Here is a 142,122-nt window from a genome sequence, read left to right on the forward strand (position 1 = left end):
CAGTACGAACTCACGACAGTGACAGAGAAAGGCGTGGAAGTAGAAGGGCCCATCTCCTCCGAGACCAACTGGGAAATAGCACACCTGGTCAGGTAAGCACAGCTTCCTTTGGATGGGCTTTCAAATGAAGCAGTTTGCGGCTGGCACACAGTACAGGGAAATTACCAAGCTACCTACGTGACCTTTGGGAAGGTGGCATTTTTGGACCCTGCACTGTCGGGACACCCTCGCAGAAACCCCCTCGGCTGTCAAGAACATCAGAGAGGGCCCCCATGGAAATTCCAGCTCCCTTAGAAGTTTTGGGGTTAGTAGCAGCTTACAAAAGGGGCTTCCCCTAAGTTGTGGAACCCGCTTCCCACAGAGGCGAGGCCAGTTATGCAGTTTTCGGCTCAAGACTTGCCTCTTCATCACGCTTGCAAGGGTCTCTCTATTTTTGTGATCGTCACACGTTTTGGGCTGTTTTGAGTCATGTGTTTTTAAATTGTGGTCGCCTGCCCTGGGACCTTAGCATGAAAGAAATAAACCAAATAAATAACATCTTTCAGGTTATCCTAGAACTCTTTGTTCTGCTCACATTTTCTTGGCTCGCCTCACATGGTCCCTTTGGGAACAGGAGCTGAAAAGGCCACTAGATTTTCCTTTTCTTGCCCAGGGAGCCACCCAGCCCCTTTCATGCTCTTCCCAGGTCACACCTCTTCAGCATGCTACACTCATTACCAGCCGTGATCTGTCATTTTCGCACAGGCGTTTTGCTTGGCCCCTGTGAGACCAGACACTTGGCTAGATGGGCCATTGGGCAAAGTTTCTTCTTAACTTCTTCCCTGTGCCCTCAAGTGTGTTTTCCTGGTCAAAAGCCATCCCTGAACTGCAATGAAGCCTATAGAAGGGTGTGTAGAAACCTTCTTGACCTTTGCTTGGCCTCTAGCCTACTGGGCAGCGAGCATCTTATCCATGGCCCTCCTAAAGCTCCCCATAAGGGAATGTGGCCCTTGGTGTATAAAAGGTCCCCTTTGCCTCATACCCTCCAGATTAGCTAGGTTTTGGGTGTTTATATATGAACCTTGAAAGGAATATGCAGGTTTTAGAGGGAATGAGTGGCTCCTAGCAAGAGGCACGCACACCTCTGCGACCAAACTTGGCAAACCTTCTCGTAGCGACGTTCTGAACATGGTTAAATGTCTGTATCTTGTATCCCCGGGCCCAAAGGCTACAGTAATTCCATATTCATCCCCTAAATACTGTGCTTCATTTTCTCTTAAAAACAATTTCCTGTTCTGCAACCATTTCTAGACATCGCGCAACGCTTGCCTCCTGCTAATTTGGGTACTGCCAACCTAATTCCACCCCCCATTTCCTCCCTTCTCTGCAGCGGCTTTGAATGAAGCTGAAGAGCTCGTCGGCAGTCTCTGTTCCCGTCAAGAGATAATCCCAAATCCCTTGCGATGCTGTTTGATGCCTAATGTTTCGGCAGCTCCTCAGACCATGTTTTCTTTTTTTTGTAAACAGAATAAATGAGGTTTAGACTCTGCCTGTATGTACATGTCATGATTCTTATACTTTCACTGTAACTTTCCAGTTTTCTCAGCTATAAGCTTCCCGTCGACCTGAATCGGGCATTCCTGATCCTGTGTCATCTTAAAAGCGTTGCTGGCTTCTCCCCTTTCTGAGCTTGTCAGACTAATCTTGTGGTGAGGCTGTTTGTGTGTGTCGGGGGACGGGGCGACACTTATAATTAAACGGAGTGAGAGGTGCATTTTTTAAAAAATGCTTCTCCGTCTCCCGGAAGCTCCCAGAAAATTCACGGCATTGTAGAAAGCTGACACATCAAGGAAGAAGCCTGCAGTCCAGCCTTTCTTGACACTCTGATTTTCTACCACCAGGGGAATGTATTATTTGATGTAGGGGGAATTGGTCAGACTCCGGGGCTGAGGGCTAAACTGAATGTGGCATATCAGTCATGTGTTTAGTGACTGTGTGAATGGGTCCGTCCTTTAGGGGGAAATTAAAGTAATCACTAATGAACATAGCTGCCGACTTTTCCCTTTTCTTGCGAGGAATCCTATTCGGAATAAGGGAATTTCCCTTTTAAAAAAAGGAAAAGTTGACAGCTATGCTAATGAATGGTGCTGTTTGGGCCTGTGTGGTTCAGTTCCAACACAGATCCAGAGAATGTGCTTCGCTTGCCAAGTAGTTGACAAGAAAAAAGTGGCAGAGATTGGAAGCCCACTTTCTGCAATTTGACAGGCAGGTAGATACAGGCTGAGAGTTTGCCACCCTTGCTGTTACCAATCTCATTCTTAAACCCCTGATAAGCTCAGGAGCAGCCAGTACAACTGCCAACACATGGGGCCACTGAGAGGCATTCAAAACATCTGAATAAGCACCGTGTTGGCTATCTGATTTTCAAAGCACCCCGGTACCAAGTTTGAGAGCTGCTTACAGTCTGGAGGGGAGGGCGGGATAAAGGGGGAAAGACAGTGTCTGCAGCAGAGAAGAAGGAAAAGCAAGAGAGGAAGAGTCAGCTAAAATGGGGTGGAGGTGGGGAGGAAGATGAGCCCCTTGGACTAGAAAGGGGAAAAGTGGTGGGATGGCAAGATCCACTCTGTGGAGGGGCTGGGGTGGTAATCTGTGCATCCAATGAAGGAAGAAAGGGAATCTAGAGTATAACAGGGAGAAAAAAAACTATCCAGTTGCTCCAGATCATGCTAATTTTATGCTTGTCTACAAGGTCACCTCTTGGTGGACCTTTTCTGAACCTCTTCTGACTCTGCCAATACCCTTTTTGAGATGTGGCAACCAGAACTGTACACAGTATTCCAAATGTACAGAAGAGACAAGACTCTCTTTGGGGATCTGGCCCAAATAGCTTTCCTCTGGACCCCACAACTGAAAATGCAGCTGAGTGCCCCCTTTTGCTGCACCACAGCTGCTTTAGGCTCCATCAGCATCCATACCCTCCCGGTAACCTCAGCATCATACAGCTGTGCTGCCTTGGGCTGATGGAAGATGAAAACACCTGGATGGAGGACACCAGGTGTATTGGGCATCCTGCCTGAAGCTCCTGTTAATTTACAATGCGCACAAAACGTCAACCTGCCCCATCCAGCTGTCATTCTCCATAATAAAAACACAGCGTTTATAAATCCATTTCCCTGGCTTTATTAAATGTTCCACGTATGTACATTTTAGAGATTAATCATTTACAGGTCAGCCCACCCTGTTTCCTTCTTCCCTTGAGTCACTGGGGTGGGGAGCGGGGTGGGCATATTGGGGGCTTCGGGGAAAGGGAGGGAAGGCGTCGGCCACAGAGGAGAGTCTTAAAACTTCAACGGAAAAAAGTAAAACCAGAAGTGGCATGAAGGGCGGGGGAGGCTCCCACGTTCTTTCGTCATGTCAAAATGCTTTTCATTGTTCAGACCATAATACGTTACGATTTTTAAAAAACTCTCAAACATGCAAACAGTAGAAAAAACATCTCTCTTTTTGTCTTTCTTTTGTCTCTGTTTTTTACGCTGGCAGTGAAAAATAAAAACAAGTTCTCCCTTGTTTTTTGAGTGTGCAGCTGGGTTCAACCGAAGTAGCAAATTAGGGGTACGTAGTGTGTCTTGGCGCCGTCAGAGAAAGCAGGATTCAGTAGCTATCGATACGTTTCCAGAAGGTTTAAAGTCAATGGTCCAGGAGAGGATTAGCTTGCAACCAACGAGCCAACCGGAAAGAATGTTGCCAACCTGAACGGAGTTGTCGAAAGGCTTGAAGCTTCCACAGTTTATACTCTTGTTAGGAATCAGAAGGAGCAGGTGCCCAGTAGTTTAGCCAACGGACGAGGAAGTGAGGAAGTTGCGGCAGCTGCCTGGAAGTCCAGGTAACTCTCGACCAAAGTGGATCATCGGTCAACCCAAAGCATGGCACTTCTATGTCTATAAAGATCCATTTGCTGGTGACCAAGAGGCCGGATCAACCCCTTTCCTGTCCCTAAACAACGGTGTTGGCCTTTAATTGCTGTCCTCTTTGTTAATAAGGAAACCTCAAATTTTCAAAGGGCGGCTATAGAACGTTCAATGTGTTAAAGGAAACATTCATACCTTAAAAGAAAGAAAAGATGTTATCACCTAGAAATCAACATTTCTGGATCCAAGTGTTAAAATGGGGGAGGGTAGGGGAGGTCTGTGTTATGACAATTTTTTTAAAAAAAGTGGGGGTGGGGTGTAGAGATTTTCATTCTTTAGCTACATATTGGTGTTCCTTGGTTTTTTCAAAAGAAAAAAGGTCACATTGATGATGTGGCTTAATTAAAAACCATTTTTTTGCACAGTATAAAACAAACACAACCCAGAAACTATAATACAGTGAGGTAAAGAAAATGAAAAGCAAAAAATAATTCACCCACAATGTATCTTCAGAAAATAGCAACACAGTGATTTAAGAAAAAACAAAAACAAATTAAGCACATTTTTTTCTTTTTAAAGAAATGAACAGACAGCATAAAATGGCTATTAGTCTGCGTGTTCACCTACTAATCTCCTGTACCCACAGATCCACAGGGAAGTGAAAATGGTCTCATCCAACATTGATTTTCTTTTATATATATATCTATATATCTCTATATATATCTATATATATAAAAGAGAGAGGAAAAGAACTCTTTCTCGGGATCAAGCGGGAAAGCACTCAGACTTCCATCAGATCCAAGTCAGCATCCTCAAAGCCGTAGAACGATTCTGTCTCGCTCTCCCCTTCAAAGAGCTGGTGGAGGATCTCGGGGTTGGCGGATTCCTCGGCTGGCGCGACCGATGCCCCGTCCTGCAGCTCGGCCTCTTCCTCCTCCTCCTCTTCCTCCTGCGGCTCGTTGTTGAGCTTCAGCTGCTCCTCCAGCGAGGCAATGAGCTCCTCCTGCATGTCGGCGTTGCGGGTGGGCGTGTTGGCCGTGCCGTCGGGGCCCGGCAGCACACTGGCCACCAGGAAGGACTGCTGGACCAGTTCGGGGCAGTCGCTGATGACCTCGAGCGCCTCGGCCAGCCAGCACAGGACCAGCTGGAGGAGGATGTCCGAGTCGCACGTGGAGTCGGCCATTTCCTTGGCCTGCTCCTTCCACTTTTTGTGCAAGAAGTTTTTCACGGTCCTTTTGATGCAAACGTCCAGCGGCTGGTTTTTGGAGCTGCAGCCGGCGGGGACCACGGCCGGCAGCGTGTTGGAGGAGCTCAGCACGGAGAGGACCTCTTCCGAAAGGTGCGTCCGGTGGCAATCCAGGACCAGCATGGCTTTGCTGTTCTGGCTCTTTATGTGCTTGTGCCACACCGTGGAGGACCAAGACTCCATGATCTCGTCGTCGCTGTAGCCCCCCTCCTTCACCTCCAGCACAATCGTCTCCGGGACGTTGGCGGCCTGCTCCACCCGGCCCCGGTAGAAGACCAGGGTGGGCAGCACGCTCCCGTCAGCCAAGATGGCCAGGACCACGTCGCACCAGGGCTCCCCCGTCCCCACCGTCTGCAAGGCGTTCTCCTTCCGGTCGTCGCTGCAGAGCACTTCCACGTCCAGGAAGAGGGAGATCTCGTCGATGGCGGCGATCATGGATAGAGGCAGGTCCTGGGTGTGGATCTGCCGCTGCACGAACTCAATGAAGCAGCTGGCACTGCCCTCGACGTCCTTGGGCAGAGGGTGGGCCACCGCCCGGCGGTTGTGCGTGCTGAGGTTGTGCCGGAGCATGAAGCGGACGGCCCACTCGTAGGAGATCTTGAAGCCGCCTTCCAAGGACCGCCCGATCTTCGTGGCCTTCTGGAAGAGGGTCTCCTCGTTGACTGGCAGCTGCTGCTCCCGCTGGGTGAGCACCCACTCTGCCAGTTTCTCCTCCGCCTCGAAGCTCAGGTACTTCCCCTCTGACAGGGAGGCCACGTTCTCCTCCTGGAAAGCCTGGAACCGCCGAAGCCAGCGCCGGATCCGCCGCGGGGGGTTCTTGAAGTGCTCCGCCGCCTGCTCCGTGTTGCAGCACAGAGCGAAGAGGACCACCCGTAGCTTCTTCACCGAGAGCTGCTCCTTTCGGCTCGCCGGCTCAGGCACTTCCTTCGCCGGCGGCTCCTCGTCCTCATCGTCCACATTCAAGCACTCGTCTTCGTCCTCCTGGATGGTGGCGGGAGCCGGAGTGGGAGCGACGACAGGGGGTCTGTTGACGGCTTCAGGCGCCTCCTTCTCTTTCTCGTCCTCAGGCAGAGGCGAGGCCGTGTTCACGGTAGCAGCTTTGATTGGCGGGTAGGTGGAGCTGGGGGCCTTCACACCTCTGTCAAATGGCTGGGCAGGCCTGAAGGGTGGGAGGAAAAAAGAAAGACAGGGAAGATCCTTGAGTATTTTCCTTTCTTTCTTTATCTCATCAAGTTTACACACCGCTTAAGGGGGGGGGGAATCTCAAAAGCAGTTTACAAAGAGAATAAAGCAATAAAATTGTTAGTAAAAACCATACAAAACAACTCTCAAGATGATTCAAAAGAGAAAAACCACAGCAATTAACATGTATCTACATTCTGCACGTCTGGGGGGGCTGAACAAAAATGTTTTCAGCAGGAAGCAAGAAGAGTACAGTGAAGTCAATACACAGGGAGTCTCAGAGTGTGGGTGCTGCCACAATGAAATATTTCTCATAAATGTGGAATGGGTATGATGTGGCACTTGTAACAGGGCCAGTTTTGCGGTAAAAGAAAGAGAAAAATCCCTCAACACACGGGATGAGGGGCAGAAGAAGAGAATCTGACCAGATGGGAGGAAAATTGGGGGAAATTTACCTTGCGTGCGAACTCCAGGTGGAACCTGTTAGAAAAAAGAGGAAATAAAAGTATTGAGAGGCTGAGCTTGCACCAGGCGGCTTGTTAACAAGGGACACACAAAGGGGCTGGGTCACTGGCAACAGGTGGACTCACAGCACAGGGGCAGAGGAAAATGCAGGGGCGTTCTGGGAACTATTAGCCGTACCCTGAGTCTGCACAGCAATCCATCACTACCCTTTTCCATCAGCATACAAACTGCCTCTTAGGATGGCGACAGAGAACCAGCTGCAAGCAGCTCACAGACACCATGCCATACTTAGCCCCGCCCTGGCTCCCTTACGCACCAGACTAGCTACCCCATTCTCTCCCTGCCTATTCTGCCTTCCTGAAACTGGCCTTGCTCTCCTGACGGCACCCTCTTGTTCAAGCCTGCAAGTCTGTCTTGCCCCTCAGTTAAGCGCCGCTGTGGCCTGGCGATCTTCCTGGAAGAGTCCTGGACCTTTTTGTACTTATCTAGTGGGTGACACCATTGCCTTCCCTTTATTTCCTGATCCCTTGTTGATACCCCAATGTGTGTGTCTCAAGGACGACGACGAAGAAGAAGAAGAGTTTGGATTTGATATCCCGCCTTTCACTCCCTTTAAGGAGTCTCAAAGCGGCTAACATTCTCCTTTCCCTTCCTCCCCCACAACAAACACTCTGTGAGGTGAGTGGGGCTGAGAGACTTCAGAGAAGTGTGACTGGCCCAAGGTCACCCAGCAGCTGCATGTGGAGGAGCGGAGACGCGAACCCGGTTCCCCAGATTAGGAGACTACCGCTCTTAACCACTACACCACACTGGCTCCACAGGACAAGTTCTGTGGACACGTTCTAAGAATTAAACCCAGATCCATTGCTCTTTGAACCCAGAGTTTCCTAGGCAGCTGCCCCCAAGTACTTCTATCGCAGTCTCTGAGCTTGTTGGGAAAGGAAGAGCAAAAAGGCTGGAAGTATCAAGGCAATGGGAATGGTGGGGATGGCAGAGGGAGTAGAACTGCAGCAAGGGCAAGAGTGAAGTGTTCAAACAGGCTTGCAATAAAACAGAGAGGAAATGCCTCTCTCTCTCTCTCTCAAAAGAGAGTCTCAGTTCAAAACCATGGGAAGCTGCTACTAGTCAGTGGGGGCAATACTGAGATGGACCAGTATAAAGCCGTTTCCTAGGTTATAAGACACATGTGGTGGTGATAATTCTTTTTGGTGAGGAACTCTGTTTAAATGAGCAAACACTGGGAATGGAGGAGTTGGGAGGAGCCATGCTGCATCATCCGATTTCCACCTGCCCCCTCCAGCCCTCACCTCGTAGGAGTACGTTGCTGAATTCGTGCGAGGGGTTGAAGACAAGGTGCTTGGCCATCGCGTCGCCTTCCGATGTGGCAAAGAGACAAGCCGAGCAAGCCAATCGCACTCCGCTGTGAGGCAGAAATGAAAAGAAGGAAGGTCATCCCTTGCGGTAGGATCTTGCCACCAGCAAGCATATTTGATTCCCAAACATCTTCCCTTGTAGACAAACAACAACACCCCCTCTTCCCTGGCAATGCACATCTTGATTTAGCTGCTCAGAAGATAAATCACATCAGGGTGGGGAACTTGAAGCCCCTTGATGTGATTCTTTGGCGATCTTGTTATAAGTTGCAAGAATTCCAACACATTCATTACTTACACACACACACACACACACACACACACACACACAGGAAAACTGTCTAAGCCTCACTGATGAAGCATGTCAGAAAACAAGGTTTTTAAAACAACCACAGACCTTGCAGGGCTGGTTTAAAAAGTTATTAATTCAATGTTCGAAAAGCCAACCCCTCAAAGTGCTCTCTCCACTAAGGCTGGAGTCAAGCATTTTGAGCTGAGGTTCTGCAGCATTTGTACTCCAGACCCAGGAACTGCCATTTGCGATCAGCACAAAAGCGATTAGATAAATCACACACAGGAAAGCTCACGAGGCAAATCTACACTACAAAAATACAAGTCGTAACACCAGTTCAGCTCACAGACTTAAAATGGTCTAAACCAGCGTTTCCCAACCTGAGGCCCGCCAGCAGAGGCTTCCTGATTCATGGTTTGCTTTCTCCAAACAAACCACAAGCAAAGTCCTCATTGTCATTGCCATCGCTTTCTTTAACCTGGCGGGGTTAACCTTGCACATGAACCAAATCCCTCTCGTTTTAATTGTCATAGCTCCAGCCACCCTGCAAGGAATTCTGGGAACTGGAGGTTGCTGAAGAGGCAGAGAAGGCATTCTTGGCTTGACCACCCCCAACTGGGCCAGCGAGTTACAAATATTAGGTGTGAGAGAAGCACTATTAAGGCAGGTTTAGGTCCACGGTGTAGACGAACAGCACACCAGAACATAAAAAAGGTGCTAGCTAGCAGGTAAAGAAAGGAAATTATTGTTCCAGGGAAATTTCTGCCTTACCAAGCAGTGTAGTTTTTGAACAAGGCCAAGTACTTCGGACTCTTGCGAGGAACGTGGTTGCTGGTAAAAAGAGAGCAAGCAAACACACCCAAATGAGGAAAGAGAGCAATTCTTAGGGACTCCCACAAGCCACCCACTTCCTTAACCGGGCCCAGCAAACACTTTGGCCCAGCAAAAGCGGGTGCACAGGTCCCAGAAAGAGAAGAGCAGGCACACTCTTGCCCCCTCCCACTTCAGCCGGAAGGGAAGAGTTAGTTGCTGCACCAAAAGATCAGAGCAGGAGGAAGAGAAAACCGCTTGGCCTGACTTACTTGATCATGTGGTTGGCATAGGCGCGGGAGCAGCAGGTGCTGTAACGGCATAGCGAGCAGTGGACGTAGGTGGGGAAGTGGTTTGGGAAATCCGGGATTTCGAAGCTGCACTCGAGACACGTTTGCCGGCCAAGGACGCTCCTGCAGAGAGAAAAAGGGCAGCCGGTCAGGGGCTGGGTTCCAACAAAGGATGTGGGTTTTGCTAAGAGGGTTGCAGGAGGCTTTGGACCACGGTTGATGAAGCGGCAGGCTAGTGCCGCAGCTGTGGACTCCTTCCCGGCTTGTTGTCCTGTATCGCCTTAAGCCATAAGGACCAGACACTTGCGTTAAGAGAAAAACCTTGAAAATGGAGTCCTATTGCATTTTTTAATAATAGAAAAAGCCAAAACACCACCAAATTAAACGAGCAATTCTGTAAAGGATGTTTGGGTCATTGTGTACCCAAGTCAAAGTGCAGGATTTGGATTTTGTAGCTGGAGTGCCACAACTAGCCAGGTGTTCAGCTCACAGCAGAGAAGGCTTACTCCTTGCTCCCCTGGCTGGGACAGTGCAGGGAAGCATCTATACCAGGGCTTGGGAGAAACCTCAGGCCGAAGGGCCAAATACAGCTCCCAAAACTCCCTCCAGCAAGCCTGGACAGCATCAGCCGTCGAATGCAAGGAGGAAGCTGCAGAATCTGAACCACTGAACTGTACAGTCCCCCCCCCCCCCCGCCACAGACTGTTATTATTTCTAAGGGATATTTTAGTGGGAAATTTAGTAATGAGCTCTGACATCTTCCTGACGGCTTTCTTCTGGATGTTCCTCTGGTAAGGTGGGCACAGGAAGTTGGGCTGGGGGTCCGCCGAGGCTGAGAGCAAGGTGGTGTCTTGGAGGAGGCCTGGGGGCATGTCGTTGGCAGACAAGGGCACCGTCCGCGGCTGCCCTCGGGAGGCCCTGATGGTGACCTGTGGCACAGAGGACGAGAGAGACTGCAATGAAAACACTCGAGCGCTATACAGATACAGATGGGGTTTCAAAAAGGAAAAAATCTCCAAATGATTCCTGTCCCTCATTGGCATAGCCCCACCCCTGGGGAAAGTGGGAGGGGTTACCCACTCCCAAGAAACCTTCCTCACCAGCTGAGGGGAAGCCAGAAATCGATCAGCATTAAAGACGGGGACAGAGGAACTAGCTGGAAATGTATTTTATTCATTTCTTGTATTTATATCCCACCTTTCAAGGTGGCCTACAGTCATCTCCTCCCCATGTTATCCTCACAACCGCCCTGTGAGGTAGGCCAGGCTGAAAGCCAGGCCAGGATCACATCTAGTCAGCTTCATGGATGCTGAATCCTGAAATCCAGAGCTCTACCCACAACAGGAAGATGGAGAGCCCAGGGAAACTATGCAAACAAGTCCACACACGTTTATGGTCCACAAACATTTCAACCAGCCTGCGTATCACTTTGTGCCTTAAAAAAGAAAGTGGCGTGGGGAACCTTAGTAATGTCTGCCTGCTAGATTGTGCCGTGAGGACTGCCTGTCTGTTCCCGAGGCCTGGCTTGATTTAAAAGAGAGGTGGGGGTGCTTCTGCCCACCCCTCGCGCCCCCCCCCCCCGGTGTCCCTCTCCATACCTTGGTGCCTGGTTTTAGCCCCTCCAGCTGCTTGGGCTTGCGGAAGGTTTTGTGGTGCTGCAGCTTGTGCTCAATCTTGTCCTTGGCAAAGAGGAACTGCAGCCGGCACTTGTTGCAGTGATAGATGCTCTTCTTCTGCGGGGGGAATTGGAGTGGCATGGAAGAGGAGGAGGAAGAAGAAGAAGAAGAAGAAGAAGAAGAAGAAGAAGGAGAAGAAGAAGAAGAAGAAGAAGGAGAAGAAGAAGAAGAAGGAGAAGAAGGAGAAGAAGGAGAAGAAGAAGAGGAGGAGGAGTTTGGATTTGATATCCTGCTTTATCACTCCCCTTCAGGAGTCTCAAAGCGGCTCACATTCTCCTTTCCCTTCCTCCCCTACAACAAACACTCTGCGAGGTGAGTGGGGCTGAGAGACTTCAGAGAAGTGAGACTGGCCCAAGGTCACCCAGCAGCTGCATGCAGAGGAAGCGGCAACAGCAGACAGTGGCTTTTGTCGTAAAGGGAGGGTGGGGGACCCGCGGCCCCTCCAGATGTTGCTGTCATCGCCAGTGTGGTCACCACTTGGCTGGTGTTCTTACCCACCATTACATATCCACAACAATCCTGTGCGGTAGGTTAGGCTAAGAGGCAGTGATTGGCCCAAGGTCACCCACAGGGAGCGCCATGTGGCCAAGCAGGGATTTGAACCCTGGTCTCTTCCAAGTCCTAGGTTGACATTCTAACCCAGGGGTGGGCAACCTAAGGCCCGGGGCCGGATCTGGCCCAATCGCCTTCTAAATCCGGCCCGCAGAAGGTCCAGGAATCAGCGTGTTTTTACATGAGTATAATGTGTCCTTTTATTTAAAATGAATCTCTGGGTTATTTGTGGGGCATAGGAATTCGTTCATCCCCCCCCCCCAAAAAAAAATATAGTCCGGCCCCCACAAGGTCTGAGGGACAGTGGACTGGCACCCTGCTGAAAAAGTTTGCTGACTCCTGTTGTAACCACTACCCTCAGGACTCTCCTGCCGCATTCTAATGCACAGGTAGGCTTCAAGATAAAAATAACAATAAGGGTGGGAAATCAATAATTATTTCTATATCTCTGCATCTTCCCCACCCCCACCCCCTTTAGAATTTTTAGTCCTGGTTTTTACTTTCTCTTACATTCACCAACTACCCCTTAAAAGGGAAGCTGAAACCAGATACAGTGGTGCCCCGCAAGACGAATGCCTCGCAAGACGGAAAACCCGCTAGACGAAAGGGTTTTCCGTTTTCAGAGGTGCTTCGCAGGACGAATTTCTCTATGGGCTTGCTTCGCAAGATGAAAATGTCTTGCGATTCCTGGGGGTTTTTTTCCGCTCCCCACCCCCTTTTTCTAAGGCACTAAGCTGCTAATAGCCTTTTAGCAGCTAATCCGCTAATCCCTTAAGCCTTTAATAGCCGCTAATAGCTGCTAAATCACTCATAGCGCTAATCCGCTAATGGGCTTGCTTCGCAAGACGAAAAAACCGCTAGACGAAGAGACTCGCGGAACGGATTCTTTTCGTCTTGCGAGGCACCACTGTACAGAGTTGCAAGACACCTCTGGGAAATGCTTTGGAGACCTCTATGGCCTCAGGGGTTGATCTGAGGAGGAGGAGGATGGTGGCCTGCATGGCATTCCCAGTCACCAAGGGGACCAGGCGAGTGCTTCACCTGCAAGGCCAATTTACCTGGTGCCTCATGAAATGCTGCTGGAAGGCGTTGCCATTCTTAAAGACCTTGAGGCAGTAAGGGCAGAGGAGGTGCCGCGTGTCCTCGTGGACCATTCGGAAGTGGCTGTCTACTTCGGAGTAGAGTGACGAGCGGTACTGGCAGACCTGGAAGGAGCCATGAGCACAGAAGCAGGGATAGACTTTTTTTTTCTTTTGCAAATTACAGTACAGTTAAAAAAAAAAAAAAAAAACCGCAACGCTGAAACGAACAGTCACAGATTTCTCGTATGTTACAGTATGTTTCTGGAAAGAAGTGATAAGCATTAAAATCAGGTACAGCAACTATCTGATACAAGCCCTCCAAATTCCAGCATGGGTAGCTGGAGGCTGTGAACTCTCAAGAGAAGGATTGGACCCTTCTTGTCTGGCATTTTGCCTTCAGCAATGGCTTATTGTGGGAAGCTCATGATTATTTTCGTAAACAACTTTGAGGCGGTTTTAAAAATTAAAACAAAATCAAAATCAAGAGATATGTAAATAAATAAGGAGTGTGCAAAGGCCATGGCTCTTCCATATCACTTTCTCCCCCTGCACAGAAACTCGCATACACCAGAGACTGGTATTCAGCGGTAGACTGCCTCTGTGCATGGAAGTTCCATTCCTACTACATTGTAGCTAACAAAGGGGAGAGCAGGCTGGCGAGACGCAGTGTGGATTCTCAGTTTGCTGAAGCAAACTATTTTTTTTTGGGGGGGGGGTGTTCTCCATACCTGGCAAACGTAGGGCATCTCCCCTGGCTTGTGAGTGTCCTTCATGTGCTGCAGGAACATGGGCTCGCTCTCGAAAGCCCATTCACAGATCTTGCATTTTGCTGTAAGGCAAGAGGGAGTCTGTCAAAAAGGAGGACGCCAGGAGGATTCAGATGCCACCCCAAACGGCAGAAAGCTTGCAGGGCCTGGCCTGGGAACAAAGTCTGGGTTGAACCTCAGATAACCATCCCCTTGCCCCATTAAGGGTCCCTGTTGGTCATGAAACAAAATCAGGCAATGCAGAAATGTGCCTGCAAAATAATTCATATTTAGGTTTAGTTTCCCATTCTGCTGGACCCAACTGCAACTATGCTTAATTACATGAAGCTCAAAAACGCAAATCTTTCCCCTATCGCCTCCTGCAACCCCCTTGGGGCAGGGAGCAGCTCCTGGTACTCTGCAAAGTCAAATGGACGCCCTGTAAATAATGCCACTGTTTCCTGCCCTGTCTGTGGTGAGCAGAGCGGACAGTCCTCCTCTGCACCAAAGGAAAAGGGAAACCTCTGAAGGAAGCATTTTTTCCAGTGCAGGCTGTGACCATTGTGGAGACCCTTCCCATATCCCCCTGCTAGGATGTTTTGTGGGGGGGGGGGGGACGACGGACAGGGGGAGACACTTTGGGGCAGAGCTTACTGGTCGATTCGTAGGGGCTGTGTACATTCTCCAAGTGGCACTGGAGCTGGAAGGGCGTAGAAAACTGCCGGTAACAATGCTGGCAGATGGTGTGGACGTCCACCTCGCCGTTCTGCTGATCCAGCTCGACGTGGTGCTTCATGTGGTTCATAAACCTGGAGGGGTGGGGGAAAGGAGCAGACCTTTCTGTGGTTACTTTAGGGCAGCGGAGGGAGAAATCTCTTCCAGCTTGTTTCTCCTTGCTGCTCACTGCAGACAGCAGTTCCGAGTGCAAAGTGTGCCTCTCTGAATATTGGTTGTTGGGGAGTGCTGGCATTGGGCTTGTGTCCCGATTGTGGGCTTCCTGGAAGAGGCACTCTGGCTGGCCATTGTGGGAAAGGGGATGCTGGAAGGAGATGGGTCCCCTTTGGCCTTTGCAGATCCTCAAACGGGACCCGAGCAGAAGAGCCTTATTCCCTCCTGCAGTTCCCAGCAACTGGAATCCAGAAACATTCCTGGCTCTGTCTGTGGAGACAGAGCATGGCCATCAAGGCTAGCGGCCAAACACAACAGATAAACCTCCTTAAAGTGGTCTGGCTCTCTTGAAGACCAGAGTGGGGAGTCTGTGCCTCTCCAGCTGATAAAGGTAAAGGTACCCCTGCCCGTACGGGCCAGTCTTGACAGACTCTAGGGTTGTGCACCCATCTCACTCAAGAGGCCGAGGGCCAGCGCTGTCCGGAGACACTTCCGGGTCACATGGCCAGCGTGACAAAGCTGTATCTGGCGAGCCAGTGCAGCACACGGAAACACCATTTACCTTCCCGCCAGTAAGCGGTCCCTATTTATCTACTTGCACCCGGGGGTGCTTTCGAACTGCTAGGTTGGCAGGCGCTGGGACCGAGCAACGGGAGCTCACCCCGCCGCGGGGATTCGAACCACCAACCTTTTGATTGGCAAGCCCTAGGCGCTGAGGCTTTAACCCACAGCGCCACCTGGATGGCAAAAGTCCCACCACCTCCAGAATCTTCCCGAGGGCCACACCTCCTCCTCCTCCTCCGGCTGGCTTTGCCGCAGCCCTTTCCCCCTCCCCTCCCCGACAACGCTTCCCCCATCGCCGTTTTACCGGATGTTGTTCTTGAGCCTCTTGGTGCAGTGCGGGCAGCGGAAGGACGTTGGCACCTTGGGGAAGTTGAGCAGCTGGTTCACCTTCCCGCCGTCCCGGCCGTAGTAGAAGTCATCCACCAGCATGATCAGCTTGCTCTGCGCCCCGTCGCCCGTGCCGTCGCTGTGCTCGGAGACTTTGGCTGGCGGCGAGAGGGCGGGGATGGGGGTGGAGGAGGGGGGCGAAGCGACGGCGGCTGCTTTCTCTGGGGAAGGGGGCTTGGGGGCTTGGATATTTGGTTCAGACTCCAGGGGCTTCCCTTTCTTCAGGAACTCCACCATTTCAGGGCAGCAGTACTGAGGAAAGAAGGAGGAAGTCCTTGAGTTAAAGTTAATATATGAATGAAAGAAGAGAGCTGCTGCATCAGGCCAGCCCAGCATCCTGTTCTCACAGTGGCCAAGCAGATGACTCTGGGAAACCTGTGAGAGGGATCCCGTCCGTTCCAGCAACTAGTATTTGGAAGCATTCCTGCCTCCAACTGTGAATTTGCTGAAACAAAGGTCCTTTCTCCTTTCACTCCTGAATCTCACTGCCTGAATCAACTTTGCAGGGTGACATCACCACCGCCCCACTCCCTGAACTCCCAGTTTTTCAGCGACAGCCCTCGACCTGAGCTTCTGCTCTGGGCAGACGCCATAGTCCTTTGACTCTTTAATCTCGGCTGCCAGCAGGGTGTAACGCTGCAATGGCCTTGATCTCATCATTCGGGAAGGGGGTTACTTACACACATATGGCCTCTTAAAGCTTCAGTGACTCTAAACTGGGCATTGCACCGGGGACAGACTTTCCGCCCGCTGTCCTGAAGGTCGAAGGCGGGGATGGGGGAGGAGCTGACTGTAATGGGAAGAAAAAAGGAGAAAAGGTCATGGCTAGCATCCAGAAGCCCTGCAACTACCTTTTTGGACTTCTCGCTTGGGCTGGTCACATTTTCCCTTTCCTTTCACCTGGATCTCCCTTCCCACCCTATGTAACAATGGAGGACAGAGCTATCCAGGCTGTGCTGTCAACTCTCCCATAGCGCACCCCATCTGTTTCATGCACATAGGAGTGGAATTGGGAGGGCATATTTGCCTGGCACCACCCCCAGAGTGAGTGGGAGGAGTCACCCACATAGTACCACCCTCCATCACTAGGGAATTCCTGTTTTCTGTGCAATGGGCCAAAGTGAAACTTGATGCTGTGGTTTGGGACCAAGTTACAGTCGGAACCTGCCCAAGCCCAGGCTGCTGGCAGAGCTTACCTTTCTGCGACGAAGACTCTGAGATGCCTGCTCTCTGAGGGACATGGGCCGGGCTGTTGTTGGGGACCACAATGGGGCCCGAGCTCTGGCCGAGGGAAGGGACCGTGTTCAAGGTGTTCACCAGCTTTGCCACCTCGTTGCTGTTCTCCCCCGTCACCCCGGGCCTTTTCACCGTCACAAAACTTGCAATGCTCACTGTCAGGGAAACAAGCGTTTTTAAGTTGAAGAACAGGGAGATGGAGCAGAATATTTTAATTATTATTGTTAGATGGAGAAAGCGGGAGAGGGCTGGTAAGCTTTCAAGGTATGTTACAGGGCAGGCAAAGCAGTTAATAGAAAAACATCGACTATATTCCCTTTGGAAATATAGACCCAAGCGATTTCTGCGTTTTGGTAACAAAATACAGGAAGTGCATTCCTTCCACACACACACACCCTTTCAAAAGAGATGAATCGGTAGACAGAGCATCTGCTTTGCATGTTCAACCCCAGGCTGAGCTGGGAAAAGGACTCCCATCTGCTGCCAGTCAGTGTAGACAATTCTGAGATAGACGGAGCAAAGGTCTGACTTGATATAAAGCAGCATCCTAAGTTTCTTGGAATGAAAGACAGATAAAGGCTTGCAAGAGTGAGAGACGTATCCTGTAAGCCTGCTGAAATGGCAGGGACAGGAAAGCCATGGTCTATCCCTTCCCTCTTGCAGACTGGATTTTAATATCACTTTATTTCCCTCCTTTGACTTGACATCTAAGGACTGGTAATAAGAAACTGGAGAACACGGAGCCCATTGGTCATCGGCCTTTGGATGGATTGGCCTAAGTACCTTTTGTATATATGGAAGTGAGGTGTTATTAACAGGGATGTTGCAAGGACAATGTCAGAGAATGTATCATTTAATAAGCAGGAGCTACTGGGCTGGGGGCCCCGGGTTCAAATCCCTGCTTACTGGGCGACCTTGGGCCCATCTTTTCTCAGCCTGAACGATCTCACAGGTTTCTTGCGTGAGGGATGAAATGGTGGCAGTGGAATCATGTATGTGCTATCCTGAGTTCTTCAGCGGAAGGTTTTCTTCTTCCCTCCCCATCCCTTTTTCCTTTTGTGCCATGCCTTTCCAGGCTGTAAACCTGAGAGGCAGGGATTGCGGCATTTTTTAAAAAAATTGTCACCTTTTGCAACTGAAGAGTAAATGCATAGATGCTTTGAATAATTTTTTAAAAATGTCATTATCAAATAGTCTTGTAAATGCACTGGTTAAAGTTAATCATTAATCGACACGAGCTGTTTTTCTTATATTTGCATACTTTCACATTTTCCCCTTCCCTGGAGTCGAGCGGGAGTGTTTTTCCTTAGCCCACCTCCCAATCAGATGGACAAACACAGAGCATTTGCTGTGCCATGAGCCCCACATAATGCAGGGGCCGCAATGTTTCCCAGCTCCTCCAGACAAATGAGGACCAAAGTAATACCCTTTTTCTTTTTCTTTCATTTTTAGTTTCCCTCTCCGCGGGAAGTCTTACCTAATTTGGGGTTAGTAGCTTGAGTGGACTGCCCTGGCTGCTGTACAGTTAAGTGTCCCAGTGCGGTTGGCTGTGCTGGAGTAGGAGTGGTGGTGGTGGAGGAGGTGCTGGGAGAGGACTTACTTTGCGGTTGGGCCTGGGACTGCGGTACTGTGCTCCGGATGGTAAGGGTGGCTGGAATGACCGTCGTGAACGTGTTGGAGGACGGCCGGACCGGCATGGCCGGACCAGGTCTCACCTGGGCCATTTGGGAGAAAACCTGAGGGACGCCGACTGCAGGCTTCACAAACTGGGTGCCTGGGGCTGCAAAGGAAAGGAGGGCACAGTTACCGTCCCGTCGGTCCTCGAGACTCTCCTAAAACAAAACTTATTAAGGAGGTACTATTCCTCCGATGGATCAAATCAGTCAGCTTGTTCGTTTCCATTAATTCTAGAAATTCTAAGCAGTTCCAGGAGACTCTCCTGGAAAAATTATTACTGCTGTTATAAGGAAGTGCCCTTCCACTTATGGGGCAAATCAGTCAACTTGCCCATTTATGCTAACTCAAGGCACTGTAGAGCCATCTCCATATAGATGGAACGGGAAAGTCTCTCAATTTCTCGCTGCGATTAACCAGGGTTTTTGTTTTGTGTGGTTTTTTTATTTTTACTAAATACATGTATCCTGCAAACACATCATCCTCAATCCACTGGTCAAGAGGTGGCCATACTTTGTAGATCACTGCAATAGGAATCTAGGAAATATTAAGCTTGGAAGACATTTTTTACCTGCCCTTCACCCTAAGGTCCAAGGGCGGGTTACAACACTAAAACACAATATTAAAAACAGTTTAAAACAACTTGCTCGCATTGGCAGAAATATTATTTGTACAATTCTCTAAAACAATTACATATTGGGCTGTTGATGTTTGATAAGATTTAAAAACGGATCTTAATGTTCTTATTTTTAATGTCTGTGTGACACAAACTGCACAGGCTGAAACCAAGGGTGGCGGGAGATCGCCTGTGGTCCTCTAATTGCTGCTGGACCACAACTCCCAGCAGCCCCAGCAATCAGAACGGCCATTGGGCAGGGATGAGGGGCTGGGAGTCCAGCAACATCTGGAGGGCCACAGATGTTCCCCACCCATAATCCGTAAGAAGGCAGTCTTCCCTACCCCCAGCATGGAAAATGCGCTCTCTCTTTTCTCTTGCTTTTAACAGAAGTACGCAGGAAAAAACCCCTGCGGACTTTAAGCCATGACTTCAGTCAGCCATGAATCCTGGCTTACCATGCAGTGCAAACTGGTTTTGTGGCTGAGACCTGGTGCGGCCTCCACCTCCTGCTACCCTCTTTCTACTCCTGTACTTTTTGTCCCGCCTTTGATAAGCCTGCCCTCGCGCTGCATTTTTTGTAAACCCATATGAGGCAGAAAGATGCTAGATAAGTGAACCTCTAGGATTATATATATATATGAGGGTAATATATTCATCACACTTTCTTTGGCTAAAGAGACACAGGTGCAAAGGTGCTCTGTACCTTCAAAGGAGGCGGGGCTGGGACTAGGGAAGCCCCTCCCACTGAAAGTGGCAGCAAAAACGTGAAGCTTTTCGCATAGCCCTGCCTCTGCAGCCCATACTCTGGTGCTGGAGGGAAATTTCCTGGGCCTCTTTTCTTCCCTTTTGACACCTACTGGCCCAGCAGCCTGACCCCTCCTCACTGTCACAGTTCCAGCCTCTGCTTTACCTGGGACAAGGGTAATGGGCCGCACTGTCTGGCCTTGCTGTACATTCAGGACAATCCCAACCTGGTTCATCGCGTTCTGCACAGGCCGGACGTTTCGCACGGGGAAACCCTGCAACGTGCAAGCAAAAAGAAGTGGATTTAGCAGGCTTATCTCAACAGCAGGCTTGGGGGCAGACAATGAGGACTGCTGCATGCTGCAATTCCACAGGAACTAAGGGACCTGGGTAGACTTGTCTAAACACAAACATTTTTAGCATTTAAATTAAATACAAATTGTACAAATAAATTAATAGTGCAGAATTTTTTTACATAGAATTGTTCAGTCTGGCACCGTATTTTAGAGGTTTCTGAATTATTATAACATTGAGTAAAAAGTGTACACAGCTCTGGGGATGAGTGGATTCTCTTAACATTTCAGTCAGCTCATTGATCAAGCCTACTGGCCCAGTCAAAGTCTACCACGGAACACAGTGACAGGCCAATGGTACCATCCACCAGCTCCAAATGTGAAAAAGAAATAAATGAACTACACATCTGCATAAAAACAAACCAGGAATGTGCCAGGTACTCATAAAGAGTTATCAACAGAAGAACTCTGTCGGATCCTCAATGTGGCAACATACAGAGTGGTCCAAAAGTATACTGCTTTAGAATCCACTTTCTTTGTGCGTGACTCAAGTTCGCAATCATCATTCACAATAACAGTATAATAATCCTTTTATCTGACTCCACTATTCTTTCCAACTGCCAGCCTGAAATTTAACTGCCGCTTTGTTGTGTGTCAGTGATGTGTACCCATATAATCTGTTGTGGCGAATTTCACTGATTCAACTGTATACCTACTTTGCGGCCCCCCTGTACTTCCTGCAGGAGCCAATGAGATGCCTTTGGAAAACCCATAAGCTGGGCAAGAAGGGGGGGGAGCATACCCTGTTGACTGCCCCCCCAGCAACTGGTATCGAGAGGTAGAAGAGGTGCTGCCCCTCCCTCACCTGAGTCGTGATGAAGATGGGCTGACTGGTCACCGGGGAATTGGTCACATGGTTGGCGTTCTGCATGACCTGCACAGGCCGGAGGACTGGTTGTGTCACCACTGTGCTGAGGCCAGAGCCTGGGTTCTGCGTGAGGATCAGAGGCTGCCCGCCTTGCTGAACGAGAGGAGTCCCAGCTGGACAAAAGAGAAGGACAAGTGGGCAAAATCGTCACTGTCACCTGCCCTACAACTTCCAACTTCAGGTTAGCTTTGTCACTTCAGGGCCAAACAGTGGCTGGGAGGACTGTTGGTGGAGTCAGAGGCAAAATGGCGCTCCAGCAGGATGGAGCAAATTATCTACTGCATATACACTGGGATTCCCAATATTATTTGAGGGAAAATACAACTTCTTAAAGTGGCACCAAAGCATGAATGTGGCAAATGTGAAAGTGGGTCATTTACTTAATTGGCAGGATTGGTACTGGCCACAGAATCCCGTTTTCCTTGGCGAAGTATTAGGGTGAGTGGGATATCTGAAGTGTGTGGCCTGCAGATCCTAACACTTGCCCCCAAACCAAGATCCTCCCACCCAAAGCCTCTCCCCTTACCGCTGTTGTTAGCAAAAAGCGTCACTAGTGTCTTCTTTGTGCTGTCGCTGTTGGGTCCTCCACTGCCGCTGACAGATGTGGAGGTTGTGAGGCCGCCACCAATGGATGCGTGAGCGACGATCGGCATTGGGGTGGCAACTGGCTGCACGCTCACCGAAACTGCCGGGAAGGAAATTCAAAATGGTTTACTGCCTGCAGGTACAGACAGAGAGGACACCCACATGGCTTAGCTCCTTGTGCAGAAACACTTAGTGACTGACTGACACCAGGAAGGCACCTTCACTCTATTCCTTTCGGCACCTGCTAAAAAAACCATTTTTGTTTAGGCAAAGTCTATCTAGACATCTGGTATTTAGCTCATCATTGATTTTAATTATTGTTTTAATGTTTTAAACAGTTCCCTTTAACTATTCTTACTGATAATTTAATTGTGATGAGGCTGCATTTAAATATTTTAATGTTTCAATATTTTAATTGTTGTATTTTAATCTTGTTTTTCAGTTGTATTCCTTCAACTTGTTTTTATTATTGCTTGTTAGCTGCCCTGAGCCCGGGCTTGGCTGGGGAGGGCGGGGTATAAATAAATATTATTATTATTATTATTATTATTATTATTATTATTATTATTATCTTATTATTTCTGTAAACCACTTTGAGATTTTTTGCACTTTCTTACAATGAAGCAGTACATAAATTTTGTGGGGGGAAATAAGTATCTGCCAACAATGAAAGGCTCTGGATCTGAAAATCAGTGCAGCAGCACTGGAAGGGAACTAACAGGATGGAATGGTCCTCCACACCAAAAATAAATAAATAAATTTACTTACTGAAAATAAAATAAAAACCCCTGCAGACAGAAAATCAGCATATGATGGAGCCTTATCTCACTCTACTACACTAGTTGTCTATATGCAAGGATTCCTTCTTTATTAGAGGAGAATCCAAACCGATGAATGAACCCCCACCTTCAGCATCAAGAGTGATCCTCCACTGAAAGTAAACAAACCAATAATCCCAGCGCAGAGAAAATTAGCATGTCATGGCTGAGGGTGAAAGTTGATAGCTTTCCACATGCAGGGACATATTTGGTGTCCTGTGTAGAAGCAGGCTGGGAATGTCCCTACCTGGAAGTCTGGAGAGCTGCCGCCAGTTTGTCCATAATACTAGATGAACAAATGGTCTGGTATGGTATAGGGCAGCTTCCTATTGACCTCTCCAGAACCATGGGGATTGGAATATTGCTATTATTTTTAAGGGAAGGTCCACAGCCTGGTGGTGGTCATCTGCTTTGCATGCAGAAAGTCCTAGGTTCAAGCTTCGGCATGTTCAGGTAAGGCTTTGGAAAGACATCTTGTCTGAAACTCTGGAGAACTGAAACAGTGTAGATGATGCTGAGCTAGATGGGCCCAAAGCTTTAGAGAATAGCTTCTCTCTCTGTCTCTCATAACCTTAGAACTTGGGGATATCCAATGAAGTTGAACATTGGAAGGCTCAGGACAGATAGAAGGTAAAGGTAAAGGGACCCCTGACCATGAGGTCCAGTCATGACCGACTCTGGGGTTGCGGCGCACATCTCGCTTTACTGGCCAAGGGAGACGGCGTACAGCTTCTGGGTCATGTGGCCAGCATGACTAAGCCGCTTCTGGCGAACCAGAGCAGCGCACGGAAACACCATTTACCTTCCTGCTGGAATGGTACCTATTTATCTACTTGCACTTTGACGTGCTTTCGAACTGCTAGGTTGGCAGGAGCAGGGATCGAGCAACGGGAGCTCACCCCGTTGCAGGGATTCGAACCGCTGACCTTCTGATCGGCAAGTCCTAGGCTCTGTGGTTTAACCTACAGCGCCACCCGCGTCCCTCTCAGGATAGATAAAAGAAAGTATTTCTTCATGCAGTGCATAGACTATGGAACTCGCTCCCACAGGAGGCAATGATAGCCACCAAGATGGATGGCTTTAAGAGAGGTCTGGGCAAATTCTTGAAGGACAAGGACATCAATGGTTACCAGCCACAATGGCTAGGCTCTGCCTCCACAGACAGAAGCAGCAACGCTTCTTGAATACCAGTTCCTGGAAGCCACAGGAGAGAAGAAGACTCTTGTGTTTGAGTCTTGCTTACAGGTTTCCCACCGGAATCCAGTTAGGCACCGTGAGAACAGGCCACTGGCCTGATCCAGCAGGGTTGTTCTTATGTACCTGCAATCATACAGCTCAGAAAAAAGATCGAACATCTCACCAGCTGCTTCTCAGAATCTAAGACCCAAGTCTCACATACCAATCTCAAATTGAAGCTATTCTTTATATCAGCCAGAAGGCAGGGAAGGAGCAAATCAGAACAGCCAGACAAGAAGACAAGCTATTAAATGTGCCAATCTGTTACGCCCACAAGGATATTAATAGCTAGGGAAGGAATAATGGGGTTCCCCCCCATGTGTCTTTGCATGTAAGACTAAAGAACAGAGACTGAATTCCATTGGTAAAGGGGTTGAAGATAAAACTATCAATATCATAGCATTCTTATACAACTCTATAGTGGAACCACACTGGGAAACAGTTCTGGTTAGTTACCACACCTCAAAAAGGATATTGTAGAGCCAGAAAAGGGCAAGCAAAATAACCAGGACTATGTGCGCAAAACTGGACCAACTCTCTTTCCAGGAAAGGCTACAACATTTAAAGCGCTTTAAGTTGGGAAAAGGGGTGAATAAGGGACGTGATAGAACTGCATAAAACAATACATGCTGTGGGGAAAGTGGATAAGGGTATGTTTTCCTTGCTATCTCATAATACTGAAACTCAGGGCTATCCAAGCAAGCTGAATTGGGGGAGATTAAGGGCAGACAAAAGGAACGACTTCTTCAAACAGTGCACAGTTTAACGGTGGAGTTCACAACCACAAGAAGGGCTGATGGCCACCAACTTAAGACAGCTTTAAACGGGGACTGGCCAGATTCATGGAGGAATAATGCTATCAAAGGCCCGCTAACCACAACAGCTTTGTACAACTACCTTCCACTGCTGGGAGACAGGATGTCTTTGAATACCAAGTTATAAATGGGGAGAGGTGCTGTCACACACAGGTGTTGCTTGTGGGCTTCTCAAGGGCACCTGGCTATGATGATTATTTATTAACTGTGTGCATTACTTCCAACAAAGTCTTTAAGGTGACTTACAAGATACAAAATAGGAAATACAATTTAAAAATCCATAAATACAACCGCATAGGAATATCAACGGCCATTTTACAAAGCTGTGCGAAAAGGGTTCCCATAAACAACATTAAAATCTGTCAGCAGAAGATGATAACTCCCCAAACCCTAAAAACCACATCACTGTTAAAATTAATAGAACTGCTAACGTTTAGCGAAAAGCCAGGGAGCTCGCTTGCCAGGAAGTATGGCTGGAGAAGAGTACTGGAACTCTCTGCTCCGCTAAGACTTGACAAGCCTTTTGCTAGTACAGTCATACCTCGGGTTGAATATGCTTCATGTTGAGCGTGTTCGAGTTGTGCTCCACAGCAACCCGGAAGTAACGGAGCGCATTACTTCTGGGTTTTGCCACTTGCGCAGACGCTCAAAATGACGTCACGTGCATGCGCAAAGCGGCGAAAAGTGACACGCGCATGCACAGACGTGCCTTCACTAGTTACATTTGCTTCTGTATGCGAACGGGGCTCTGGAACGGATCCCATTCATATCCAGAGGTACCACTGTAATAAGGATAATTCTGGAAGGACCACAGCTTAGTGGCAGAACATCTGCTTTGCATGCAGAAGGCCCCAGGTTCAACCCCACCCCCTGGCATTGCCAGGTAGGGCTGGGAATGTCCTGTCTGAAACCCTGCAGAGCAACTAGAGTCAGCGTGGAGTCTGAGTTATACAGATCAATTCTGTCTGGGTATAAGGCAGCTGCCCATGTTTCTCTTATGAATTAATTGTCAAATTCCAGGAAAATCTTGTTCCAGGCCCACCTGGAAGGGACATACATAAAGGCTCAATTCATGCATTATGAAAATGGTGAGACACAGAAACAAAAATAAATGCAAGATTTCTTTTTTTTTAAGCATTTGGAAAATGAATGCTGCAGTACATCAGATTGGAAGGCAGATGAATTATTTAAACTGGGTATGGATGGCATACTACCCGAAATGAAAACTGCCAAGCAACGTAATGTAGAATTTGTGTATCATCTTACACGAGTTTTGCTTTGTTTTTTTTTTAAGAAGGAAAGGAAGAGGATCATTACCTGTAGCGGTTTTGTCAACCAAATTGTAATCTTCAACCACAGAGTCCTCAATCACATCGCTGATTTTCTGCCACGGCTCCAGCTCCTCCTCCTCACATTCCATAAATAGGTCTGTGTCCGCCATCCTGGGGGTGGGGGAGAAGAAAATAAAATTTCTCAATCTGTCTTTTGTGGGGGAAATGAAGAGCTGAGGCCTAAGACAGGAAAACATATGCTATCGGTCCAATGGAACGGTTCTCAAACTTCCTCCCCTCTGGGAACTCTCTCCGCGTTCAATGAATGTAAGAGTCCTGCTGGATCATCTCAGTGGCCAACCAGATGCAAATGAGAAGTCCACATAAGGTGGACATGAGCACAAGGACACTCTTCCGTCCACATCCCGTTTCCAGCAACTGACAGGCACAATGCCTCTGACAGTAGTGGTTTCAGAATTCCTTATGCATTCTAGTGGCCCCCAATTCTTGTTCAACACCTGCCTAAGGCTGGTCAAATACCAGCACCCTGACTGTGTACTGAGATTGTTGGAAGGATCTCTTCTCTGTATTCCACTGCTGGGGGAATGTGGCTATGTGGTAGTGCATGGCAGGGCCTTCAATGTGGTGGCCCCCCAAATGGGGACAGCCCTTCCCTTACAGGTAGAGCCAGTTCCAAGAGCATTATTATTTCACCTGGGCATGTAAAGTTTTGTAAAGTTGATGGTTGTTTTAATCTGCTCTATTTTTCAATGGTATATTTCAGCATGTTGTTTATTATTTGTTTGTTTTTATCTGTGCCCCACCAGAGAACAGATGAGAGGACAGATTATAAATATTATTTAATAACTAAAGTAAAGAGGAAATCTTGTCAGATCTTCCACAAAGCCATGATGCTGAATGTGTTTGAGCAATTGGCCCAATGCCTTTTTAGAACAACGGCTAAACTGAAAGTTTAAAAACTGGCTTTGTGTTTTGTTTTGTTTTAATACTTGCTGTTACTTTGTTTTGCTTCAGTCATTTAAATTGTAACTGTATGTTGGCTGTGATACATACTATCACATTTATATAGCTTTGAAAGAATTATTATTGAAAGAATTATTATTAGTACTTCATTTCATGAATATTACAACAAAATACCCATCAAACCAAATTATGACACTGCGGGAACTCTTTAACTCGGGGTCAGCAACCCTTTTCAGCCATGGGCCGGTCCACTGTCCCTCAGACCATGTGGTGGGCCGGACTATATGTTGGGGAGGAAATATGAACAAATTCCTATGCCCCACAAATAACTCAGAGATGCATTTTAAATAAAAGGACACATTCTACTCATGTAAAAACACGCTGATTCCTGGACCGTCCGTGGGCCGGATTTAGAAGGCGATTGGTCCACATCCGGCCCCCAGGCCTTAGGTTGCCTACCCTACTTCAACTAGTGCCAAGATAACATTCCTTCTATATATAGTTCTTATTTTCAACAAATGAGGAGTAAAAAAAAGAAGAAATGTTCCTAAAACGACGCTTTGAAAGAGTGAAGGTGATCAAGGAAACACAAGGATTTTATGGCTTTTTCCCATCTACATCCAGTCCAACAGAAATTGTGACCGAGGTGTACTCCTTTAGCAGTGAGAGTGAGAAGTTTGACACTGAAGGAGGTACAAAATCTCTGGTTATGGCTGAGATAACTGGGTATGTGACCTGTGAATACAATAAAACATGGTGGTTGACCTATGTGCTGTCGGTGGACTATTGAGACTACTGAAAGTGAAGAAGGAACCGTGACCTTCTTTAACTCGCCAGGACCAGTATCATCATCTGCTTACCCATCTAGTCAGGATGGGCGATCACAAGTTCTAACAAGAGTCAACCAAGAACTGCAACTGGCCGCACTTACAATTTGACAAAAAAATGAAACGTTGTGTGCAACAAATGCTCTTGAAAAGTGTTTGGTGTGAAGTATAAATAATGGAAGAATAAATGTTTTCAGACCCGTTTCATGTGTAAGGTTTCCACCCCACCCCCCAATTTAGTTTGATATGCATTTTGTTGTAATGTTCATGAAATGAAGTACTAACAATAATTCTTTCAAAGCATTAATTCTATAATGCAACAGCAAGCTATCACTCTACTTCGGAACATGTTTTTAAAAGAAAAGCCTGACTAGCTTTTCAGATACCTTATAATTGCATAACTTTCTAAAGAAATGCCTGAAGTAACTGATATTGTGTTGTTTCTTCTGTTACTCCAAGACCATTTATCCTAAATAGAACCCAGTAAGGCAGACATGTATGTACAAAGTATTTTTTCCAATGTGATCCCACTGAGAGCCCAAGATGAAATTTTGCAGGTAGATCTTAGAAATATTAAATAATCAATACAATATTTTTCGAAAAAGCTTAATCATTAATTTTAATGACTTTCTAAATTTTTAAATTTTGTAACTTAAATCTAAAATTTAAAGTAAGTCCATCTTTTGACATATCATATTAAAGCCCATGAAGTTTTGAAGAGATTGGTGTTTTAGTTTTGATGTATCTCAATGCTGGGTTGAGCTTTTAAGATTTTTGTGTACTCCAACAAAGCCAAAATTGTCAATTTTTTTGAAAATTCCAACCCCCTCATAACTCACAAATGGGATGAGATAAAAAGCTAAAATTTTAGATTTAAACTTTGTTTTGATCATTCAACAAGTGTACAAAATATTAAGAAAATTGGATGACAAGGTAAAAAAGTTGGATCACTTGATATGGAATGAACCAGCCGAGGTGCCACATCCCAAAAGGTGCTCTCATTGGTAGAGAGAGAAAGAAGAACTATCCTGTGAACTCTCTCTGCATTCAAAGCTCGCTGACATGGTTCAAAGTTATAAACGATTCGCTGCAATTGTATTTTGCTTGTTTGAAGCAAAATTTCACAATACTGTAAACAGTTAACAGATTTGCTGGGTTGTGTTTTTTTTTGTAATTAACACTAAAGCCTAAACCTATTGATAATTCAATGTTATGTTGTTGCTCTGATTTAATGCTTGACTGGTTAAATGTCCAGCTTCTCCAAATGCTACAATTCTAACCACTCTAGAGGAGGCAACTTTATTATTATTACTTAATTCATACACCCTAAACAAAAAATTTTATTCACAGGGCAGCTAAAAAATGTCCTCTTAATGGATCAGTTTTGCCATACTTCTTGCTATTCTTCCATTTACGTAGCATTACATTTGCAAAACAAAGTTGATGTTTACTCCTGGTTTTTTTTATCAGGAAGCTCAACTAGCTCTGCCCCAGCCAGCCAGCCTGATCTGGCCCATATGCTGCTTGGCCAGATCTACGACAATGCCATGATAGCAGCAGGCCTGAATGATGACCCCCTGGCCAACAGTGAACTGGCTGAACAAGCTCATTGACAAAGTCCTGGAGAAGCACTTTAAAGCTAAACAACTTTCAGGGTGTCCTAGTTTTTTGTTTCTGAAACATGGCAACCCTAGTAGTTTCAATTTTAATGGGTTGTCTGCAACCAAATTTTACTCAAGTTAGACCTACTGAAATCAATGGACCTAAGTTAGTCATGTCCATTAATTTCAACGTGTCTACTACTCTATTGTTATATTATTTCAACAATTTGCATACCGCTCAATCACGGTCATCTCTAAGCAACGTGCAAGAGAATTTGAATGGACTGTTTCCATTTTAGCTGGTTGTGTTAGTGTGCATGATTCATTTTATTATTCCTATGGGCTTTTAACCAGCTCAAAACTGGCATGGAAGTCACCATTGCAGATAATGCGTGGTTGGAAAGATGTTGTAGCAAGCAACTAAAAGTGAATACAGAGACTTTTGCCATTCGGCCTCCTGCCTTTCAACTCTTCAGATAACACCTCTTGGCTTAAATTCCACCTTCTTCTGTATGATTCCATTTCCAATCTCATTAAACTTTTAAGGTAAAGGTAAAGGGCCAGTCTTGACAGACTCTAGGGTTGTGCGCCCATCTCACTCAAGAGGCCGGGGGCCAGCGCTGTCCGAAGACACTTCCGGGTCATGTGGCCAGCGTGACATCGCTGCTCTGGTGAGCCAGAGCCACACACGGAAACACCGTTTACCTTCCCACTAGTAAGCGGTCCCTATTTATCTACTTGCACCCGAGAGTGCTTTTGAACTGCTAGGTTGGCAGGCGTTGGGACCGAACAACGGGAGCGCACCCCGCCGCGGGGATTCGAACCGCCGACCTTTCGATCGGCAAGCTCTAGGCGCTGAGGCTTTAGCCCACAGCGCCACCCGCGTCCCATTAAACTTTTACTCTCTGTCCATTGTGCTATTTGCCATCAACTTCTTGGTCACCTACTGAAGCCAACTCCCTTTGACATCCCATCACGACTCATCCTCTTTTCCTCACAACCTCTGTGGGTCCTCTGTTACCGGGGTTTGCATCCAACTGAGGTCCATTCATTTCAGTGGGTCTGCTCTGAGCAGAAAGCTGGATGCTGCTCAAGCGATACAGCTGTTTTCAAACCCCTTGGGTCCACATTGATCAAAGGCAGGGAGCCACAGGCCTGGAAACCAAATACAGCTCTCCAAGCCTCTCTGTCTGACCCTCAAGATTCTCTCCAGGCCACACACCTCCACCAAGCTTGCATCATAGCCTACTTGAGTCTTTTTGCTTGGTTGGGATGTCCCATTGAACTAATTCTCTTGGTTGCCTGCATCAACATCTTTGAAGATTTGAAAACAAACATAGCCTGGGATCAAGATTCACTGGTCTACCTACAACCCCAGCATATTAATTTAAACCTCCAGAACTCTTCAAGAACTGTGAAGAGACAAATTCTAAGCAGGCCACTGTGTCCAGCCTCAAGCACAAATTTGTACCACTTCCACACACCAGTTCAACTAAGCAGAAATCTTCCACATTTCTTCTTCCCTTCAGTCTTCCTCCCAAAGCCTTTGCTGTACATAATTTTGAGACCCTAAGGCTTCCCTGATTCAATCCAATTATTTAATCCAAGTGATAAATAATGCTAACATTTTGCTTTCTGCCACCGCACAGGCAGATGCTCATTCGCAAACATGGACCCAGAATGTGCTAAATATATCACAAGATATCTTTTTCCCCCTTCTAAACCAGATTCGAACATATTAGAGGTTTGTTCTATTAAAACAGATCTTTGTGGGCACTAAGTAATTAAGTTACTGTACTTAGTGTACTTAATTGATTAACAGCCTGGCACTAATAATAATAATAATAATAATAATAATAATAATAATAATAATAATAAATACAGACCACTTCCTTAACTTAAGCAGCCAAACCAGTTTTAAATTTTCTTACAACAAGGAAAGGAATCATTCCATTATTTTCAAACTGAGTGCCATGAAAAATGAAAACAGTGTTTATTATTTACATATATAGACTGGTTGTTGTCTGAGATCTCAAAGCAATTTACAATGGATAGATATGAGCACAGTAAGTAAGTACAAGAAAATCTTCCATCAAGTGATTTGTGAAACAAATATATAAACAATATCCATACATAAACACAATACTCACGTAAATGAAATAGGGGAGCACTACAAGGCAGCACAACGTAATATTTCAACCAGCTAAAACACATTGTCATTACACCCACTCACTTGGTCCACTCACCTTCCATGCAACCACCACACTCCTTCACTACCTCAACCAACCACTCTTACATAAAGCACTCATACTCAATATTATAATTACAATATTATAACCCACATACAAATGATATGATGGATGTACCCACCAACCAAGCCTTCACCAATCTGAAAACCTCCAGATCTGGATGGCTGTGGGTGATGGAAGTTATAGTTCAAAACAGAGCATAGAACATTGGTGAGGTTTCTGCTAATCTAGACCCCTTGAAGGAGGGAGGCCATGGAGTGTTGATCAAAGTGGACTGGACAAATCCACTGAGTAGGCCATCAATGGATACTAGCCATGGTGGCTATGCTTTGCCTCAACAGCTGGAGACAGCAACGCTTCCAAATGCCAGTTGCTAGAAAACAACAGAGGGGAGAGGGTTCTTGAACTCAGATCCCTGTTGCAGGTTTCCCACAGGCATCTGGTTGGCTACTGTGAGAACGGGATCCTGGACTAAATGGGCTACTGGCCTGATCCAGCAGACTCTTAATGTGTTCTTAATCCCACTCTGCTAATATAGGCAGGCGCTATGGCCCTGAAGGAGGAAGGACACACAGGCTGACTCAGTTCACCTTACAACTGTCAGGGGGTGTGTGTTGGGGGCGGTGTATCCCTGAAGCATCTAATGCTGACTGATGCTCCCTTGTTCCTTTCACATCAACACTATTAGGTGAAGCTCATTAACTGCGTTCCCATTTTATTTTCCAACCAGCAGCATCAAACTCTGTGCGCCACTGTTAGCAAGTCATACAAGATGAACAGAGTTAATATGCCCCACGTAATCTAAGAAAAGTCCCCAAGTGTTACAACGCTCCGCGCCCCCCCCCCCAAGAAAAAGAATGGCTGAAAAATTGCTGAGGAAAACGAGAGGTTAAAACCATCATACTCATATTTAGGTTATTGATTTGGTCCTGAACTTTTTTTAAAAAAGCAAGGTTCACATGGAGGTGAATCTCCTTCACCATGGGCGATCAGATGTGTGGCTATTTGAAAAGCCTGTGTAAAATTACATTGTAATGATTGCAACTGGAATAAACACATATTATTCCGCTCCTTGCTACCACACTCACACACACTTCCCTTTGACTAATTTTAAAATGTAAGTCCCCTTGGGACAGACACCTCGCCTTTTATCTAGAAAGGAATGCATATTCTTCCTGTAGTTACTCTTCTCCTCCTTCTGTTGCCTCTTCCACCACGGTTGGCTCCAGTGGTTGGAAATTTGCTGGGGGCCCACACTGGTGGAGTGTGTGTGTGTGTGTGTGTGTGTGTGTGTGTGTGTGTGTGAATAGCAACAGCACCTCCCTGCAAGACCTGCTACTCCTCCTCTCCACCATTGCAACCTCCTTGCTTGTTTATCAGCCTCTTCACTCTGGTCCAGAAAGTGTTAGTGGTGAGAAAGTGGATCAGAAATGACACTCTCAGGTATCTTGTTCGTTCTCTGCTTGTCAAGCAAGCAGCTCTGTTGCCATGAAGAGGAAGAGAGGGAGATGGTGATGATGGTGGAGAGGAGGTAGATTCGCTGAAGGGAGGAGGTTCTCTGAAACCTGGAGCCAACACTACCTCCCACATTAAATTTCACACTGGACCTCTTGTACATCGTAAAGCATCGTGCACATTGACAATGCTACCGGCAAGTAAATACCCAGAGATTGCTACGGGGTCACCTCTCTCAGAAACCCAGTGCACTCAACAGCCAGTATTTAACCGAGACCTCACAACACCCACGCAGGTTGGCAAGGATACACACTTGATCAACAGTAACAGAGGAATGCGGGGAGGATGCACGGGGACCGTGCTCCAATAAGAAGCAACTCGGGAGCAGCCAGCCAGTCTCTCTAGGAAACTGGTCTTCCTCTTCCAACCAGGAGCACATAGTGCCAATCTGCTTTTAGCATATTAAAAGTCAGGATGATGAAAACATATTATGCCTGGGTGAAACACAGTGAGTGGCTTGTTTACTGACGGCTGTTATCAAGGGGTACCACGGCCATAACCACAGAGTTAACGGCTGTGGATATTTTGACAGAAAAGCAGTATGTAAAAGATACAAAGTGTGTAAAAACCCTAGATGCTTCAAGGCAGACTGAGAACAGTGGATAGAAGGAATTTGTTTACAGCAAAGGTGGATAAAGCTGAGTTGTTGGACTCCATCAGTCCCCACCTAGCATGGCCAGCCAATGGTCAGGGAGGATGGGAACTTGAGTCTAGAGATATCTGGAGGGCCGAGAGACACCTGCATTACAGGAGTCACCAAACCTTTCAGATCTTTAACCCTAACACACAACATAGGACCAATCCACTTCATAAAATAAACCCTGCACACACTTATTATTATTATTATTATTATTGCTTCCCCCTGCTTTCCTCTCTACTTCCTGCACTTTTCTCAATATTTCCCCTTCTCTTAAAAAAAATTCCAAGAAGAAAAGAAAGATAGTGATGTCACACTTGTGCATTCTAGCCCACTAGTTGAAATCCAACAATTAATTCGACCAGGGCTGGGAAAACCTTGGCCCCTCCAGATGTTGTCTGGCTCAAACTTGCATCAGCCCTAACCATCGTGGCCAATAATCAGAGACAGTGGGAACTGTACTTCAGTAACATCTGGCGACCCACAGGTTATCCACCCCTCAAACAGAATTAGGCTTACAATTCCAGAGGGCTGACCACATTTTGTAAGAATAAAAAACCAAGGATTCAGTGGCACCTGAAAGATTATCACGTTTCTCATGCTATAAGGTTTCTTGGGCTAGAGACCACTTTTCCAAATCTGACCACGTGGCCTGTGGTCCTCTGAAGTGACAGTCTTTTAAGCCGCCACAGGACTCAGCTGTTTGAAGCTATGGGGTGGTTAAATGGGGAGCTTATTTTTAGCAGAAAAAGAAGAAAGGATGGTATTATCCTGGGATTGGCCAGTATGTGTGTGTGTGTAATTTCCAGGCTGCCCATCACTGACAAATTTGGTTATAGTGCTCCCAAAATCAATTAACTGATGGTTAAATTTATTGCCTACTCTTCACCAGCAGGTCCCAGGGTGTGGTTCCAACAATTACAAATGGCGCCTAGGAACATGTAAGATTTCCCCCCCATACTCCAGCAGCAACTTGGAATATTGAAGGTGTACATGGTTTTCCCAGTAGTGATGTATGGAAGTGAGAGCTGGACCATAAAGAAGGCTGATCGCCAAAGAATTGATGCTTTTGAATTATAGTGCTGGAGGAGACTCTTGAGAGTCCCATGGACTGCAAGAAGATCAGACCTATCCATTCTTAAATAAATCAGCCCTGAGTGCTCACCGGAAGGACAGATCCTGAAGCTGAGGCTCCAATACTCTGGCCACCTCATGAGAAGAGAAGACTCCCTGGAAAAGACCCTGATGTTGGGAAAGACGGAGGGCACAAGGAGAAGGGGACAACAGAGGACGAGATGGTGGGACAGTGTTCTCGAAGCTACTAACATGAGTTTAACCAAACTGCGGGAGGCAGTGGAAGACAGGAGTGGCTGGCGTGCTCTGGTCCAGGGGGTCACAAAGAGGCGGACACGACTAAACGACTAAACAACAACAACATGGCACAGAAAACTGCCTTATATTGAATCAGATCCTTGATTCAACTAGCTCAGTACTGTCCACACTGACTGGCAGTGGCTCTCATGGAAGTGCAGGGAGTTGAACCCGGGACCTTTTACATGCAAACTATGTGCTCTAAAACAGAGCTGTGGTCCTTGCCTCAAAACTAAAGCAAGATTCCAGTCCTCATGATTCTGAATGATCGGCTGATTTCAACAGGGGCATAGGAAGCTGCCATACTGAGTCAGACAGTATTATCTGCACTGACTGGAAGCAGTTCTCCCAAGATTTTAGGCAGGAGTTCTTCACAGCCCTAGGTGGAGATGCTATTGGACCCAGTATCTCCTGCATGCAAAGCAGTTGCTCTACCACTGAGCTGCAGTTCCTCCCCTCACATTTTCATCAACACATTCTTATTATTTTTTAAAAGGGTATGTTAATAATGTCATACTGGCCAGAGGGATTGAGGCTGGATGATTCTGGAATGCAACAAACCAGCCCTAGATCCAATTTCTTGTGACGCATTTTTCAGGCCAAAGAGTCTACGACTTCCTCAAAGTACTGTTAAGAGAAGAGAAGCTTTCCAACTCAAAAGGTCCATTTTCCTAGCAGGAGATTCTGATTCAACAAGAAGCATGGCACCTGGGAGAACTCCTGGGAAGAGGTGGGTAGAAGACACAGTCACCTGACAGACAGCAGAACTGGTTTAAAACACACACTCAAAGGTTAGTCTTGAAGGAACTGACAAGATGCTACACATTGTTCAATTACATGCATGTTGACAGAGAAATTCAGTCAGAGGATTCTGCAGAGGTCAGACCTAGGGTCACGCACTATTCAAAATCCACATTAATTACATAACTAGGGATAGATAACCCCTTCATGGATCACTGCCTTGCCGTGGTGAAGGGGCTTGAATAACTCAGAGAAGCTATGAACTATGCCGAGCAGGGCAAGATGAACAGGTCATAGTGGAAAGTTTTGACCAAACGTGATCCACCTGGAGGAGGAACCGGCAAGCCACTCCAGTATCCCTGCCAAGAAAACTCCATGGACAAAGACAACTCCCTGGAAGAGACCCTGATGCTGGGAAAGATGGAGGGCACAAGGAGAAGGGGACGACAGAGGACGAGATGGTTGGATAGTGTTCTCGAAGCTACCATCATGAGTTTGACCAAATTGCGGGAGGCAGTGGAAGACAGAGGTGCCTGGCGTGCTCTGGTTTAGTCGGACACGACTAAACGACTAAACAACAATAACAGGGATAGAGACTTTTTCAGCTTGAGCCGCGCATTCACTTTCAGGCAAGCTTTTGAAGGTGACATGTCTGCAGTGGGCAGGGCCAGAGGGTAAAATGAGAGGAGCAACTAATACCAATTTCACCTATATACGGTAAGTTAGTTTCTGCACACACTCACACACCATTCTGTATCCAGACCAGCAAGAGGCATTATCAGACTTCAACAACACATTCCAGCCAGGCAGAAGCACTGGGGGTGTAAAGCAGGGCTACTGAGGGGGGTTGCCTGGGAAGCAGGGTGTATACAACTCTCAAGAAGGGTTATGAGGGCCAGAGAGAGAGGACTGGGGGGCCACTTTCACCTCCTGTGCTTGAGGTTCCGCGCCCCTGACATATATGCTTATGAAAATGAGACAAAAGTAGGAGGACGTGCAACCATTTCTGAGGAAAAATTCAAAATGACCTGAAACGAAGGAGAGATCAAGATGCAATTGAATGGAAGTAGAAGTTAAGTGTAAGTGTTACACAGAAGGTTATTGAATATGTTAACTTCATGATGGGGCAAAACTCACTAGCTACTCGCACTTCGAAAGGAAGATTCAGGAATTACAGTACGACAAAATGGACATAAGATAAGCCAACAATAGGTTGCTATGATACAGAAGAATGTTGCATCAATGAAATATCACAGCCAAGATTCTGGAAGCAATGGAACTGGTCTATTTTGGACCAGTGAAGCATCTCTTGGGCAACCCAAAGAAGTTGGAAAATAGGGAGATAGTCTGAGGAAAGTCTGAAGATACGGGGTGTATTTAGCATAGATTAAGGAAGATAAACAGGACTTACTGCTCGTGTTTTCAGACAGAATGGATAGATAAGATAGATAGATAGATAGATAAAACTGAAGAAAGTGAATGGTTGGTCACCCTTCAAAGGATGTTCAAATCCCAGCTTAGTGAAGAAATTCACTGGGTGATGTTGGGTTACTCTCAGTCTTTCTCTCTTTACAGGGTTGTTATGAACACTAAGTTGGTAAACTCTGTGCACACTTTCCTAAGCACATTGGGAAATGGTATATTAAAAATGTGTCAAAATTAAATGCTGACTAATTTAAGTGACAGTTCAGAGCATGGTATATTAGAACCAGCCAACCAATTCAACAGTTTATTTATTTATTCATTTGTTGTTATTGTTAAACAATGTGGCAGAGTCCTACCTAGAAAATACCATCCTACTTTGAAGAAGAGGGTGCCTTCTTCCTCATGGAAGTAGGATTGCCAACTTTTGAAAGAGCCCATGAATCTACAACCTCAGTAGCAGTTTGAGCAGCAGACAGCAGCAAGTACATTAACACTCATCTCAATGAGTTTCCTATGCACAGAGTGCTTTGTTTGTTTGTCTTTTTAAAAAAATACAGCCTTGACATTGAAAACTCCGCTGAACATGAAGATAATTTAATCCATTATGGTGCTCATGCTGGTGTCTGATATTACAACAGGAACAAGTGCTAGAGAAACAGTGATATATGGCAATAAAATAAAAACACCTTTCTTAAAGGACTACAGTATTTTGTTCTAGGCACATAAAGGTAGGGGCACTGAGAGAGTGTGCCCTAAATTTATGCAAACTATTATCCTAAATTTGTCACCAAACTATTTATTTTTCTTATAGACCTGGGTAGACTGCTTGGAATTTTTTTCCAGACCTTGTAACTAACAAAGGATGCCCAAATCTTGTGTTTCTAAGACTCCTGAACTCACTTATTAGGGAACAAATCCCACTGAATACAGTAGGATTTACTTCAACAGGAAAACTCTTAGGAGCCTTCTAGTATATCAAATCTGGGGAAGTTCGTCACCTTTCCACAGCAGGGCTTACACATCACAATCAAGTTAAAAGGTACCACCTTTTCAACTGTTTGACACTTTACAAAATCCCTACACAGCAGAGGATCCATTCACAGAATTTGCCACCATGTATACAGGTGCCAATCTGCACTGTGATCTGTGAGCTATAAGTTTATACCACCTGCCATGAATTCACAGGATGCCCTAACAGCAACAAATATGTCTGTCTCAATGCCCACCTGTAATTTGGAGTTAAGGAAAATGGGCCAGCTTACTGTCTTGCTATATAAGCACATGAAGATAATGGCCTGGTTCACACTTAACCTGGTTTAAGCCACAGTTTAACAAGTTATGAGTTGTCCCACAGACAATCAAAGAAGCCATGGCTTTTCTCCAGCGTTTGGTTTGTTTCCCAGCTGCTTTTGCCTAGTGCCTTTACGGGTTACTGAGCATCTGAGGATGGGGTGGCCAAACAAACCATTATTATTATTTATTAAATTCATATGCCGTATTTCATCAAAAGATCTTAGGGGCGATTCCTAGAGAATTAACACATAATACCCAAGACGTGGTTAAAGCAAACCAAGTTTTGCAAGCCAACAACAAACCAGGGTTTCAGACCACTGCCTGTTGGGCAGTAAACAAACCACAATTAAGCAACTGGCCTTTGCATGCAACGCTAAGCCATGGTTTAATAAACCATAGTTTAAGCGCATAAGGGCCCTGGCAAAGGTCTGTCTAGCCCAGCATACTATTCATGCAGAGGTCAACCAAGGGCCTCTGGAAAGCCCACACGCTGACCTGGGCACAGTAATAATACAGTCATACCTCGGGTTACATCCACTTCAGGTTGCATTGTTTTGGGTTATGCACCCACCAAAACCTGGAAGTACCGGAACGGGTTACTTCTGGGTTTCGGCGGTTGTGCATGTGCAGAAGCGCTAAATCGCAACCCGTGCGTGCGCAGACACGTCGCTGCGGGTTGCGAACGTGCATCCCGCACAGATCACGTTTACAACCCGAGTGTCCACTGTACTTTTATTGTCATTGTACAACCTGTGTACAATGAAGTTAAACAACAGCACTCTTCCCCCTTGCGATTCCCAGCATATGGTATACAGAGGCATACTGCTTCTGACAGTGGACAACACAGCCATCATGCCTTCTAGCCACTGATATCCTAATCTCCCGTGCTCATTTATTAAACCAGGCCACTGTATACAAATGTGACATATCCCTGAAGCCATAAAGGTGTCAACCCACCAGCCTCCTTGCTGCACAGATGCAGAGTTGGGGAACGGTGGCTTTCCTACCTACGGTGCGCGGACGATCATTATGTTATAATGCACAGAAGAAAAATTAATGGGAACCTCACCTGTAGCTCCTAGCCCAACAGCTGATCGTAAGCACAGGGAAAGGGGGGAGCCCCGGCCGCGACTGTCACATGGCCGCAAACACCCTGCACAAGAAGACTTTGGCAGTGAACAAAAACAGCCCTCGGTGTGAATTAGTATGGAAAGGGTGGGTTCCCCCCCCTGCAACTCTCACAGAACTCACATCGGCAACGCAAATGCGGAATTCTATTTAATGCAGAATAAAAGGAGCTGTGTTGCCTCGAGGTGGTTGACATGACAACAAAGTCAGGTCAAGGGATGAAGCTTCCTTTCTTAATTCTGATGGGGGGGGAATGGAGGGGGTTGTCAGAATATTAAAAGCCCCCCCAAACAAACGTATTCTTATATTGTTATAATTATGTGTGTGTGTTTTGGGGTGGGAAGCGATTTCTGAAGTGAAGCATCTCCCTTACTCTTTTTTCCCCCCCACCCTCAAAGTGAGGGAAATTCAAAACCAGCTAGTTCCCACTCCAGAGGACCCCAACGAAATATCATTATTCCTCCCAATATGAACTTAAAAATCACCTTAGAAAGCACAACACCTCATGCTTTAGTGGGGGGGAGGAAAGAAAAATAATCCCTTTGCCCAACATGGCCGCCCACCCAGCAACTGAGTTGCAGCTTGGGAAGGATGGGTGCATTAGATTAATATATTAATAAATTTGCACTATATGTGTGTGTGTGTGTGTGGATGGGGTGTAGATACATGCAGTCCATAGGTTTATTCTGATTATTACATCGGGTGGTGTGCATTTATGCTTTTACTTAGTAGCTCAAAGGAGATTTGGGGGGGGGGTGTTTGAGGGACGAAAAAGAAGTGGGCGGAGGGAGCCACGGCCACCTCACTCCGTTTTTTTCTCCTCTCTTTCTCGTCCCGCCCCTCAGGACGAAATAGTCCGGGATCACTCCGCGCCTTCTCCTCACAGCGGGCGGAGGGAAAAAGTAACAAGGCCGCGCCGCCTAGCGGGCGGGAAAAGAGCGAAACCACGCCCCCTTTCTCCCCCTCTAAGAGCGAGGCCCCGCCTCCTCCCCAAATCCCTCCAATCGCCGGCTTTCGCGACCCCTCCCCCCCCACGGAACGTCTCGCTTTGTGTACGGCGCGCGCGCACTTTCTCCCTCGCTGCCCCCTCCCCCCCATACGCGGCTGAGGTAAAAAATATATATATATATATAAAGGAAGGGGGGAAAAGCGGGCCGGTGAGGAGACGAAAAAGAGAGCCGGGCGGTTCGAACCGGTTTCCAACGGTCTCCCAACCGCCACCTGCGTTCCGTTGGCTGGCGCCCGCGCGCCGCCGACGCCATGGCGCACGCGCGCTCCCCTCACACAGACACACCACACACACACCTTCTCTTCTTCCCTCTCGCGCTGCTCCTTCCCCTCCCCCCTTGCCGCCAGCGGGTCGTGCCTTCTGTCGCGTCCGCCTCTCCCCTACATAACGGAATGGCGCCAACTCACCTTCCGGGCTCTGGCCGCCGCGGCTGCCGCCGCCGCCGCCGCTTCTGCGCCTCCCGTCTCCCTCCTCAGAGCCCTCGGAGGCTTGGCGCGTCCACACTCTTAAAGGGACACGCGCACCCCTCCTCGGAGGAGAGAGGCCTAGCATGAGCTTCGACGCACACACCCCTCCCTCCCTCAAACCTCCGGTTTATTTTTTTCCCCCTGTTGAAAAAATAATAATTTAAAAATATGGTTGCGGGTTGGTACTGAAGGAACAACACACACACACAAAAAGGGGTCCTGGCCGGCGGAGGGATACGGTGACGTCATTTCCTGCGTCCCGCAAACCCGGCGGCCGATTGGCTGGGGGAGTGACGTCACTGGCAGGCTGGCACACCCTAACCCAACCTGGTGAAGTTTGTCTGAGGCATAAATTATTTTGGGTGATTTCCCCCCTCCCCTCTGGTTCCTCCCAGTGTTTTGGGGGGTGTGTGTCTTTTTTTAAAGGTATTTTCAAGCTAGAAAGGGGACAACAAGTGTGGGGGGGGGGGACATGGGATCAAGGTTGGCCATTCCCCATGGAAGCAGACATTGGGGTGTTAGCGCATCAGGTCAAATATTCAGCTACTGATGCATTTACGCTAAAATATGTTACTAATTTTTATTTTCAATTTTTTCCCTCTTTTCCAACAGATGCAAAAGTTCTGGAGGTTTGGTTTGGCTCCGCTGTTGGGAACTCATTGGCGCTCAAGTAGAAGCATGGAAGGCCGCACCATTCCATCAAACAAACAAGTGTTGAAAAGAAGCATCAGAAATAATCCTGCCACTTGGATTTTGAAGACTGATTATTTAAATTATGCATACATACAGACATACATATAGTTTTTTTAGAAGCATTTGAGATTACTCAACTACACCGAAGTCTCCATGGATTTCAACCCATTATGTGGGCAGTCTTACTTTCCCCCGCTAGATGATCAGTTGTCTATTGGACGTTTAATTAATTAATAACTTATTTAATAATTATTTAGTAACGTTCCAATTTGCACTCAAAGAACTTATAAGACAGCTCACATCTTTTCATAACAGGATTGCCTAAAAAAACTGCAGATCACAATAAAATCATCATTCTGGTTGAAACCAGGTCCAAACAAAGCATGTGTTGGAACAGCCCACACGCACCCCACCCCGAAAAAATAAATAAGTTAAATATCCCAATGGCCTGGTGGAGGCAAGTTCTTAAAGTCAAAAAGAAAACACTAATAGCATAGTTATCAAAGAGAACAGCATTTGATACAATGTGATCGGGGGGGGGGGGGGACATGCTCCGTCACATCAAGCCAAAAAAATTGATGTCTACATAAACCTTGACTATAATGAAGGATTATGTGGGGTTTTGGAGGATTAAAACAGTTATCAGTCATTAGTTTACTTCATCGTTGGGATTGACTCAAACTTTTAAAGCCATCAAAATGGACTGAGGTCTAAGACTTCCCAGTGACTTTGGCAGAAAATCAAAATGGCAGCCTTGGCTACTACAGAGGTGGACTTAGGGGAGCACCATGTGTTCGGTTGCGCTGGGCATGGAGCGTTGGGGGCACCTCAACTATGAGGTAGAATGGAAGGTGAAAGGCGGGGGGCACTGAATTTTGGCATTGTGCAGGGTGCGGCAGAAATTTGAGACTCCCAGGTTCTGCCACTGGCTGCAGTAAGAATATATATAATAAGTGAAATACTGTAGTTGACAATTGGCTGACTTTTTCCAGAATCTGTCTTCTTAGAACTGGGGTCACTGTGCTTAAGGATAGGACTTGATGGTAGAAATCAAGATGAGGAACATCCCTTTGTAAATAGTTTGTGGCTCCTGGGATTCTTCCTCTGAATTAATACCTATAATTTCCACTGTCTTGTTGACAAGACACTGAACACAGTTGTTCCTGTTGTATGCGTCGAGCAAGTGCCCAGAGGCTCCGTCCTATTTCACTAAGCGTTTTAACGCTGAAGGTCTTTAGCTAGTAGTTAATTACAGCTGGATATGAAGGTGGCAAAGTGTGCTGGCTTAACACCCGCGTCTCATAACGACTTAATGGTCCCCTAGTGCAATATTACTTGGGCTGCTTTGCCACAACAGATTCTGCTAGTTGGAAATTATGAACGAAGGGCCAACAAATTTCTGTAGCTCTGGGTACTTGAAAGGTGTTTTATTATGTTTCCACAGCGAGCGGGCAATGCCACAAAGTCAACAAGTCAGCAAATTCCGGTGGATACCCAAAGTTTTATTTAAAAGCAACAACTTCCCAGCATGTTTCAAGCAGAGGTTACACTGTGTCTGGAAGTGCTTGTTTGGTTTCCCCTCAAACTAGATGGATCAGAATCACAACTCGTTTTGATAAAGATGTTGCATTGCCAAGACCTGAATTGCAGCCAAAGGTAACGCCAGCTGGCAGCCGGATTATAACATTATCATATTGATTGCAGTATGTGTAGCCCTTATGAAAATGGCAAGAAGTTACTGGGAGCTTTAGGAGAGGCAATAAGTATTCATCAGAACAGGTAAATATTGGTTCCTTCAAAACATACTAGTTCAAAAGCCAGTTTCCAACCTCCTGTCACCAACAGAATTCAAAATGAATTCAAATGAAGGGGCAATCTTGATTCTTAATAGATGGTGTCGCACAAGACGTCTCACATACCACATCCATCAAAATGATAGCATTGTGCTAGTTATGCAAAATATGTCCCCTGATACACACATAATAAATTTATTTTAAAAACATTTTGCCTGACAGGCCACTAAAAAATAATTCAGAGAAAACAGTATCCTGTAATGTACTTCAATTAAAATCATTGTTAACAACGCACCAAAGCAAATAATATCAAACAGAATTTTACAATTTATATTTATTTATTGGCTTAAGTTGCAAATTGTCCTTCAGTAACAGGACATCTGGGGGGCAGAGAATTTAAAAACCTTTTTAGCTAATTACCGTATTTTTTGCTCTATAAGACTCACTTTTTCCCCTCCTAAAAAGTAAGGGGAAATGTGTGTGTGTCTTATGGAGTGAATGCAGGCTGCACAGCTATCCCAGAAGCCAGAACAGCAAGAGGGATTGCTGCTTTCACTGGGCAGCGATCCCTCTTGCTGTTCTGGCTTCTGAGATTCAGATTTTTTTTTTTTCTTGTTTTCCTCCTCCAAAAACTAGGTGCGTCTTGTGGTCTGGTGCGTCTTATAGAGCGAAAAATACGGTAATTTTAAATTTCTTTAATTAATTAAAATAAGCTACCCGTAGCTGAAGGCTTTGACTATTGAAATGATTCCCCAAATTTATATATCCTATAGTGGGTAACAGATTTATCTAGTTTAACAACAACAACCTTTGTTCCTGAATGCTTCTGGTGAGATAACAATATTTATGAAAGTAATATTGTTTCTGATAACCGTCTGTCTCGGGAGACAATGCAAAAGTGCACCTTTGGAAGCAAGTCAAACTGTTGGAGAGTCGCAGCGCCTGCTGTGGCCATAGAGACCAATGCGGGAGAGAGATGTTTTATTGCCGAGAGGGCAGATGAAGGGGCCCATTTGTGCGGCTGCAGATGCCCCATAGCGTTTCTTCTCTCTGCCCTCCTCTCAGTGCTCATTCCTCCTCTGGTCACTGCTGCAGCTACACAACCTGTCTGTCTGTCTGTCTGTCTCCAGGCACTGCGATCACCTGCAAGGGATTCCCATACGTCGGGGTTAATGTGCTTTGCCCATGACTCACTTCCATAAAGCAGTGAGCTCAAGACGCAGGCCTGGCAGACCTTCTTCGTGCTATTGGTTGTGATAATAATGAGGGTGATGATGTAGTAATACTTATTTATATTTATTTAGAAGACATCTGACATATATACTCTGGTTTCTCTTCAGATCGTATAAATCTTTCACCTTTTATTTAGAAGACATCTGAAGGCTGCCCTGTTTAGGGAAACTTTTAATGTTTGATGCATTACTGTATTTTAGTGTTTTGTTGGAAGCCGCCCAGAGTGGCTGGGGAAGCCCAGCCAGATGGGCGGAGTATAAATATATTATTATTATTATTATTATTATTATTATTATTATTTGCCCTGACTTTTAGGAGAAGCCCTCTTGATGCATCTTACAATAAAATTCTTAAAATGATTGGCTAAGCACATAACAACAACAGCATAAGATAAAATTGAATAGGGTGCCAGCAATAAAATCAATTAACAGCTTGGTGGATTAAAAAACAAACAAACAGACATTTAGAAGTCATAGGAAAGGGGCCCAAGTGAAGCTCCTGGGGGAGGAAATGCCTCACAGTACGTTAAAGTAACATATAACTAAAATCTAAAATGAAACAGTAGACCATAGTATAGACCTGGGTTGGCTAACATTGTCCTCCATATATTATTGGACTCCCAACTCCCATCAGCCCCAAAAAGCATGGCCAATGTCAAGGGTGATGTGAGTTGTAGTTCAGCAAAATCTGGAAGGACACAGGTTCGCCACCTCCTGGTCTAGACTGGTCTAGAGCAGTGTTTTTCAACCACTAGTGTGCCGCGAGATGTTGCCTGGTGTGCCGTGGGAAAAATTGAAAAATTCGAAAGATTTTAAAAAATAAAAATAAAAATTTTCGCCCACTAGGCAGGCGCTGGACTGTGTCCTGGGTATGGGGGTGGAGTGGGGTTTTTGACCCCACCCTCGGCCAGCAGGGGCGCCGATTGGCGCTCCTCAGGGGGACACCCTCCACTTTTCTGATGTCCGGGCTGTGATTGGTCCAGACTCCAGCCTGGACCTATCACAGTAGGACATCATCTTCCGAGCGCAGTGTGCGCAGCAGCAGAGAGAAGAAGACGTCATGACTCGAGTCACCAGGAGGACCGGAGAAGTTGTCATTTTATTTCTCTTCAGTCTCCACTGAAAGCCTTGACTGGGTTAAGGACCCTTATAGCTCAGCATCAGTTGGTGGAAAGGACATGACTTTACAGGAGCAGGAGGAACTAACTGAACTGAGACAAAATCGTGGTTTCAAGCTAAGATTTGCTGATCTACCTTTGGACAGTTTTTGGTTGGATACTGCCAAGGAGTTCCCCCTTCTGGCAAACAAAGCTATTTTGAAATTTATCCCATTTTCCACTACATATCTGTGTGAGATGAGCTTTTCAAGCATGATTGCTATAAAAACTAAATACAGAGAGAGACTCAGAGCTGTTGACGAAGAGCTACGTGTGTGTCTTTCTTCGATTCCAGCCAGAATATCAGCTTTGTGTTCAGCCAAACAGGCCCAGGTTGCGCACTGAATAAAGTATTTTATAATTTTTCATATTTCTGTTTACTTACTATTTCATAATAAAGTAATTATAAAATACTTTCTTTGTGTTTATTTGATTCCTATTCAAGAGAGTTACTTTATATATAGTTAATATAGGCACAGAGTTAATTTTTTTAACATTTTCTAATGGTGGTGTGCCTCGTGATTTTTTTCATGAAACAAGTGTGCCTTTGCCCAAAAAAGGTTGAAAAACACTGGTCTAGAGAGAGCACAGTTAGTTGTGTTTGTCTCTGTCTGAAATCAGTGGGGAGTGTGGTCTCAGCTATAAAATACACTTTACTGAAAGTAATACTACTAATAATAATTTATTATTTACACCCAGCCCATCTGGCTGGGCTTCCCCAGCCACTCTGGGCAGCTTCCAACAAAATATTAAAATACAGTAATGCATCAAACATTAAAAGCTTCCCTAAACAGGGCTGCCTTCAGATGTCTTCTAAAAGTGTGGTAGTTGTTTTTCTCTTTGACATGTGGTGGGAGGGGGTTCCACAGGGCGGGTGCCACTACCGAGAAGGCCCTCTGCCTGGTTCCCTGTAACTTGGCTTCTCACAGGGAGGGAACTGCCAGAAGGCCTTCAGTGCTGGACCTCAGTGTCTGGGTAGAACGATGGGGGTGGAGATGCTCCTTCAGATATACTAGACCGAGCCCAGTAAAGTCAATTTACCTATTCAACATATGGATCTACTAGCTTCTAGTTGGGAAGGTAACAGCCTTGTTGTTTAGTCGTTCAGTCGTGTCCGACTCTTCGTGACGCCATGGACCAGAGCACGCCAGGCACTCCTGTCTTCCACTGCCACCCGCAGTTTGGTCAGATTCATGTTTGTAGCTTCGAGAACACTGTCTAACCATCTCGTCCTCTGTCGTCCCCTTCTCCTTGTGCCCTCCATCTTTCCCAACATCAGGGTCTTTTCCAGGGAGACTTCTCTTCTCATGAGGTGGCCAAAGTATTGGAGCCTCAGCTTCACAATCTGTCCTTCCAGTGAGCACTCAGGGCTGATTTCCTTAAGAATGGATGCGTTTGATCTTCTTGCAGTCCATGGGACTCTCAAGAGTCTCCTCCAGCACCATAATTCAAAAGCATCAATTCTTCGGCGATCAGCCTTCTTTATGGTCCAGCTCTCACTTCCATACATCACTACTGGGAAAACCATAGCTTTTACTATACGGACCTTTGTTGGCAAGGTGATGTCTCTACTTTTAAAAATGCTGTCTAGGTTTGCCATTGCTTTCCTCCCAAGAAGCAGGCGTCTCTTAATTTCGTGGCTGCTGTCACGAAATGTTATGGTGAACCCACACTCACAGTAACAGGAGTGCAAACTTCTGGAGCAGGGGTAGCTACCATATTGGCCCAAATATAAGCCGCACCTGAATATAAGCCGCACCTTTAAAATTGGAGGGGGGGGGGAGAAAAAAAGAAAAAATACCCAAATATAAGCCACTCTATTCCTCGCTGCTCCTGGCTGCATACTGGGTGGGAGGAGGAGTTACGCTTTGTTGGTGGCGGCCTTTCCCCTTCCTTGCTCTCTCCCTTCCCGGCCTTGGGGGAGAGGATGGGGGACTACGCATGGGACGGGCACCGCTTTGCGCACTCCTGGCGCTGTTTGCCCCACGCTCCTGGCTGCATACTGTAATGTCGTGAATATAAGCCACACTTTAACTTTTCACGGTCGGAATTTGGGGGGGGAAGTGAGGCTTATATTCAGGCCAATACAGTAATTTGTGACCCTCCAGGTGTTTTTGGATTCCCATCACCCAGGATCACTGGCCACACTGGTTGGGGCTTAAAGGAGCTGGAGTCGACTCCAACTAGAGGGAAAAGTGGCAGAACGAAAGAGCAATGTCTGGGAACACATACAAAGTGACAGAACTTTCTTTTTTTTAGAGAGAAGAGTATGTGTGAGTCATATGATTTCGGTTTGATCACTGCGGGCATAACAAGTAGTGTGTTCACTTACCACTTTAAGGCATAATACAGTCATAATGAATGTTTTTAAACTTAATTACATGAAACACAAATCATGTTTTTATTCTCACATATGACTAAAGCATTATGACACATCTTTCAGGTTCATGAAGTCTAGGCAAATAAATCCCATTCACAGAATTTTGATAATGTTGATGTTATTTGTCGGAAACATTTAAGCCAGGAATTTTCTTCTACGGTATCAACTAGTGTCGTAAACAAAATCTGCCCTTATTCCTTTATGGGGAACACAAGAGCCCTTATAGAGTCCTTTGAAAGTTCTCCATCGGTCGGAGAAAATAACAGAGGCCAACCAGAGAATATTGAGAAGCAAAGCAGCTCGTAAGCCTGATCTTTATTGAACTGTTGCAACAGGCTGCTCCCCTCACACGCAGGAAAGGAGGAGGACCCAGAACCAAGGTGTGCCCACCCTTATATAGACTTTTGGAATTGCCCACCCTGGAGTCCAAGACCACCCCCAGAAACATCATACCTACGTCACAGGGGGCTGTCTAAAACAGAATCCTGAGTGTGTTGTTTATCTCCTGTCTGGCAGGTTACCTGCTTGCATTATCTGGATTTTGGCCACTCTTTTGTTGATAAAGGTAAAGGGACCCCTGACCATTAGGTCCAGTCGTGACCGACTCTGGGGTTGCGGCGCTCATCTCGCTTTATTGGCCGAGGGAGCCAGCGTACAGCTTCCGGGTCATGTGGCATTTCTGTGCGCTGCTCTGGTTCACCAGAAGCGGCTTAGTCCTGCTGGCCTCATGACCCGGAAGCTGTACGCCGGCTCCCTCAGCCAGTAAAGCGAGATGAGCGCCGCAACCCCAGAGTCTGCCACGACTGGACCTAATGGTCAGGGGTCCCTTTACCTTTACCTAATAATAATAATAGTAGTAGTAGTAGTAATGATGACGATGATGTAGTATACAGACTATAGTAATGATGTTGATGTTGATGATGTAAGTATAAAGACTAGTATAGGGAGGCTGGGCAACTCAGCTAGTTTGGGTGAGAGATTTGCAGCAATACATTTCCTGGAATCTTTTTCATTCCACCTGTTGTTATAAGAATTTTGTGACTAAGGGCTAGTGTCTGAGTTTACTTTCTTCTTCTCTACCAGTGCCTTTTCTTCCTGTATTGTATCTTTCAAACGGTAAGCTTAAAGCAACGACTATCTCATTTCCGATCTTTGTAAGTCACCCTGGGAGCCCCTTTCAGTCGAAAAGTGGAATGTGAATGCTTTAATTAATTATAAAAGCAACAGATAGCAAACATGATCTCTTCTGCCATGCAGGAGGGCATATCTCTTCTAAGAGCTTGCCTTCAACACATACTCTGATAGTGATACAAAATAAGCTTTCTGCAGTAGATCAGCAACGGATTAAAGAAGCCAGTAAAATTAGAAGCATTTATAATGTATATCCCCTTCTACAAGCTTTCCTCAGTCTTTAATCGAAGACCCTGTTCCCAGATCACCTAAAATCCACCACGTGTTCCCACAGTTTCACCTTTCCTGCTTTTTGAGGACTCTGGTATTTTCTAGCTTTTTTAAAAAATTGTTTTCCAAATTTAAGCCTAAACCCCCACAACAAATTCTATTATGTGCTATAGTCCAATTTATTCCCAATCTTTAAACTGCAAAAAACCCAAAACCACAACCATAAAACATGGAGCGATAATTTCCAAATTTTTACATACATTTTAAAATTGATTTCAAATACTTTTGATTGTCTAAAGTAAAAAATGGACACACTATTAAAAATATCTCAGAAGGGCATTCAGAGCTGCTAATGTCATTAAATAAGTGCACTTTTATGAGCATTTACCACCACAAAGCATTTAGGTTTCTGCAAATGGAATAGAAAACAAGACCCCAGAAGATGACAGTTAATGGGATAGAGATTAATAAAATGTATATCACATATTCTTGCCTTTTGAAATTAACATGAGAAATGGAGAGATGCATGAAAAAAGACATGACAAATAAAAGGATAAGATTATTCCTTCTTTCAGCTGTGAAATCCTAGAGGGCATTTGTTCCTCGGCCACTCGAATCCAGAGATAACCAAATTACAGAACTGTAGTTGTATTATGTGCACAATATTTGTCACGGGCATATTTAACAGGATTTCCTTTGGTCAAGAGCCAGTGTGGTGTAGTGGTTAAGAGCGGTAGTCTCGTAATCTGGGGAACCGGGTTCGCATCTCCGCTCCTCCACATGCAGCTGCTGGGTGACCTTGGGCCAGTCACACTTCTCTGAAGTCTCTCAGCCCCACTCACCTCACAGAGTGTTTGTTGTGGGGGAGGAAGGGAAAGGAGAATGTTAGCCGCTTTGAGACTCCTTAAAGGGAGTGAAAGGCGGGATATCAAATCCAAACTCCTCTTCTTCTTCTTCTTCTTCTTCTTCTTCTTCTTCTTCTTCTTCTTCAACGTAAGAAGAGCAGGCTAGGTCAGGCTAGTGGTGGCCTATGTAGTCCAGGACGCAAGGGAGAAACATCACAGAGGGTCCAATTGTGCTATTCATTTAAAGCAGTACAGTGGTACCTCTGGTTGCGAACAGGATCCGTTCCGGAGGCCTGTTCGCAACCTGAAAGGAACGCAACCAGTGTCTGCGTGTGCGCGGGTCATGATTCACCGATTCTGCACATGTGTGTGTGATGTCATTTTGCGCGTCTGCGCGAGCAGTGAAACATGGAAGTAACCCTTTCTGGTACTTCCGGGTCGCCGTGTGACGCATCCTGAAAATGCTCAACCTGAAGCAAACGTAACATGAGGTATGAGGTATCTCATTCCGAACTTAAAAATGGAAAGCGTAATGCTGGAGGTTTAAAGACTCTCTCAAGGCAAATATGAAAAAATGTGGTATAAACACAGACAATTGGGAAACACTGGCCTGTGAGCGCTCCAGTTGGAGAACAGCCTTGACCAAAGGTGTCATGGGCTTTGAAGACACTCAAACTCAGGACGCAAGGGAGAAACGTGCTAAGAGGAAGGCACGCTTGGCAAATCCACACCGTGATCAACTCCTGCCCGGAAACCAATGTCCCCACTGTGGAAGGACGTGTGGATCCAGAATTGGCCTCCACAGTCACTTACGGACTCACTGTTAAAACCATGTTTATGGACCAAAGACTTTGGGTATAATATACAGTTAAAAGATTGGGAGAAATTGTGGAAAGAAGGATTAAGGACTGCATGCAATGCCTTAAAAGAAAATGTGATGAAAATGATGTACAGGTGGTATATTACTCCTGTGAAATTAGCTAAAATGTATAAAGTTAGTTAATAAATGTTGGAAATGTAAAGAAAAGAAAAGGAACATTTTATCACATGTGGTGGGAATGTAAAAAAGTGAAAAGTTATGGGAAATGATATATAATGAGATGAAAAAGATGTTGAAATATACATTTATTAAGAAACCAGAAGTATTTTTTGTAAGGTGAATTATTTGAAATATTGCAAGAAAGATAATGAGGAGAATTATTAGATAAGGACAATTAAAGGTAATATGAAGTTAAGAAATGCATAATAAGTGATAAAGAACAAAAAATCATCAGAGGTGTTGACCGAAGTCTAAAAATATTGTATAAGAGGAGAAGTTATGTTGTAAGACTATTGGAACTGATATGTTAAAAAATTAATAAAAATGTGTGTATGTATATATGTGTGTGTGTGTGTGTGTGTGTGTATGCAGTGGTACCTCAGGTTAAGAACTGAATTTGTTCTAGAGGTCTGTTCTTAACCTGAAACTGATCTTAACCTGAAGCACCACTTTAGCTAATAGAGCCTCCTGCTGCTGCCGGAGCACGATTTCTGTTCTCATCCTGAAGCAAAGTTCTTAACCCGAGGTAATATTTCTGGGTTAGCGGAGTCTGTAATCTGAAGCGTATGCAACCTGAAGTGTCTGTAACCCGAGGTACCACTGTATATGTACGTATGTATATGTGTGTGTGTGTATATAACTGTGTTTATGGAAGACAATCTTACTTGGCTACGAGTGATCACCAAAGATGTAGTCCAGCATCCTGTTCTCACAGGGGCCAGCTAGATGCCAAGGGGAATCCCAAAAGCAGGACCTGTGCACAACAGCACAACTCTCTCTCCTCCTGTGGGTTCCAGCAACTGGCCTTCAGAGATGTACTGCCTCTGACAGGGGAGGAGAGCCTAGCCATTGGGCTTAATAGCCACTGATAGCTTTACCCTCCATGAATTGGTCTAGCCCTCTTTTAAAGCCATAGCTCACTTGGTAGAGCATGAGACACTTAATCTCAGGGTTATGGGTTGGAGCCCCACATTGGGCAAAAGACTCCTGCGTTGCAGGGGGTTGAGCTAGATGACCCTTGTGGTTCCTTCCATCTCTACCATTCTATTATTCTAAGTTGGTGCCCATCAGTATCTCTGGTGGGAGTGTCAGATGCTGGGGGTGGTTGCTCGTGAGTAACCAGGCAGGACTCCGACCTGGCTTTTACAGGTTTCATTGTGCAAACTGTTTACAGTTCAGATCTACCAAGTTCATGTCCGTCTTAGTCACTTGCAGAATCTGGGAGTGGCCCCTTCCGGCTTCTCCCCCAACATAAGAACTTCGTCTGCGCAAGCTGGGCGACGGAAGTGGCGTGCGTCCCTTCCGGCCAGCCTGGCCAGGTGAGGCGCTGGGGCTCTCAGCAGCGTCCTCGAGCCCTTTCCTTCCAGCCTGGCCAGGTGAGGCGCTGGGGCTCTCAGCATCATCCTTGAGCCCTTTCCTTCCAGCCTGGCCAGGTGAGGCCCTGGGGCTCTCAGCATCATCCTCAAGCGCTTTCCTCTCTTGGCTGGCCCCTTCCCTCTCTTCTCCACTGGAGGTGTGGCTTTCCTCACCGCTGGAAGAGGAACTGCTCCTCAGGCCTTCCAAGGCTCTCTGTATCTCAACAGCCCCCCTGCCTCCCTCCCCTGTTCTGATGGCAGTCCCCTGACAGGGAGCATATTCCATAGTTTAACCATGAGGTGTGTGAAAAAGTCCTTCCTTCTGTCTGTTCTGAATTGTCTTGACATTCAGAATCATTTGATGTCTAGAGCTTTGAGAGAGAAGAAAAAACACCCGTTCACTTTTCCCACGCCATGCAGAATTTTATATACACCTATCATGCTGCCCCCTTCTTGCCTTTTCTCTAAACTAAGACGTCCCCCCCCCCTCCAAGTTGTCACTTTCTCTCACTGGGGAGTTGCTCGGCTCCCTTGGTGGTTTTGGGTTCCCTTTTTCAGAACCTTTTTCCAACTCTGCAATGTTCTTCCTCAGGTGAGGCAGCCAGAACTGTACACAGTATTCCAAGTACACACCATAGATTTATACAGTGGTATCTCGGGTTAGGGACGCGAGTGGCGCTGTGGGTTAAACCACAGAGCCTAGGACTTGCCGATCAGAAGGTCGGCGGTTCGAATCCCTGCAACGGGGCTCCCGTTGCTCAGTCCCTGCTCCTGCCAACCTAGCAGTTCCAAAGCACGTCAAAGTGCAAGTAGATAAATAGGTACCGCTCCGGCGGGAAGGTAAACGGCGTTTCCGTGCGCTGCTCTGGTTCGCCAGAAGCGGCTTAGTCCTGCTGGCCACATGACCCGGAAGCTGTACGCCGGCCTCTTCAGCCAATAAAGCGAGATGAGCGCTGCAATCCCAGAGTTGGTCACAACTCGACCTAATGGTCAGGGGTCCTTTACCTTGGGTTAAGAACTTAATTTGTTCTGGAGGTCCGTTCTTAACCTGAAACTGTTCTTAACCTGAAGCACCACTTTAGCTAATGGGGCCTCCCGCTGCCGCCATGCAATTTCTCTTCTCATCCTGAAGCAAAGTTCTTAACCTGAGGTAATATTTCTGGGTTAGCAGAGTCTGTAACCTGAAGCGTCTGTAACCCGAGGTACCACTGCATTGTTATGAGTTCAGGGAACCCCTGGAATCTTGCACCGCTCGGAGCCTGGGGTGGCACACCACCATATGTTGTATTGAGGCAGACCTGGGCATCCGTGGCGCTTCTTGGCACAACTCACAACTTGGCTGCTTTCGCAACCCCTCCGGAGCCTGCCAGCGGTTGCTTTGCACCTGACATGCAAGCAAAATTGTTTTTTTTTAATTAAAAAAAACTGCCCTGTTTGTCTGTTAGTTTCAAAACTGCCCTGTCAGCCCAGGCATGCGCTGGCTGGCGGGCTGAATTTTGCAACACCACCTCGAGCCAAGAGTTTTTGCCACTTGCTTGCTTCCTTTCCTCTCCAGCCCAGGAACCCAAGATGTTTTTTTCTGCCTTCTGAAACTAGAGTTGGATCTCATCCTGAACTGCGTCTCTGTGTGTGGGAAATAAACACCATCCAAGCCAGGGAACAAATCTGTCCTTTGTGGCTTACTGAAAGTGAGGGAAACTACTGGATTTTGACCCTGAATCCCTCCTCCCACTTCAGCCTCTCCTCTTTCCAGTTGCCTCCTCTTAACAGCTTCTTTCACTCAACACTCCCCTTCTCCGCCCATTCAGCTGGTATATATAGCCCTTCAGAGCAGACCTCAGAGTCTGTGCGCCTCCTTTTTTTGCTGCTGAATTCCTCAGAATCTGGAAAAAGGGAGAAGCGGAGGACTCCAGTATGGGTAAGAGAATAACCACCTCTTTTTCTGCTTTTCACCCAGCTTTGTGGTCTGTAGGAAAGCGGAGCTTGCCCTGCTCCTGATTCTTATGTAGCTTCTAGCTACATAAAAATCAGAGAACATGCTCCGGTTTTACGCTTTTTTGCTCTGCAAAGCTGTACACACAACCCGCAAGCCTCCAAGTTTACATCTTGGGGGGTTGAAAGTGTGTGTGTGTTTGTTGCTTTTCTTTTGCAGCTTCACCAGCCCAACTTGTGGGCACTGGTATGGTTTCTATCGCAGGACCTTTCCATGTGGTCTCTGGTTTGGGTTGCAAGTTCATGCATGTTTCCTCGGGAGTAAAGCCTCGTGGAACTCCAGGAGAGGTTTGCTTTTAGGTAAATGTACCCGTCTAAGCAGGCTGCGCAACTTTTATCCCCGTAGGGGCAGTCTGGAGAGTACATTCCATAGAAATCCACGGGGCTTCCAGGAAAATACGCTCTCCAAAGGACAGTATTTTAGTATAAATACACAACCTCATTATTTAATATGCTGATGACAGGAGGTTAGCTGAAAGGCTAGCGATTACCTTAAAAGAACTGATTTGACTGGTTCATCAGGTTTTGCTGGCATCCGTCTGTCTCTGGAGAAAGTGGAAAAGTGACCATCGGGTTAAAGTCAAACCGTTGGAGACTTACAGCGCTTGCTGTGGCTGTAGAGAACAATACAGGAGAGACATGTTTTATTGCGGGTGGCGCTGTGGGTAAAACCTCAGTGCCTAGGACTTGCCGATCGTATGGTCGGCGGTTCGAATCCCCGCGGCGGTGTGAGCTCCCGTCTTTCGGTCCCAGCTCCTGCCCACCTAGCAGTTCGAAAGCACCCCTAAGTGCAAGTAGATAAATAGGTACCGCTTTATAGCGGGAAGGTAACGGCGTTTCCGTGTGCTGCGCTGGTGCTGGCTCGCCAGAGCAGCTTCGTCACGCTGGCCACGTGACCCGGAAGTGTCTTCAGACAGCGCTGGCTCCCGGCCTCTTAAGCGAGATAAGCACGCAACCCCAGAGTTGGACACGACTGGCCCGTACAGGCAGGGGGACCCTTTACCTTTTTATGTTTTATTGCAGCCGGGGCAGATAAAGGCACCCAGTTTTGCTGCTACAGGTACACCGTGGCTTTTTATTCTTTCTGCGCTCCTCCCAGTGGTCATTCTCCTCTGGTCATTGCTGTGGATTCAGCAGGTTTACTCTTATGGATTCTAACCTCACAGATACAGAATCAGAGGCTTGAAAGAGACCCAAGCATATCATTTAGCAGTTTCCCCCAAATCTGGGTCTCCAGATGTTTTCGGACTACAGTTCCCATCATCCCTGACCACTGGTCCTTCTAGCTAGGGATGGTGGGAGTTGTAGTACAAAAACAGTGGGAAACCCAAATGTGGGGAACTGTGGTCTAGATCGATGCACCAGAACCTATGACATTTTAAATTTGACATAAATATGTATGTGTGTGTGTGTGTGTACACACACAAACACACATCTACGGACACGTAGGTTAAATAAAACATGTTTCCTCAAAAATACTTTTTTTTGTTTTTGTTTTACTGAGGCTTACTTCCAAGTAAGTATGTTTAGGATTGAGCTTTAATATTCTTCATAGCCTGTGAGTAATGATATCACTTTGAAACTCCTGCCCAGTCCTTTGCATGTTTACACGGAGATAAAGTTTCGATGTTTTTCAACAGAGTGTTCTCCTTTTTTGCTTCTATCTTGCATAGAGAGAACTATGGGCAGATCTGCATAAGTCGTGAGATTTTAGGGCCAGCAGATGAATTGCGCAAGGTGCCACTGGAATGGAGAGACAGGCCTTTTGAAAGTCCAAATACAAAATCTGGACGATCTGGAAAGTGCAGACTGGTCATTCACCATGATCTGTTTGTGCCCTGCTTTTCCGAAAGCCAGCCTAAAACACCTAACAACACGATATAAAATTGTATACAACAATATCAAAAGAGAATCAAACAATCTGGAAAGTGAATAAAAGTGAGACAGTAAGCCTATAAACAATTCGCAGAATCACAACGGTGGAGGGGACCTTAAAGTTAACCTTGTCCAACCCCAGTCTTATGTAGATTTTTCAGTTTCATTGTTCTGTATGGGACAATGACAATAAAGATATTGTATCGTAAATGCAGATTCTCACAATGCTGGCCTCACTAAAGTAAAGGTAAAGGGACCCCTGACCATTAGGTCCAGTCGCGGGATTCGAACCGCCGATCTTCTGATCGGCAAGTCTTAGGCTCTGTGGTTTAACCCACAGCGCCACCTCTGCTTAAATACCTCCAGATTCTAGTGCTAAGGTGAGAAAGATAAAAGCTTTTCTCTGGATCCACTTCACACACACACACAATATTTGAGTGCCTTCTAGGGTTCACTGTCAAGTCACACAGCAACAGGTTTGGCCGCTGAGCTAAAACATGAGTGCACCTTGCAACTTTTCCCAGGACAGATTGCAGCTTGCAGGAGTCCTGCAGCAGGGGCAGGACATTTTTGGAAAATGTTATCTTTGAATAGCTTCGCACCCTAATCTCCAGATACTGTTTTGCTTCAACTACAGCCCCCGCCCTGACCATTGGCCATGCTGGCTGGGGCTGATGGAGTTCAGAGGGCACCACGTTGGGGAAGGCTGGCCTCGGATGTTTTACAATGACCCCAGGTCAGGCTCTTTGGGTTGGCGCCCGATCTCTTGCGTGACAGCAGCTGCCTAAGAGGCTTAACAGGACACTCCTAAAAAATACAATTTAGAGTGTGGGGTGTGTGTAGCACAAATAGCTGTTGGGTGCCAAAAATTCCATACTCCAGTGCCAAGTTTGTCCATTCCAGAGCATCATGCTGTTTACACCCATTTCTTGGATCTCAACCAACCTTAAAAGTGGAACTGCTGTGCGGATCTACCCCAGCTGTGAGCCCACAGCCCTACATTGGCAGCTTTCTCCAGAGTAGCCATGCAGAGAGCTAGCAAGAAGAAGCTCGCTAGGTCAGGCCTGTTAACGGAGAAATCTGAGGTCAGGCCTGTTAACGGAGAAATTGGACAAAAAACAAGGACACCAGCCAGGAATACCAGAGCAAAACAGCAGCCTGTAGGCTTGGTCTTTATTGAAGACTGTCGCGACAGGACTCCCACCTGCCACAAGGTGGAACAAGATGGAAGCCCCGAACAAAAGAGCCCCCAAGCTTTTATTTGCTGCTAATCCCCATGTTACACCCCCCCAACTACATCACTCATACATCACAGTTACATCATGAAAGGGGAGGCCTGGCGGCAGGAATCTGGGCATCCTGGACCCTGCCCCATGGTTCCCCTTGCCCTCCACCAAACACCCATCAAGTGTAACAAAAGAGATATTTACATTTCCCTGTTTCCCAGCCAAGTTAATCACACCCTTTTGTCTTCATCTGGGTTTGTTGTTTCTGGAATGGCTACCTGTCTGGCACTCAGGTATCAGGATGCCAGGGATTATCACTCAGGCAGAGGGGCTGCTGAGCAGCTGAGCTCACCTGTCTATATGGATTTCTGAAGTTTTCCCAGTGAGCCAGTACAGAGAGACATTTATCAGTGAATTCTTACATTTGGTATCGTGCAGCAAAGGCCCTTTGATTTATAGGAAGAAACTGCGATGAAGTGTTTTGTGGGGACAAATCACAAAAGTCACAAAAGTGATTGTGCTGGTTTTGGTAGTGGGCTGCGTGTGCCTGATATCTGCTGGAGGGGCAACACCCCCAACCTATACATAAATTCCTGCAACAGGCCCAAGGTTCACATAGTAGCCCAGTGTCCTCTTTCCCGCAATGGGATATTCCCAATGGCCAGCCCTTCCATTATAGAATCATAGAATCATAGAGTTGGAAGAGACCACAAGGGCCATCGAGTCCAACCCCCTGCCAAGCAGGAAACACCACCAGAGCACTCCTGACATATGGTTGTCAAGCCTCTGCTTAAAGACCTCCAAAGAAGGAGATTCCACTACACTCCTTGGCAGCAAATTCCACTGTCAAACAGCTCTTACTGTCAGGAAGTTCTTCCTAATGTTTAGGTGGAATCTTCTTTCTTGTAGTTTGGATCCATTGCTCTGTGTCCGCTTCTCTGGAGCAGCAGAAAACAACCTTTCTCCCTCCTCTATGTGACATCCTTTTATATATTTTTACATGGCTATCATATCCCCCCTTAACCTCCTCTTCTCCAGGCTAAACATGCCCAGCTCCCTTAGCCGTTCCTCATAAGGCATCGTTTCCAGGCCTTTGACCATTTTGGTTGCCCTCCTCTGGACACGTTCCAGTTTGTCAGTGTCCTTCTTGAACTGTGGTGCCCAGAACTGGACACAGTACTCAGTGTGAGGCAGCTGCCTCGGGTGGAAGATCCTCAGGGATGGGGTGGGGTGAGGCAAGAGCTCCCTCTTGCTTACTGAGCAACCTCATCTAGTGCTTTGGCTTAGAATCACAGAGTTGCAACCTTCGCATTATCAGCACCATTCTCTAACCAACTATCCAGCCTTAGCATTGAAGGAAGTTTCCGCTGCCAGGCTTGTGCATGCGCAAAGGGGGGAATGGACCTATTTGATACAAACTTTGGAGGATCCTAATTGCTATCGTCCTGAGGGCTAGAAACATGTGTTGGAAACAAAAATTGCCCTTTTCCCTTATGGGGTATCCAAGAGCCCATATAGAGTCCTTACGTAGGTTCCCTATTGGTAGGAGAAAATAACAGAGGCCAACCAGAGAATATCGAGAAGCAAAGCAAAGCAGCTAGTAAGCCTGATCTTTATTGATCTGTTGCAACAGGGTCCTCACTCCCCACATGAAGGAGGGAGGAGGAACCCCGAACAATGACGCGCAAAGCCTTATATGGACTTTTGAAATTGCCACCCTGTAGATGAAGACCGAGGGACACGGGTGGAGCTGTGGGTTACACCACAGAGGCCCGGCCAGATGGGCGGGGCATAAGTAATAAATTATTATTACGTATTATTAATTCTAATTTTAGAAGAAAGAAAGTTAAGGTGTGCAGGAAGTTGAATTCTGCACTGGGAGTCATTCTTTACTCCCTGCATTCCCCTGTCCCAAGAAAGGAAACTAAAGACATTCACTCACATTAACACTCGATTAGGAGCCGTCTAGAGTGGCTGGGGAGACTCAGCCAGATAGGCAGGGTATAAATAATAAATTATTATTATTATTATTTTTTATTATTTTTAAATCAAAAAGTCTGGGAATATATCTAGAAAAGGCATCTTTTGGGACCAGCAAAACTGTCACCTGCTGATCTTTCAACCATTTCAATTTGCAGCGAAATGCGGAGAGTGCGGCCCTGGATACAAAACGCCATTGGACGCTATGAAAGGTAAGGGGCCAGGGTCTTTGTGGCCACTTTTTATTTTTATTACAAGCATGTCTGCATCTTGCCAACTTTCCAAGGAGTTCAGAGCAAGCTTGCGTACCTGAACAGCACAAGGGGACCCACAATTTATTTTTTTGCCAGTCCCAATTGCTGGCTACTGTTTGTGTTTGCCAACAACCCTGTACTGTGTTATTGTACTGGGATTTGAAGGTAGTGCTTTTTCCTTTTGTGTAGTTCCTGTTCTAGGTTGTAAGTCTGTGGGCTGGGATTCCCTTGTTTATAACTTGTGTGCAGCTTAGTAACGGTTTCTGAATGAAGAGCATGGTGAAATCCAATCTACCTATTGGTCCACTGAGTTCAGTAATGTTTATACGCGGATTGGCAGTGGCTCTCCAGCCATTCAGCCGGCGATCTTTCTCTTTCTTTTATATATATATATATATATATATATATATATATGCAGGTTTTGGTGTCCTCGGGTGTCTTCCCGTGTAAAAGTTGGGGTGTCTAGGCGACGTTTCGACGAGGTCTCACTCGTCATCTTCAGGCTGGTGCTTTCGGCTTCTTGTTACTGGAACAGAGCAGGATCTCAGTGTTTGAGTTCCTATAAATACTGTTGAGGAGGTGTGGTGTATAGCCTCCAATGTTCTGGGCAGAGAGGAGGTTCCCAGGCTAGTGTGCCTTTTCTTCTTTTGTTCCTTAATTACTTGAGGGATATCTTGAGTGATTTCTTGAGTGATTTCCTGAATCCCACTTAGGTGGGTCATTAGGTGTGGATTAGTTGCTAAAGCCTTCGTGTCTTGAACTCTTGAACTTTGTGAAGAGTTTTTCTGAGAAGATGGCTGTACTGCACTTGGTTGTGCTCTGGCTTGGCTTCGTGTATAGGGGCGAGCTGTGGTTTTGTGGCCTGTGCCAGCCAGATCTGTGTAGGGATTGCAGGGGGGTGCAGCATCCGGAGGTGCCACCCTGGTTTGGCTACTGGATGGTGTCTGTAATTTATCTGTGGAGAGGGTCTGGGTTTGGGTCTGGTGTGGTTGATTGGTGATGGCGTTCTGTGTGCCTCTGGATCTGGTGTCAGATTTTGTGGGGAGGGCTAATTTCCAGATGTCTGGCAAGCGGGATGTGTCGTCACGCTTGTTCATGTTGTGAGGGTGTTTCTCTATCTCGATGGCTTCCATGATTATTCTCTTGTGGTGATGTTCCATGTTAAAGAGCAATTTGGAATCTGCAAAATTAATTTCGTGTCCTGTTTCTTTCATGTGTTGGAAAAGAGAGGAAGTTTTTTCTTCTTTTTTGACGGCATTCTTGTGTTCTGCGATCCGTGCATTTATTCGTCTGTTTGTTTGTCCAATGTACGTGGCTGGGCAGACTTTGCAGGGTATTTCATAGACCCCTTGGTTTTCCAACTGAATTTTATCCTTGGGGTTTCTGAGGATATTGGCTATTTTTTGGTTGGTGCAAAAGGCTGTTTTGATATTGTGTTTATGGAGGATTTTGCTAATTTTATCTGTAGTGCCCTTGATATAAGGAAGGAGGGCTATGCCATTGTTTTCTTCTGTGTCTTGGTTTTTGGGGGGTGTTTCTTTTTGGATTAGCTTCGTAACCCTGTTTTGCTGGTATCCATTGGCAATTAACACATTTGAGAGATTCTGTAACTCAGTTGTCAAGTGGTCTTCGTCAGCCAGGCGTTTGGTTCTGGAGATGAGAGTCTTGGCTACGGAGTTTATTTGTGCAGGGTGGTGGTGTGATTGTGCATGTAAGTAGCGGTTGGTGTGTGTTTTTTTCCGGTAGATAGTGTGTCCTAGGGAGCCATCAGGTTTTTTGTAGATTAGGACGTCAAGGAAGGGAAGTTGGTTGTTGGCTTCTATTTCCATAGTGAATTGTATTTTGGGGTGTAGGCTGTTGAGATGTGTGAGGAAGCTATCCAGTTTTTCCTTCCCGTGTGGCCAAATTACAAAGGTGTCGTCAACATATCTGAGCCAAAGTTTGGGTTTGTGTTCTGACTTGTCTAAAGCATTGGTTTCAAAGTGTTCCATGTACAGGTTAGCGATGACCGGTGAGAGGGGTGATCCCATAGGTGCTCCTTCTATCTGTTTGTATCTTTGTCCATTGTGGATGAAGTACGTGTTGGTTAGGCAGTGGTTGGTCAGGTCCAAGATGTATTCGGGGGGATTGTATTTGTTTTGAATGGCTGTCAAGGCTTCATTAATGGGCACTTGTGTGAAGAGAGATACAACATCGAAGCTCACAAGTAGGTCATTGGGTTGTAGGTTTTGCTTCTTTATTGTTTCTATGAACTGGAAGGAGTTTGGAACGTGTGAAGAGATGGATTCTGCATAGGGCTGAAGTTGCTTGGCGAGAAATTTAGCGAGATTTTGTAGAGGTGAGCCTATGGAGCTGACTATTGGTCTGAGTGGTGTTCCTTCTTTGTGTATCTTGGGGAGGCCGTAGAGTTTGGGGCATCTGGATGATTTTTCTCTGGGGATGATTCTTAGCTGGATTTCTTCACTGATAGGAGAGGCTTTTATTTTGGATTTGGTGGTTTTTTCCAGATAGGTGGTGGGATCTGTTTTTATAGGTTGGTAGGTAGGGTCTTGGAGTAGATTTGATAGTTTTGCTTGGTAGTCCGATGTGTTCATCACAACAGTGGCATTACCTTTGTCTGCTGGGAGAATGATTATGTTGTTGTCTTTCCTCAGGTTGGTGAGTGCTTTCTGTTCTTCTTTGTGTAAATTGCTTCTGGGTGGTTTGCTGGAGCAGAGGATGTTGGTGACTTCAAGTCTGATTTTATTGGCTTCATCTGGATTGATTTTGGTTAGGCTAGCTTCGACTCCACATATGATGTTTTCCGTGGGGATGCGTCTCGGGGCGACTGCAAAGTTGAAACCTTTGGAGAGTACTTTGGTTTCAGTTGAGGTGAGGATCCTGTCTGATATGTTATGTACTGTTTGTTTCATGGGTTGTTGTGGAGGGTGGCTGGGCTTCTGGCGTTTCTCTAGTTTGTGGAGTTTGTTGGTGTGTGTGTCTGTCTTGTGTGAGGTCTCCGTTTCAGCTCTCCAGACGGCTAGTTGTTTGCATTTGTCCCAGAGTGCAGGGTGGATTTTGTTACAGAGTTTGAGGTGAAGAGTGAGTAGATCTTTGTTGGTTTGGTTTAGTAGGTATCTTTTCTTGTGTAGTTCGTTTCTGATTAGAGATAGTTCAGTTCGTTTCAGGATCCTTTCGGTAGCTGGGGTTTTAGAGTGGAATTTAAGTTGGAAGCATGTGGGAATTAAGTTGTTGTCTCGGCAGTTGCGTAGGAACAAGAGATCACATAAGCTACCGAAAGGATCCTGAAACGAACTGAACTATCTCTAATCAGAAACGAACTACACAAGAAAAGATACCTACTAAACCAAACCAACAAAGATCTACTCACTCTTCACCTCAAACTCTGTAACAAAATCTATATAAACAAAATTTTTTTTGTTACAAAAAAGTTTTTGTTACAAAAACTCTGTAACAAAATCTATAAAACAAAATATATATATGCTTTCGTAGATTTTCACGGGTACAGGAATGCAGGTTTTGGTGTCCTCGGGTGTCTTCCCGTGTAAAAGTTGGGGTGTCTAGGCGACGTTTCGACGAGGTCTCACTCGTCATCTTCAGGCTGGTGCTTTCGGCTTCTTGTTACTGGAACAGAGCAGGATCTCAGTGTTTGAGTTCCTATAAATACTGTTGAGGAGGTGTGGTGTATAGCCTCCAATGTTCTGGGCAGAGAGGAGGTTCCCAGGCTAGTGTGCCTTTTCTTCTTTTGTTCCTTAATTACTTGAGGGATATCTTGAGTGATTTCTTGAGTGATTTCCTGAATCCCACTTAGGTGGGTCATTAGGTGTGGATTAGTTGCTAAAGCCTTCGTGTCTTGAACTCTTGAACTTTGTGAAGAGTTTTTCTGAGAAGATGGCTGTACAACCAAGTGCAGTACAGCCATCTTCTCAGAAAAACTCTTCACAAAGTTCAAGAGTTCAAGACACGAAGGCTTTAGCAACTAATCCACACCTAATGACCCACCTAAGTGGGATTCAGGAAATCACTCAAGAAATCACTCAAGATATCCCTCAAGTAATTAAGGAACAAAAGAAGAAAAGGCACACTAGCCTGGGAACCTCCTCTCTGCCCAGAACATTGGAGGCTATACACCACACCTCCTCAACAGTATTTATAGGAACTCAAACACTGAGATCCTGCTCTGTTCCAGTAACAAGAAGCCGAAAGCACCAGCCTGAAGATGACGAGTGAGACCTCGTCGAAACGTCGCCTAGACACCCCAACTTTTACACGGGAAGACACCCGAGGACACCAAAACCTGCATATATATATATATATATACTATTTTTATTGATACTTGTACAAAAATGCATACCTATCACAAAAATATAATACACTGAAATATCTAAAAAAGAACAGAGGCAGGAAGAATATGAAGAAGAAGAAGAAGAGGAAGAAGAAGAAGAAGAAAGAAAGAAAGAAAGAAAGAAAGGAAAAGCATGGGAAAAGAAAAATATATATAAAAAGATTTCTAGTTCTCTGTCCTTCACCTAAACATATTATTCACTCATTCTGTCATCTATAAACCAGTACTTTTTCCATCTTCGAATCCAGATATTACAAGTTCATTTTCTCTTTCATGCAAAAAGTCCACAAGAAGTTTCCAGTCATGAGTAAATGTCAATAATGATTTTTTCTCTAATTAAACACATTACCTTTGCCATCTCAGCCAAGTCCAATAGTTTTATCAGCCATTCATCTTTGGTGGGTAGGGCTGTATCTTTCCATCTTTGTACATATAACAATCTCGCCTCTGTAATCTGACATTGGAGTGAACTTCCATCGTCCTTTTGCAGTTGTGTCTCCATTAAGCCTCAAATAAAGAGTTCTGGCTTCAATTGAATATTAAGCTTTAAAATCTATTGCATCCATGTATCCTTTTCCTCCTCCATTTTACATGTCCACCAAGCATGATAAAATGTCCGTTCGCAGTCTGGGCATTTCCATTAAACATTTGAAACACCTTTATACATTCTAAATAGTTTAAAAAGGTAAAGGTACCCCTGATTGTTAGGTCCAGTCGCGGACGACTCTGGGGTTGCGTGCTCATCTCGCTTTATTGGCCGAGGGAGCCGGCATACAGCTTCTGGGTCATGTGGCCAGCATGACTAAGCCGCTTCTAGCGAACCAGAGCAGCGCATGGAAACACCATTTACCTTCCCGCCGAAGCGGTACCTGTTTATCTACTTGCACTTTGACGTGCTTTCAAACTGCTAGGTGGGCAGGAGCAGGGACCGAGCAACGGGAGCTCACCCCGTCACGGGGATTCGAACCGCCGACCTTCTGATCGGCAAGCTCTGTGGTTTAGACCACAGCGCCACCCGCATCCCTCTAAATCATGGGTAGACAGCCTAAGGCTCGGGGGCCGGATCTGGCCCAGTCGCCTTCTAAATCTGGCCCACAGACGGTCCGGGAATCAGCGTGTTTTTACATGAGTAGAATATGTCCTTTTATTTAACATACATCTCTGGGTTATTTGTGGGGCATAGGAATTTGTTCATTTTCCCCCTTCAAAATATAGTCCGGCCTCCCACAAGGTCTGAGGGACAGGGAACCGGCTCTCTGCTGAAAAAGTTTGCTGACCCCTGCTCTAAATAGTTTATTGGGAGTTAAATACCAATGGTCAGCCAGGAGACCTACCTGCAGACCTTCTGAGACTCCGGATTCCTGGGACCCATGCATTGTAAAACAAGCACTGTACCACTGAAGTGGTCATGATGATCAGATCTAACTCAGTGCCAGTGTGGTCTAGTGGTTAAGAGCGGTAGTCTCATAATCTGGGGAACCGGGTTCGCGTCTCCGCTCCTCCACATGCAGCTGCTGGGTGACCTTGGGCCAGTCACACTTCTCTGAAGCCTCTCAGCCCCACTCACCTCACAGAGTGTTTGTTGTGGGGGAGGAAGGGAAAGGAGAATGTTAGCCGCTTTGAGACTCCTTAGGGTAGTGATAAAGCGGGATATCAAATCCAAACTCAGTGTTGTCCACATTGTCTGGCAGTGGCTCTTCAGAGTGCCAGGCATGGGACATTCCCAGCGCTACCTGCATGTGCCAGGTTTTGAATCCGGGTTTTGAACTACGGCCCTGCCCTCTCTTGGGACTGGTTGCTTACTAATGGTTCAGTTTTCATTTTTGCGCATTAAAGAAATTTAGTGAAATTTGCACACCCCCTCCCAAGCTTTCCTGAACTGCAGTCGCAGCCTCCATCAGGGAGTGGCAACTGTGTCCTAACACAGCAATAATAAGGAAATGCTTTCAAGCTAAAGAAACTCCCTCTTTCCTTTTTCATCCACATCTGGGCACTGGGCTGTGGTTTATGAGGGTATCATTGCCACGGCTACCAATGTATCTGAAATGCTCCTGGACTGCTCTCCTCTTCAGTCTTCAGGCCTTCATACCCACCAGTAGGTGATATGTTAAAAAAAAATACAGACGTTTTCATGTAGGTTTTTACATTATGTAGGACTGCCACTCCCCCACCAATATATTTTTATTGGGTTTTACAGTACCAATTTGAATTCAAACATTATACATCAACATCACCATTTAGGATTCTCTGAATCTTATGACCCTCCTCCGCCTTTCCATTTTCAATCTTTTTTTCCAACTGCCTTCCTTATTTTCTCTATTTTTTAAAAAACAAATAAACCATTTTTACCATAATTCTTCATATATTACAAGCATTACTCAAATCCTGCCAAAGTGTTTAGTTGTTTAGAGTGTTCTCTTAAATACATTGTGAATTTTCCCCATTCCTTCTTAAAATTCTTCTCTTCCTGGTCTTTTATGTTCCCAGTCAATTTTGCCATTTCGGGGTAGTCCATCTCCATCAGCCATTTGTCTCTGGTCAGAACTTTTTCTTCTTTCCATCTCTGGGCCAGTAGAATTCGCGCTGCTGTCGTCGGATACATGAATAGTCATTTCTGCTCCTTCGGGATCGCTGCACCTAAAATACCTAGTAGAAAAGCCTCTGGTTTTTCCCTAAATGTTATTTGGGAAATAAAAGGACTGCCAAATTTAATCATGTTTGATTGGTTAGATAGATTGAAAAACATTTTGATTGGCTAAAAAGTCCTCCCTGCCTTAATTCAACAGCAAGTGTTTGAAATATGACTATTTTTTTTTTTTTAAACCAGGTGCTTACAAGACCTTCAGATAGCATTGTCTTATGTTACAGGTTGCGGGAGGAACACCTCTTCATAAGATGGTCAAGTCAAGTAGCCTTTATTGGCATCACATAAGAACATTCAGAATACATTTAAAATAGATAGGCCAGTTCGATCTCGTCACCACTTCAACAGCACAGTCATTTGCCAAAGGGCAGTAGAGGCAAGCAATCCGCCTCATCTCTGAGGGTTTCCAGTAAGGGTAGGATCCTGTAGCGTACTTCAGCGACAAAAAATCAAATAGAGGAACTTGGCTACTGTCTGGGTGAGCTCCTGGTCTCTCCCCTGTAATAAGAAGCACATAACCTCTGTCTCTGGTTTCCATGTTGGAATACACAGATGGTCTAGAAATTGTTGGCGGAGATCATCATGCATTTTACATTTAAGGGCCATGTGAGCTAGAGTTTCCACCAGGTGGGCATCGCATGGGCACATCCTATCTCCTTCTACCAAACCCGCAAACCTACCTCAAAGGAGGTTATAGAATAGAATCATAGACTCATAGAGTTGGAAGAGACCACCAGGGCCATCGAGTCCAACCCCCTGCCAAGCAGGAAACACCATCAGAGCACTCCTGACATATGGTTGTCAAGCCTCTGCTTAAAGACCTCCAAAGAAGGAGACTCCACCACACTCCTTGGCAGCAAATTCCACTGTCAAACAGCTCTTACTGTCAGGAAGTTCTTCCTAATGTTGAGGTGGAATCTTCTTTCTTGTGGTTTGGATCCATTGCTCCGTGTCCGCTTCTCTGGAGCAGCAGAAAACAACCTTTCTCCCTTCTCTATGTGACATCCTTTTATATATTTGAACATGGCTATCATATCACCCCTTAACCTCCTCTTCTTAGAAAAGGATTAGAATTGAAACATAAGATGGTGTTCCCACCTGTGAGAAGGAGGGATGCCTCATTCCAACTAGTGTGTGTGAGTGGAAGACCTCTTAGAGGAGGCGTGAGGAGAGATACCCCCTCTTGAATAGCATTAGAAAGGGCATTCCTTCCCCATGAGGGAAAATGCCTCTTCTCAGATGATACTAGACGAAGCACTCCATCCTGTGTGTGAAAAAAGAGTACCTCTTTTTCAATGAGGTACAAGAAGGGGAGGAATGGCACATTACCTTCTTGCCTGCCTCTTCCCAAACTACCCCTGTTGTGATGAATACAGTGGTACCTCAGGTTATAAACGCTTCAGGTTACAGACGCTTCAGGTTACAGACTCCACTAACCCAGAAATAGTACCTCGGGTTAAGAACTTTGCTTCAGGATGAGAACAGAAATCGTGCTCTGGCGGCAGCGGGAGGCCCCATTGTCTAAAGTGGTGCCTCAGGTTAAGAACAGTTTCAGGTTAAGAACGGACCTCCGGAACGAATTAAGTTCTTAACCCGAGGTACCACTATACCTGCATCACCAAAAAGCAAAGTTTCTTCCCTTCTAACCTTTAGAACCATTTCTCCCCCATGTGCATAAATTCATGCATAAATTCATAAATGAAGCTTTTTAAAAATTGGCCTCATTTCATGGCAAATCAGGGATGGCCGGCTTGTGGCTTGCACGTGGGATTTGGCCCCTCAGGCAATATTATCTCGTGTCGTTTCCCCACTCCTTTGACCTTGTCTAAGTCTAATGGAAATCTTGTCCACCGTTTCATTCATGAGCAAAGCAGACATGTTCCACGAAAGACACTGTTTGCATTGTTCGTCACATCCAAACGCAGCGGTGAAAGGGTGACCTTTTCTCCTTTCCTCATCTGGCTGCCCTTACTACCAGTGTAATAAACAAAAAATCTGCCCTTATTCCCTTATGGGGGACACCAGAGCCCTTATAGAGTCCTTTGCAGGTTCTCCACCGGCTGGAGAAAAGAACAGAGGCCAACCAGAGAATACAGTGGTGCCCCGCAAGACGAATGCCTCGCAAGACGGAAAACCCGCAAGACGAAAGGGTTTTCCGTTTGCAGAGGCTCTTCGCAAGACGAATTTCCCCATGGACTTGCTTCGCAAGACGAAAATTGACGAAAATTTTTGAGGTTTTTTTCCGCTCCCCAACTCCTTTTTCTGAAGCACTAAGCTGCTAAAAGCCTTTTAGCAGCTAAACCGCTAATCCCTTAAGCCTTTAATAGCCGTTAATAGCCCTTAAACTGCCAATAGTGCTAATAGCGCTAATCCGCTAATGGGCTTGCTTCGCAAGACGAAAACACCGCAAGACGAAAAGACTCGCGGAACGGATTCTTTTCGTCTTGCAAGGCACCACTGTATTGAGAAGCAAAGCAGCTAGTAAGCCTGATCTTATTGATCTGTTGCAACAGGGTGCTCCCCTCACACGCAGGAAAGGGGGAGGACCCAGAACAAAGGTGTGCCCGCCCTTATATATAGACATTTTTAATTCCCTGCCCTAGATCTCAAGACCACCCATCAGATACATCATACCTACATCATAGAAAAGGCGGTCTACAGCAGAAGTCTGAGTGCGTTGTTTATCTCCTGTCTGGCAGGTTACCTGTTAATGGTCCCTTGATTGGATACCCTGGGGAGCCTGGCCAATCTTTTGTAATGATAAATACTTAGTTCCTGAGCCAGGTCACAGGCTCACCGTGTTCATACACAGATATACCCTTAAGACAGGATTTGTGAAGGAAAAGGCAGTGGGGAGGCTCCTCCATTTGACCTTGCATAGAAAACACCTGGTCAGTCTGGGAGTCAAAATGGCTCCATGGCTGCTCTCCTGTGCAGCTTCAGACATGTGGCCTATATATCTATATACGTGTTAGCTTGGTACATTTATGAACGTTTATTATATACATAAGACCTTAATTTATTTATTTCACCATAGAATCATAGAGTTGGAAGAGACCACAAGGGCCATCGAGTCCAACCCCCTGCCAAGCAGGAAACACCATCAGAGCACTCCTGACATCTGGTTGTCAAGCTGCTTAAAGACCTCCAAAGAAGGAGACTCCACCACACTCCTTGGCAGCAAATTCCACTGTCGAACAGCTCTTACTGTCAGGAAATTCTTCCTAATGTTTAGGTGGAATCTTCTTTCTTGTAGTTTGGATCCATTGCTGCGTGTCCGCTTCTCTGGAGCAGCAGAAAACAACCTTTCTCCCTCCTCTATGTGACATCCTTTTATATATTTGAACATAGCTATCATATCACCCCTTAACCTCCTCTTCTCCAGGCTAAACATGCCCAGCTCCCTTAGCCGTTCCTCATAAGGCATCGTTTCCAGTGTGCTTGCTTCCCTGTTCCCCCACTCCCGGCGGCTCATACAAGGTTTTTTGCTTTTGGACAGGCCCCCGGGAAGAGATTGTATACCTGCCCTGCATCTACAGGAACACTGGAATAAAGAAACCAGACTACCTGGCCACGGTGGATGTGGACCCCAAATCTCCAACCTATTGCCAAGTAAGTATCTTTCAGTGTGCGAAGGCTGGTCACGCAACAAGGCTTCGCATGCGCCAATATCTTCAGGGTTACATTATTGCTCCACAATTGTGTGAGAAGTCCTGTTTGCTTTCCAAGGATAATTTGAAGTTGCATCCCCATAGCAAAACCCCACCCTAAAAACGCTTTTAAAAGTGCAAACATCGCAATCCGCCTCATTCAGGCTGTTGCAGAGGTCATCTGTGACAGCTGATCGCTTTAAAACTGGAGAGTTCATTCTTACAGAACAAAAGTTGGGGTGTGGCGTTTTTTCCAAAGACTTCCCTGTTCATTCTCAAGCGGTTCAGATTGCTAAATCTTTTGTTGGCTTTTGTATACTTAGCCACACACTTTGTGGGGCAGTTGATCTGGTCCAGCAAGATATCTTGTCAAAGCTTGTTAATTTTATTTTATTGTATATTTTCAAAAACCTTAAATTGCAAATAAATGTTGCAAGTTGCCACGCCGGTGTATGAGAGGGGTGCGGGTGGGGGAACCTCAGAGTGATAGTTGTGTTTAAAGATCTTTTTTTTAAAAAAATAAATAATTTTTTTACCAATCACCAAAACACAAACAGTGAACCCCCCCCCCCGGCGGCTGATACATTGGGTATACAATATTCAATAATATACATATTCAATAATAATATATTCAAATTAACCATATGTACACTTCTATATACCTTAACACTCCTCCATCCACAAGGTTTATTTAACTTCTAACATTTTAATTGCCCCAAATTGTTCAAACCTGCCCAAATAATTCAGTATCTTCTCAAACCAATCCTCCTCTTTCTCACTGACCTTAAACCCTTTCATTCTGTGTATCTTCACAGTTAGGTATTCTAAAATTATAATATTCAGTATTTTCCTCCATTGGTTCACCTCTAACTCTTCTGCATTTTTCCAGTTACTCGCTATAACCTGTCTGGCTGCAATTACCATAAGTTTTACCCATTTGCAAATGCAGTTGTGTTTAAAGTTCTAGACAACTAAGCTTCCAGATATCTGAGAGACCGCCTCTCCCTCCTTCCCTACAGACACTCTCAGGTGTTAAGATCGACAGAGGAGACCCTTTTGGGAGTTCTGCCACCCTCAGAAGTATAGGGAATAGCAGCCCAAGAGAGGGCATTTTTGCAGCAGCTCCTAAATGGTGGTGGCTCCCTTTCTGCCTCAAAATCTTCATTGTGCAGCTTTCACTGTACGCCAAAGGCACACCTCTTTACACTTGAGATCTATTTTTATTTAACAAAATTGTATACACCTCTAAGCAGTCTGCAAGAAATGTTGTGAATATCAGCAAAATCAGTTAAGAGCAAATAATTAAAAACATGTAAAAGATAATTAAAACTAATCAGTGACAGATTAAAGATCAACATGTTGGGATTGTTGCTGTTGTTGTTGTTGTTGTTTAGTCGTTTAGTCTTGTCTGACTCTTTGTGACCCCCTGGACCAGAGCATTCTATGCCCTCCTGTCTTCCACTGCATCCCGCAGTCTGGTCAAACTCATGCTGGTAGCTTCGAGAACACTGTCCCGCCATCTCGTCCTCTGTCGTCCCCTTCTCCTTGTGCCCTCCATCTTTCCCAGCATCAGGGTCTTTTCCAGGGAGTCTCCTCTTCTCATGAGGTGGCCAAAGTCTTGGAGCCTCAGCTTCAGGATCTGTCCTTCCAGTGAGCACTCAGGGCTGATTTCCTTCAGAATGGGGAGGTTTGATCTTCTTGCAGTCCATGGGACTCTCAAGAGTCTCCTCCAGCACCAGAATTCAAAAGCACACATTCTTCGGCGATCAGCCTTCTTTATGGTCCAGCTCTCACTTCCATACATCACTACTGGGAAAACCAGAGCTTGAACTATACTTATTATACTATTATTATTATTATTATTATTATTATTATTATTAATTTCATAGGTCATCCATCGCCTACCCATGCCAAATGTCAACGATGAGCTCCACCACACAGGGTGGAACTCCTGCAGCAGCTGTTTTGGGGACACGACCAAGAAGCGAAACAGGCTCATCCTTCCCAGCTTGATCTCTTCCAGGATTTATGTGGTTGATACAGGCACCGACCCTCGAGCTCCACGCCTCCACAAGGTACAGGCTTTTCTGGGGCTCACCAGAAACCACACCCTCCGTTTTGCAAGTTCCTTTGTTGCTCAATGAATCAGAAGCCCTACCAGAGTGGCTCGCAGTGCGTCTTCGCTGTTGTATTTACAAGGCCATCAGCATTGAGGTTTCTTTGCAGCAGAACTAGTCCCTCACAAAATAGGTAATAATGTTAGCACTATGGATGGGGGAGGGATGTGGGTGGCACTGTGGGTTAAACCACAGAGCCTAGGGCTTGCCGATCGGAAGGTTGGCGGTTTCAATCCCCGTGAGGGGGTGAGCTCCCATTGTTCGGTCCCTGCTCCTGCCAACCTAGCAGTTCGAAAGCACGTCAAAGTGCAAGTAGATAAATAGGTACCGCTCTGGCAGGAAGGTAAAGGGTGTTTCCGTGCGCTGCTCTGGTTCGCCAGAAGCGGCTTAGTCATGCTGGCCACATGACCCGGAAGCTGTACGCCGGCTCCCTCGGCCAATAAAGCGAGATGAGCGCCGCAACCCCAGAGTTGGCCACGACTGGACCTAATGGTCAGGGGTCCCTTTACCTTTACCTATGGATTTAATTAAGGGACACAGGTGGTGCTATGGTCTAAACCACTGAGCCTCTTGGGCTTGCTGATCGGAAGGTCAGCGGTTCGAATCCCCACGACGGGGTGAGCTCCCGTTGCTCGGTCCCTGCTCCTGCCAACCTAGCAGTTCGAAAGAACGTCAAAGTGCAAGTAGATAAATAGGTACCACTCTGGCGGGAAGGTAAAGGGTGTTTCCGTGCGCTGCTCTGGTTTGCCAGAAGCGGCTTAGTCCTGCTGGCCACGTGACCCGGAAGCTGTACGCCAGCTACCCTGGCCAATAAAGCGAGATGAGCGCCGCAACACCAGAGTCGGCCACGACTGGACCTAATGGTCAGGGGTCCCTTTACCTTTACCTTTATGGATGGGGGATCAAATCCGTTTAGTTTTGCATTTGAATGCGAGCCAAACGGATTCTAACTTTCCAAGTCCAATGCATGAACCGAAATGCCACCACCCTCCAAAATCCACACACTTCTCTGAACTTTGGGACGCAGTTCTCTAACAATGCGTACAAGAATTCAAATGTTAGGCGAAGGTGTGCCTAAAAATGCATATATGAGATAAAACAGCACACAGGAGTGCATTATATTAGGGGAAATTGCTTGCAAAGGTTGATACGTTAAGGGGAAATGGCATTTCAAGAGTAACATAGGAGAAATGTATGCTAAAAATATTCCCTTTACGGCAGTTTCTCTTCTCCTTCATTGATGGAGAAGGGTTAGGGAGTGAGGAACACACGCATAGAACGTTTTCTGTCGGTACTGTACCCTTGGAAACATAAGAGCCAGAAACTTAAAAAGCACACAGAGGAGAAAATTTTAACACCGCACTAACCTTAGCTTTCTCTGTTCTACCTTTCCCCTTAGGCTGTTGAGCCCGTTGACATGTACTGGAAGTGCAACCTGGCTCATCCTCACACCACCCACTGCTTGGGCAGTGGCGAAATCATGATCAGCACCATGGGAGACCCCTCCGGCAATGGAAAAGGTGTTTTTGGGGGGCTGGGCAGGCAAAGGAGGTGGTCTGGGCTGGGTTAACAAGAGCGCAAAAGCGAGTCCCAGTCCAAATTTTGAACGGAGAAAATTTCTGTTCTTCCACATGCAGTTTTTTAAATGCAGATTTGCACCCTGCCTTTTAATTTGCATAATTTATTCCAATATTGATGACTCTGGAGCAGTGTCCCCCTGCCACCAAGCTCCCGGGTGTATTCATCTGCTTGTTGGGTTTCAACAGGCACGACTCACAATTCTAGACTGTGTCTTTGCAATCATAAGGACTACAAACTTAACTTTTTTTTAAAAAAAGAAAAAGGCTAGGGCAGGGGGGGGCGGTGGGAGGAAGCAGAGATAATTGGGAAACTGAAATGTTAGGATTCTTGTGAGCCAGCTACTTACTTATTTATTTGTTAAATTTGTTAGTCTCTTTATCTTGCTTAGGGCAAAGTGGCACAACCAAGTTACAGCAATATGCACACATACAGTGGTACCTCAGGTTACATACGCTTCAGGTTACAGACTCCGCTAACCCAGAAATAGTGCTTCAGGTTAAGAACTTTGCTTCAGGATGAGAACAGAAACCATGCTCCGGTGGCGCTGCGGCAACAGGAGGCCCCATTAGCTAAAGTGGTCTCCAGGTTAAGAACAGTTTCAGGTTAAGAATGGACCTCCGGAACGAATTAAGTACTTAACCCGAGGTACCACTGTACTCTCTAGGAGAGGTTTTAATTTATTTATTTAATACAAATATAACAGAAAGAAAGGAACAGCATCAGCTCACATTAATATTAAAAATAATCCATCAATCCTGACTTAAACTATACACACACACACACACACACACACACATTATATTAAGTGGTACCTTGGTTTAAGAAGAGTCTGGTTTAAGAACAATTTGGTTTACAAACTCCGCAAAACCGGAAATAGTGTCTTGGTTTGAGAAATTTACCTCCGTCTAAGAACAGAATCTGAACGGTGGAAGGTCGCCAGCGGCAGGAGGCCCAATTAGGGAAAGTGTGCCTCAGTTTAAGAACAGTTTCGGTTTAAGAATGGACTTCCAGAATTGATTAAGTTCGTAAACCAAGATACCACTGTGTGTGTGTGTGTGTGTGTGTATACAAACACACACACAAACACACCGGGCGCCTTCATCTGCAACAAAACATGCCTATCCTATATTGGTTTCTACAACCTTCCAACAGTTTGACTTCACTCCAAAAGACACACTCCTCCATTGACAGACGGATGGCCAACCAAACCATCGTAATCTACATTCAAATGTTGAAAGAGCAGCGAGTACTTCCGACCACTGAGTAGTGCATGGAGCATGTTTACCCTTCAAACCTACAAGTCTTTTTGCAGCACGCACACACACCAGCTGGGATATATCAAATACCTTTTGGGATTTAGAACAATGCATCTTGTTGATGGCAACGATTGTAGCTTCCTGGCAGAGCATCTCCCTTGCATGGAGAAAGTCCCTGTCATCTCCAGGTGGGGCTGGGAGACAGCCCTGCTTGAATCGCCAAAGAGCTGTTGCCAGTAGGCAGTACTGCCTTAGGTGGACCGACGTGGCCTGACTCAGTATAAGGCAACTTCCTGTGTTCCTACGACATCTTCATTGGCTCCCAGTGCGTTTCCGAGCACAATTCAAAGTGTTGGTGCTGACCTTGAAAGCCCTAAACGGCCTCGGTCTTGTATACCTGAAGGAGCGTCTCCACCCCCATCGTTCTGCCCGGACGCTGAGGTCCAGCGCTGAGGGCCTTCTGGGGGTTCCCTCCCTGCGAGAAGCAAAGGTACAGGGAACCAGGCAGAGGGCCTTCTCGGTGGTGGCGCCCGCCCTGTGGAACGCCCTCCCACCAGATGTCAAAGAGAAGAACAACTACCAGACTTTTAGAAGACATCTGAAGACATCCCTGTTTAGGGAGGTTTATAATGTCTGATGCTGTATTGTTTTTAATATTCAGTTGGAAGCCGCCCAGAGTGGCTGGGGAAGCCCAGCCAGATGGGCGGGGTATAAATAATAAATTATTATTATTATTATTGACATCTTTCCGCAGGGCTTGCAAGACAGAGCTGTTCTGCCTGGCCTTTGGTTTGGACGAATGCCTCGCAAGACGGAAAACCCGCTAGACGAAAGGGTTTTCCGTTTTGGAGGTGCTTCGCAAAACAAATTTGCTATGGGCTTGCTTCGCAAGACGAAAATGTCTTGCGATTCCTGGGGTTTTTTCCCCCCTCCCCCCCTTTTCCCCAAGCCCCTAAGCCGCTTAACAGCTGTTCGCTAAGCCGCTTAACAGCTGATCGCTAAGCTGCTTAACAGCTGATCTAAGCCGCTTAACAGCTGATCTAAGCCGCTAATAGCCTTTTAGCAGCTAATCCGCTAATCCCTTAAGCCTTTAATAGCCGCTAATAGTGCTAATCCGCTAATGGGCTTGCTTCGTAAGACGAAAAAAACCGCAAGACGAAGAGACTCGCGGAACGGATTCTTTTCGTCTTGCGAGGCACCACTGTATTATTATTATTATTATTATTATTATTCCTTTTTTTTTGGCAATGTCAGGTGGTTTTGTGCTGTTGGATGGGGAGACGTTTGAGGTGAAGGGCAACTGGGAAAAAGGCCCCAAGGTCCCTAAGCTGGGCTACGATTTCTGGTACCAGCCGAGGCACAACGTCCTGATGAGCACGGAATGGGGAGTGCCCAAATGCCTGGCAAATGGGTTTAATCCAGCTGATCTGGAGAAAGGTGAGTGCGCCCTTCTGCACATGAGCACTACTGAAGCAAAGGGGGGGGGGAATAATAATTGTAATAGTGATTTTTTAAAATTTTATACTCCACCCTTCTGTGGCCCTCCAAATGCGGTTGGAGTACAAACCCCAATCAGCCCCAGCCAGCGTGGCAATCCGTCAGGGATGGTGACTGGTGCTTTACACAGCTGTCAATGTTTCCCTTTTTTAAGGGAAATTTCGTTATTCCGAATAGGATTCCTTGCAAGAAAAGGGAAAAGTTGGCAGCTATAGTGCTTCAGTCCCAACATCTGGAAGTCCACAAGTCTGACAGCCGTTGCGGAAAAGATAACCAAATTCATTTCCACGAGGGGCAATCATATTCAGACTAATTTTTCAGTGTGTGGCATTGATATTATTATTATAATTAGAATTTATATACCGCCCTATACCTGGAGGTCTAAGGGCAGTTCAAAATATAAAACCACAAAATACATCATCAAAATAAAAACAACAACTCAATAACCCCCTCGCCCCCCCCCAAAAAAATAAAACCACATTTTAAAAGGGCATAGGATGTCAATCAAATCAACCAAAGGCCTGGTTAAAAAGGAACGTTTTTGCCTGGCGCCGAAAGGCGTTTAATGAAGGCGCCAGGCAAACCCCCCCTGGGGAGAGCATTCCACAAATGGGGAGCCACTGCAGAGAAGGCAGCCCTAGGTATAACATGTTGCAGTAATCTAACCTTGAGGTTATACAAATACAGTGGTGCCTCGCAAGACGAAAAGAATCCGTTCCGCGAGTCTTTTCGTCTTGCGGTTTTTTCGTCTTGCGAAGCAAGCCCATTGACGGAGTAGCGCTATTAGCGCTATTGACATTTTAAGGGCTAAAAACGGCTTTTTAGGGGGGGGATTAGCGGTTTTGCTGCTAAAATGCTTTTAGCAGCTTAGCGATTCAGAATAAGGGGTTTTGGAGCAAAAAAAAAAATTCGATTTTTTTCGTCATTTTTCGTCTTGCGAAGCAAGCCCATAGGGAAATTCGTCCTGCGAAGCGCCTCTGCAGACGGAAAACCCTTTCGTCTTGGGGGTTTTCCGTCTTGCGAGGCATTCGTCTTGCGGGGCACCACTGTAATAAATTATTTAAGGCAATCTCCCCCGCTCCCTGCAACTGTAGCATATGGACAACATTTGTGACAATGAGTAATAGAGACCAAACATGACAAGTATTTATACCTTGAAATGAACTGGTTGTATGTGTCTCCCCTGACAACGTCTCACAAGGTTGTTGCGAAGATTCTGTCTCTGTTTTCCGTTAAGAAAACGAACGATGGCTCTGTTAGCAATAGCATCATGATTTTGCAAGGGGCCCTGAGACATTTGTTCTATGTCACAATGCAGAACAACAACCCCCTGTGTTGCAAACTTAACACAAGAAACAACACAAGCAACACAAAGACCAGTATACTAGATAGCACTGTAATTTTTATTGAATAATATACATGATTTAGTACAACAAAAACAAAATGTGTGCACTTGTAAATTCTCTAATATATTTGAAATCAAATGAACACACGTACCGGATTTTTCGCCCTATAGGATGCAAATTTTCCCCTCCAAAAATGAAGGGGAAATGTGTGTGCGTCCTATGGGGCGAATGCAGGCTTTCGCTGAAGCCTGGAGAGCGAGAGGGGTCGGTGCGCACCAACGCCTCTCGCTCTCCAGGCTTCAGGAAGCTCTGCGCAACCCTTGGGAGACCAGCGCGACTTTGCGCCGGTCCCCTGAGGGTTGCGCAGAGCTGCCTGCAGTCCCGGGCTTCGCGCAGCTTGGTCACCAACTTGGATGGCTTCGCAAGAGGTTTAGACAAATCCACGGAGGACAATAAGGCTATATTCTGAATGTACTTGCAAGGAATTGCAAGTGGGGACAATGGCCATTGCACTCTTATGGGCTTCTATCAAGAGCATCCGATTGACCACTGTGAAAACAGGATTCTGGACTAAATGGGCCATCGCCCAGGTCCAGCAAAACTCTTCTTACGTTGTTAGATGGGAGGGATTTTGTGCATAAAATAATGTCTTTCACAGGCAGCCCTCCTCACACATCAGTGCTGGGGGAAATCGAAATAGTGACCTCTCTGTAAGCTTTACTTTTCTGCTCTTTGTTTACTTCCTCCACAACCACTGCGTCCTTGAAGGCTGCTACGGTGGCAACATTAATGTGTGGGACTGGACCACCCATGAACTCATCCAGTCCATCGACGTGGGGAAGAATTCCATCCCTCTTGAAATCCGCTTTCTTCACAACCCCGACGCGGCAGAAGGGTTCATCGGCTGCGCCCTCACCAGTGCGATTCATCGTTTCCACAAGACCGCGGTAACAAAAAGCAGTAACGTTTTTAGTAATACTTGAGGAAAGACTGTGGCTCTCTGGCAGAAGATCGTCCCAGGCACCTCCAATTAGAAAAGGCCATTTCTTTGTTGACTTGGGGGAGAAATTTAAATTCAGTTCACGTCAGAAGCCCAACTCACTCAGTTTGCACTTTCTGAAACAGTGTGTGGACTGAAAGGCAGCCTTCCTTTGGAATTTGGCCTTTTCCGAATTTTGCAATGCAGTATCACGTACAAAAATGCATATACTAGGGGAAAGTGTACATAAAAATACATATGTTCAGAAAGGTAATACACAAAAATGCTTAATACTGGGGGAAATCGATTTGCAAAATTGTGGATATTAGGTGAAATTTCATCCAAAAATGTGTTTGGGAGAAAGTTGCACTAAAGTGCTGGTGAGTTTTCATGAGGACTTTTTTTAAAGATTCCAAACTGATGTGGGAATGTGGAGAACTGAACTTAAGATGGGGGAAGGGGAGAAAAACAGAATCCAAAATTGACAGGTGCCTAGCTGTATATGGCCTTGGGGAGCGTACTCTGTTGGACTGCTCTCTTTTGTAAAAAAATTATTGGTGTACAGTCATACCTCGGGTTACAGCCGTTTCAGTGAGAGCCAGTGTGGTGTAGTGGTTAAGAGCGGTGGACTCGTAATCTGGGGAACCGGGTTCGCTTCCCCGCTCCTCCACATGCAGCTGCTGGGTGACCTTGGGCCAGTCACACTTCTCTGAAGTCTCAGCCCCACTCACCTCACAGAGTGTTTGTTGTGGGGGAGGAAGGGAAAGGAGAATGTTAGCCGCTTTGAGACTCCTTCGGGTAGTGATAAAGCGGGGTATCAAATCCAAACTCTTCTTCTTCTCTTCTTCTTCAGGTTGTGTTTTTTCAGGTTGCGGACTGCCAAAACCCGGAAGTACCGGAACGGGTTACTTCCAGGTTTTGGCGGTCATGCATGCGCAGATGCGCCGAATCGCAACCCGCGTGTGTGCAGACACACAGACATGAGTTGGGAACGCTGTGGGTTGCGAACGTGCATCCCGCATGGATCATGTTTGCAACCCAAGCATCCACTGTATTTGAGTGTATGTGGTTAGAGATGATAAAATAGACGACATTGCGAAGGGATGTGGCAAGGGTCCCTATGGTAGGGCATCTGTTGAGGCTCTGCACCCTAACAGGGGCCGCATTAACAACAGCCCGGCCCCCACTGCAGACCTTCTCTTCCTCTCCACTGTTGCAACATGCCTGCTTGTTCACCCACCTCTTGCTCTGGGGCAGACATTGGTGGTGGTGAACAGGAGGAACAGTGATTCCCCTCTCTGCTTCCTCATTCCTTCTCTGCCTGTCAAGTAAGCAGGTCAGCAGTGATGAGGAGGAAGAGGAGGGGAAATCACGGAGGGTGTTTAGTTTCCCCAGCCACCCTGGGCAGCTTCCAACAGAACACTAAAATACAATAACCTATTAAACATTAAAAGGGATGCGGGTGGCGCTGGGTTAAACCACAGAGCCTAGGACTTGCCAGTCAGAAGGTTGGTGGTTCAAATCCCCGTGACGGGGTGAGCTCCCGTTGCTCGGTCCCTGCTCCTGACAACCTAGCAGTTCGAAAGCACGTCAAAGTGCAAGTAGATAAATAGGTACCTCTCCGGTGGGAAGGTAAATGGCGTTTCCGTGCGCTGCTCTGGTTCGCCAGAAGCGGCTTAGTCCTGCTGGCCACACGACCTGGAAGCTGTATGCCGGCTCCCTCGGCCGATAAAGCGAGATGAGCGCTGGAACCGCAGAGTCGGCCACGACTGGATCTAATGGTCAGGGGTCCCCTTTATCTTTATTAAACATTAAAAGCTTCCCTAAACAGGGCTGCCTTCAGATGTCTTCTAAAAGTCTGGTAGTTGTTGTTCTCTTTGACATCTAGTGGGAGGGCGTTCCACAGGGCGGGCGCCACCACCGAGAAGGCCCTCTGCCTGGTTCCCCGTAATTTGGCTTCTTGCAGGGAGGGAACCACCAGAAGGCCCTCAGAGCTGGACCTCAGTGTCCAGGCAGAACGATGGGGGTGGAGACGCTCCTTCAGGTACACACACACACACACACACACACACCTCCTCTGCAGTTTGTGACAGTCCTCTTGAGACTCTGGGCAAAGGGAACTATTTGCAGGCAATGCAATTTACCCATTTTACCAATGGGGGCATCCAAAAGGGATCTCCCCATCCCCAACTTGGTGCAAAAGATCCCTGCTTGCAGCAAAGCTCGGTGGGACAAATTGCTGACGGTCCGATTCCCTCTGAACATGTAAAAAGCCAACAGAGCACCGGACCTGTGTTGGCAGGAGTAGGTGCCAGTCCCACTGGCGCTGGAGTCAAACAGGTGTTGTCAGGCGGTGAGCAGGAGGCTCTGCGATCCCAACGGCTGTCTGCCGGAGGCCCAGATCTGCAAGCCGTTCCCTCCCCACCCCACTATGCGCAGTTATCGCCTTTGCATCTCAGTGAGTGAATTATTGATCTTTGGCATAATGGGACAGCGCAATCATTAACCCTCCTGGCTTACCCGAGGTGGTTCATTGAGCCGCCGCTCCCATTGTAACGGCTGTTTGCTCAGGTCCTGTGTCACCTCCGCATATGTCGAGCTGTGTACATACGATTGTGCGGCGGTTCAAGCCATTAAGCTTTCTCTTGTCTACATAAGATAGGCCCCTGTGATACCGCACAAGAGCTGTTTACTCTGCAGTGCTTTGTGGAGTGGCTAAGAGACAGTGGTGACGGAGGAAGTCTCAGCATTCAGAGATTTTGCTTCTGCCCTGCACTCGCTCTCTCCTGCTGCCTCAGCCCTTCCATCTGTAAAATGGGACTAATAATGTTTGGTGTAGAATAGTGGATAGAGATAAAGGTAAAGGTACCCCTGCCCGTACGGGCCAGTCTTGACAAACTCCAGGGTTGTGTGCCCATCTCACTCAAGAGGCCGGGGGCCAGCGCTGTCCGAAGACACTTCCGGGTCACGTGGCCAGCGTGACATCGCTGCTCTGGCGAGCCAGAGCCGCACACGGAAACGCCGTTTACCTTCCCACTAGTAAGCGGTCCCTATTTATCTACTTGCACCCGGGGGTGCTTTCGAACTGCTAGGTGACAGGCGCTGGGACCGAGCGACAGGAGCGCACCCCGCCGCGGGGATTCGAACCGCCGACCTTTCGATCGGCAAGCCCTAGGCGCTGAGGCTTTAACCCACAGCGCCACCCGCATCCCAGTGGATAGAGATAGCAGACGACAAAGCGATTCTTCCAAAGCAGCTATTTATTTGTAAGCTGGAACAGAACTGAACACCAAACAGCTCAGCCGGCCTGCTTTTATAGGCAGCTAGCTGTCAACAATGTAACAACAACAACCCAGGGTTTCCCCCCTAAAATAACTGATGTGGACCTGAGTGGAAACTACATACACAATACTCCTGGTGGCCAGGATGAGAACTTCATTACATAACATTTGGCATGCCTTGTAACAGAGCCAGGCACACTTCAGGTTTGCAAGAACTGCTTTGAGCATTCCTCATCTCCCCCCCCCCTTTTTTTTTACCCCTGAGATCCACTGACTGGAACCAGATGCAAAATAGTGGCTTGGGTGGGGTGGGGATCATAAGTGGATTATTCCAACAGCTGGCCTGGAAGCACCCATTCTCTAAGAATCAAATAACAAGATGCCTCTGAGCACATGCTCAGCACCAGAATTTCTTTTCAGCAGTTGTCACACAAAAGTCCACGCCTGGACCCATCCCCCCCAAAAAACTCTCTTCCTTTCGCAGCAGCCTGATTTAGAAATAGGGTAGGGGGGGGCGCGGGGGGCGCTGTGGGTTAAACCACAGAGCCTAGGACTTGCTGATCACACTTGCGGTTCGAATCCCCACGACGGGGTAAGTGCCCGTTCCTCGGTCCCTGCTCCTGCCCACCTAGCAGTTCGAAAGCACATCAGAGTGCAAGTAGATAAATAGGTACCGCTCCGGCGGGAAGGTAAACGGCGTTTCCGTGCGCTGCTCTGGTTCGCCAGAAGCAGCTTAGTCATGCTGGCCACATGACCCGGAAGCTGTACGCCGGCTCCCTCGGCCAGTAAAGCAAGATGAGCGCTGCAACCCCAGAGTCGGTCACGACTGGACCTAATGGTCAGGGGTCCCTTTACCTTTACCTATTGCTAAAACAACTGGGTATCATTTGTTGCTGGTGTTAAACAATTATGGAACAATTGCTGGCATATTGCAAATCAGTGCAAGGGATCAGCTAGTAGACTTTGATCTTCCTTAAGTCTTTTTGCCCCCTCGCAGAGTGTGATCATATTCTCAGCAGACATTTAAAGCAACATTATACTATTTTAACAGTAGCTACTTCCCTCCTCCACCAAGAATCATGGGAACTGTAGTTTGTTCAGGGTGCTGAGAGTTGTTAGGAGACACACTTCAATTCCCCGCAAAGAGCTCCAGGTCTCAGAGTGGCTTAATGGTCAAACCCTCTTCCCAAGGCCTGAGGATCTCCTAACAATGAAGCCGTTTAGGGCTTTAAAGAGCAACACCAACACTTTGAATTGTGCTCGGAAACGTACTGGGAGCCGATGTAGATCTTTCAAGACCGGTGTTATGTGGTCCCGGCGGCCGCTCCCAGTCACCAGTTTAGCTGCCGCACTCTGGATTAGTTGCAGTTTCCGGGTCACCTTCAAAGGTAGCCCCACGTAGAGCGCATTGCAGTAGTCCAAGTGGGAGATAACCAGAGCATGCACCACTTTGGTGAGACAGTCTGCGGGCAGGGAGGGTCTCATCCTGCGTGCCAGGTGGAACTGGTAGACAGCTGCCCTGGACACAGAATTGACCTGCGCCTCCATGGACAGCTGTGAGTCCAAAATGACTCCCAGGCTGCGCACCTGGTCCTTCGGGGGCAGAGTTACCCCATTAAGCACCAGGGAGTCCCCCACACCTGCCCACCTCCTGTCCCCCCAAGAACAGTACTTCTGCCTTGTCAGGATTCAACCTCAATCCATTAGCCGCCATCCATCCTCCAATATTAAGAATATATCCTGAATGTTAGAAGGATGCTGGAATGAAGTTATATGGTTTTAGCAGAAATGTACTAAAGATTTAAGTAAAAGTGGATTGATAACGGGATAAAATGAAAAATTTAAGGTTAGATTGTTAAGTTTAATTATAGAACAAAAATTGAGTAAGATGGAAAGAATTTGCTGAAACAGTTAATTGAAATAGAATACAAAAAAGGGAGGTGTGAGGAGGTCGATGAACTAAGTTAATGAAAGGTAAAGATATGGAATATTGGATGTGTGTGTGTTTAATGTATTGTTTTTTTTCATTTTTCTCTTTTTTCCATTTTTTTCTGTATTGTTGTAGTGGTCTTTCCCCCCCCCCCTTTTTTCCTTTTTATTGTAATTGTAATGTGTGTTTTGTTAAATTTATATTGTTTCCCTTTCTCTCTTTTTCTTTTTTCTGTAATTTCCAAACCCTTAATAAATATTTTATTAAAAAAAAGGGGGGGGGAAAGAATATATCCATCTGTGCTGAGCGCAACGATGGCGGTCCTGTGATTAATCTCCACTGTGGTTGCTCCTTCTGCAGAATGGGACATGGGCGGCCAAGCAAGTCATCCAGGTGCCCAGCAAGAAGGTGGACGGCTGGGTTCTTCCCGACATGCCAGGTCAGTCCAGCGTGGCTTCAGATTTGGGCCACAAGTAGGATTTATCTTGTTGTTTTGAGCAGCTTCCCCAACCCACCTACCAGGCCTCTAGAGGCAAGAAGTTCAGGGCAGCTTAAGAGAGCAAGTTCGTCCCAACGAAAGAACAGTGGCAAGAAAAATGGATGAGTTCTGCAGAACTGGCTAAATTGACATACAAACTGCGGAACGAGGACAACTGTGACTTTAAGGAAGAATGGGAACTTTTTACAAATTTTAAGTAATTTTACAAATTGTTTAAAAAGACAACAATATGAACTGGAGTCCTTGGCAGGTTTTGAAGAAACCTACACAAATTTATTGGTTGATAACATGATAGATAACATGATAGAGAAAGGGACGTGGGTGGCGCTGTGGGTAAAACCTCAGCGCCTAGGACTTGCCGATCGCATGGTCGGCGGTTCGAATCCCCGCAGCGGGGTGAGCTCCCGTCGTTCGCTCCCAGCTCCTGCCCACCTAGCAGTTCGAAAGCACCCATAAGTGCAAGTAGATAAATAGGTACCGCTTTATAGCGGGAAGGTAAACGGCGTTCTGTGTGCTGTGCTGGCTCGCCAGAGCAGCTTCGTCACGCTGGCCATGTGACCCGGAAGTGTCTTCGGACAGCGCTGGCTCCCGGCCTCTAGAGTGAGATGAGCGCACAACCCTAGAGTCTGGCAAGACTGGCCCATATGGGCAGGGGTACCTTTACCTTTACCTAACATGATAGATAGACAAGGCAAGGATACGTATAATTTTATAACATGCAGAGACTAATATGTGCAGAGAAATCAGAGAGAGGAGATGAAGGAAGTCCCTGGTTGGGGGGAGGAATGGGGGGGGAATAATGTATGTGATTATATGATTTAATAATTTCTTATGTTGAAATTGCTTAATAAAAATATTAAAAAACAACAAAAAATTCACCAAAAAACAAAGTATTTCTTTAAAGAGGCTGAACCAAAAAGAAAAATACTACATCTCCCCACCCCCCCAAAAAAGAGAGTAAGTTCGCTGGAGAGAATAAAATATTAGAGATGTGTGATATCTTTGTAGCACCTAGTATATTTCTCTCTCTCTCTCTCTCTCTCTCTGTCTCCCCCCCATAAACACAAACAGGCGACTCACAAGAGTTTAACGCTGTGGCTTCTTTTATTACTCTCCAATATTCTCCTTAAGGTCTTATCACGGACATCCTCATCTCCCTGGATGACAAATTTCTGTATTTTAGCGACTGGCTTCATGGAGACATCCGTCAGTATGACATCACCAACACCCAGCAGCCCAAACTGGTGGGACAGGTAAAAACTGGCTCTGAATGAATGATCAGAGCAAATAATTATTTATTTATATTTTCAGAGCATCTCAGGAAAACAACTACAGTGGTACCTCGGGTTAAGAACTTAATTCGTTCTAGAGGTCCATTCTTAACCTGAAACTGTTCTTAACCTGAGGTACCACTTTAGCTAATGGGGCCTCCCGCTGTCACTGCCACACTGCCAGAGCACAATTTCTGTTCTTATCCTGAAGCAAAGTTCATATTAGTCTATTTTTGGTATTTGTGGAAGCCGCCCAGAGTGTCTGGGGAAACCCAGTCAGATGGGCAGGGTACAAATAATAAATCATTATTAATTATTAATTATTAATTATTAATTATTAATTATTAATTATTAATTATTATTAGTAGTAGTATTAGTATTAGTATTAACAAGGTACTATTTCTGGGTTAGCGGAGTCTGTAACCTGAAGCGTATGTAACCCAAGGTACCACTGTAATAATTTACCAATAAGAGAATGAACAATTTCAAGAAAAAATTGTTTGACTTTGTTGCATACACACTTATAAAAAAGCCAGCAACACGTGGTAGACTATAGAGAAATACTGAAATTGAAATTGAAATTGAATCCAAAGTAAATCAACTATTTTGTTTGATTGTGCTGAAACATTCTGGCAAGCAGGGTGAGGGGGGAATTCTTTGTTGTTTATTTATAAATTGTATTATCTGCGAAACAAAATAAACATTTAAATTTGTTTGTTTGTTAAATATCCAGGCTTCCACTGGTGTATAAAAAAGGAAGTGTAAACTGTAGATAAAGCGATAATTAATACCTAGCAAAGTCACCAATATATGCATGTGTTTAACATCGTACTCCATTTATCAGCATCAGTCAGCAAATACATACAATGGACCCTCCGGATATGAAGTTAATTTGTCCCAGGGGTCTCTACTTACCCCAAAAAGTCCGTATCCGGAGGCGCCGCTTCTGCGCATGTGCGCGGTGCGATAGAACACTTCTGTGTTCTTCTGCGCATGCGGCAAAACCCAGAACTACCGTATTTTTCGCTCTATAACACGCACCAGACCATAACACGCACGTAGTTTTTAGAGGAGGAAAACAAGAAAATAAATATTCTAAACGAAATAGTGGATATATGATTTTTGTGGTTCATGCTGTGGCCACAGACATGTGATCTGACAGTGAGTTTGGAGTAGTCCAATGAAAAAACCTGAGGATCCATGTGGATCCATGCTTTGTAACCACGGAGGAGGGAAGGAAGGGGAAGCATGGATCCTCTGCTCACGACTGCAGCAGATCCCCCCGCCACCCGTAGGCATTCCCTCCATAACACGCACAGACATTTCCCCTTACTTTCTAGGAGGAAAAAAGTGAGTGTTATGGTGCAAAAAATACGGTATACACTTCTGGGTTTGCCACATTCGTAACTCAATTTTACATTACCCAAAGGTAACATAACCCAAGGTACCTCTGTATATCAATCAAAAAACGTATTAAAATGAAGGACCTTGCCACACAGCACGTACCGTAGTTAAAACTATAGAGTTTGCTCCCACAAAATGTAGTGATGGCTTTTAAGGAAGATTAGACAAATTTGTAGGTAAGGCTATCAGTGGCTATCAGCCATGCTGACTATGTTCCACTTTCCCTGTGGGAGGCAATGTGCTTCTGAATGCCCGTTGCCGGCGGCTAAATTTTGCACTAACCCAAAGGGTGAACTGTCTCCAAGGGGCAGCCCAAGGTAGACCCCTTTGCAGTAGTCAATACCTTACCTATAATCAGATGCAGAGGTCACATACCTAGGAAGGAAAACTAGATCGCAACGAACCAGCCAGATTTTTCAAATTTACACCATCTTGCCAGATGGCCAGTACGGTAGGGAGATTGCTGGCTGCACTGTTTGCCCCAGGAAGCTGGCGACTCTGCAAGCATGATTCTGTCCTGTGCTGAGTCTGGTATATTTCCTTGCAGGTTTTTGTTGGAGGCAGCATTGTCAAAGGCGGGCCGGTCACTGTGGTTGAGGACCAAGAGCTGGACTGCCAGCCAGATCCATTTATCATCAAGGTGCATGAGAATCACCACATTCCCCCCCATTTATTAATGGTTTATCACATTTTATATCATGCCTTTAACCCAAGGTACTCAAGAAACACTCCTTCCTTCCTTCCCTTCTGTTTTTGCCCTTGTCATTGTTGTTGTTGTTTAGTAGTTTAGTCGTGTCCGCCTCTTCGTGACCCCCTGGACCAGAGCATGCCAGGCCCTCCTGTCTTCCACTGCCTCCCACAGTTTGGTCAAACTCATGCTGGTAGCTTCGAGAACACTGTCCCACCATCTTGCCCTCTGTCCTCCCCTTCTCCTTGTGCCCTCCATCTTTCCCAACATCAGGGTCTTTTCCAGGGAGTCTTCTCTTCTCATGAGGTGGCCAAAGTCTTGGAGCCTCAGCTTCAGGATCTGTCCTTCCAGTGAGCACTCAGGGCTGATTTCCTTCAGAATGGAGAGGTTTGATCTTCTTGCAGTCCATGGGACTCTCAAGAGTCTCCTCCAGCACCAGAATTCAAAAGCATCCATTCTTCGGCGATCAGCCTTCTTGATGGTCCAGCTCTCACTTCCATTCTTCTTACCTTCTTAAAATCTGGAAGGGCACAGATGTCCTGCATCCCTGCATCTCTCTTTCCTCTTGCTCCAAATTGTCCTTCCATGTACACCAAGCAACACAGGATCCTCTGGAGTGTGTTAACATATCTGTTTTTTTTTCAGGGAAAGAGGGTTCAAGGCGGACCTCAAATGATCCAGCTAAGCTTGGACGGCAAGCGACTGTATGTCAGTACTTCCCTCTACAGCGGCTGGGACAAGCAGTTCTATCCAGACATGGTCAAGTAAGACACCTTTTGCCTGGATATTTTTATTTTTAGAAGCCAGGGCTCTAGCCCAGTGGCCGGACACCTGCTTCGCATGCAGAAGGCCCCAGGTTCAAACTCCACGTTGGGTTGATAAAGACCCCTCTCTAAAACCACGGAGAGCCTCTGCCCCTCTGCTCAAAGCATCTTCTTCACACGGAGCCCAGTTAAACTATGGAATTGGCTCCCTTAAGGCCATGGATGCCTTTAAGATGTGGCTTAGGGCCCTCGTATTTACGGGACCACCTCTCCTGGTCTGCCCCGCAGAGGACCTTAAGGTCCTAAGGAAGTCAGATTATCCTCCACCAGGGCCAGGGCCTTCTCAGTGATGGCGCCGACCTGGTGGAATGCTCTGTCCCATGAGACCAGGGCCCTGCAGGATTTAACCTCCTTCCGCAGGGCCTGTAAGATGGAGCAGTTCCGCCTGGCCTTTAATTTGAATGCAGCCTGATCTTTTATTTCCTTTCCTTTCCCTCCCCTTTTTATGAAGATTACCCGCTCTGAGACCCCACAGCTAATTCTCCCCTGGCCTCCTCGATGGCCCAAATAGGACTAACTTAGCCAGCTAGCCCTGGTGACCATCTAATGTTTATTGGAAGGATTTCCCCTCTAAATTTATTTTTGATTTTATTGTTATTCACGTTTTATACTGTATTTTATGCTGGGTTTTTTTTGTAGCATCAGTTAAGTGTTTTAAATTTGTTGTTATCCACCCTGAGCCTGGTTTTCTGAACCGGGAAGGGTGGGGTATAAATTAAAAATTATTATTATTATTATTATTATTATTATTATTATTATTATTATTAAAAAGGATTAGGCAAATTCGTGGAGGGATAAGGCTTTCAATGGCTACTATGCTCTGACATCATGGCTGGAGTCCAATGGTGCTTCGGAGTCCCAGTTGCTGGAAACTGCAGGAGGGGAGAGAGGGCTCTTGGGCTTGAATCCTGCTTGCGGGTTCCCACTGAGGGATCCGGTCCAGCTTTCCAATCCTGAACAATAGGATGGTTGGCATGTCTGCTAAGCAGGTTAGTGCTTACAGCTGTGTCAGGTCTTGAACATCTAGCAATGAAATCCAGTTTGCCTAGAATGCATCTGTACAGTGTGGTGTCAGAAAATGCTTCAGCAGTACCATCTACCTGGTAACTTGTCACCATCGGTGTGTCTGCTGGGTTTGCATCAACCAAATTCAGCCGGCTTAATACATCAGCAATCTTCTGCGTTTGGTGTAACAGAAAATTACCTGCCTGGTCTTTCTCTACCTGCAAAGAAAGATAGTTGGGTGCTGGAGCAGATGGGCCACTGGCCTGATTCTGCTACAGGACTCTTCCCTTTTGTCCTCAAAAAGAAACGATTCTGGCCTTATTTCTGCCTTCCCTCATGACATGTTTTCTCCACTCCCATTTCCCCTCCTCTTCGCTTCAGGGAAGGCTCTGTCATGCTACAAATCGATGTCGACACCACGAAAGGCGGCTTGAGAGTGAATAAAAATTTCCTTGTGGATTTCGGGAAAGAGCCGGAGGGCGCTGCGCTCGCCCACGAGATCCGCTACCCAGGAGGAGACTGCACCTCCGATATCTGGATCTGAGGAAGACTGCTCCCAGCAGGGCAGAGTGCAGTTGGACCTTTAATGTTGACCCTTTGTCCTTTCTATGTTCCACATATGAAAATTGATCTTGGTGGGGCCTCTAACCAGATTTCCATGTTCTTGCAGACAGGGAGCAAGTGCGGGATGCACGTTCGCAACCTGCAGCGTTCGCAACCTGCAGCAGCACGTCTCTGCACACGCAGGTTGCGATTTGGCGATTCTGTGCATGTGCAAAGTGCGATTTAGCACTTCTGCACATGCACGACTGCCAAAACCCAGAAGTAACCTGTTCTGGTACTTCCGAGTTTCGGCGGGTCCGTAACCCAAAAAACCACAACCTGAAGCATCTGTAACCTGAGGTACAGGGGTACGGCTTTTCCTGGACTTTACCACTTCAGGCAGTAAGCAGGGGTGTAGCACATTAGGACGCTCCCACACAACGATTAAAAAACCCTCTATGCACATAGAAAACTAGTATTTTAGCAGTAAGGCTTATGATCAGCTTTCTCTATGTATAGGGAATCTGGGGGGGGGGAGTGGGAAGGGGAGTATTCCAACATGTAACTCCCCCTTCCTGAAGGCTGAAGTGGAACCATCCATAGCTCATTATGAGAATCTCTGGAACCTGATGCTTTTAATGATACCAAACTGTCCTGTGTGTTCACTGGCCTGCCTCTCTCTATTGCAAACTGTAGTCTTGCTCACATGATTTATTCTGCACGTGATAAATCATCACACTAGGCCTTGGAGCCATTCGATGAAGCTGAATGTGGGAAGATTCAGGGCGGACAAATGAAAGTTCTCCACCACACAGCGCTTGGAGAGTTTTCTTTCACAACCAATCAGTGTATAAATCTTACGAAATAAATAAACGAATAGCTGAACCGTGGGATGTGGTCCCCGTCGGATGTATTGATGGTTTTTTAAAAGTGTTAGACAAATTCATGCAAGATTAGGCTACCAAGACCCAGTGACTTTGATGCTGGAGGCAGAAATGTTTCTGAATACCAGTTTTGGGGAATTTCTGGTGGGGAGAGCCCTGCTGCTCTCAGGTCCTGCTTCCCATTGAGGCTACCCAGAGTGAGAACAGGGATGCTGGATTAGAAGGGCCACTGCCCCCCCCAAAAGGCCTTCTTCCCACTTGTGATCCCCAGGAAATGGTATTCAGAGGCACCCTACCTCCAGTGACGCGGGTGGCACTGTGGGTTAAACCACAGAGCCTAGGACTTGCCGATCAGAAGGTCGGCGGTTCGAATCCCCGTGACGGGGGGAGCTCCCGTTGCTCGGTCCCTGCTCCTGTCAACCTAGCAGTTTGAAAGCACACCAGTGCAACTAGATAAATAGGTACCACTCTGGTGGGAAGGTAAACGGTGTTTCCGTGCGCTGCTCTGGTTCGCCAGAAGCGGCTTAGTCCTGCTGGCCACATGACCCGGAAGCTGTACGCCAGCTCCCTCGGACAGTAAAGCGAGATGAGTGCGCAACCCCAGAGTCGTCCATGACTGGACCTAACAGTCAGGGGTCCCTTTACCTCCAGTGAACACAGCTATTGTGGCTCTGGATCCGGGCATTAGCTTTGCCCTCTTAAACTACTTCCTTCCTACCACCTACTTGGATTTTAACATAGGGTTACCAGACCTCCCCGGTTCCCGGGGACAGTCCCCAGATTTGCAAATCTGTCCCCGGGAAATGTGCCAGCTGCAGCCTCAGCAGCCTGGAGCCAGCCTGGTAGCGCTGTTGGCACTGGCTGGCTTCAGGAGGTGCTTGCTGCCACTGCCACTGCCAAGGGGGAACTGGGGACGTCCATGGGCACAGATTTCCTGCCCCCTCCCCCCTTTATTTTGACAGATTGGGGGAGGCTCAGGAATTGCGGGTGGGCGGCCGTTGCCCAGGAGGGGTGCAAGGCACACGGTTTCTCTGCCAGGCAAGGTGCAAAGCCCTTCTTTTGCATCCTGTGAAACATAAATGTGCAGAGTTTTTAAAAAATTGGGCAACGGCCAGCCGCAACTCCTGAGCAGTCAAAACAAAGGGGGAAGGGGGCAGGAGATCAGCGAAGCCTCAGGAGGTGGGTGGCGTGCCATTACCCAGTTTTTTAAAAACTCTGCGCACAGGGTGCGAAAGAAGGGCTTTGCACCTCTATACAATATGCACGTGTGCTTGGGCCCAGGGTCTTTTGCCTCACCATCCTCACTACTGACTCCCTGTTGCTTCTCAGCTTCAAAGAAAAAAAGTGTCCCCGGATTCATTGGAAAAAATCTGGTAACCATATTTTAACGTTCCGTCTTCTTTAAAAGTGTCAACAGCTGGTGGAACCTTTGGTCAGGTATGATGGGAGTTGTAGTCCAACAACATCTGGGGACCCAAGAATGGCCGGTCTGCAGTGAGATCTGAAATTACAGAGGCTGCCGGGCCAAAAATGAATGGTTCGCTCTTTATTTGGTAACTACCACTTTCTGCCACAAGAGGTCACATTCGTATTTTACCACACAGGGGCTCTGCCTGCATCTACAATACTGTACATTACTGCTTTTAAACCAACTTGACAATACATTCAACTGTGTTATCATGACCCACAAACCTGAGGAAGGTGGTCTTCACCAAAAATTATTGGAATTCATAGTGAGGCTACAATCCCCAGGGAGAGGTTTCAAATTGATTTTCAGGATTTTTGCATTGGGCTACCCCAAAGTCACCATCAAATCACATATCATGTCTGTGGCCACAGCATGAAGCACAAAAATCATACATCCACTGTTTTATTCAGAATATTATTTTTCCTCCTCTAAAAACTAGGTGCGTCTTATGGTCAGGTGTGTCTTATGGAGCGAAAAATACGGTGACTATTTTTTAATAAAAAAATAAGAACCTAACTTTCATGTAGCGTCAAGGGCTGCTGTGACCTCAGCCGCCAATTGACCAATCACCTCTCCCGTTCTCTGTCACATCCCCCAGCCCAGCACATCTGAAAACGCTGAGCTCGTATAAGCAAGTCGGGTCACACAGCGTAGATCTCAAACGTTCTCATCCCCAGACGCCCAGCGGGGCTTTCTGACTTGCGTTTCTTGATCTGCAGGCTCCCTCCTTTCAGCCCCCCAACACTTTGGCTCACGTCTTAAGCTTGGGGTGATTTCAGAAGCGGCGATATGGCGACAGGGCGGTTCAAAGACAAATAAGAAGTGCTAATGAACTGCTGAGCATACATACATATATGCTTGCAGGCACGCCCCGCTGCTTCCTGGACCCCAGCCATGCGCTTGAACGAGGCAGCCAAAACATTTATGGGAACTTTTTGATGCGTTATGCTCATTGATAAAGGCAGAGTCATGTGTGTAGCTCACCCTCAGTTGCAATTAATTCTAGACGCCGGGCAGAATCCGTGCCACCTGCCTTACAACCAGTGCCAAGCAACACAAGACGGAAAAGAAGGTGTGATTATGATGAACTGTTTGCAGTGATGAACTGGGTGGCGGGAGCACAAAAACAAGGCCATGGGTGTAGCCATGGGGTTTATGTTAGGGGTGCGCGACACCCACCTGTCGTCGTCTGGCTCTGTCTGGCAGATTCGGGATGGAATGTCTCAACACCAGTTGTCTTCAATTACTTTCTTCTGATCCCAAGTGCCCAGAAAAACCTGTCAAAATCTCCAGTCGTTTGAAAACTGGGAAGTTAAGCAAAAAATAAACACCAGGGAGTACCTTCCATGCGGTTAACGAGCCTATTTTGCACAATTACAAAGAGCATGCCTTTTCTACATCGTGTTTTTAAAAAATCTAAACTAAAACAATTTTTGCTGGAAACCCTTTCAGCACTTTCTTCTCAAATAACTCCTCCCCACCCCCCGGCAGTTTTTCTGTGCAGGCTCAGTAAGCAGAGCCCATGGAGACATTTTCCTTAGCCAGGTGATTACTCTCTACTGAATGACTCCTCCACAGTACAAGTGACCTCGGCAAACATTTCAGTTTTGAATATTCTGATCGTTTCTACTTTTAGTTAAGTATTTTTATTTATTTGCTTGATTTAGGGGAACTGGTAAAGGGACCCCTGACCATTAGGTCCAGTCGTGACCAACTCTGGGGTTGCAGCGCTCATCTCACTTTATTGGCCAAGGGAGCTGGCGTACAGCTTCCAGGTCATGTGGCCAGCATGACTAAGCCGCTTCTGGCGAACCAGAGCAGCGCACGGAAACGCCGTTTACCTTCCCGCTGGAGTGGTACCTATTTATCTACTTGCACTGGTGTGCTTTCAAACTGCTAGGTTGGCAGGAGCAGGGACTGAGCAATGGGAGCTCACCCCGTGGCGGGGATTCGAACCGCCGACCTTCTGATCGGCAAGTCCTAGGCTCTGTGGTTTAACCCTCAACGCCACCCGTGTCCCTTTACCTTTTTCAAAGGCCCCCACATTGACTAAAGAGAGAGAAACGAGGGCTTCAGATAAAGAGGCACAGTTAGAGATCATGCCATCCCAAAGTGTGCTTTCATCAAAGCCCGTGTGAGAAGAGGAAGTGGACCAACCGGAATCCGAATCTTCTGCGACTGTCTCCTCCTGAGGTCAGAGATCTCCAAAGGGTGTGTGATCACCTGGCTACAGGTGGATGGGGTGGGCGGGCCAGGAAAAAGGCTTTCTTGGGAGTCAGCTGTTCCCTTAATGAGCTCCTTTACAAGACCACACCTTCCTCACCCACTGTTTTGGCATCCTCTGGGGTGTGTGCGCACACTTATATATTTAGAGGCTCCCTCTGGGTATAAGCAGATCTCGAGCATCTTCTTACTACCGTCAGACGCACAAGCCCAGGCTTCCAGAGGATGTATCAGACAAAAGGAGGGGTTGCCCCGGACCAAGAGGAGCCCAACAAAGGAGGTAAGAAATGATCCTCTCTTGTCTTTGGCAGGCTGGAGCAGTAATTAGCATTCTCTTTTATTTTATTAAAAGAGAATGCTAATTATCTGGCGTGCTCTGGTCCATGGGGTCACGAAGAGTCGGACACGACTGAACGACTAAACAACAACATTATTTATATATAATTTTTATTAAATTTTCTGTTTTACAATTTCAAATACTCATTTTAACATCCTATAAAATATAAATGACTTCCCTTCTTCCCTTTCCATGGTTCATTTTGCATATCATAAATCCCTGCGTATTTTACAAAAACTAAACCCTTCAGTATTCCATTATCACATCCATCTATTTACACTGTTGTGTATTTACACCTATTTACACTGTTATTTACACTGTTGAATTTATCTTAATGCTCGCAGTGTTTTCAGGTGTACGCAATTTCCCCCCATATATTCAATCAACGTTTTCCAACCTTCTCGAAAGATATGTTCTTCTTGTTCTCTTATTCTATATGTTAAGTCTGTAAGCTGCGCATATTCCGTCAGCTTCAGTTGCCGTTCTTCTTTAGCTGGGACCTCACTCGTTTTCCATCTGGGGGCTAACGAAACACGGGCCGCAGTAGTAGCATACATAAATACCCTTTTATGACACCTGGGAATTTCAGTCTGAATTATCCCCAACAGAAAGGACTGTTTTTTTTTTTGGGGGGGGTACATTTTTTTCAATTCATTATGCATCATTTCCCAATACACTTTTACAAGTCCGCTACATTTGAAAGAACTTTCCCTCCACCTCTTTGCATCTCCAGCACTTATCTGTTCTTGAAGCGACCAGCATGAGTTTGACCAAACTGCGGGAGGCAGTGGAAGACAGGAGGGCCTGGCGTGCTCTGGTCCAGGGGGTCACAAAGAGGCGGACACAACTAAATGACTAAACAACAACTATAATAATAATAATAAATTGTACTCCTGTACTCCAGTGCAGTTGGTAAAGCATATCTCCTCTTTTCCAGGCTAAACATACTCAGCTTCCTCAACCATTCCCAATAAGGCTTGGCTTGCAAGCCCTTGGTCTTGTTTTGGTCACCCTCCTCTGCACACATTCCAGCTTGTCAATATGCTTCCTAAACTCTGGCGCCCAGAACCGGACACAATACTCCAGGTGTGGTCTGACCAGCTTTGAGGTCTGCACTCATGCAAATGATATTGAGTTGGAAGAGGATAAACAACAATGATTGACACGGACATGGGAGTTTCCATTCACGGGTGCACAGTCATCTGCCAGGAGCTAATTGCTGGTGGAATCTAGCTAGATTAAATGGCCTAAATTACTCACGTGGATTAGTTTCTATTGGTCTACTCTGAGCAGGACTAACATTGGCTAGAACCTTGTGGATGGGCAGCATGAAGGCATTTCCTTGTCCCCCCTTCTTACTGTATCTTACTTCATCTTTAAATCAGACCTGGACTAGATATAGGGTGGCCATATTCCCAAAAGTGAAAATCCAGAGAAAGTTACAGTGGTGCCCCGCAAGATGAATGCCTCGCAAGACGGAAAACCCGCAAGACGAAAGGGTTTTCCGTTTGCAGAGGCGCTTCGCAAGACGAATTTCCCTATGGGCTTGCTTTGCAAGACGAAAATTGACGAAAATTTTTGAGGGTTTTTTCCGCTCCAAAACCCCTTTTTCTGAAGCGCTAAGCTGCTAAAAGCCTTTTAGCAGCAAAACCGCTAATCCCTTAACCCTTAAAAAGCCGTTTTTAGCCCTTAAACTGCCAATAGCGCTAATAGCGCTAATCCGCTAATGGGCTTGCTTCGCAAGACGAAAAAACCGCAAGACAAAAAGACTCGCGGAACGGATTCTTTTCGTCTTGCGAGGCACCACTGTATAGAGCTTTGTTTGTGATAAAATAAAAGTATTGGGCCTTTTTTGAATATTTAAATGATTTTATAAAAAACATTCCCCCCCCCATTACTATATGTCTAGGTTTTCCCGGACATTTTGCCAATTTGCCAAAATCCGCCCAGATGCCATTTTCGGGCCGAATCCCCGGATGTGTTTGTGAAAACCTGGACGTACGGCAGTCCTACTAGATAGCCCATCAAATAGGCCACCTTTAAATATTAGGTTCTCTTCTGTAAAGCAGGTCACACACCCTCAAAACTAGTTTGGAGTGCATTAATTAATGGGCAGCACATGGAGATATTGATCATGACTTGTGCTATCGTGAAGCAAACACCTTATGTGTGCATTACAGTGACAAACTAAACATTCTCTAGAATTTTTCTTAAAAAAAGCTTTATTATAGGGTTGTAGCTAGTGTTAGATCCGTTCAGGGTAAATCTGTTGAAGTGAATGGACCTGACTTGGATCCATCAATTTCAATGCGTCTATTCTGGATAGATTGCATAACTTAGCTGGACGCATCCCATATTTTCTATATAAACAGCATCATGCAACTTCATACTATCTCCACATTCCATACAAATTCTGAAGGTTGTGTCTAGCGTTAGTCCAAGTGCACCCATTAAGAATAAATGGGCCCGACAAACTTAGGGCTATTCATTTGAATGGGTCTACCCACAGTATAACGTACTTGGATCCAACCCATAATATTCCCTGACATTCTCGGAATGCTGTAGTGTCCAGGCAGAAATCGGCAAAAATGTCCAGGAAAATTCAGATATATGGTAAGCCGATAATCCTTTAAAATAGCTCAAAAACGGGATTTCAATGGCTTTAGTCTGAGTAACTTATTACGATTATTATTTTATCATTAATGATTATGATTTATGAATTGCATTTGTATGCTGCCTTTCTGCAACAGTGGTTTACACTGTTAAAACACTGAAACAAACAATATAACTTGTAAAATTGGCCCGGTTGGTGGGGAGTATTGAACACAACCCTAATTACATATATTTTTTTAAAAACACACACCTTTATTTTACCTTTTAATATCTCCTAAAAATTACATTTAAAAAAAACCCCTCTCTGTTATCTGGGTATTATCAAAGTGAACTTGGAAAACCAGAGCTCTTTCTTGTTTTCTTTTTAAAAATAAATTTATTTATTTGGCTTTTCAGATTGAAATTTTAGTCACATATATGGAACATATAAAGTAAAAAACAAGGAATCTCTTGGACTTTCCTCCTCCCCAACTGTTAATCTTCTCCTCCTGCATCTTTTATGATCATCCAAATCTTTTGCATCTCCGCTGTGTCCAAAATTCACCACTAAGCTACAAGAGATATTCCAATGTCCTGCTAATGGTTTTAACTGTTTACAATGCTTTTTAAGATAGGTTTATCAATTTCCCCCATTCCTTATTGAAATTTTGGGTCTCCCTGATTTCTGACACTCCATTTAAGCCATTTAGGCATAAAATCCATCAATTTGATCCGCATGAGACTCCGGAACCAAGTCTTCCTCTCGTGGTCCGTCCCCTATTCATGCCCCCCAGCCTTGACTGGTCCGTCCTTTATTGCGCTCCCCCCTCTGCCTTTGCCACCTGCCTCCCTTCAAAAGACCAGAAGGACTGTCCACAGAGGTTGTGGGAATGGCTATACGAGTGTATAGCTCGACTCTTGCTCAACTCAAACTGCAAGCAGGTGCAAAAACTGGATACTGAGGAGGAGGAGGAAGAAGAAGCCAAGATTAATCTCAAGATTAGCTCTAGCGGGCTCAGGATGGGAGATTTCGGTTGAATATCGAGGGGCGGAGGGTGTTTTCTTGGTGGCAGCATACATTTAAAAAGTTATGATGCCGGGTTCCCGTCCGTCCACCTCCCGAGTATCCTGGGAGTTGTAGTTTCTTAAGGGTGCTGTGGACAGTTGTTAGGAGACACGCACAGGGCCGGATTGAGGTCTGATGAGGCCCTCAGCTACTGAATGTAACAGGGCCCTTTATACGTCCAGCTGTCCTTTGTCAACCACAAATTGTCACTGTTTTTTGGGGTGAATATATGCTATGTATGGGATGCGGGTGGCGCTGTGGGTAAAAGCCTCAGCACCTAGGGCTTGCCGATCGAAAGGTCGGCGGTTCGAATCCCCGCGGCGGGGTGCGCTCCCGTTGTTCGGTCCCAGCGCCTGCCCACCTAGCAGTTCGAAAGCACCCCCGGGTGCAAGTAGATAAATAGGGACCGCTTACTAGCGGGAAGGTAAACGGCGTTTCCGTGTGCGGCTCTGGCTCGCCAGAGCAGCTTCGTCACGCTGGCCACATGACCCAGAAGTGTCTCCAGACAGCGCTGGCCCCCGGCCTCTTTGAGTGAGATGGGCGCACAACCCTAGAGTCTGTCAAGACTGGCCCGTACGGGCAGGGGTACCTTTACCTTTTTTTATATGCTATGTGCGGGGCCCATAACTTACATCACAGGAGCCTACACAACACTGTTGCTGTATGTTGGTTTTATTTTATTTTATTTGCTTTTTATCTTATACAGTGGTGCCTCGGGTTAAGTACTTAATTCGTTCCGGAGGTCCGTACTTAACCTGAAACTGTTCTTAACCTGAAGCACCACTTTAGCAAATGGGGCCTCCCTCTGCTGGCACACCGCCGCCACGCGATTTCTGTTCTCATCCTGACGCAAAGTTCTTAACCCGAGCTGCTATTTCTGGGTTAGCGGTGTCTGTAACCTGAAGCTTATGTAACCCGAGGTACCACTGTATTTTGGAAAGATCCAGGTTTTTTTTCCTTTAAATTTTTTGGGGGCCCCCAAGAGAGTGGGGCCCTAAGCTATAGCTTGTTTATCTTATACAGAAATCCAGCACTGGGGACACACACCCTATTCCCCTCCTGGAATATGTTTAGGGGTACTCTCATTTTCCTACTCACATTGAAATACTGCCCCTTAATGAGGTCAAACTTGGATTCACAAAATGTTTAGGGGGATGCGTACCCCTGCGTCTCCCCAGAAAAAAAGCACTGCCCCTATGATTGCATCCCTTAGTTGTCAGTCTCTCATTAGAAGTAAATAATTTAAAGTACCTTCAATGGGTGGGATGTCTGTTTCAGACCTGCCTTTTTAAAAAATGTGAGTAAGTTTGGCATTTTTCTCTGTTTTTTAATGCTGGTTTTAATGTATGTGCTTTTTATTGCTGTAAGTTAATTTTAATAATAATTATAATATTTTTAAGTGGCTCTACTGACTCTTTCCCTCTCCCTCTTCCAAAACCTACAGAGCAGTGTGGATGTCATGGCCCAGGTTATGCAACCCCTCTGGATGCTATGAGAGGTAAGTCTCAAACTGATTCCACCACCGGCCAGAAAAAAATTGAGATCTTATTTCAAGCCACACGACAATCAGGTTTAGCAGTGCTCCCAATCAAGATTGCTCAGGAGGACGATTAAGGGATTAGGCACAAGTACAGAGGAGGTGTGGTTTATCAGTGGCTAATAATTATGGCAAAACTTCCAGGTAAAGGAGCAGGATACATTGAAAGACCAGTTGTTGAGGGTGTAAAAGAGGATGTGCTGTTCTGTTTGTGCCCTTGTGGTCTTCCCAGGGATATCCAGTTAGCTGCTGTGGGAGGAAAGGTGTGGGGACTGCTCTGTTCCAGCAGGGCTCGGTTTTTTAATTTTATTATAAGAAAATTTACAAACCATCTCTAGCTATAGGTATATAATAAAGGTAAAGGTAAAGGTACCCCTGCCCGTACGGGCTAGTCTTGACAGACTCTAGGGTTGTGCGCCCATCTCACTCAAAGAGGCCAAGGGCCAGCGCTGTCCGAAGACACTTCCGGGTCACGTGGCCAGCGTGACATCGCTGCTCTGGCGAGCCAGAGCCGCACACGGAAACGCCATTTACCTTCCCGCTAGTAAGCGGTCCCTATTTATCTACTTGCACCTAGGGGTGCTTTCGAACTGCTAGGTTGGCAGGCGCTGGGACCGAACAGCGGGAGCACACCCCGCCACGGGGATTCGAACCGCCGACCTTTCGATCGGCAAGCCCTAGGCACTGAGGCTTTAACCCACAGCGCCACCCACGTCCCAGCGCCACCCACTATTATATACCTATTATAGGTATATAATAGTGGTGTACAATAAAAGCATCAAAGCTTCATAAAACTATAAAATGCAGAAGGATCTCATTCGTTCTCAGAAAATGCTTGGCAAAACAGGAACATATTTGGCAGGTGACGAAATGTCAGGATTGTTGGCGCTTGTCTGATTTCAGCAGGAACAGCATTCCAAATTGTGGGGGCCACCACACTAGAAGTCTTGGTTTGTGAAGAAACTAAGGCCACGTTTGCACTATTTACCGGTATTTAAAGTGATGACAGGGGACCCTGGTGGCGCTGTGGGTTAAACCACAGAGCCTAGGACTTGCCAATCAGAAGGTCGGCGGTTCAAATCCCCGCCACGGGGTGAGCTCCCGTTGCTTGGTCCCTGCTCCTGCCAACCTAGCAGTTCGAAAGCACGTCAAAGTGCAAGTAGATAAATAGGTACCGCTCCGGCGGGAAGGTAAACGGCGTTTCCGTGCGCTGCTCTGGTTCGCCAGAAGCGGCGTAGTCATGCTGGCCACATGACCTGGAAGCTGTACGCTGGCTCCCTCGGCCAATAAAGCGAGATCAGCGCCGCAACCCCAGAGTCGGTCACGACTGGACCTAACGGTCAGGGGTCGCTTTACCTTTACAATAAAAGCATCAAAGCTTCATAAAACTATAAAAGGCAGAAGGATCTCATTCATTCTCAGAAAATGCTTGGCGGAACAGGAACATTTTTGGCAGGTGATGAAATGTCAGGATTGTTGGTGCCTGTCTGATTTCAGTAGGAACAGCATTCCAAATTGTGGGGGCCACCACACTAGGAGCCTTGGCTTGTGAAGAAACTTATGCCACGTTTGCACTGTTTATTTAAAGTGCTGTGATACTGCTTTAGGCAGTCATGGTTTCCCTGAAGATTCTTGGGAGCTGTACTTTGTGAAGAGTGCTGAGAGATGTTGAGAGGCCCCTGTTGCAGAGGTACAATTCTCAGAGTGGTTTAACAATCTGTGAATTGTAGCTCTGGGTGGGGCCTCTTAACATCTTCTCCAAGATCTCACACCTGCCCTGTGGAACTCCTCCCGTCAGATATCAAAGAGATAAGTAATGCTATAATCTTCCATAGACATCTGAAGACAGCCTTATCGCTGTTTTTTGGGCTGAATATACGTTATATGGTAATTTATGGGCCTAATAGGTATCTAAGCCATTTGCACATAACAAAATATGTATTTTATCAAAGCAATTGTTGAACTGAAATACAATTAAGTAGAAGTATATTAATAGTGATAAAAACTTGGGGCCCCCGAAAGAGTGGGGCCCTAAGCTATAGCTTGTTTAGCTTATACATAAATCCGGCACTGATCTGAAGGCAGCCCTGTATCGGGATGCTTTTAATATGTGCTGTTCTGTTGTGTTGTGGTGTTTCTGCAATATTATGTTGGAAGTCACCCAGAGTGGCTAGGGCAATCCAGTCAGCTGGGTGGGGTACAAAAAACAAGTTGTTATCATAACAATGATGATGATGATGATGATCCATACTGAGCTACAACTCCCAGAATTCTTTGGGGGAGGGAAGCCATGACTGGTTCAAGAGCCAGTGTGGTGTAGTGGTTAAGAGCAGTAGTCTCATAATCTGGTGAACCGGGTTCGCTTCCCCGCTCCTCCACGTGCAGCTGCTGGGTGACCTTGGGCCAGTCACACTTCTCTGAAGTCTCTCAGCCCCACTCACCCCACAGAGTGTTTGTTGTGGGGGAGGAAGGGAAAGGAGATTGTTAGCCGCTTGGAGACTCCTTCGGGTATTGATAAAGCGGGATATCAAATCCAAACTCCTCTTCTTCTTCTTCTTCTTCTTCTTCTTCTTCTATCATAACACTTAAAAATGTGGCGCAAATGTGGCCTAAATAAATACATGAATACTATCAGACAGTCAAGAGGGCGTCTCCAGACGATCACAATGATCTGGCTGGTGTATAAGGAATAAAAAATATCTCTTCAGGTAACCTGGTCCATTTAGGGATTTCTACACTAACAGGGACGAGGGTGGCGCTGTGGGTTAAACCACAGAGCCTAGGACTTGCCGATCAGAAGGTCGGCGGTTCGAATCCCTGCGATGGGGTGAGCTCCCGTTGCTCGGTCCCAGCTCCTGCCAACCTAGCAGTTATCAAAGTGCAAGTAGATAAATAGGTACCACTCCGGCAGGAAGGTAAATGGCGTTTCCATGCACTGCTCTGGTTTGCTAGAAGTGGCTTAGTCATGCTGGCCACATGACTTGGAAATACTGTCTGCGGACAAATGTTGGCTCCCTCGGCCAATAAAGCGAGATGAGCGCCGCAACCCCAGAGTCGGCTCCGACTGGACCTAATGGTCAGGGGTTCCTTTACCTTTTTACACTAACAGAACTTAGCTTGGTAATATACCAGTAGCCACTGCAAAGCTTTCAGTTTTGGATAAATACACTCATTGTGTGCTGGTATACCTGGCACTTTTATCAAGATATGAGTGCCAGCACCTCGTTTTTTTCACACACAAAAAGTGCTGAATGCACTGGTGCAGAACTGTTCCAGCCAAAAGTCAAGACATTCTGCATTAGCTGCAGTTTCCAAATCAACGTCAAGGGTGGCCCCACGTGGAGCGCATTGCGGTAGTCCAACCTAGTAGTTACCTAGGCCCGTTTCATTATGGCAGGTTATATGAATGCCGCTTTGTTGTCTGTGTTCAAATACCCTTTCTGAAATGTATAAGAAACTGCACCCAGAGCGGTGTAGCGGTTAGAGCGCTGGATTGACATCAAAGAGGCCTGAATTAAATTCCCCACTAAACACACATTAAGCTAGGCATCACCTGCCTTGATAAAGCAGTAGCAGGGACATTTACGCTGCCCCGAGGTCCTCGGTTGAAGTGTGAAATAAGAATTAATAACCACGCTCAAAGTCTTTCGAGTCTTCTATATTAACCTTCCACGCCTCTTAATAGCGCCGCATATTACACTCAGCAGAATAAAGGAAAGTTGTCCAAGCTGGCAGGTAACAAATTACTTTCAATTCCTCAAAGCTTATTAAAATTTCCCTGGGCGCCTGAATTCAGAAAATGCAGAGTCCCTGGGAATTGTGAATCAGAGGACGCTTCTAGGCGGCCTGTTGACTGAGCATTCATCTTAGGCTGTGGTGCGCACAATACTTTTAAAGCGCCTCCGAAGCCGCTTCTCCCCCCGCAAGGAATTCTGGGCACTGTAGTTCATTGCTGGGAATTATAACTCTTGTGTGAGGTAAACTGCAGTGCCCAGAATCCTTTGAGGGAAAGAATGTGTTTTGAATGTGCATCAGAGGTGAAGCTTTGGTTTCCTCCTCGCAGGGAGACCTTAGACGACGACGGCTATTTAAAGAGGCTTCACTCTGATTTCATTCCACAGTTTCCAGGCACTTCTTTGTCCCATAAAGTCTAATATTTTGTGGACGCAAGACCTTCCAACCATCGTTTAATTGTGCCACCTGCATCTGAGTTGGAGCCCAGTGCCATCTGGAGGTCCACAAGTTCCACCTCCTGTCCCTAAAACAACTAAGCAGCCCTTTTAATTTTCCACTGAATTATTAAGAACATAAGGAGAGTCTGGTCAGTGTCCCATCCAGTTCCATATCCTGTTCCATGTCCTGTTCTCACAGCGGCCGACCAGATCCCTCAAGCAGGATTTTCAGTTTTAGGCTTTGGTGTAAGCATTCCGGCTTCCGTCTATTGGATCATGGCACACTAACAGAGGACTGGACAAATTTGTGGAGGATAAGGCTAGCCATGGCTGTTAGCCAGGGTGGCGATGTCATACCCGCCAAGTGTCCCGGGAAAAACGGGACATCCCATTTTCTCACATGAGATTGCAGCGGCCATTTGGGTGCCACAATCTTGTCCCGGGAAAAGCCGCTTCAGGTTGCGATTTTTCAGGTTGCAGACCGCCGAAACCCGGAAGTACCGGAATGGGTTACTTCCGGGTTCCAGCAGTTGCACATGCGCAGAAGTGCTAAATTGCGACCTGTGCATGCGCAGGCATGGGTTGCGAACGTGCTTCCCACACGGATCACATTCACAACCCGAGCATCTACTGTAACCTCAGAGAAATCAGATTCGGTATGTAATATTGGGACAGATTGTTGCCTATCCAACAGGGAACGTTGAGACAAGGTGATATCCAAAGACTGTTAGGATGGCATTAGAGGCAGGTAAGCTTTGCAAAAAGATTTCTCTTAGCTTGGGCTGAGCGGCTCAGAGCTCGTCCCTTTGCTCACCCAAGACAGATCCCTAAATATGGACTTTCCCCCCCAAAGGTCCACGAGAAAAGCTGATCTACGTGCCTTGCATCTTAACTGGGACTGGAACGCAGCAGCCTGATTACCTTGCTACGGTGGATGTGGATCCGGAATCTCCCTGCTATTGCCAGGTATCACATTACATCCACCTTCTCTCGCCTGGTGCCCCTTCTGGCTGCCTTGGACTACAACTCCCATCAGCCCTAGCTAGCGCAGGTGGGGCTGATGGGAGCTGTAGTCCGAAGCAGCTGGCAAAGGCGCCCGACTTGGGACAGCTGGCTTTAGGAATCTTTACCACACAGCCGAAAGCCTGTCTTTGGGGACTGTAGCCTCACGAAAGATTCACCTCCAAGAATGGTTGATAAAAGATCCACACTTCTCAGGTTGGAAAGTGGCTTGTAGGAAAGAAATTGTTTAGCAGCCAAACTATCTCTGGCCAGGGAAGAGAGCCTTACTTCAGCGAGGCAGGATTCGAATTCAGAACCCATGGCCCAAAGTGGGTCGGGAAAGGCATTGTGACTCAATTCCGTTCCATGTAAACGTGGACTCCTTTTGTGTATTGCCAGCAGCGGTTAATTACGCTTTCTGCCACCAGCTGAGTTATAGCCTGGGAAACTTAGCAAGGTGAACTCCGGTGCCTGGGCACCTGCCAGGGGCCTTGGCACGTGGATGGGATCGACTGCTAACGTGAGCCCTGAGCACACCCCCCCCTCACATTAAGTGTAGCCACCATTTAAATTCCCTACTGTTCCCCCTACTTGGCCTTGCTCTGGGTTACAGTGGTACCTCGGGTTACATACGCTTCAGGTTACACACTCCACTAACCCAGAATTAATAATCACACTCAAAGTCTTTCGAGTCTTCTATATTAATCTTCCACGCCTCTTAATAGCGCCGCATATTACACTCAGCACAATAAAGGAAAGTTGTCCAAGCTGGCAGGTAGCAAATTACTTTCAATTCATCAAAGCTTATTAAAATTTCCCTGGGCGCCTGAATTCAGAAAATGCGGAGTCACTGGGAATTGTGAATCAGAGGAGGCTTCTAGGTGGCCTGCTGACTGAGCATTCATCTTAGGCTGTGGTGCGCACAATATTTTTAAAGGTCCTCCGAAGCCGCTTCTTCCCCCTCAAGGAATTCTGGGCACTGTAGTTCATTGCTGGGAATTATAACTCTTGTGCGAGGTAAACTGCAGTGCCCAGAATCCTCTGAGGGAAATAATGTGTTTTGAATGTGCATCAGAGGTAAAGCTTTGTTTTCCTCCTTGCAGGGAGACCTTAGGCGACGACGGCTATTTAAAGAGGCTTCACTCTGATTTCACTTCCACAGTTTCCAGGCACTTCTTTGTCCCATAAAGTCTAATATTTTGTGGGCGCAAGACCTTCCAACCATCTTTTAATTGTGCCACCTGCATTTGAGTTGGAGCCCAGTGCCATCTGGAGGTCCACAGGTTCCACCTCCTCTATGTAAAACAACTTTGTTGTTGTTTAGTCGTTTAGTTGTGTCCAACTCTTTGTGACCCCATGGACCAGAGCACGCCAGGCACTCCTGTCTTCCACTGCCTCCCGCAGTTTGGTCAAACTCAAGCTGGTCTCTTCGAGAACACTGTCCCACCATCTCGTCCTCTGTCGTCCCCTTCTCCTTGTGCCCTCCATCTTTCCCAGCATCAGGGTCTTTTCCAGGGAGTCTTCTCTTCTCATGAGGTGGCCAAAGTCTTGGAGCCACAGCTTCAGGATCTGTCCTTCCAGTGAGAACTCAGGGCTGATTTCCTTCAGAATGGAGAGGTTTGATCTTCTTGCAGTCCATGGGACTCTCCAGAGTCTCCTCCAGCACCAGAATTCAAAAGCATCCATTCTTCGGCGATCAGCCTTCTTTATGGTCCAGCTCTCACTTCCATACATCACTACTGGGAAAACCAGAGCTTTGACTATACGGACCTTTGTTGGCAAGGTGATGTCTCTGCTTTTTTTAAAAAAAGCAGAGACATCACAGGACCTGAGCTTGGGCTATTCCCTTGTTGGGCTATTCCCATTGCAGGGTTTTCTTCCCTTTCATTGTGGAGATGCAGAGCTAGACGCTTATAAACAGCGGCGACAGGCAACCTCGATTAGAATCGTCTGGAAAGACAAGCCCCCGGGGGAAGATGGAAGAAAGCTCAAACCTAAGGGGTGCGGGGAGACTTCAGAAGGTGTTGTGGAATGCCTTCGAGCACCGATGGGAACCTCAAAGATGGTCAGAGTTTCTAGGGAAGCATCTCTGCCTTAGAAGTCCTCTTACGGGTTCATTATTCGACACTCCTCATTCCCCGAAACCAAAGGACTCTGCAGAAACTAGCTGCCAAAAAGCTGAGAGGCGGAATCAGCAAAAGGCAGACCTTCTTTGCACGGCGGAGATTCTGTCCTGAATCTTCTAGCATTCAGCTATGTTGGATGAGTTCAATGCCCATGAAAGTCTAGGGCTATAAAAGAAGGAGGAAAAAAATTCTCCACCCACTTTCACCATTCCATGCTTAATTTTATATACATCTATCATGTCCCTTGGGACGCGGGTGGCACTGTGGATTAAACCATAGAGCCTAGGGCTTGCCGATCAGAAGGTCGGCGGTTCGAATCCCCGTGACGGGGTGAGTTCCTGTTGCTCGGTCCCTGCTCCTGCCCACCTAGCAGTTCGAAAGCACGTCAAAGTGCAAGTAGATAAATAGGTACCACTCCGACGGGAAGGTAAACGGCGTTTCCGTGCACTGCTCTGGTTTGCCAGAAGCGGCTTAGTCATGCTGGCCACATGACCCGGAAATACTGTCTGCGGACAAACGCTGGTTCCCTCGGCCAATAAAGTGAGATGAGCGCCGCAACCCCAGAGTCGTCCGTGACTGGACCTAATGGTTAGGGGTCCCTTTACCTTTACCTTATCATGTCCCTTCTGTCTTGTGGGAAGGAGTTCTGGAGTTTAACTATGCACTGTCTGAAAAGGAGCTTTATATTGCCTCATCCTAATCTAGCAGGGCTCTCCTTACCTCCTTGGTTCGTTCGCTTTTTGAACAGCCATACCGAAACCTGGCTAGCTCAGTCGGTTAGAGCATGGTTCTGATAATGCCAAATTTGCAGGTCTAATCCCCTTATGGTACGGCTGCATATTTCTGCATTGCAGGGTCCCTTTGTACATGCCCTGTGTTATTTCCACCCCCTCTCCCAGTCAAGAAATATCGGGAAGGCCTTCGCTGACAATCTCCAAGATACTTTTTGCTGGAAAGGCGAAAACGAAGCAACTTAATAAGACCTGAGAACAATTAACATGCGTCAAATTAATAGAACAGTTTCTTCCAGATCGGGCGGAGCTGTGCACCTGCAGTTCATTTGCATGAACTGAACCAAGGGGCAAAATCGACCTTTTTTTCATATCTCTGGAGTCATCACTTTAAGTGCTAAGTGATAACTTGTTCAGGTTCCTCAAATAAACACTCCCTTAAATGAAAGCACATGACGCTGGCATCACTTGTCTGGGAAATGCCACCAGCCCCGGAGCAACTAATTTAGGCCCATTAATTCCATCGTATGCAACCTAGCAGTTCAAAAGCACGTCAAAGTGCAAGTAGATAAAAAGCTCCTGCTCCAGCGGGAAGGTAAACGGCGTTTCCGTGCGCTGCTCTGGTTCGCCAGAAGCGGCTTAGTCCTGCTGGCCACATGACCCGGAAGCTGTACGCCGGCTCCCTCGGCCAGTAAAGCGGGATGAGCGCCACAACCCCAGAGTCGGCCATGACTGGACCTAATGGTCAGGGGTCCCTTTACCCTTTACCTTATGCAACCTTATTTGCTAATGTACATCTTAGCATTATTCATTGTGTAAGCACCTCGTGTATATTTTCTCTTTCAGTATTCATAGCCTAGTTGAGGCTCTTGTAAAAGAAAAAGGAAAACATTTCCTGAAATATACTCAGAGTCGAGTGTGGATTTCATGCTCTTTATTCAGCTCATAGTGGTGAGGAGGAAGTTCCCTCAGAATGTCTGCTTTATATATATTATTTTTACAAAGGGCCCCACGTGATTGGCTGATTCTGGGATTCTCCTGTAGGCCAATCAGGTTGCAGATTCACTTCCACCTGGAGTTGGATTGGGTGGCTCCTGTGGACCAAATCAGACTGCTGCATTCTGGATCCTATTGTTCTAGGACCAATCAGACTGCTGCATTCTGGATCCTATTCAACTCAGTACATAACATTTCTGTTTTTTAAAATAAAAAGAATAGAGTTGCCCATGTCAAAATGCGCCCTTCGTCAGAAGAGGCAGGGGCCGGCCCGATTGTTAGGCAAAGTGAGCAAGCTGCCTCAGGCGGCGGCGAGGTCATGGCTATACAATGAGCAAAGGATGGAAGAAAAAATGAATTCAGTTCACATTTTAAGGGGAACCTATTCAGTTTGCACTTTTGGAAATGAGACGCACATGGAAGCGCTTTGGGCAGAGGGGTGGACATCTGCCCCTGCCCCCCACCTCGCCCAGAAGTCTTACCTTACTCTCCCGTCTTCCCAATAGGTGATCCATCGGCTTCCCATGCTGTATATCGACGATGAGCTTCATCACACGGGGTGGAACGCCTGCAGCAGCTGCTTCGGAGACACCAGCAAGAAGCGTAACCGCCTGGTCCTGCCCAGCCTGGGGTCTTCCCGCATTTACATAGTGGATACGGGGACGGACCTGCGAGCCCCCAGGATGTTCAAAGTACGTCTTCCTTCCCTCAAAGGAGCAGGACTAGGATAGGCTTGGGTAGAGTGGGGGGAGGGGGGATGTAGCGGAAGGGTCCTGAAGTTATCATTCATTTATTTAATAATAATAATAAAATTTTTTATTTATATCCCGCCCTCCCCAGCCGAAGCCGGGCTCAGGGCGGCTAACAACAATCAAATAATCAAACAATCAAACAATCAAATAATCCAACATTCTAAAAACATTTCATTATAAAAATTAATTAAAATCAAATTAATGGCAACCGTTAAGCAAAATTCTGTGCAGGTTGCCAGAGGAGGGAGTCAGGCTGTGCCCTGGCCAAAGATCTGGTGGAACAACTCTGTCTTGCAGGCCTTGCGGAAAGATGTCAAGTCCCGCAGGGCCCTAGTCTCTTGGGACAGAGCGTTCCACCAGATTGGAGCCGCAGCCGAGAAAGCCCTGGCTCTAGTTGAGGCCAGCCTAACCTCTATGAGGCCTGGGACCTTCAGGATGTTTTTATTTGCAGACCGTAGGTTCCTCTGTGGGGCATACCAGGAGAGGCGGTCCCGTTGGTACGAGGGTCCTAGGCGGTATAGGGCTTTAAAGGTTAAAACCAGCACCTTAAACCTGATCCTGTACTCCACCAGGAGCCAGCTCCGGATGAATGTGATCTCGCAGCGAAGACCCCATAAGGAGTCTCGCAGCGGCATTCTGCACCCGCTGGAGTTTCTGGGTCAGTCTCAAGGGCAGCCCCACGTAGAGCGAGTTACAATCCAGTGACTGTCGCGTGGATCACAGTGGCTAGGTCAGGGCGAGAGAGATAAGGGGCCAACTGCTTAGCTTGGCGGAGATGAAAAAATGCCGCCTTTGTTATAGCTGTAATCTGTGCCTCCATAGAGAGGGAGGTATCAAAGATTACACCCAAACTCTTAACGGACGGTGCTGGCACTAATTGCACCCCCGCAAGGGATGGGAGTTGCCCCCTCAATCCCATATCGTCCCAACCCAACCAGAGGACCTCTGTCTTCGAAGGATTTAACTTCAACCGGCTCCCACGTAACCATCCAGCCACAGCTTCCAAACATCTGGTCAGTGTGTCTGGGGCCGAGTCAGGATGGCCATCCATCAACAGATAGAGTTGGGTGTCATCGGTATACTGATGGCAACCCAGCCCAAAACTCTGGACAAGCTGGGCAAGGGGGCGCATAAAGATGTTGAAAAGCATCGGGGAGAGTATCGCACTCTGAGGTACTCCACACACCAAGGAGTGGCGCGATGACAATTCCCCCCCAAGCACAACCCTCTGTCCCCGACCAGAGAGAAACGAGCGCAGCCATTGAAGGACTGTGCCCTGGATCCCCACGTCGGCAAGGCAGTGGTCCAGGAGTTCGTGATCGACCATGTCAAAGGCTGCTGACAGGTCTAGAAGAATCAGCAGCCCCGACCCGCCTCGATCCAGCTGCCTGCGGAGATCATCTGTTAGGGCGACCAGAGCCGTCTCGGTCCCATGACCAGCGCGGAAGCCGGACTGGAATGGATCGAGAGCCGATGTTTCATCCAGAAACCTACCAAGCTGTTCAGCAACCGCTCTCTCAATCACCTTACCCAGGAATGGAAGATTCGAAACCGGGCGGTAATTGGATAGATCTAAAGGATCTAATGATGTTTTCTTTAAGAGCGGGCGCACCACTGCCTCCTTTAATTCCCCTGGGAATGTCCCCGTGCCAAGGGACAAATTGATGATATCACCCAGGGGGGCCCGCACCTCGTCTGGACACGCTCTAATCAGCCAAGACGGGCACGGGTCAAGAGGACAGGTGGTGGGCTTTCCAGCTTGGAGGAGTCTGTCCGCATCGGCTGGGGATATCTGGCTGAAGTGGTCCAATACTGGACCCCAAATCGGCTCGCCACCTAAGCAGGGTGGGGGTGGAAAGTCAATCCTGGCTTTCAGAGCGTAGTGATCAGACCATGGTACCTTCATCGAAGGAGACATGATCACATCTATACCTACACCAAAGATTAAATCCTTGATGTGTGGGGCCCGAAACAAACTGGGAGAGCCCTAGTGTCGCCATGGAAGACACCAGGTCCAGAGCCTGTGAGGAGGGAGTGGCATCAGCATGGATGTTGAAGTCCCCCAATACCAATAGGTTAGGGAACTCCAAGGCCCAGCCGGCCACCGCCTCCAGCAGGCCTGACAGGGTGGCTGCTGGTGCGCTAGGCGGCCGGTACACCAGCCAGACAGCCAAGCTCACCTCAGAGCCCCACACTAGGCCAACACATTCAATGCCGGGGATCGATGGCGATGGTAGAGCCCTGAAAGAGCAATCTTCCCGGATTAATAATGCCACCCCTCCCCCCCGGCCCACAGTCCGCAACTGGTGGAGGACGGAGAAACCCGGGGGTGCCGTCTCTCGTAAGGTAACAGTTTCCCCTTCGCGCACCCAGGTCTCCGTCACACAAGCCAGGTCGACCCCCTGCGAGGTAAAGAAATCTCACAGGGTGGCGGTTTTGTTGCCTATAGACCTGGCATTGCACAGCACCAGTGACGGAGGTGAGTAATCCTTGCTCACCCTACCCTCGTCCCTCGGGATGGAGGCGCAGATTGGAAGGGGTACAAGCATATCCGTATCTCGATCCCCTTCGCCTATAACATCTGCCCCCACCGCCATACCTCCCTCGCCCCTCCACGGTAGCAATCCCAAGCCTCATACAAGCCTCCATTTACAAAATAGAAAAACAAACCAAACCAAAAACAATTATACCTAAACAAAACCAATCCCCACCCCAAACCACATTTAGGTGCATCTTGATTGTAAAAAGAATTTTAAAAAACCCACCTCCCAACTTGTTTCCTAAAAAGAAAAGGAAAAAAAAAAACGCCAATGAAAAACAGTTAAAAACAAATATTTAAAACAGTGGTTCTCAAACTTTTCTCTCTAGGCCACACTTTCAGAAATTCGCTGGCAGCACAACAAATTTTTTATTGATAAGGAATACATTGGAAAATGAAAAGAAACAACTCTTGGCCGTGCTTGATTTATAACGTAGAAGAACAAAACTGCTGCGTGTGTAATATGATCACGGAACTTCGAGGAAGTGTAAAACAGCACAGCAGCCACCTAAGAACATTTGAATCATTCCCCAAATGTCACATTGATTGCTCTTGAATATTCCTGCCACACTTGCCATCCTCTTCTGCCACAGTAGCGTGGCATGCCCTTTGAGAACCACTGATTTAAAACATTTTCTTTTTAAAAATTACATCCAATGCTAAGCTAAAAACCAGATGAAGACACAGTTCAACATCCTGCGTGTCTGGGAGGAAATGTTCTTAGCAGACGCCGAAAAAAGGGCAGTGAAAGCCCATCTCTGACATCTGTAGGAAGCGAGTTCCGAAGTTTTGGTGCTGCCACATTAATGGCCTTCGCGATGTGTGTTGAAATGTACTGAGGTTGGCAGTGGCAGGTTTAGAACACAGGGATGGCGAATGCTGCGCTGGAAGCCAGATGCGGCCCTCCAGACCTCTCTGTCTGGCCCTCAGGACTCTCTCCAGGCGATGCCCACTCCTAAGCCACGCCCCTTCTCAGGCCACACCTCTTACCCACCCTCCTCGAGTTCTTGCCTGGCTGGGATGGATCCCTGGACTCTGATGAGGCGTCGAATCACAGAATCATAGAACTGTCGGGAGGGACCCTGAGGGTCATCTAGCCTGACCCCCTGAAATGCAGAAATATTTCGCCTCAACGTGGGATTCCAACCCATGACCCTGAAATCAAAAGTCTCGCCAGCTGAGCTCCTTGCTTACCTGGATGGAGAATGGCAAAGTATCAGACTTTTTCTGGGCAACCCTCCCGTGGGCAGCGTGCCAGCGGTGGGCGGGGTCAGAGGCAAAAGTGGGAGGAGCAACAGATGCAAATTATACCTATGTAAAGTAGGTTGGTTCCTGCACACGCCCCTCTGTCCTCCATTCAGGCCTGGTGAGGGTTCAAGCACACATTGCAGTCAGGTGAAAGCATTCAAGAAGGATGTGTGGCAGGGTCAGTAGGGGTTCTGGCCTGGGGAAACTTCCGAGGGCCAATTTGTAGGGATGTTCAGGGAGACAGGAGAGGATATAATGTTTATTAATATCCTTCCTAACTTGCGCTAGCAAGTTCTATAACTTAGCAGAGGTTTACATTCCCCTTTTAAACGCAGAGCAGATAGCTGGTTGCAGGCTTGTTGAAGCCTCTCAGTATTAGGTTCTGGGTAAGTTCCCTATTATCCCCTTTCCCTCCCCCCATCCCTTTTTATGAAGATTGCCCGCTCTGGGATCCCACAGCTAACTCTCCCCTGACCTCCTCGCTGGCTCAAATAGGACTAATTTAGCCAGCTAGCCCTGGTGATCATCAATTCCCCCCCCAAAAAATTGATTTTTGAATTCTGAATTTATTGTTATTTACGTTTTGTACGGTATTTTATGCTGTTTTTTTGTTGCATCAATTAAGTGTTTTAAATTTGTTGTTAGCCGCCCTGAGCCTGGTTTTCTGAACCGGGAAGGTATAAATAAAAATTTATTTATTTATTTAAAAGAATACACACGCCACAATCTTGTGTAAAGTATAAGAGGTTTACTCACGTCACCAGTTCACAGTTGGATCCCTGAAGGCAGACTTAGTTACAAATATGTACATATGGATCTACACCATATAGGGGGTTAGTCATTGCAGTTCACACGGCAAAAGGAAGATGGAGAAGAAGGGAGGGGGGCTGCGTGGCCATGTGCTTTTGTTACCTGCACAGGTAAGGTCATGCCCACCTCTGGACACATGCAAGAGGAAGGATGCTCCAGCTCAGGAGGAAACAGGAAGTTTTCAACCAGCTGGAACAAACATCCCCTTTGCATGTCCACTCTAGGAAAACAAGGAATGATGAACTTGACTGCTACTTGTGTATCACATCCCACACAAATAGAGGGCCACATTATTCTCCTGAGGTTCCCACCCCTGAACAATCCAGTCATCACGCCCCACGTCAAAGAGTCTAACCAATGAATAAAATGGAAACGAGCACTTAAGACAGGACCGCTTTTAATGAGTCCAAACGAGGGGAACAAGAAACCACCCTTGTGATTCGGTTGCTGATGAGAAGAGGAGTCGAAATTAGGGAAGGCGTATAGGTAATATATTGCTGGCCCAGAAAAACACCTTTGGCTCACTCCATTATTGGCTGGAGTAAAAAAGGTTTGTTGCGTTGCAGAAGCTGAGAATAGGCTCCGTTGGAGGAGAATGATTCATAAGTCATACATAAGCAATTACGCCCGGAAACTGTAATTAGAGTAGATGATATTGAGCCACGATCAGCAGAGGCGGGTCCCCTCCCATCAAAAGTGTTGGCTTTGGCGGGGGATGCTTAAAATGTTTTCAGAGGATGCAGTCGAGATCATGAGAGCAGAAATAGATTGGGCATTAAAGGTAAACATTGATATGGTTTTCCTGGTGAAATAGACCAGGAAAACAGAACAGACAGAAAGCTGACAAACGTGTCAAAAAAGAACAGATTTGAGTTCCTCCTATGACTTAAAATTCAAATGAATGTATTAGAAACAAGACTTTATATTGCAGTTTTTATACATATACATGTTGTTGTTTAGTCATTTAGTTGTGTCCTCCTCTTTGTGACCCCCTGGACCAGAGCATGCCAGGCCCTCCTGTCTTCCACTGCCTCCCTCAGTTTGGTCAAACTCATGCTGGTAGCTTTGAGAACACTGTCCAACCATCTTGTCCTCTGTTGTCCCCTTCTCCTTGTGCCCTCCATCTTTCCCAACATCAGGGTCTTTTCCAGAGAGTCTTCTCTTCTCCTGAGGTGGCCAAAGTCTTGGAGCCTCAGCTTCACGATCTGTCCTTCCAGTGAGCACTCAGGGCTGATTTCCTTAAGAATGGAGAGGTTTGATCTTCTTGCAGTCCATGGGACTCTCAAGAGTCTCCTCCAGCACCAGAATTCTTGCTTAATTACTTGCTTTAGATATATGGTGAGTTTCTCTGTTATTTCAATTCTTGAGGTTGCGTGCTTGACCTGTTCAGAGTAGACCAATTGAAATTGCAAGACAACTAATGTACATTAATTTTGTAGATTAGAATTTGGAGACAGACTTTGTACTCGATATACTTCCCATTTGCATACATACACATGTGTATGTGTATATGTATGTATGTATGCAAATGGGAAGTAAATTGAAGTCTGTATCTAAATTCTAATCAGAAATTAATGTACTTAAATTAGTTGTCTTGCAATTTCAATTGGTCTACTCTGAACAGGTCAAGCACGCAACCTCAAGAATTGAAATAACAGAGAAACTCACCATATATCTAAAGCAAGCGACTTCCTTTAAGAATCCTGGGAACTGTTGATTACCCCTCATGAGGCTGTAATTCCCAGCATCCATAACAAACTACGGTCCCCAGGGTTAAGTCATGTGATATAAACGTGTGGTGTCCACACAACTAAAGTAGCGAAAGAAGAAAGCTCTAGAAGAGAAATGAGACAGGTTTTATAAGGAGCAAAGAACCATCAACAGGAGAATAAGTTCCTCTGAGAAAAAAACATATCTTTATAGAACATGGAGCAATTAAGACCTGGTGAGTTCAGCAAAACGCACATGAGTTTTAATCACATTACAGCCCTCACTGGTGACGGCCTTTGGAGTTTGATCTGTGGGTGTGCTGAATCCTGGATTTTAAGAAAAAAAGTGCTTTTGTGTAAAGAACAGGAAGAATCATCACACCAGAAACTTAATTCTCTCCCTGACTCTCCTCGCAGGTTATTGAACCCAGGGAAGTCTTTGAGAAGTGCAACTTGACTTTCCCACACACCTCCCACTGCCTGGGTAGCGGAGAGGTGATGATCAGCGCTTTGGCCGACACACTTGGCAACGGGAAAGGTATGGCCAGCTGCGTTTGTGTGTCGCTTATGTCTTAAAGGGTGTGGGAGGCAGAGACTCAGGGTGCAAAATGTATGTGCAGTTGGCATCTGCTACTACCGTTGTACCTTGGCTGTCAAACTTAATCCGTTCTGGAAGTCCGTTCGACTCCCAAAACCGTTCGAAAACGAAGACACAGTTTTCCGACTGGCTGCAGAAGCTTCTTGCACTCAAAGCCACGTCAGACATTCCCACAAAACGTTCGCAAACCGAAACACTCACTTCCAAGTTTGCGGCATTCGGGAGCCAAAACGTCCGGGTATCAAGGTGTTCAAGAACCAAGGCACGCCTGCATATGTTTATAGATGCCTCTGGGCAAATATTTAGATTGTTAGTGGCTGGGGCCTCCCCAGCACTGCATTCTGCACCCAGAGACCCTGTAAGAATAGTTTAGAAACATGAGGATAGCCCTGCCGCTGGAACAGGCCAAAGTCTAGTATTCTCTTCTCACAGTGGCCAGGGCTGGATTAACCATTCAACGAAATAAGGGCATCGAGGGGAGAACCACAGAAATTTTCCATTACCGGATTTACTATGGACCGTATTGTGAATCAGGTTCCACAAAAAAACCCTCCCAAAATCAGAGAAAAAATTACATACACACACATAATATTACTTTTTTATTTTATGGTTTATTATGGTTTATATTTTGAATTAGATATATACCGTATTTTTCGCTCTATAAGACGCACCAGACCACAAGATGCACCTAGTTTTTGGAGGAGGAAAACAAGAAAAAAAATATTCTGAATCTCAGAAGCCAGAACAGCAAGAGGAATCGCTGCGCAGTGAAAGCAGCAATCCCTCTTGCTGTTCTGGTTTCTGCGATAGCTGCGTAGCCTGCATTCGCTCCATAAGACGCACACACATTTCCCCTTACTTTTTAGGAGGGAAAAAGTGAGTCTTATAGAGCAAAAAATACGGTATATGGAGGCACCAAAGTCTTTAAGTGTTTGGGGCCTCTAACGGTCTTAATATAGCCCTCCCAGAGCCTCCCAGATTTACCTCAGCGGAAAACCCAAAAGCAGGAGCTGAGCACAAGAGCTTCCTCTCCACCTGTGATTCCCAGCACTGGATCCGATGGGATCCCGTTGGCCTAAGCCAGCAGGGCTTTCCTGATGTTAACTCCCATCGCCCCCCCAGCCACCATTGCCAATGATCAGGAAGGGAGATGGGAGTTGAAACCAGCCATATTTGGGGGGGCCACGGGCTCCCCAATGTGGGATAGTTACAGTGCATCCTGGATTACAGTGGTACCTCGGGTTAAGAACTTAATTCGTTCCGGAGGTCCATTCTTAACCTGAAACTGTTCTTAACCTGAAGCACCACTTTAGCTAACGGGGCCTCCTGTTGCCGCCGCCGCACGATTTCTGTTCTCATCCTGAAGCAAAGTTCGTAACCTGAGGTAATATTTCTGGGTTAGCGGAGTCTGTAACTTGAAGCATCTGTAACCCGAGGTACCACTGTATTTAAACTAAAAGCCTAAAACCAGCCTATATAAGCTCCCCTTTTAAGCTGCAAAGGGATGCACTTTGCTGAACAACAGACATGAGGGAGGAAGGGTAATAACAGCTAGAATGGTGACTGGGAGCAGCCGCCAAGACCATATATTGGCTCCCAGTACGTTTCCGAGCACAATTCAAAGTGTTGGTGCTGACCTTGAAAGCCCTAAATGGCCTCGGTCCAGTATACCTGAAGGAGCGTCTCCACCCCCATCGTCCAGCCCGGACACTGAAGTCCAGCTCCGAGGGCCTTCTGGCGGTTCCCTCACTGCAAGAAGCCAAGTTACAGGGAACCAGGCAGAGGGCCTTCTCGGTAGTGGCACCCGCCCTGTGGAACACCCTCCCATCAGATGTCAAGGAAATACTGTAAACAACTATCTGACTTTTAGAAGACATCTGAAAGCAGCCCTGTTTAGGGAAGTTTTCAATGTTTGATGTTTTATTGTGTTTTTAGTATTCTGTTGGGAGCTGCCTAGAGTGGCTACAGAAACCCAGCCAGATGGATGAGGTATAAATATATCATTATCATATTTATTAATATTGAATAAATATATGGTCTCCTGGCAACTATTCACATCCTTGCACCCTACACCAGTCTCCACACACACACACAAATGTGTGCCTCCCCATGCCTGTTTGAATTAATTTGCACCCCTGCTACCCTCAATGACCTCAACCCAAATCACTTATCTCCATAAATAAGTCGCTTTCTGAGAACAGTTGTTGTTGTTGTGACTGCAGGCGGATTCATCCTTATTGACGCGGAGACCTGGGAAGTGAAAGGGACCTGGGAGCGGCCTGGAGACGAGCCCCCACAAGGCTACGACTTCTGGTATCAGCCCAGGCACAATGTCATGATCAGCACCGAGTGGGGAGTGCCCAAGTACTTTGCCAACGGTTTCAACCCAGAGGATCTGAAGAAAGGTACCTCCTTCGTTTGAGCCATTGAGGCGGTCGATTTCAGGGCCGCCTTCAGATCCCAGTGGTTTGTGGAGTCAGAAAGCAGAGAAGGGGGCTTTATTCCTGTCCTAGTGTGTCACGGGCAATCGAAGTCCCGGCTGGGGACGTCAGGACCGGGGGCAAGATGGCGGGGTGGGAGCAGGAACGGGAGTCCAGAAGCCAGGAGTCTGAGGTTTCAGAGAGCCAGGAATCAAGAAGCCAAGGGTCCGAGGGTCAGGAAGCAAGGAGTCACGAAGTCAGGGGTCCGAGGATCAAGAAGCAAGGAGTCACGAAGTCAGGGGTTTGAAGGTCAAGAAGCAAGAAGTCAAGAAGCAAGGAGTCACAAAGTCAGGGGTCCGAGGATCAAGAAGCAAGGAGTCACAAAGTCAAGGGTCCGAGGATCAAGAAGCAAGAAATCAAGGAGTCAGGGGCCAAGGATCAAGAAGCAAGAAATCAAGGAGTCAGAGGTCTGAGGATCAAGAAGCCAGGAGTCAAGGAGCCAAACGCAGCAAGGCAGGGAATGTGTTGCTGTGGCCAAGAGCCGAAGGGAAATGCTGCCCTTATATCCCTTCCCGGCTCTTGCCACCAGGTGCTGTGAGTTACCAATCAGCCTCACCTGTGTGGCCGCGCCTTGCCTCTTCAGAACAAACTTTGGAAGGCCCCAGTCCTGCAGAGTCCTATTGGTCACAGGGCCTGGCTCCTGCACGCACACCTGACATAGTGGCACCTAGACTGGTGATGGGAACCACCGACCCATGACACTCGTGTGGACTGGTTGAAAGCAGAGGAATAGTGGGGGCGACCAGCTGGGGAACCCCCAAGGGAGGAAGGCTCAGAGCCCAGGGGGGTGGAACAACATTGGGTGGTCAGGAGGAGAAGAGGGAGAAGACAGGAAAGAGCGAGAGTCAGAAGATGAAGAGGTAACAGGATTTAGTGAGTGGGGAGAGTCTGTGGTGAGACCTACCAGAGATGAGTTAGCCCTGAGATTCCTTCGCATAGTGTGTTTTGGCCACTAGAGAGTTAACTCCAGCTTGCACAGTGTGATTTACTGCTGGCTCACTCAGGGCTAAAAAAACCCGAGCAGCCTGTTTCGTTGGGTATTGCAGGATCGCGACCAGGGTCCCTCTGTGGTTCATGTTGTCCTTGTTTTGCTCCTCTGCAGAGCGCTACGGGCGTCGGCTGAACGTCTGGGACTGGACAACTCACTGCCTGATCCAGCAGATTGACGTTGGAGAGGATTCTGCCCCCTTGGAGATCCGGTTCCTACATAACCCCGACGCCGCACACGGAATGGTGGGCTGCACGTTGCAGAGTTCCATCCATCATTTCTTCAAGACAGAGGTTAGAATGAATGGGGGCAGGGGAGCCCACAGGAGGTTGGGGGCCCAGTAAGGGACGTGGGTGGTGCTGTGGGTTAAACCACAGAGCCTAGGACTTGCCGATCAGAAGGTCGGAGGTTCAAATCCCCACGACGGGGTGAGCTCCCGTTGCTCGGTCCCTGCTCCTGCCAACCTAGCAGTTCGAAAGCACGTCAAAGTGCAAGTAGATAAATAGGTACCACTCCGGCGGGAAGGTAAACGGCGTTTCCGTGCGCTGCTCTGGTTCGCCAGAAGCGGCTTAGTCCTGCTGGCCACATGACCCAGAAGCTGTACGCCGGCTCCCTTGGCCAGTAAAGTGAGATGAGCGCCACAACCCCAGAGTCGGTCTCGACGGGACCTAATGGTCAGGGGTCCTTTTACCTTTACCTAAATTCCACCTCAGTCTCCTGCTTCCCAGGCTAAACATACCCAACACACTTAGGCAGGAAGAACCAGGTGCACAAATATAAGGTAGGAGACACCTGGCTTGCCAGTAGTACATGTGAAAAGGATCTAGGGGTCTTGGTGCACCACAGACTTAACATGAGTCAACAGTGTGATGCAGCAGCAAAAAAAGCTAACGCTATTCTAGGCTGCATCAACAGAAGTCTAGAGTCCAGATCAAGGGACGTAATAGTGCCACTCTCTTCTGCCTTGGTCAGATCACACCTGGAGTCCTGTGTCCAGTTCTGGGCGCCACAATTTAAGAAGGATGTTGATAAGCTGGAAGGTGTGCAGAGGAGGGCAACCAAGATGATCAGGGGTCTGGAAACCAAGCCTTATGAGGAATGTTATATTGTTTTAATTCTATAACATGACCCGGAAGCTGTACGCCGGCTCCCTCGGCCAATAAAGCGAGATGAGCGCTGCAACCCCAGAGTCGGCCACGACTGGACGTAACGGTCAGGGGTCCCTTTACCTTTTTAAGCAGCTGGTGGATTGGGCCCTCTGACTCACTTGGGAATGAGGACGCAGATTTGCATAAAATCTGGGCATTCCATTTGGGGAAGGGATTCTGCGTCCTCTACCCGCACTTCTCACGTAGCAGTACTTGGAGAAATTAACTTCTAGGGAGTACCTGATGTCAGACGAACCCACCATGGGAAGGATCATAGAATCATAGAATCATAGAATCATAGAATCATAGAGTTGGAAGAGACCACAAGGGCCATCGAGTCCAACCCCCTGCCAAGCAGGAAACACCATCAGAGCACTCCTGACATATGGTTGTCAAGCCTCTGCTTAAAGACCTCCAAAGAAGGAGACTCCACCACACTCCTTGGCAGCAAATTCCACTGTCAAACAGCTCTTACTGTCAGGAAGTTCTTCCTAATGTTTAGGTGGAATCTTCTTTCTTGTAGTTTGGATCCATTGCTCCGTGTCCGCTTCTCTGGAGCAGCAGAAAACAACCTTTCTCCCTCCTCCATGTGACATCCCTTCATATATTTGAACATGGCTATCATATCACCCCTTAACCTCCTCTTCTCCAGGCTAAACATGCCCAGCTCCCTTAGACGTTCCTCATAAGGCATCGTTTCCAGGCCTTTGACCATTTTGGTTGCCCTCCTCTGGACACGTTCCAGTTTGTCAGTGTCCTTCTTGAACTGTGGTGCCCAGAACTGGACACAGCACTCCAGGTGAGGTCCGACCAGAGCAGAATACAGTGGCACTATTACTTCCCTTGATCTAGATGCTATACTCCTATTGATGCAGCCCAGAATTGCATTGGCTTTTTTAGCTGCCGCGTCACACTGTTGGCTCATGTCAAGTTTGTGGTCAACCAAGACTCCTAGATCCTTTTCACATGTACTGCTCTCAAGCCAGGTGTCACCCATCTTGTATTTGTGCCTCTCATTTTTTTTGCCCAAGTGCAATACTTTACATTTCTCCCTCCTAGCTTCCTGGTTGCTAGGAAAAAAGGAAAGACAAACTACAGAGATTCCAAGGGCCAGAAAACGAGACAGGAGCAATAAAATATCACTGTTTACTTATCACCTGGGACGCGGGTGGCGCTGTGGTCTAAACAGTGGTCAGCCACTCTGGGCAGCTTCCAAAAAAATATTAAAATACTGTAATACATCAAACACTAAAAGCTTCCCTAAACAGGGCTGCCTACAGATGTCTTCTAAAAGTCTGGTAGTTGTTGTTCTCTTTGACATCTGGTGGGAGGGCGTTCCACAGGGAGGGCGCCACCACCGAGAAGGCCCTCTGCCTGGTTCCCTGTAACTTGGCTTCTCGCAGGGAGGGAACCGCCAGAAGGCCCTCGGATCTGGACCTCAGTGTCCGGGCAGAAGGATGAGGGTGGAGACGCTCCTTCAGGTATACTGGATATACCTTCAGATATACCTTCCTTGGAGATTTTTAAGCAGAGGTTGGGTGGCCATCTGCCAGGGGGTTGGACTAGATGACCCGTGGGTCCCTTCCAGCTCTTAAGATTCTTTGATTCTATCCCTTGCACAAGAGGGATAAAAATGGGACTGCCTGTGATTGAACAGCTTCAGGGGAAGACCCAAGGTTTGTAGGAGCACCGACCTTCCTTCGTGGTGAATACCGGGAAGGAAACCCCAAAACATAGCCCACAGGGAGCTGTGTGTGCAGATTAGTCGAGGAATGCTGGCTGATGGCTGAGCAGGGGAAATTGAAAGCCAGGGGTTGGGGAGGAATGCAGTGGTCTGCCTGGGATCTTCAGCAGAGATCCCTCCCTGCTGTAGCATCTTGGCACAGTGGATCCCCCTTCTCAACATGCTTTTCTGCTGCAGAACGGGGACTGGGCGGCTGAAAAGGTGATCCAGATTCCGAACAAGAAGGTGTCAGGGTGGTACTTTCCTGAAATGCCAGGTGAGTAAAGAAATGGGCGGCTGTGGCTCGCTTTCTGTTATGTGCTGAGTTGAATAGGATCCAAAATGCATCAGTCTGATTGGTCCTAGAACAATAGGATCCAGAATGCAGCAGTCTGATTGGTCCTAGAACAATAGGATCCAGAATGCAGCAATCTGATTGGTCCTAGAACAATAGGATCCAGAATGCATCAGTCTGATTGGTCCTAGAACAATAGGATCGAGAATGCAGCAGTCTGATTGGTCCTAGAACAATAGGATCCAGAATGCAGCAGTCTGATTGGTCCTAGAACAATAGGATCCAGAATGCAGCAGTCTGATTGGTCCTAGAACAATAGGATCCAGAATGCAGCAGTCTGATTGGTCCTAGAACAATAGGATCCAGAATGCAGCAGTCTGATTGGTCCTAGAACAATAGGATCCAGAATGCATCAGTCTGATTGGTCCTAGAACAATAGGATCCAGAATGCAGCAGTCTGATTGGTCCTAGAACAATAGGATCAAGAATGCAGCAATCTGATTGGTCCTAGAACAATAGGATCAAGAATGCAGCAATCTGATTGGTCCTAGAACAATAGGCTCAAGAATGCAGCAATCTTATTGGTCCTAGAACAATAGGATCCAGAATGCAGCAGTCTGATTGGTCCACAGGAGCCACCCAATCCAGCTCCAGGGGGAAGTGAATCCACAACCTGATTGGCCTACAGGAGAACCCCGGAATTAGCCTCAAGCGATGTTTCCCACAGCGCAGCAACCCGGCAAAGGGGATGCAGACATATAAAGCAGACATTCTGGGGGAACTTCCATTCCTCCTCACCACTATGAGCTGAATAAAGAGCATGAAATCCACTCTCGACTCAGAGTATATTTCACTTTCCACGTTCCTTCCAACTGAATCCAGCAGCCACTGTTCCCGAAATAAAACCTAGCCTCGGAATTGGTCGATAGGGCAGCTAGCTAGCGCCACTTCCTAGAAGACAGAGAACCAGTCGCTGTCGTTCCGTGCTTTGTGAACCCCTAGATTAGACTACTGCAATGTGCTCCACGTAGGGCAGCCCGTGAAGGCAGCCTGGAATTGTAGTTCTGAGATGGGAGCTTCCTGGCGACTCTCAGCACCCTCAAGAAGCTAGAGTTCCCAGAATCCTTTGGGGCTAGAGGAAGCCGTTATGGCTTAAAGTGGCGTCAGAAGTGCTTTCAACAAATGGTGTGGTCATTGAATCTGTGTGGCAGAAAATAACCTAGGGAGTGGTTTTAACATTTAAAGCCCTAGGACCCTCGTACCTACGGGACCGCCTCTCCTGGTATGTCCCACGGAGGACCTTGTGGTCTTCAAATAAAAACATCTTGGAGGTCCCGGGCCACAGGGAAACTAGACTGGCCTTGACCAGAGCCAGGGCCTTTTCAGCTGTGGCCCCGATCTCTGTCCCAAGAGACTAGGGCCCTGCGGGACTTGACATCTTTCCGCAGGGCCTGCAAGACGGAGCTGTTCCACCAGGCCGTTGGCCAAGGCACAGTCTGACCCCCTCCTTCAGTAACCCTCATAGCACTCTAGCCCAATGCTTGCCATCAATTTGATTCTGAATTGATTGGAGAATGAATTGATTTTAGAACGTATTTCAATTAATTGATTGTGATTTTATGTATGTGTTGTTTTTACTCGTTAGCCGCTCTGAGCCCGGCTTCGCCTGGGGAGGGCGGAATATAAATAAAATTTTATTATTATTAATATTACAGTGGTGCCCTGCAAGACGAATGCCTCGCAAGACGGAAAACCCGCTAGACAAAAGGGTTTTCCGTTTTTCAATGCGCTTCGCAGGACGAATTTCTCTATGAGCTTGCTTCGCAAGACGAAAATGTCTTGCGATTCTTGCAATTTTTTTCCGCTCCCCACCCCCTTTTTCTAAGGCACTAAGCTGCTAACAGCCTTTTAGCAGCTAATCCGCTAATCCCTTAAGCCTTTAATAGCCGCTAAACCGCTAATAGCGCTAATCCGCTAATGGGCTTGCTTTGCAAGACGAAAAAACCGCAAGACGAAGAGACTCGTGAAACGGATTCTTTTCGTATTGCGAGGCACCACTGTATTATTATTAAGGAATAAAAGAAAGTGAATCCTGACCTGCCCTCTTCTCCTCCAGGTTTCGTCACCGACATCCTCATTTCGATGGACGACCGGTACCTCTACTTGAGCAATTGGCTGCATGGTGATCTCCGCCAGTATGACATCACCAACCCGTTCTGCCCTAAACTGGTTGGCCAGGTAAAAGAGCACCGGACCCCTTGCCAGACTTGGTGGGGTTCCCAGAAGCTTCTGGCTGACCAGGGTTGAAAACAGCATAATTGGCTAAATGACCACTGAATTCTTATCACATCCACACTCTTGGTTCAGTTACACCTCAGGGATGATGATGATGATAATTAATAATAATATTTTATTACTCATACCCCGCCCATCTGACCGGGCCTCCACATCCACTCTGGGTGGCTTCCAGCAGAATATTAAAAACACGATAAAACATCAGCCACGAAAAACTTCCCTAAACAGGGCTGCCTTCAGATGTCTTTTAAACGGCAGGTGGTTGTTTATTTCTTTAACATCTGATGGGGGGGGTGCGTTCCACAGTCTGGGCACCACTACTGAGAAGGGCCACAATCAACACCCATCTGTCAATCCCTGGACATCACGATGACGACTGGGGATTTAAAAGTACCTGGCAGGGAACAAAACACAGTTAAAATGGAGGAAGAAGGCTCTGTTTTAGCAGGGGGTTCAATGTTCCTGGAACTCCCCGCTACTGTTCTAATACTTATTATTATTATTATGAATAATAATAATAATAATAATAATAATAATATACCGCCTGAGAGTCGCAAAGTGATTTCATGCTCTTTATTCAGCTCATAGTGGTGAGGAGGAATGAATGAATGTCCCCTCAAAGTATCTGCTTTATATACATTATTTACACAATGGGCTGCACGTGATTGGCTAATTCCGGAATTCTACTGTAAGCCAATCAGGTTGTGGATTCACTTCTATCTGGAGCATGATTGGGTGGTTCCTGCCAACCAATCATACTGCTGCATTGTTCTAGGACCAATCAGACTGCTGCATTCTGAATCCTCTTGTTCTAGGACCAATCAGACTGCTGCAGTTTGGATCCTATTGTTCTAGGACCAATCAGACTGCTGCAGTTTGGATCCTATTGTTCTAGGACCAATCAGACTGCTGCAGTTTGGATCCTATTCAACTCAGTACATAACACCGCCCTATACCCAGAGGTCTCAGGGCAGTTCACATAAAAACATCCCAGTATATAAAATAAAAATAAAAGCAATAACCCAATAATACACCCCCCCCAAAAAAGAGCCATATTTTAAAAGGGTATGGGCTGTTGATGAGGTCAACCAAAGGCCTGGTTAAAAAGGAATGTTTTTGCCTGGCTCCTTAAGGTGTATAATGAAGGCACCAGGTGAACTTCCCTGCTTCCCCCAAGGAATCGTGGGAACTGTAGTTTCCCCCCGTGGCGCTAGAACTCCCAGCACCCTCCACAAACTACAGTTCCCATAATTCTTTGCGGGGAAAGCCACAAGTTTTAAAAGTGTACGGCATGGATATGACCTTGCCAAGCCAAACAGCTCCTTGGAAGATGCTGTTCCTCGTGAGCTCAGCTGATTATCTCTCTCTTTCTCTGGCCTTTTGGGGGACTTGTGTCGCGCCCCCAGGTCTTTGTTGGCGGGAACATTTACAAAGGCGGCGTGGTGACCGTCCTGGAAGACGATGAGCTGGACTGCCAGCCTGACCCGTTTATGATCCAGGTGAGTCAACCTGGAGCTGCAAGGGTGGCGAGGGAACGGGAGGAATTCAAACCGAACCTTCCTCACCCCACATTTTCTCTGCCTTTAGGGAAAGAGGGTCTATGGCGGACCTCAAATGATTCAACTCAGCTTGGACGGCAAGAGGCTGTACACAACGACCTCTTTGTACACACCTTGGGACAAGCAGTTTTACCCTCAGATGGTCAGGTAAGAGCATCAAGCAGCTAACTGGCCGATTCCGCCCCTTCTTCCCCTGCTCTGTACTGAAATCTGGGATGTGTGTATCACAAGTTCAGGGGGTTGGACTAGATGACCCTCAGGGTCCCATCCAACGCTGCAATTCTGTGATTCTGTAAGTGTCACAGCCTCCCTGCCAGGGAGATGCAAGGGACTGAACCTGGCACCTTCTGCAGGCGAAGCAAGTGCTAATGCACTGAGCTATGCCCCTTCCCTTAAATATAATAGCAAGATTCCAGTCCTCATGGCTCTTTTTCTTTAAAAATATTTTATTAAAGCTGAAATATACTCGGAGTCGAGAGTGGATTTCATGCTCTTTATTCAGCTCATAGTGGTGAGAAGGAATGGAAGTTCCCCCGGAATCTGCTTTATATACATTATTTACACAATGGGCCCCACGTGATTGGCTAATTCCGGGATTCTCCTGTAGGCCAATCAGGTTGTGGGTTCACTTCCACCTGGAGCTAGATTGGGTGGCTCCTGCGGACCAATCAGACTGCTGCATTCTGGATCCTATTGTTCTAGGGCCAATCAGACTGCTGCATTTTGGATCCTAGTCAACTCAGTACATAACAAAAGTTTTTTCATGATGCAATACAATAAAATAATCTAAAAAAGAACAAAGAAAGAGAAAACACCAAAGGAAAACCAAAAAGAGTAAAGGAAAAGGGCTTCTGATTTTCCATCCGTCAGTTACATAAAATAAATGATTCAAAATGTTTACTCTAGAATGACACCCAACTGATCTACTTTCTGTTCTGTTTTCCCAGATAGATTAGTTCATTTCCCCTATCACGCAAAAAGTCCAAAAGGGGATCTCTGATCATTATCTATAATAAATGCCGGCAGTGGTTTCCCTCTAATCCAGGGGTTGGCAAACTAAGGCTCGCGGACTGGATGCGGCCCACCAGGCTCGTTAATCTGGCCCGCGGACCCTGCCGCCCGCTCAGTCAGTCCCTGCACTAAATTGGTGGGGCACAGAGGCCTCACCACACAGGTACTGACCACGCAGGGGGGTCCTTTCGGGAGAGGGTGGGACTGGCCCCCCACCATGTCTGAGGGACAGTGGACTGGCCCCCTCCTGAAAAAGTTTGCTGACCCCTGCTCTAATCAAACCGATCAGCTTTGTCTCCCATAACTTCAACGACCCTTCCTCCATATTAGACAACAATAAGTCTTTCCATCTTGGTCCACACAAGAATCTCTCCACTGTGATCATATATTAAAATAGTATCCCATACTTCTTTGCTGATTGTGTATATGGTCCTCGTGGTTCTGATTAATGGTCTGATTTAAGCAGGAAGACAGGGATCTGCCTTGCACTGGTCCTGTCTGCACTGACCATAGCTGTCAACTGTCCCTTATTTGGCGGGACAGTCCCTTATCCCAGCGCCATGTCCCACTGCTGTCCCTTGTTGATGATGTCCCTTAAATTTCCCGGGTTTCAAAGGAAGCAGCTCCTCTCCCTCCCTTCCTGCCGGCCAGGGAGGAGGGAGGCTCCAACTGTTGCTTGGCTGCGTTGCTCACCCAGTAAGGAGTCTGAGAACGACTGGGGGGTGGAGCTTGCATGCCTTGTGCCGATCAAATCAGCCGCGTTGCCTGGGGACTCGCCTTTGCTCAGCGCTTCCCAGCGGAGAGGGGACGGTGGTTTTCCTTGCTGCATCCCCTTTGCCCGGTTGCTGCGCTGTGGGAACCACCGCTTGAGGCTTCGTTTGGCTGCTGGCTGGGCTTTCTGCCTTTGGCTCGGAGGGGCTCAGAAGTTGAACATACCCTGTGCCGGGAAAATCCCTTATTTTGGCTGCTGATCCCTTATTTTCGAGGCTGCTGTAAGTTGACTGCTGTAAGTTGACATCTATGGCACTGATCGACAGCATCCCTCCTGCTTCCCGGCACAGAGTCTTTCCCAGCTGTACCTTGAGATGCTGGGGAATGAATGAACTTTATTACGGTCACAGACCAGGATAAACAAACAAACAAACACATATAAATAAAATAGCAGTTAGGATTTTATTTTTTTTAACCGATAAAACCGATAAAATCTCAGCGCCTAGGACTTGCCGATCGCATGGTCGGCGGTTCGAATCCCCGTGGCGGGGTAAGCTCCCGTCATTTGGTCCCAGCTCCTGCCCACCTAGCAGTTCGAAAGCCCATCAAAGTGCAAGTAGATAAATAGGTACCGCTTTATAGCGGGAAGGTAAACGGCGTTTCCGTGTGCTGCGCTGGTGCCGGCTCGCCGGAGCAGCTTCGTCACGCTGGCCACGTGACCCGGAAGTGTCTTCGGACAGCGCTGGCTCCCGGCCTCTAGAGTGAGATGAGTGCACAACCCTAGAGTCTGTCAAGACTGACCCGTACGGGCAGGGGTACCTTTACCTTTACTAAAATTGTTAGAGCAAATAAGGACAAAGAAACAAGCATAGGATAAAACATCTGAATAAAATACAAGATTAAACAAAGATAATGGATGGATAAAAACAGATAATTAGAACAGATAAGCACTAAAAACAAATATAAACACGCAGTTAAAACAACTGTAAGAGCATCAGAACTAAAAGACTCGCATTTAAAACAACTGTAAGAGGCTGCAGAGTAGAAGCCTCTGAAATAGAGGACACTCAGAACATTAGAAACTGATGTGCAAATATGGTGAAAACAGACAATTAAAACAATGTAGAACAATAAATTTAGAAACCATGTACAACAATAAACTATCCCAGGGAGTTGACTCAGAGTCACCCATGGAACTGAGTTTGGGGATTTTCATGCCGGATTATTTTGAGTTGGACGATGGTCTGGGCCTATGGATTTGTATGCTGGCGAATGGATTGTGGGGCCTTCTGGATGCCAAGCGAATGACCTGCCTCTGAGCTCCCTTTTGCCTTTGCCTTTTGCAGGGAAGGCTCAGTCATGCTGCAAATCGACGTGGACACCGAGAACGGCGGCCTCTGCGTGAACCCAGACTTCCTGGTGGATTTCGGGAAGGAGCCCTTCGGTCCAGCTCGCGCTCACGAGATGCGCTACCCCGGGGGAGATTGCACCTCGGACATCTGGATCTAGGCGGATCTAGGTGATCTGGGCAGGCATCTCTCTCCCCTCCTTCCTCCTGCTAAGCTACCTTTACGGAAGCATCTCTTCGTCACAGGTTTTCACCCTTTAAAAATGTCTGTATGCTCGTGCTGAGTCATGGGAGTCCCTCGCTCTCCTGAGTCAGCGGTTTTCTTCCCTGCCTGCCTCCAAAGTATTTTTTAAAAGTATTTTGTACAACAATAAACCAATCTAAAGGGCGGGGGAGAGAATTGCATAGGGCGGTTTTGGCATTCAACTCATTGCATGACAAGACTGTTGAAAACAGAGCTGCAGAAAATGAATAAACATTTTTTTAAAATCTCATATGCTTGATACATGGCCCCTTCATTTAATGGGTAGCAGGTGGTCTGATTGTCTGATTTATTTACACACCGTATTTTTCCATGTATAAGACTAGGTTTTTTCCCTGAAAAAAATAATGTCAAAAATTAGGGGGCGTCTTATACAGTGGTACCTTGGGTTACAAATGGTTCAGGTTACAGACGCTTCAGGTTACAGACTCCGCTAACCCAGAAATAGTACCTCAGGTTAAGAACTTTGGTTCAGGGTGAGAACAGAAATCGTGCGGCAGCAGCAGGAGGCCCCATTAGCTAAAGTGGTACCTCAGATTAAGAATAGTTTCAGGATAAGAACGGACCTCCAGAACAAATTAAGTCCTTAACCCGAGGTACCACTGTACACAGATACATCTCTCCCCATTTTCTTAAATCTGAGTCCCCCCAAATAGGGGTGTCTTATGAACAGAAAAATACGGTAACTGAAAAAGGGAAACTGGGAGGTATCAAATGGGCCACATTTAATCTTCCCTTGCACCTCACATCTATACTGTGCTAAATTCTCAGAGAGCATTTATTATTAGAATATTTATTTATATTCCATTCCCCCCCCAGACCAGGAGGACTCAAGGCAGCTTAACAGAAATCAAAGCAGCACAGTTAAAATACAGAAAGCTAAAAATATATAAAAGGTAATAGTTAAAAGGTAATTAAACTGTTATAGAATTAAAACAATATAACATTCCTCCTAAGGCTTAGTTTCCAGACCCTTGATCATCTTGGTTGCCCTCCTCTGCACACCTTCCAGCTTGTCAACATCCTTCTTAAATTGTGGCGCCCAGAACTGGACACAGGACTCCAGGTGTGCTCTGACCAAGGCAGAAGAGAGTGGCACTATTACGTCCCTTGATCTGGACTCTAGACTTCTGTTGATGCAGCCTAGAATAGTGTTAGCTTTTTTTGCTGCTGCATCACACTGTTGACTCATGTTAAGTCTGTGGTCCTCCAAGACCCCTAGATCCTTTTCACATGTACTACTGGCAAGCCAGGTGTCTCCTACCTTATATTTGTGCACCTGGTTCTTCCTGCCTAAGTGTGTTGGGTATGTTTAGTCTGGGAAGCAGGAGACTGAGGTGGAATTTAGGTAAAGGTAAAGGGACCCCTGACCATTAGGTCCAGTCGTGACCGACTCTGGGGTTGCGGCGCTCATCTCGCATTACTGGCCGAGGGAGCTGGCGTACAGCTTCCAGGTCATGTGGCCAGCATGACTAAGCCCCTTCTGGCGAACCAGAGCAGCGCACGGAAATGCCGTTTACTTTCCCGCCAGAGCAGTACCTAGTTATCTACTTGCACTTTGATGGGCTTTCGAACTGCTAGGTTGGCAGGAGCAGGGACCGAGGAACGGGAGCTCACCCCGTTGCGGGGATTCGAACTGCCAACCTTCTGATCGGCAAGTCCTAGGCTCAGTGGTTTAACCCACAGCGCCACCCGCGTCCCTCTGAGGTGGAATTTAGACACATAAAAAAAAGTTGTGAAAATGCTTTTATTATAAAAAAATTGTTTTGAAAAATAGACTGAATTTGCTATAGCTCACTGTTCCCATCTAGTATCACATTTGTATGATGCACTTTACAACACACTTAAAACGTTTTATTTGCAGCTGTGTAGCTGAGTCCTGAGAATAGATAGCATAAAGGTAAAGGTAAAGGGACCCCTGACCATTAGGTCCAGTTGCGGACAACTCTGGGGTTGTGGCGCTCATCTCTCTTTACTGGCCGAGGGAGCCGGCGTACAGCTTCCGTGTCATGTGGCCAGCAGGACTAAGCCGCTTCTGGCGAACCAGAGTAGCACAAGGAAATGCTGTTTACCTTCCCGCCGGAGCGGTACCTATTTATCTACTTGCACTTTGACGTGCTTTCGAACTGCTAGATTGGCAGGAGCAGGGACCGAGCAACGGGAGCTCACCCCGTCAGGGGGATTCGAACCGCCGACCTGATCGGCAAGCCCTAGGCTCTGTGGTTTAACCCACAGCACCACCCGCATCCCTAATAGATATCATAGCCGTCTTCAAATACCTAAAGGACTATGGCATGGAAGAGGGAGCAAGCTTGTTTTCTCCTACTCTGGCGGGTAGGACTCGAACCCCTGGCTTCAAGGAGATTCCAACTAAAATGCAGGAAGAACTTTCTGGCAGTGAGAGCTGTTCAAGAGTGGAACAGTCTCCCTCAGGAGGTTGTGGGTTCTCTTTCCTTGCAGGTTTATAAGTTGAACGGCCATCTCTCATGGGTGCTTCAGCTGAGATTCCTGCATTGCAGAGGGCTGAAATAGAGGACCCTCAAAGTCCCTTCCAACTCTGCAATTCCATGATTCTATAACAACAAATCTATTCAAATACAGATAATAAAAAGAGGACAGAAACATTAAAAGCCTTGTCCTTCAGAAAGGCCAGTCGCCAAAGGCCTATTGAAATAAAACAGTATTTACCTGCTCAATGATTTTGTTCTGGGGGTACGCATACCCCCCAAACATTTTGTGAATCTTTTGGTCCGTTTACTGTATTTATTTTTCCTTATTTGAACTATAAAATGATGATTTTCTTGAGTCAAAATGAGAGTACCCCTAAACATTTTTTTTAAAGTAAAAAAGCACTGCATCTGCTGGTGGAAGAACAAGGAAGGAGCCAGTCTTGCTTCTCTAGGGAGAGAGTTGCAAAGCCTGGGAGCCACCACCGAGAAGCCCCTCTCAAACCATGTCCTGCCATCCTATTCCAGGTGGACTTTAACACTCCTTCCACTGCTGAGCGACTTCCATACTCTTTAATGAGCCAGCCAGCTCCAAGGGGCCCAATACAGGGCATGGGGCGGCTGTTTGACCAGCCCTCTAGCCCCCCGTTATGAATAGCAAATAGGCCCAGCTCGCAAAAGAGCTTAAAGCAAGCAGAGAGCACCCAGTGTTCAAAATCCCCCCCCCCCCCACCTTGGCTCAGTTAATGAATGCAGCTTAGTGGAACAGGAAACCGTGGTTTCGATTCAGGCTGAGGTTTGGGGTTTAGGTATATTTTTGAATGGGAGAGAATGATCAATGAATTCCCCACCATCACCATGTAGAGGCGACAATGTGTTTGCGTGGGAAGAACCGGGAGTTTTGAAACAATTACGAGACGCACAATTTTCCTGCCCGGGTTGAATAGTAGTAGTAGTAGTAGTAGTAGTAGTAATAGTAATAATAATAATAATAATAATAATATGATGTATGGAAGTGAGAGCTGGACCATAAAGAAGGCTGATCGCCGAAGAATGGATGCTTTTGAATTCTGGTGCTGGAGGAGACTCTTGAGAGTCCCATGGACTGAAGGAAATCAGCCCTGAGTGCTCACTGGAAGGACAGATCCTGAAGCTGAGGCTCCAAGACTTTGGCCACCTCAGGAGAAGAGAAGACTCCCTGGAAAAGACCCTGATGTTGGGAAAGATGGCGGGCACAAGGAGAAGGGACAACCGAGGACGAGATGGTTGTATAGTGTTCTCGAAGCTACGAACATGAGGGAGGCAGTGGAAGACAGGAGTGCCTGGCGTGCTCTGGTCCAGGGGGTCACGAAGAGGCGGACACGACTAAATGACTAAACAACAACACAACAACAACAACAATAATACATTTTATTTATACCCCGCCCTCCCCAGCCAAGACCAGGCTCAGGGCGGCTAACACCAGGTATAAAAACAAGTGATTAAAATGCAACTTAAAAACAAGATTAAAATACAACATTAAAATGCAGCCTCTTTTCAGTACCCCTTTCCCATGCAGAAGTTCCCAGATTCAGTTGCTGGCATCTCCCGATATAGGGCTGCGATGCTCCCTGCCTGAAACCCGGGAGGTCTGCCTTCCCCATGCCTCCAAGCACACCCTCCAGACCCACAGGTGAGAATGGGTGAGACCCACAGTTTCCGCAAGCTCATTCATTCCTGGGGCTGCAGCGTCACCTGGCGTCCAAACTGCCACTTAGCAATTTAAACAGCATCCTTCCTGGAACAAAAAGTCCGTCCAGATCCCTTGCAGGTATAGGGATCCAGTATAGGGATCCAGTATAGTATAGGGCCCAAACCTCTGGCACCCTAGATTGTCTACCCCCATTATTGCTGAGATCCAGGGGATACTGTCCTTAAACCACTTCTAGTTCTTGACGGAAGCAAATAGCTCTGCATGATAAATTTTGATCCAGCCTTCATTTCAAGGCAAAGCCTGTGTAATTTGTACTTTCTGAAGCAATCTGCGAAGTGCCACACTGCAGAACAGGCCCTTTTCTTAATTTTGCAATGCAGCCAAGTAATGGGTGCAAACATGCAGTGCTTTTTTCCCCTTAAAAAAAGTGTTTAGGGGTACTCTCCTTTGGACTCAAGAAAAACCACCATTTTATCGTTCAAACTGGGAAAAATAAATACAGTAAATGGACCAAAGTACAAGGAGTCACAAAATGTTTAGGGCTATGTGTACCCCTGCGTCCCTCTAGGGGGAGAAAGCACTGCAAAAATGGATATGCAAAGGTCGAATGCGGCAAAGGATGTGTGTTTTAGCGAAATGAATAGGTAATAACCATTAAGCCGCTTTGCAAGGGTTATTTTATTTATTTATTGCCTCCATAGTCCATTCCCTGCCCCCTTCCCGGAGCTCAGGGGGGCATGCATGCTTCCCCCACTCCTAATTTAATCCCCACAACCACTCTTGGGAGGTAGGTTGGGAAGAGAGGCCGGATATGGCCATGGGAACCTTCATGGCCGAGTGGCGATCTGAACTCAGGTCCAACCCTCTAACCACCACATCACAACTCTCTTTGTTGAAAATCGCACAGAAAAATATTTAGATGAGGGTAAACGGGTTATTTGGTGCTCTAGATGTTCTTCAAGAGGGACGTGGGTGGCGCTATGGGTTAAACCACAGAGCCTAGGACTTGCCGATCAGAAGGTTGGTGGTTCGAATCCCCCCGATGGAGTGAGCTCCCGTTGCTCGGTCTCTGCTCCTGCCAACTTAGCAGTTCGAAAGCACGTCAAAGTGCAAGCAGATAAGTAGGTACCACTCCAGCGGGAAGGTCAACGGCGTTTCCGTGCGCTGCTCTGGTTCGCCAGAAGCGGCTTAGTCATGCTGGCCACATGACCCGGAAGCTGTACGCCAGCTCCCTCAGCCAGTAAAGCGAGATGAGCACCGCAACCCCAGAGTCGGCCACGACTGGACCTAATGGTCAGGGGTCCCTTTACCTTTTTAGATGTGCTTCAAGTGTATCGCAGAAGAGTTGGAAGGGACCCTGAGGACAATCTAGTCCAGGGGGTCAGCAAACTTTTTCAGCAGGGGGCCGGCCCCCTGTCCCTCAGACCTTGTGGGGGGCAGGAGTATATTTTGGAAAGAAAAAAAAATGAACAAATTCCTATGCCCCACAAATAACCCAGAGATGCATTTTACATTCTGTAAAAACACGCTGATTCCCAGACCGTCCTCGGGCCGGACTGAGAAGGCAATTGGGCTGGATCCGGCCCCCGGGCCTTGGTTTGCCTACCCATGATCTAGTCCAACCTTCTGCAATGCAGGAGTTTTGCTCAACATGGCGCACACACCCACAACACTGCGATTAAGAACTGAGCCAAAGTGTTTACACGGCCTAAGAGTGCTTTACCGTCATTGCCGTAATTAAATTTATATGCCACCCTATAGCTGCACGTCTCAGGGTGGTTCACAAGATAAAATGACAATATACAACCACAAAGCACATAATCAAAATATAAGCAGAAACAGCCGAATAACCCCCCTCAAAAAAAACCCCACCAAAAAAAACAACCAACATAAAAACAGTTAAAAGCAATTGTTAAAAAGAAAAAAAACACAATTAAAAAGCAGTTTGAAATACTGTAAACCGTCATATACTTTAGATCACTGGTCTTCACTGGGTAGGTCAGGACCCCTTAGTGGGTTTCATCCTGATCCAAGGTGGATCACAGCAGGAGCACTAGGCAGATAGATGCCAAAAAGTTAAGAAATAGGCCTCTAAATTCACGTTTGGCTTAAAAGCAGGGTCCTGAATCTGGGAAAAGTTGGTGATCCCTGGTTTAGATGTATTATGTGGCCGTGTGCTATGCCTATAAGGATGCAAAAGGACCAGCAAATGTGGGTGCCAGTGGAGTGCCCCCTCAGGGCGCTACAATTCCCAGCACCCTTGAACTACAATTCCCAGTATTTTGTGATCCCCATCACCAAATAAAACGGGGAATTGTAGTTCAAGGGTGCTGGGAATTGTCCCCTGCATTAAATATATGGAGACCACAGCTGAGGTGCCTGCCCTCCCCCCCCCAAAAAAGTATGATTTTTGAGAAAGAGGAGCGAGGGAAAATGGCAATAAATAGAGGACAGTTTGAAAATGACTTTTTGTGGATAGGCTTAGGATTCAAATATGCATTGATAGGAATTAAGATGTCCAAAGCTAAAAGAGAAAGAATGAAAGATGTTAAGTGGTTAAGTTAATTTTATGAGAAAACTGGTTTTGGAAAAATGTTAAAATGATACACACTGAAATTCAATTAGGGGGAATTGAGGAAGTCAATTAACAAGATTACTAAGACTGGTTTAATTGCGGTTGAGATTTGTGTTTGTTTGTTCGAAATTTTTGGAAAATCAATAAAAAAATTTGAAGAAAAAATAAAATAAAATGACTTTTTGCGGCCCTGGGTTTTGGAGCCTGAGACCATTGCATCCTAGAGACCCTCGGGGGTTAACGTGACCCTACTGCAGCCAGTCCACTCCTTGCAAAAAAAGGAGAGAAAAAATAAATTAAATATAAATATAAAGGCGCCCCTTTTCCTCGTCCGCTCCTGAACTGGCAGAGCTCGCACCAACCAGAAGCCCGTTGCTAGGCAGACTTCCCGACCCCGCGGGCCAATCCGGAGCCGAGCCCCAGCTGTATCCGGGTGGAAAGCGAGAAAACCACGCGGCAGCCATTTGCATTAAAGAAGAGCGCCGTATCCGGGCAGACCAGAGGCGCGCGGGCCAATCAGAGAAAAAGAAAACCCCGCCGGCCCCGCCCACCCGCTCCTCTTCCCCCCGCCCCCCTCGGCTGCTAGTTTCTTTTTCCCTTTTATTTTTGCAAGGGCTCAGATGCGCCGCGTAAAACCTGCAAGAGGGGTGGATCCTTTTGCAAGCGGAGTAGGAAATCCGCATTGGGGAAAAGGGGGTCCTAAAAGATCCAGGAAACATTATTAATTGGTTGTTTTTTTGGGGGGGGGAGAGGAATCCATTAACTCTTTGGGGCAGGGAGAAGTTTGGGTTTTGGAGCAGCGATGTTTGCAGCTGCTGAGTTTTTTCTGAGCCTTCCCTTTTTGCAAAACGCGGCCCGGATCTTAAAAAGCTGCAGGAAGAGGAATCTCAGCCTGATATAAAAGGTAAGTTCCATTTCACCCTTTCTCCCCAAATAAATAAATTTATATATATATATATATATATATATAGAGAGAGAGAGAGAGAGGTTGGGGCGGGGGGGGGGGAAAGAGTTTACAATTCTGGGAGTTTTCTGGGTTAAGGAAACGGATCGAATTGGGTGTGTTCAAGGGAGATCCGTTTCCAAAAAGAGGGCATGGATCAAGACAGATCCCTTTAAAATGCATCTGGGCTGATGGAGGAACTTTGCAAAAAGGCGCCTGTGTCGTTGTTGTTTTTCATGGCGAGTTTTTGGATTGAGATGCATGCATTTTAGAAGCAGGGGAGCATAGCTGGCAACTTTCCCCTTTTTTTGCGAGGAATCCTATCCGGAATAAGGGAATTTCCCTTTTTAAAAATATGGAAAAGTTGGCAGCTATGCAGGGGAGCCTCCTGAAAAATAAGTGTTTCCTTCTAAGGGTAAGAGGATGGGTTTGTGGTTTGTGTGATCTCCAGCAACAAAAAAGGTTGACCCAATCTCTCTCTCTCTCTTTTTGCAAAAGGAGGTTTCGGGTTTTCCCACATTCTCACTGCAGGAATTCGAATTTCCCTCCTCCTGGAATTTAAATACGTGGTGCAGCTGCTAGGATGATCACCGCCTCTGGGGCACCGAGGAGATAAACTTCAGTTTCCCGCCCAAGGAATGTGTGTGTTTATTATGGGGTGTTTAGATTTTAATCTGGATCCAACAGAGGGGATCCAATTGGAGTAGCAATCTTGGTGAGATAATCTCCCGCAAGGCAGAAATGTACCGTCAGTCGAGACAGATTGTCTACCAGTGATATATTTTGTATATTTATAAAAAGCACCCAGCACTTTACATGAGCTCTGCCTGGAACCGAGTTGCTAAAAAACCAAAATAATAGGTAGGATACTGTGGCGAACAGCAGCTAATTCATCGTCATGCCTAGATTTGCACAGCTGCTGAAAACCTGACACGAGGATGCTTAGCCGAACTTCTGAGTCAGCTTGGCGTGGGACGCAGGAATTTAAAATTAAAAGCCTGATCTTTAACGTCTAAAATGTACGCTGAGGGGGTGGCTGGCCTTCTGCGATCAATCCAGAGCATGAAAGGTTGATTTCAAGATGTTCAACGCTCAAAACAGTCCCCAGCTTCCTCTCCCACACATGCCTTTCGTTGTGGGCACAGGTCTCTGCCCTCAAGGAGCTTACATTTGTTGGAAAACTGAGTTTAACGCATTGTTCATTGCCGCAGGGGTCTTTGTCGGCTGACCGGCAGAAATGAAGAATGAAAAAAAGGTTTAAAATAAATGCGTAAGATAAAAAGTAAAACACTTTTTTAATTGAATGTATTAACCTATGTGCGTATGTCTCTTTTTCCTCAGAGAACTGAAGGTGGCATACATGTTGCGGTCTTCCCCCCTCCATTTTATCGTCACAACAACCCTGTGAGGTAGGTAAGGCTTGATGTGTGTGATTGCCGGCTTCAGGGTCACACCTGAGAATCCCGGGAACTGTAGTTTTGCTAAGGGTGTTTGGCACTGTAACTCTCTGGGGAGTAAACTACAGGTCCTAAGATTCTTTTGGGGCGATGCGGTTTAAATTCATGACTCCAGATCTCTCTGCCAAAGCAGCTGGTGTGTTTCTGTGTTGTTGTTAAAGGCTTAGGAGCCTTGGCGGCGAAAAAGAGTTGGCAACTGAACTACGATGGGCAGTTTGACAAGAGTCAGACAGGACTTTCAACTGAAATTACTGTTAACTTGTTTACATATTAGCAATGTGCAGGGCTGTTTAGGTCAGGAGAAAGTTCCCTGCCCCAAAGAGATTACAGATTTAAATCACCCGGGCTCTACTCTGAATACTGTGATGCCGCTGTCAAGAGGTGAGTGCCTTTGATCATGCAGAGTGCCCAGATATAATAATAATAATAATAATAAAATAAAAATAAAAATAAATAATAATTAATAATAATTTATTATTTGTACCCTGTCGCTTCTGCGCATGCACATGACGTCATTTTGCGCGTCTGCGCATGCGCGAGCGGCAAAACCCGGAAGTAACTCTTTCTGGTACTTCCGGGACGCAACCTGAAAACACTCAACCTGAAGCAAACGTAACATGAGGTATGACTGTACTATCATACCTTGGGTTACAGACCCTTCAGGTTGCGTTTTTTTGAGTTACGGACCCACCGAAACCTGGAAATACCGCAATGGGTTACTTCTGGGTTTTGGCGGTTGCGCAGAAGCGCTAAATTGTGCTTTCCGCATGTGCAGAAGTGCCGAATTGCAGTGCATGCACAGATGCGGCGCTGCGGGTTGCGAACATGCATCCCGAACGGATCACGTCCGCAACCCGTGCGTCCGCTGTAATGAGAAATTGTGTGTGGGGGAGAGCAGGTTTGACGGCTTATAGTTCCGAAACGTTTCAGCGCAACGGCTTGGGACGTGGCAGCGCAGGGGAGGAAGGATTGAGGACGGTCCCTGCTGAATTTGGGGTGAAAAGGATGAGAAATGGCTGAGTTTGAGCAAGTTCACAAGAGGCTGTGGCGCACTGGCAGGTGCCGTTGCGTGTTTTTCATCCATGGACTTTGCGGGGCTGCTTGCCTCCTGGAAATGGTATTCTGTGCTTTGGAAAAAGGGATTGTTGTTGTTGTTTCAGGCTGAGGGTGTGCTTCGACTCCTGTTTATTATTTTTTTACTTTAAAAGCTTCTTTTTTCTCCCCCCTGGCCAGTGTTCAGTCAGTGGACTTGCTCGTCTTGCTGTTGCCATGGTTTCGGACCAATCTCAGCCTCCAGAAGTGGAGGAGCTCTCTGTTGCTAGGCAGGATTCTCTCACAAGGCCAGGGACCTTGGAAGAGTTTGCAGTTCAGGTGAAGGTTAGAAGGAGGTGTGAAAGGAGCTGCGGAGA

The 142,122-nt window shown here is 46.7% G+C and overlaps 5 protein-coding genes and 1 long non-coding RNA gene across 13 annotated transcripts in view; 5 read left to right on the top strand and 1 right to left on the bottom strand.

The window, feature by feature from the left end:
* The window catches only part of PSMB4 (proteasome 20S subunit beta 4), a 7,506-nt gene extending 5,979 nt beyond the window's left edge, over nt 1-1,527 (top strand). Inside the window, exons 6-7 of the mRNA XM_083416824.1 lie at nt 4-92; nt 1,370-1,527. Of these exons, the coding sequence (XP_083272950.1) occupies nt 4-92; nt 1,370-1,382 (102 nt within the window). The 3' untranslated portion in view covers nt 1,383-1,527. The remainder of the gene's footprint in view (nt 1-3; nt 93-1,369) is intronic.
* A 1,616-nt stretch (nt 1,528-3,143) lies between these two features.
* On the bottom strand, nt 3,144-41,265 carry POGZ (pogo transposable element derived with ZNF domain). Of its 4 annotated transcripts, none has more exons than XM_083416434.1 (19): nt 40,847-41,265; nt 25,706-25,830; nt 21,461-21,619; nt 20,872-21,047; nt 19,880-19,988; nt 18,277-18,456; nt 16,637-16,831; nt 16,121-16,230; nt 15,358-15,692; nt 14,256-14,410; nt 13,584-13,684; nt 12,832-12,978; nt 11,144-11,278; nt 10,302-10,474; nt 9,528-9,668; nt 9,217-9,276; nt 8,088-8,200; nt 6,771-6,795; nt 3,144-6,292 (listed from the first exon to the last, which is right to left on the bottom strand). In XM_083416434.1, the coding sequence occupies exons 2-19, from the start codon at nt 25,827-25,829 to the stop codon at nt 4,669-4,671; spliced, it is 4,062 nt and encodes a 1,353-aa protein (XP_083272560.1). In that variant the 5' UTR covers nt 25,830; nt 40,847-41,265; the 3' UTR covers nt 3,144-4,668. The 4 variants fall into 4 exon arrangements, with proteins under 4 accessions (XP_083272560.1, XP_083272557.1, XP_083272558.1 ...); XM_083416431.1 differs by having other exon boundaries at nt 18,154-18,456; XM_083416432.1 differs by lacking the exon at nt 40,847-41,265 and adding an exon at nt 39,372-39,700 and having other exon boundaries at nt 18,154-18,456.
* Nucleotides 41,266-41,372: 107 nt separating this feature from the next.
* On the top strand, nt 41,373-51,393 carry LOC310666263. The gene is made up of 4 exons (XR_014505824.1): nt 41,373-43,255; nt 50,138-50,272; nt 50,561-50,629; nt 51,114-51,393. It is a non-coding gene; the product is annotated as an uncharacterized lncRNA (long non-coding RNA).
* A 2,862-nt stretch (nt 51,394-54,255) lies between these two features.
* On the top strand, nt 54,256-91,878 carry LOC310666083 (methanethiol oxidase-like). The gene is made up of 12 exons (XM_083416666.1): nt 54,256-54,719; nt 60,033-60,086; nt 70,617-70,729; nt 72,657-72,842; nt 74,284-74,404; nt 76,976-77,158; nt 79,333-79,511; nt 85,115-85,193; nt 86,385-86,506; nt 88,476-88,568; nt 89,262-89,380; nt 90,827-91,878. Exons 1-12 carry the CDS (start codon nt 54,716-54,718, stop codon nt 90,987-90,989), a joined length of 1,416 nt encoding a protein of 471 aa, XP_083272792.1. The 5' UTR covers nt 54,256-54,715; the 3' UTR covers nt 90,990-91,878.
* A 3,742-nt stretch (nt 91,879-95,620) lies between these two features.
* On the top strand, nt 95,621-131,828 carry LOC310666076 (methanethiol oxidase-like). Of its 2 annotated transcripts, none has more exons than XM_083416653.1 (12): nt 95,621-95,843; nt 101,003-101,056; nt 106,121-106,233; nt 110,629-110,814; nt 117,598-117,718; nt 120,001-120,183; nt 121,361-121,539; nt 124,316-124,394; nt 126,529-126,650; nt 128,114-128,206; nt 128,295-128,413; nt 131,335-131,828. In XM_083416653.1, the coding sequence occupies exons 1-12, from the start codon at nt 95,789-95,791 to the stop codon at nt 131,495-131,497; spliced, it is 1,467 nt and encodes a 488-aa protein (XP_083272779.1). In that variant the 5' UTR covers nt 95,621-95,788; the 3' UTR covers nt 131,498-131,828. The 2 variants fall into 2 exon arrangements, with proteins under 2 accessions (XP_083272779.1, XP_083272780.1); XM_083416654.1 differs by lacking the exon at nt 95,621-95,843 and adding an exon at nt 99,305-99,434.
* Nucleotides 131,829-138,902: 7,074 nt separating this feature from the next.
* The window catches only part of RFX5 (regulatory factor X5), a 20,613-nt gene continuing 17,393 nt past the window's right edge, over nt 138,903-142,122 (top strand). Inside the window, exons 1-3 of one of the 4 annotated variants that reach the window (XM_083416547.1) lie at nt 138,905-139,217; nt 139,755-139,971; nt 140,598-140,665. The gene's annotated coding sequence lies outside the window, so the exon portion shown is untranslated. Of the gene's footprint in view, nt 139,218-139,754; nt 139,972-140,597; nt 140,670-142,122 lie in introns of all 4 variants that reach the window. The other 3 variants (XM_083416549.1, XM_083416546.1, XM_083416548.1) reach the window with 3 other exon arrangements.

The sequence above is a fragment of the Podarcis tiliguerta genome, assembly GCF_965153285.1.
Source record: "Podarcis tiliguerta genome assembly, chromosome: 16".
NCBI classification, from domain to species: Eukaryota; Metazoa; Chordata; class Lepidosauria; order Squamata; family Lacertidae; genus Podarcis; species Podarcis tiliguerta.

Excerpts from the sequence above, each read along its gene's own strand:
- LOC310666083 (XM_083416666.1), top strand. Across the intron at positions 60,087-70,616 it reads GCCATTGGACGCTATGAAAG|GCCCCCGGGAAGAGATTGTA; the intron begins GTAAGGGGCCAG and ends GCTTTTGGACAG. Across the intron at positions 85,194-86,384 it reads GGTTCTTCCCGACATGCCAG|GTCTTATCACGGACATCCTC; the intron begins GTCAGTCCAGCG and ends ATTCTCCTTAAG.
- LOC310666076 (XM_083416653.1), top strand. The coding sequence starts at position 95,789 with ATGTATCAGACAAAAGGAGGGGTTGCCCCGGACCAAGAGGAGCCCAAC. Across the intron at positions 121,540-124,315 it reads ATCATTTCTTCAAGACAGAG|AACGGGGACTGGGCGGCTGA; the intron begins GTTAGAATGAAT and ends TTTCTGCTGCAG. Across the intron at positions 128,207-128,294 it reads CTGACCCGTTTATGATCCAG|GGAAAGAGGGTCTATGGCGG; the intron begins GTGAGTCAACCT and ends CTCTGCCTTTAG.
- POGZ (XM_083416431.1), bottom strand. The coding sequence starts at position 25,829 with ATGGCGGACACAGACCTATTTATGGAATGTGAGGAGGAGGAGCTGGAG. Across the intron at positions 14,411-15,357 it reads AGGCTCAAGAACAACATCCG|GTTTATGAACCACATGAAGC; the intron begins GTAAAACGGCGA and ends CCACCCCTCCAG. Across the intron at positions 10,475-11,143 it reads GGCTAAAACCAGGCACCAAG|GTCACCATCAGGGCCTCCCG; the intron begins GTATGGAGAGGG and ends TCTGTGCCACAG.